General features: G+C 33.9%; 8 protein-coding genes and 1 pseudogene across 8 annotated transcripts; 5 read left to right on the top strand and 4 right to left on the bottom strand.

Annotated features, from left to right (window-relative positions):
- Window positions 1-16,496: 16,496 nt before the first annotated feature.
- Window positions 16,497-26,113, top strand: LOC120188851 (pre-mRNA-processing factor 39-like). Its single transcript, XM_039192235.1, has 14 exons — window positions 16,497-16,679; window positions 17,182-17,603; window positions 18,166-18,275; window positions 19,133-19,362; window positions 19,955-20,122; window positions 20,988-21,354; window positions 21,847-21,990; window positions 22,708-22,860; window positions 22,942-23,058; window positions 23,657-23,737; window positions 23,829-23,966; window positions 24,385-24,705; window positions 25,343-25,459; window positions 25,705-26,113. Exons 2-14 carry the CDS (start codon window positions 17,222-17,224, stop codon window positions 25,819-25,821), a joined length of 2,445 nt encoding a protein of 814 aa, XP_039048166.1. The 5' UTR covers window positions 16,497-16,679; window positions 17,182-17,221; the 3' UTR covers window positions 25,822-26,113.
- A 6,189-nt stretch (window positions 26,114-32,302) lies between these two features.
- LOC120189072 (nuclear transport factor 2-like) lies at window positions 32,303-37,218 on the top strand. Its single transcript, XM_039192407.1, has 9 exons — window positions 32,303-32,540; window positions 32,621-32,755; window positions 33,237-33,546; window positions 33,910-34,151; window positions 34,641-34,830; window positions 35,157-35,290; window positions 35,369-35,437; window positions 36,126-36,204; window positions 36,791-37,218. The coding sequence occupies exons 1-9, from the start codon at window positions 32,508-32,510 to the stop codon at window positions 36,931-36,933; spliced, it is 1,335 nt and encodes a 444-aa protein (XP_039048338.1). The 5' UTR covers window positions 32,303-32,507; the 3' UTR covers window positions 36,934-37,218.
- Window positions 37,219-43,099: 5,881 nt separating this feature from the next.
- LOC120189074 (auxin-responsive protein IAA11-like) lies at window positions 43,100-46,452 on the top strand. Its single transcript, XM_039192408.1, has 5 exons — window positions 43,100-43,689; window positions 44,562-44,887; window positions 45,317-45,452; window positions 45,971-46,032; window positions 46,116-46,452. The coding sequence occupies exons 1-5, from the start codon at window positions 43,355-43,357 to the stop codon at window positions 46,163-46,165; spliced, it is 909 nt and encodes a 302-aa protein (XP_039048339.1). The 5' UTR covers window positions 43,100-43,354; the 3' UTR covers window positions 46,166-46,452.
- Window positions 46,453-47,600: 1,148 nt separating this feature from the next.
- LOC120189095 (bifunctional TH2 protein, mitochondrial-like) lies at window positions 47,601-51,036 on the bottom strand. Its single transcript, XM_039192430.1, has 6 exons — window positions 50,703-51,036; window positions 50,503-50,611; window positions 49,485-49,775; window positions 48,975-49,392; window positions 48,590-48,856; window positions 47,601-48,273 (listed from the first exon to the last, which is right to left on the bottom strand). The coding sequence occupies exons 1-6, from the start codon at window positions 50,882-50,884 to the stop codon at window positions 47,855-47,857; spliced, it is 1,686 nt and encodes a 561-aa protein (XP_039048361.1). The 5' UTR covers window positions 50,885-51,036; the 3' UTR covers window positions 47,601-47,854.
- A 4,357-nt stretch (window positions 51,037-55,393) lies between these two features.
- LOC120188562 (photosystem II reaction center PSB28 protein, chloroplastic-like) lies at window positions 55,394-56,645 on the top strand. The gene is made up of 2 exons (XM_039191952.1): window positions 55,394-55,627; window positions 55,969-56,645. The coding sequence occupies exons 1-2, from the start codon at window positions 55,552-55,554 to the stop codon at window positions 56,436-56,438; spliced, it is 546 nt and encodes a 181-aa protein (XP_039047883.1). The 5' UTR covers window positions 55,394-55,551; the 3' UTR covers window positions 56,439-56,645.
- Window positions 56,646-56,824: 179 nt separating this feature from the next.
- Window positions 56,825-59,609, bottom strand: LOC120188560 (subtilisin-like protease SBT1.2). Its single transcript, XM_039191950.1, has one exon. It carries the CDS (start codon window positions 59,404-59,406, stop codon window positions 57,025-57,027), a length of 2,382 nt encoding a protein of 793 aa, XP_039047881.1. The 5' UTR covers window positions 59,407-59,609; the 3' UTR covers window positions 56,825-57,024.
- Window positions 59,610-61,716: 2,107 nt separating this feature from the next.
- On the bottom strand, window positions 61,717-63,988 carry LOC120188561 (xyloglucan galactosyltransferase MUR3-like). Its single transcript, XM_039191951.1, has one exon. It carries the CDS (start codon window positions 63,684-63,686, stop codon window positions 61,941-61,943), a length of 1,746 nt encoding a protein of 581 aa, XP_039047882.1. The 5' UTR covers window positions 63,687-63,988; the 3' UTR covers window positions 61,717-61,940.
- Window positions 63,989-75,813: 11,825 nt separating this feature from the next.
- On the top strand, window positions 75,814-85,980 carry LOC120188941 (annotated as a pseudogene).
- A 1,424-nt stretch (window positions 85,981-87,404) lies between these two features.
- Window positions 87,405-96,030, bottom strand: LOC120188559 (ABC transporter C family member 5-like). Its single transcript, XM_039191949.1, is given in 11 exon segments — window positions 87,405-87,928; window positions 88,023-88,262; window positions 88,368-88,431; window positions 88,888-89,193; window positions 89,621-89,835; window positions 90,363-90,756; window positions 90,860-91,552; window positions 92,585-92,671; window positions 92,754-93,074; window positions 93,204-95,450; window positions 95,757-96,030. Coding segments are annotated over 10 exon segments (4,551 nt in total). The 5' UTR covers window positions 95,322-95,450; window positions 95,757-96,030; the 3' UTR covers window positions 87,405-87,815.
- Window positions 96,031-104,533: the final 8,503 nt, after the last annotated feature.

Genomic DNA, 104,533 nt, shown 5'->3' with positions numbered 1-104,533 from the left:
CATAAAAATATTCCCACCACAATATCTCGTGAAATTACCCCATAAAATTGTCAACAAAGTTTTAACATTTTAAAACTATTTTAAAGAATCAAATAACTTTAGGCATGAGTTCGTAATAACTACTTCTTGATTTCCTCCGTCAGAAGTAGGGATGGCAAAAAAACCCGAACCCGACGGGGAAAACCAAATTAAACGGATCGGGTTCGGGGATGATAAACAGGGATGAGGATGAGAATGGAGAAAAATCGTTTATGCTAAACGGGGACAGGAACAGGAACGGGTTTAGTAATCTCCGACCCGATAAATATTAAAAATAATTATTATATATATATATATATAACATTAATAAATTTAATTTAAATTAAAAAATTTATATATAAAATTTATATATTTAATTTAAATATATATACTCGGCCCGATACCCGTTTAAATAACTGTTTATGCTAAATGGGGATATCCGTTTCCCTGCGATTTTTCTCGATTACCCGATGGGAATCCCCGTTTAAATCCCCACAATTTTTTAAGCGAAGACGGGTACGAGTTTTTTAAACGGTGACGGGGACCAATACCCGACCCGTTGCCATCTAGAAGCGACATTGATTCAGAGACCCATCCAGGTGTCCGAGTCACGTGGAGCCCCGAACCCAAAATCTGTCTTACTACATAGCTTTCAAGTCAAGAAAATGACTACTCACTTTACTCCCACCAGGTAGCCCGTTACGCACAGTTACTTCCACCCCATTATAACCAAAGAGTAAATTGAGCCGAAGCCATTTGAATTTGAAGAAAGAACAAAGAAAATACACACAAGTAGGATTTCTCACCTGGGTTATCCTCCCTCTCCTAATTTTTCTTCCATTTTAATATAAATGGTGGAAAAGTACTGTTCTTGGCAATCTTCTGCTTCTGTGATGTTAATAATAATCGCAGTAGATTTTCTAATATGAATCATCTGTTGATTTTTTTTGAAGTGTACTCAAGGGTGAAAGTGAGGGTTCAAGAGGAAGAAGAAGATCATTTTCCTCCCCAAAACGACGACCAATCCTCTATGTATTTGAGGCTCATCGAATCTCTATCAAAACAAGGTTTTTTTTTTATTAAAAAAAGGTTATATCTACTTGCTTCAAGTATTTTGAACATTTTCTTTTAGCAGAAAAGGAGAATAAAATCAAATCCCCACCTTCAAATTCAGCTCCGAGAGTCACAAAGGCATATCATTATCAAACCAGTCCAACACCAAGATCTTTATCTGCGTCCAAAGGTTTGATTTTTACATATGAATCGTTTATGAAAATACGTTTCTTATTATATTTATCAGACAGTTTTTCCATTTATCAGATGTCGGAACAATTAAGAACAAGAAGCAGATCGGGAAGAATTTCAAATCAAATGTAAAAACTAGTTCAGTTCCACCCCCTCGGTCTGTTTTGTCCAGTCCTGGTAAAGCTTATTCTTCTATTTAACATCTCGGTTTATCTTAGTACTGTACGAAGGAACTCAAATATGTTTGTTTAAATCTTTGGTTTCAGACAATGATGTGATGATTGGGAACATAAACGAGTTGGATTATGAAAGATCCTCAGCTTCGAAGAAACGTGCAGTTGACATTGTTAACCCTAGTTCAGCTCCCAAAGCGAAGACGGAAAATGTTAACCGGAATCCAATTATTTCACGATGTTCCCCCAAGACTGACATTGTCAGCCAGAGTCCAAAAATAACGCGAAGTTATCCGAATCGTGGTCTTACCGGAAGAATACGGAAGAAGGACCCTCTGCAGCACGTATAGGAGATGGAAAATCAAGTTCTCTTGGAATTTTAACAATTGTATGACCATGCTGCAATGTTCTTTATCTGAATCGAAAGAGAGTTGTTAAGCTAACCAAAAGCCTTCAACCTGTTTCCGAATTCCAATCAATCTACTGTTATCACAAATAATCATTAAAATATTTTAAAATACTTTTTTAGACATTAAATTTTTAAAATTTTTAAAATAAGAATTGTTAGTTATATTATAAAAGGAGTATCGTAAAAGTGGCATGATATGTTACATTAATGTACAATATGTCATTTAATTCATTAATTGTAATTGATAATATATTTCAATATTTTTTAATATTTATGTTGAACTTGATCGATCAATCGAAAATCTTTAAGATGGGAGGTTAATTGACTTTTATAAAAGATATAATGTCAAAAATGTCATTAAAGTTTGACAAAATAGTTATTTTGTCTTATATATACATATATATATATATATATTAAACATTTTGGACTCTAATATTTCATTTTAGGGCAAAAAAGTACTTAGTGATTGATTAAATAGTTACTTTAACACTTACAGCTTTTAGAGCATTTTAACCTTATCATTTTATTTGTAGCATCTCAAAAAGCGGGTTAGTGACTAAAATATAAATTTTGAAAGTTTGATGGTCAAAATAGAAAATTTGGGGAAAGTTTAAAGATATAAGTGGTATTTTTCCCAAAAAGGATTTTATTCCATAAATGGATTTATTTAGTGACCAAATTATAAATTTGGAAAAGATTGGTGACCAAAGTATAAATTTTAAAAAGTTTAGGGACCAAAATATAATTTTAAAAAGTTACAAATGGGTCAAAAAAAAAGGAAATAAATATATTATTTTCCATTTTTAAATGTTGAAAAATAATATTTAATGGTTTAATTTCATATTTAGTTTGGATTGTTGGATTAAAGTGACTGAATTGTAAGTTTTGAAAATTACAAGGAAAAATGGTAAAGTGGAAAAATATTTTGTCTATCTTTGACTGTGGAAGATGATAAGGTTGTTGTAGCTTGGTATTAATGTAAACATCAAGTTTATTAAGGGTAAATTAATATAGATATTTTGAATTCAAAGGTAAATTGGTAATTTAGCATTTAATGAATTAAATATTAATTAAATATTAAAGAAAGATGAAGAATTAGGAGATGAATTCATTCATCTTCTCCGGCACCAACGTTAGCTTCTCCCCAAAGGTAAGAAAATATTTGTTTTTAATTTTTGAGCTAATTCCTTCGAAATTCGAGTAATATCGTGAAATAGGAAAGTGATCTACGCGAAAAACGTTATCATTTGGTACCAATATTTTTTTTATATTCTTGTTGAATTTTAAAAATCTCAAATCTAAGGGTTTATGTTCCTGATAAGATTCATGAAATTGATGAAAATTCTTGATTATTTAGATGTTGTATATTCATTTTTAAGCTTGATTCATGGTTATAACATGTTCAATCTTTCTAGAAATTATTCTTGAAAATTTGAACATGATGAATTTGAGTGAGAAAAGTTATGGAAAAATTATATAAGGTCTAGAAATGATGTTGGAAGTATTCTACAAGCTTTAAAAAATTTGGGGACCATTTTGTAAATTTTGAAAAGTTGGGGGACCAATTCATAATTTTTAGAAAAGTTATAAATGATTGTATAATTGTCTAATAGTTGATGTATTATGCTGGAAATTGATGTTTTGGATTTAAAATGAGCAGTTAGATGTGAAATATGACCATTGAGGAAGTTTGAAAATATTGGTGATTAAAGTGCAACATTCACATAGTTAGTGTATCAATACACTAAAAAGGGAAATGGAAATGGATCTTTCTTTTAGTCTAAGAAATGAAGGATTGAATCGTAATATTTGGAATGCTGATATGGATATTATATGTATGATTGTGTAGATATTGAGCACAAGCAAGTTCTGAAATGACTGCAAAGTTCGGATCAATTCAAAGAGATAAATCATAGAAGTGGATTGGATATATAAAGTGTCAAGGTGAGTGCAATTTAATTTGTACTTATGTTATTGAACAAATATTGACTTGCGATGAGCCAGTGACGGAGTTACTGTGGTAAGAAGTGACTCCTAAAATGTTATTCAATTTGTGATTGATATGATGTTTATGTGGCATGAGTGTATGTGATATATATTATTGCATATGTTACATGAATTGTGTGAATACATGTTAGTGTGATAAGCTATGTGAACTGGTATAAATAGTGTATGTGATTACATAAGTTATATGATATAAACATGTGATATAACATAAGCTAATGAATTATATGATATGAGATAAGACAGACATATGTGGTTATATGAGACATGATATGAAAAATAGGAGAAAAGGAAAATGAGATATGTGAAAGTGAATATATGTTTACAAGACATGATATATGTGCTTACATAAAAACATGAGAAATGATATAAGTTATATTATACGATCTATGTGATTACATGCACATGTAATATATGTTACATGATATGAACCTATGTGATACATGTTATATGATATGAGATATATATGTTTACACATACATGTGGTATGTGACAGAAGAAAAGGTATATATGATCATAAGAGAAATGACGTGAGTATATGAACCTATGAAACATAAGAATAATGCCCATGGTATATGATACGAGAGTTATAAGTATAGTTGGTATGCCAAGAGTCGAGGGTCTACGCGGTCCTTCGGGACATATTGTAACCCCCTAGACCCGGTCTGTAAGTTAAACCCAAACCTAAGTGGTCACATGTCCCATTCAGAGTTTTTTTTATATATATATATCTTACAATACATTATAATAATAATACAGATATATCCAAAAACGATAACAAATACATGTCACCAGATACAGCGAAAAACATATAGAGATATATGTTCGTACAAAATAAGTAGTTGATCTCCCTTATGCTAAATCTGATAATTTACGGTCTGCTGTTATCTGAAAAAGGGTAAAAACTATAGAATGAGCGAAAAACCCAGTGTGTTCCATACAGTGTATATAAAAATATACTGATAAAAATATTCCAGTAAAGTCGGTTTATGCAATCATGTCGTTAAAAAAATATATGAACACTACCCCCAGCCCGTCACATCAGAATGTGTAGGTTCCCCAGAACCATACACCCAGCCCACACATCAGATAAGGCCCTGAGCACAAAGCCGAGGAACCTGCGGATATACTTCCTTCAACAATACCCCTCCAATGATTGTTCATGAATGTATTTGAATGAAAACAATAATTAATTCTTTAAAACTTAAAAGTGTTCATGCTTAAAAATCATATACAGAAATACGGAAATCAGAAGACAAATTAGTAGTATACAGAATTTCAGATATCGAATAATCAATATTCGGAAAATTGTTATAAAATACCGTAACCAGAGATCATATCAGAAATATGCGGTAAATCAGATATCAGATACATAATGTTCAGATATATATTTTAAAACAGAAATAATTAATACTGTCGGGAAACACACCTGTAACAGTCTGAGAAATCAGATAGGGAAGTTTATTACTGGGTTTGTCGATCACGTTCTGCTGCAGCGCTAGATCCTACGAATTGGAAAAATCCATATTGGAATCCTAATATAAATAATCTAAATATTATTTAAATAATATACAGAAACCTACGGGTAATTCTCGTAGTACGCGGTTCAGGCTGATCTAACGAACGGATAACACCAGACCTAATTGATTCTTGCTCAAGTGAAACACGAGTACCTTCATAAAATATTTTTATTGAATAAATCCTTGACCAAATCTCAATTAAATAATCAAAATATTAAAATATTAAGCCTTTTGGGTTTACAAGATCGATTCGGGAATTTCGGGTCAGAATTTGGCAAAACGGACTTCGGAATCAGATTCAGGACGTCGAAAAACATAAAGTATGACTTTCCGAAAATTTAAATTCTGTTAGGATAGGTATTTTCGGAAAAGATTAACGATAGTTTAATAACCGGTCAAAGTTCTGGTCAAAGGAGGTCAACAAAATGTCAACCATTTTACAGAAATAACACCCCTTTTCGAATTAATTCCCAGAATAGCACCAAAATTGAATAAATTCCCAGAATAGCACTGGTCAACGGTCAACAGGTCGAGTCGGGTTAACGGGTCGGGTCGGGTCAAAGGGTCAGGTCGTGACCGGTCAAACCGGTTCAAAACTGGTTAAACTGGTTAAACCGGTTCAAAACTGGTTAAACTGGTTAAATCAGTTTCCAGCTTTCACTCGCCCTGCAGCGGTGCGTGTGGGCGCGTGAGGTGTCCTCCAGGGCTCTAAAAATCACGGAAAAATTCTAAAAATTATTTTGAGCGATTTCGAGATACTTACAAAGATCGGTTCAAATTTTTGAACGGTGGAGAGCTCGATTTCATCAAATCGGAAACTTTGACCGCTTCACCTCCCCACGCGCCGCCGTCGACGGAGACCTAGGGTGACACCGTCGGACTCGGAACGGCACAAGGAACACGATGGTGCAGGAGGTGTCGTAAACGGAGCAACGATCGACGATGAATTTAGGATTTTCTAGGCGATTGAGCTAAAAAAAACGTCGATGCTTTGACTTGAAATTCACGATGTTTGGTAGTGTTTCGCTTCAATTAAATTGAGGGGATTGTTCCTGACTCGATAACGAACACGATGGTGCTTTCAAAACGGCGATCGGAATTCGGACGACGTCGGGATCGTCGTCGGTAGTTGAGGTTGGGAGAGGGAATTTGGGAGGAATTGGTTTCTGATTTCCAGAAACAAACTCCCGTAATATACACCAAACTTACCCATTTTTCTTGGGTAAATTCAGGGCTTGGTCCCTGAATTTTCTTTAACTCTAAAACAAGCTACAAGTTTTAAAATCTTTCAATTTAGTCCCCACAAATTTACAAATTTTCACAATTAAAACCTCAATTCCCAATTAAATATTATTTTGAAATTTTTGAGTTGTTACAATTCTCCCCATCTACAAGAAATTTTGTCCTCAAAATTTACCTTATGAAAACAAATGAGGAAATTGAACCTCCATTGACTCCAATGTCTCCCAAGTAGCTTCTGAGGGCTACGATTACTCCACTGAACTTTGACCATTGGAATACGCCTATTCCGAAGAACTCAGTCATACCTTTCTAAAACCTGAACAGGTTCCTCCTCATATGACAAATCAGGTCTCAGCTCTACCTCATCAACCTGAATGATGTGATCTGGATTTGGACGGTATCGCCTCAACATAGATACATGAAAAACATCATGAATACGACTGAGCTGGGAAGGCAACTCAAGCTGATAAGCAACAGGTCCAACTTTCTTCAGAATACGATACGGCCCAATAAATCGCGGACTCAGTTTACCCTTACGTCCAAATCTCAATACTTTCTTCCATGGAGATACCTTGAGAAAAACCTGATCTCCAACCTCAAACTCGATATCCTTACATCGCTTATCTGCGTATGACTTCTGCCTATCAAATGCCTCTCTTAAGCGATCACGGATCAGTCTGACAGTATCTTCAGTCTCTCGAACCAAGTCTGGACCCAAAGTTTTTCTATCATGCAACTCTGTCCAACATATAGGAGTACGACATCTATGTCCATATAGAGCCTCATACGGTGCCATACGAATACTCGTCTGATAACTATTATTGTAAGAAAACTTAGCTAATGGCAAGAAATCTTCCTAACTACCACGGAAATCAATCACACAACCTCGTAACATATCCTCCAACACCTGAATCACTCGCTCAGACTGTCCATCAGTTTGAGGATGAAAAGCTGTACTGAAATTCAAACGAGTACCCAGAGCCTCGTGCAAAGCTTTTCATAACCTGGAAGTGATCTCGGATCTCGATCAAATATGATAGACAACGGAACACCATGAAGTCTAACGATCTCAGAAATGTACAACTTAGCCAATTTATCCAGAGAATAATTAACCCGAATAGGGATAAAGTGCGCTGACTTGGTGAGTCGATCAACAATCACCCAAATAGAATCCTTTTTGGAATGAGTTAGAGGAAGACCAGTAACAAAGTCCATCGTAATACGCTCCCATTTCCACTCAGGAATCTTAATTGACTGTAACAATCCAGACGGATGCTGGTGCTCTGCCTTAACCTGCTGACAAGTCAAACACCTCGCCACAAAATCTAAAATATTCTTCTTCATACCAGTCCAAAAGTAGCGCTCTTTGAGATTATTGTACATTTTGTCCCCACCAGGATGCATAGCATAAGGACTACTATAAGCTTCCTGAAGAATAATCCGTCTCAACTCATCATCTTTAGGGACGCAGTAACGACCGTGAAAGCACAAAATACCATCTTGATCCATAGTATACTCCGAACTCGATCCTTATTTAACTAATTCAATAATGGGAAGCAACGAGCTATCAAGGAGTTGTTTGGCCTTAATCTCCTCGGCCAAAGTAGGTTTAACCTGTAACTCTGCTAACAGACTATTATCATCAAATAAGCTCAAGTTGGCAAATAAGGCTCTGAGATCTGATATCGCCTTACGGCTCAAGGCGTCTGCCACTACATTAGCCTTCCCTGGATGATATTCTATCTCAAAATCATAGTCCTTTAAAAGCTCCAACCAACGACGCTGTCTCAAATTCAATTCTTTCTGAGTAAGCAGATACTTCAGACTCTTATGATCAGTATAGATATAACACTTTTCTCCGTAGAGGTAGTGTCTCCATATCTTTAAAGCAAAATCCACAGCAGCTAATTCCAGATCATGAGTAGGATAGTTACGCTTATGCGGCTTTAACTGATGTGACGCATAAGCGACAACCTTCCTATCTTGCATCAAGACACATCCTAATCCAGAATGAGAAGCATCACTGTAGACAGAAAAATCCTTCCCAAATTCAGGCTGAATCAATACTGGGGCTTGAGTTAGAACAGTCTTCAATTTCTCAAAGCTAGCCTGTTGGTCCTCAGACCAGACAAATGGAACATCTTTCCTTAATAGTTTCGTCAGAAGAGCTGCAATAAGGGAGAACCCCTCAACGAAACGACGGTAGTAACCAGCTAAGCCCAAGAAACTACGGATCTCAGAGATGTTTCTGGGTTGCTTCCAATTCAGAATAACCTCCACTTTGCTCGGATCCACCTGAATACCATCAGCAGAGACGATATGTCCAAGAAAAGTCACTTCGCTGAGCCAGAACTCGCACTTGCTCAACTTAGCGTATAGCTTATTCTCCCTTAGAGTCTGAAGAACAATCCTTAAATGCTCCTCATGTTCTGTTTCACTTCTAGAATACACCAGTATGTCATCAATGAATACAACTAAAAACTGGTCCAAATAAGGTCGAAACACCCTATGCATCATATCCATAAAAGCAGCAGGGGCATTAGTTAACCTGAATGACATCACTAAAAACTCATAGTGCCCATATCGAGTACGGAAAGCAGTCTTCGGAATATCCGAATCTTTCACTTTGAGTTGATAATAACCAGATCTCAAGTCTATCTTTGAAAAGATAGAAGCCCCTCGAAATTGGTTGAATAGATCATCGATCCTGGGCAGAGGATATTTGTTTTTAACCGTGAGCTTGTTGAGTTTCCTATAATCAATACAGAGTCTCAATGTCCCATCTTTCTTCTTGACAAAGAGAACTGGGGCTCCCCACGGTGATACACTGGGTCGGATAAATCCCCTGTCCAACAACTCCTGGAGTTGGATTTTCAGTACCTTAAGCTCCTTTGGGGTCATACGATAAGGAGCCATTGAAACCGGGGAGGAACCAGAATAGACTTCAATCTCAAACTCGACTTCTCTATCTGGAGGTAATCCAGGTAACTCCTCGGGAAAAACATCGGAAAATTCCTTGACAATTCGGATGCCTTCAATATCTGATTGAGATCTCTTAGTGTCCAAAATATAAGCAAGAAACGCCTCGGAACCCTTCCTGATCATCTTCTCCGCTACCAAGGCAGACACAACATTCGTCAGAAATCCACGTCGTTCCCCGATCATTACAATCTTTCGATTATCTGGGGTCTTCAGAACAACTCTCTTAGTCTCAAAATCAATATTTACTCGATGTTTTTCCAACCAATCTACGCCGAGAATCAAATCGAACTCTTCAAAAGGTAACTTCATCAGGTCAGCCAGAAAAATCTCCCCCATTAATCTCAATAGGGCACTCTCTAAAAATACGATCCAACACGATGGATTTGCCTAAGGGACTTTGAACTATCACCGAATGCTCAGTATTCTCAACAGGAATATTTAGACCCTTAGAAACAGAATGTGATACATAGGAATTTGTAGAGCCACTATCAAACAATGCAAAGTATGGAACTGAATGAATAGTAACAGTATATGCAGTCACATTAGGCCCATCACGATCTTGTCGAAGTCTGGCAGTGTAAACCAATGCAGGCTGTCTGGCCTCAGATTTGACTGGACCCATACTCTGAGATGCTCGGCCTCTACTAGCCGATCCAGGTGCTCTCTCTTGAGTACGACCACCCGCAGGAGTCTGAACAGTACTCTGAGTACGAGCGGGAATACGAGCTGGTGTCTGAATTACAGTAACTGACATTAGACAATCCTTTATAAAATGGTCACCAGAACCACATTTAAAACAGGTGCCAAATTTTCTCATGCATTCCCCAAGATGATGTTTCCCACAATAATCACATGTCCGCAAAGATTATAACCCAAAAGATCCACCATGTCTAGAAGGCTGAACAGCTGAAGAACCAGATGCAGCAGGTCTGACACTCACACCGCCTCTCTGAAAGGAATCACCCCTGACTCTTTTGCTAGGTTATGCAGAAGAATCAACAGAACCAGAAGGCCTCCTGAATCGATTCTGGGCTCGATCACTCTCTCTCTTGTGCTCTATACCCAATCGCTCTATTTCCTCAGCAGTCTTGGCTATCTCAACCAAGGCGTCAAAATTCCTCTCTCGATGGGTAGCGACTCGACTCCTGATCTCATACCTGAGTCCATTCTCGAACCTCAAGCATCGATCTGCCTCAGTGTTAACAAGTACAGGGGCATAGCGACTCAATCAGATGAACTCAACCTCGTAGTCCATAACAGTCATATTACCCTGCTCCAGATTCTGAAACTCCTGGCGTCGTTCCTGCAGATATCTCTCTCTGACGTAACGACTCCGGAAACGTGTCTTAAAAAGTTCACATGTTAACTGGTTTCTCGGAATACTACCAGAAATTGATTGCCACCATCTGAAGCTTTCTTTCTTCAACATAGTTAGGGCCCCCTTTAACTTTTGCTCAGGTATGAGGTCCATCTCATCCATAATCCTCTCTGTGTCCTCCAGCCAATACTCATCGTCTGTTGGAGGTCCACCAGTAATACCCTCGAATGGAATTACACCAGCATCGACCAAAGAATTTGAAATATCCACTGCAGTCATGTTACTAGGGGCTCTAGCAGCTCTCTGAAAAATGAGGAAGATAGCTCTGTTAATGGCATCTTCATTCATCTCAGTATCCTCATCCTCAGTGACGGGAGGATCTTTCACAGGAGTAAACTGATCATCTTGAGAAAGAGTCGGATCTACTAGCGGAACAGGAGGATCATGTGGTGACATCGGATCGTCTATCGTAACCGAAGGTCGAGTGATTCGCCCTCTACCACGTCCACGTCCTGTCCTACGACCTCTAGCAGCATTCATCGTTGGATCTATAAGGCTCTACAGAAAGAATTTAAAACATATGTCATATTAGCATCAGGGATCTCAAGAAAACTTTTAAATCATAACATAAGGTGACACGTTTTTTTTTCTTCAAAATTTCTTAAAAATCCAAAGTTTAGGACCCATATACAGTCCGAGTGTTTAAAACCGAAGGCTCTGATACCACCAAATGTAACCCCCCAGACCCGGTCTGTAAGTTAAACCCAAACCTAAGTGGTCACATGTCCCATTCAGAGTTTTTTTATATATATATCTTACAATACATTATAATAATAATACAGATATATCCAAAAACGATAACAAATACATGTCACCAGATACAGCGAAAAACATATAGAGATATATGTTCGTACAAAATAAGTAGTTGATCTCCCTTATGCCAAATCTGATAATTTACGGTCTGCTGTTATCTGAAAAAGGGTAAAAACTATAGAATGAGCGAAAAGCCCAGTGTGTTCCATACAGTGTAAATAAAAACATACTGATAAAAATATTCCAGTAAAGTCGGTTTATATAATCATGTCGTTAAAAAAAATATATGAACACTACCCCCAGCCCATCACATCAGAATGTGTAGGTTCCCCAGAACCATACACCAATCCCACACATCAAATAAGGCCCTGAGCACAAAGCCGAGGAACCTGCGGATATACTTCCTTCAACAATACCCCTCCAATGATTGTTCATGAATGTATTTGAATGAAAACAATGATTAATTCTTTAAAACATAAAAGTGTTCATGCTTAAAAATCATATACAGTAATACAGAAATCAGAAGACAAATTAGTAGTATACAGAATTTCAGATATCGAATAATCAATATTCAAAAAATTGGTATAAAATATCGTAACCAGAGATCATATCAGAAATATGCGGTAAATCAGATACATAATGTTCAGATATATATTTTAAAACAGAAATAATTAACACTGTCGGGAAACACACCTGTAACAGTCTGAGAAATTAGATTGGGAAGCTTATTACTGGGTTTGTCGATCACGTTCTGCTGCAGCGCTAGATCCTACGAATTGGAAAAATCCATATTGGAATCCTAATATAAATAATCTAAATATTATTTAAATAATATACGGAAACCTACGGGTAATTCTCGTAGTACGCAGTTCAGGCTGATCTAACGAACGGATAACACCGGACCTAATTGATTCTTGCTCAGGTGAAACACGAGTACATTCATAAAATATTTTTATTGAATAAATCCTTGACCAAATCTCAATTAAATAATCAAAATATTAAAATATTAAGCCTTTTGGGTTTACAAGCTCGATTCGGGAATTTTGGGTCAGAATTTGGCAAAACGGACTTCGGAATCAGATTCAGGACGTCGAAAAACATAAAGTATGACTTTCTGAAAATTTGAATTCTTGGTCAAAATCAAAGTCAACGGGTTTGACTGACGATTTGGAGACTTTCAGGTTCGAATTTGGTGAAATGGACCCCAAAAACGGATTCGAGATGTCGAAAACTGTCAGGATAGGTATTCTCGGAAAAGATTAACGATAGTTTAATAGCCGGTCAAAGCCGATCAAAGTTCTGGTCAAATGAGGTCAACAAACTGTTAACCATTTTACAGAAATAGCACCCCTTTTAGAATTAATTCCCAGAATAGGTGAAACACGAGTACCTTCATAAAATATTTTTATTGAATAAATCCTTGACCAAATCTCAATTAAATAATCAAAATATTAAAATATTAAGCCTTATGTGTTTACAAGCTCGATTCGGGAATTTCGGGTCAGAATTTGGCAAAACGGACTTCGGAATCAGATTCAGGACGTCGAAAAACATAAAGTATGACTTTCTGAAAATTTGAATTCTTGGTCAAAATCAAAGTCAACGGGTTTGACTGACGATTTGGAGACTTTCAGGTTCGAATTTGGTGAAACAGACCCCAAAAACGGATTCGGGACGTCAAAAATTGTCAGGATAGGTATTCTCGGAAAAGATTAACGATAGTTTAATAGCCGGTCAAAGCCGGTCAAAGTTCTGGTCAAATGAGGTCAACAAACTGTCAACCATTTTACAGAAATAGCACCCCTTTTCGAATTAATTCCCAGAATATCACCAAAATTGAATAAATTCCCAGAATAGCACTGGTCAACGGTCAACGGGTCAAGTCGGTCAACGGGTCGGGTAGGGTCGGGTTAACGGGTCGGGTCAACGGGTCGGGTCGTGACCGGTCAAACCGGTCAAAACCGGTTAAACCGGTTTCCAGCTTTCACTCGCCCTGCGGCGGCGCGTGTGGGCACGTGAGGTGTCCTCCGGGGCTCTAAAAGTCACTGACAAATTTCTAAAAATTATTTTGAGCGATTTCGAGATACTTACAAAGATCGGTTCAAATTTTTGAACGGTGGAGAGCTTGATTTCATCAAATCGGAAACTTTGACCGCTTCACCTCCCCACGCGCCGCCGTCGACGGAGACCTAGGGTGACACCGGCGGACTTGGAACGGCACAAGGAACACGATGGTGCAGGAGGTGTTGTAAACGGAGCAACGATCGACGATGAATTTAGGATTTTCTAGGCGATTGAGCTAAAAAAACGTCGATGCTTTGACTTGAAATTCACGACGTTTGGCAGCGTTTTGCTTCAATTAAATTAAGGGGATTGTTCCTGACTCGATAACGAACACGATGGTGCTTTCAAAACGGCGATCGGAAATCGGACGGCGTCAGGATCGTCGTCGGAAGTTGAGGTTGGGAGAGGGAATTTGGGAGGAATTGGTTTCTGATTTCCAGAAACCAACTCCCGTAATATACACCAAACTTATCTACTTTTCTTGGGCAAATTCAGGGCTTGGTCCCTGAATTTTTTTTAACTCTAAAACAAGCTACAAGTTTTAAAATCTTTCAATTTAGTCCCCAAAAATTTACCAATTTTCACAATTAAAACCTCAATTCCCAATTAAATATTATTTTGAAATTTTTGGGTTGTTACACATATACAGAGGTCCTTCGGGAAAAATACATAGGTCATTCGGGATAAATTTCACATGCTCCTAGTGGGACCCCATACGAGCTGTAGTGACAGTATTAGTGCACAACCTCAATGAACTCACATACCTTAAGTTCTCACAGGTGTACATGGGCTAATAAAGAGATTAAACAAATATACTGAATGTGATATGTATATGTGATTTGATATATGGAATAAATTACAGGATTCATGTATTGGTGTATTGCTTGGTTAATGCATGATATATTGATATTGATAATGATATATGTATATGTGTATTAGTTATATGAAATGATATATGTTTTTAGTTATATGAACTGTATTTCTTTATGAAATGATATATGATGTGTATAAATGATAAGTATATAGATATATGATAAAAGGTATTAATGATAATAATAGGATAATGATAAGGAATAAGATAATCATATATGTACATGTGTGAACTTAATATATGAATGGAAATATGATTGTGTATAATATGATAGTAGTAATTGTTCATGCATGATTATAAGTTAGAGTTTTTATTATATGTTTTATATGCCTCACTAAGTCAACGACTTAGCATGTGATTGTTTCACACGTAGGTTTCGAGAAGAGGAAGATTGATAAAAGTTATGCAAGACATGTCAGTTTCTCCTTTCCAAAGATCAAATCAAAAGAGAATTGAATAATATGCATTTTGTAATAATGATAGTGGTTGGCATGTAAATAAAGATTTGAATCCGATATGTTTTAATCGGTTTTATAAAATTCATATAAATGAGTTTTGTAATGTTTTAAACGTATATATGTAAACGGTAAATATTTAGCGACGAAAGGTTAATTTTTAAGAGTTTATGTATGTTTTACGGAAGTATTGTAGCAGTACTGTATCGGTATCCTGTAGCATGGTATCGATACCATAGCAACAATCTGGTAAAATTTTAGCATTCGGTACTGTTCACGGTATTGTTCATTACTGTTCACGGTAATGTTCATTAATGTTCACAGTATTGTTCATTAATGTTCACGGTAATGTTCATTAATGTTCACAGTATTGTTCATTAATGTTCACGGTAATGTTCATGAAAACGTTTTTTTTTCTTCAAATTTGTTATAACGAACATAATTCAACAATATATGATCTTTTTTTTATTAATATAAGTTCAAACGTTTGGTTATTTTGTAAGAACATCGTTTTAAAAAATCAATATGACATCTCAGACTCGTATCCGGGTCGGGTACGGGTTGGGGGTGTTACATTATTATAGGATAAAAGGTTTCATATTTAGAGTGTTTATCGTTTGTTAACTAACAATTTCTATCAACAGAGGGACCTTTTTGACTCAAAAATAAAACATTAGAAGTCAAAATGCTAAAATAAAGATCAAAATGAATATTTAATCAAACATTGGAGACATATTTTGTCATTATATCTTTAAAAATGGTATAATATCAGAAAACACCCATGATGTTTGATTAAATATTCACTTTGGTGTCTATTATTTTTTTAACATTTTAATAAAAAGGCCACTAACATTTGTTTAAGCAATCATTTTGGTCATATTCTTTCTTTTTGGAGCATTTTAGCCATTAACATTTTATTATAGGTTAAAAAAACTCTTATTTTAGAGGGTTAATCATTTGTTGACTAACAATTTCCATCCACATGAGTTTTTTTATCCTAAAATAAAATGTTAGTGGTTAAAATGTTAAAAATAGAGATTAAAATGACTATTTAATAAAATTTTAAAAGTGTTTTGTTACTAAAAGAAATAAATGAAAGCTTACATTTTATAAAGCAATGGTTAATAGATTGATATTTGAATAAAAAACAACAAATTAGCAGCAACCAGCAAGCAAGGTACTAGATAAGCCCAATTAATTTGGTCCAAAACGAACAAGGAAGGCCCAGTTGTCTACCTTCCTAAGGTCCCGCCACCTGGCACTTCAAACCCTCCTTAAAATCCCAACGGCTCAGATCAAAACCACAGTGAAAAATTTAACGGCTCAGCTTCACTTCCAGTTCCACGTAACCCAAAGAATAAAACCCGCCACGCCCTGTTGCCCTAGCTTTCCTTTCTCCGATTTGTTCTCTATCCTTCGTCCGTCTCTCACGAAAAAAATATTGAAAAAGAGAGAGAAACTCCGAAGAACTTTGTAAAAAAACCTTCTTAAATTTACTAAAATCACTCCTAATTGTTGATTCTGGAACTCGCCTCAGAAGACGACGCCGTCTTCTCCTTCTTCTGGTACGTGTCCAACCATTTCCTTGTTTTCTCTCTACATCAATTTATCCAATTTAGGGTTTTGGTCTGTTAAAACTGTTTAAGATTTGGTTATCGATTTATGTTCAAGTTTGAGGTTTATAGAATGAACTGTTTTACCTTGTTCTTAATTGCTATTAACCAGGTTTGGTTCTAGCCTTTCCCGGCGATAAACAACTTTATTCTTCCTACAAATTAGTATTAATTATAAATTCAGTTAAGTTAATGTTACTTTTCTGTTATTTCACGATCATTTCTCTAAAAACTAAAGTTCTCTTCCTGTATGTTTGTTGTGTGTTGGAATTAGTAAAAATTAGGAATTTATTAGTGAAAAACATGCCTAGTTAAATCTTTTGTTATTTCATTTTGATTTACATTAGCTTTGTGCTTATCTCCAATGATTTTATGTAGATTTTTTTTTTGTTGATTTTGGGTTGGTATTGTTTTCATGTAAAATAATGCATGAAATACTTCTCTTGGTTGTTAGTTTGAGTTTGCATACTCCAGATCAAAGTTTCTGAGCTCAAATGGGAGATAGTGAAGCAGTAGCTGCAGACTCATCAGCAATGAGGGATTATACTTTAGCTGCTTATAATTCTATTGGTTCTGGTGCTTACTCCTCTGAGGTTACAGCAGATCCTACTGCTTCTGGTGGTGACCCAAATTCTGCTGGTGAACAAGGTCAAATCAGTGTAATATATGACAGTAAGCCTGCTGGTGGATCAACAGATGAGAATGCTCTTGCAGTTGGAAATACTGCAGCAGATGAATCAAAAGCTGCTGGTTCTAATTATCCTTTAAATGGAAATGCTGTTAGTGAAGCAGGAAATGCAACAACAGTTGAGAATGGAGGTGTTTTTGATACTGTAGGTGGAGTTTCATCTGTACCTGAGTTTGTGGATGGATCTGGTATGTTTTTCTCTGGCATGTTTGTACATGTAGCTTCACAAGGTACTTCTATTATTTATGTTAGTGTTGAAGGGTGCATTATGTAATGTGAATTGCAAACCTGCTCAATGGTAACCTTAACTCATTCTCTACATGAAAATCAATTGTTGTTAGGGAATAATCTTTATTTCCACGTATAATTCTAAACTGAATTTTTTTTATTGTCTTTGTGCTATGTTCTCACCTGCAATAAAGAAACAAAGAAGTTGGCTTAGCAAATGAATTTTATATTTCGTTTCATTTTTTTGCTATTTGTATCTCAAATTTGCAAGCCTAGAGTATGCCATAATTCTTAGAAGCTCTAATAGCAAGAGAACGGCCTTACTCCCTGGCACTCTTCTATGAGGCTTTGTTCCTGATCAACTTGACTTGGATCATTGTTCTTGGGACCTCTGCAGTATACTCTTAGTTTTTGACTAAAAACAACTTATTCAACATTATACCTTCCCTTCTTAGTATTGTTATTATAGTATTTAAATTTTAGTGAATCTGAAACTCACTTGCTTTTTTTTCTCACTTCTAGCACCAACTCTGTCTGGTGAAGAGGAACGTTTGTGGAGTATTGTGAGAGCTAATTCGTTGGATTTTAATGCTTGGACTACATTGATCGAGGAAACAGAGAAGCTTGCAGGGGTATGTGAGCATGAACTTTTGTTGGATGGGGGATAAGTGAACAAACACTGTAGGCTTCTAAATGTTGGAAATTTTGTTAGCTAGTTATATGTTTCATGGATTTAAATTGAGGCTGTGCGTGTGTTTTAGGTCACAGACGTAATGGATTCTTATTATGGTTAATTACATTAAATATTGCGATGAATATTTGCGGCTGAGAGACAAGACTGCAGAATAGCAACTGTGATACTAGATTGCCACTGCTATTTAAATCAGTGATATGTTGCCAATTTGGGTGGGTGGGTAGGAGATGGGGAAAGGAAAGTAAAATAATCATAAGATGTGAAATTATTCGTTTACCCTCTTAATCTTTACATAAGTAATTTTATAATAAGTATATAACTGAAAGGTCATTATAAATTATAATCGATCTTTGTCTTTCCTTTCCACTGTTTAACCAAGCAAAGATTGCAAAAACTCTTTCTCTTTCCTTTTTCTTACTAATTTTAATCATCCAAACAAAAAACACATATGCCAATATGCATATATCAATTCCTTTCCTTTACCCTCCTTTCCTTTCTTTTTCCTTTATAATTGTTTTCCAAATATAGTAAAATGAATATAATCCGGGGAGGGACTGGAGGGCCACCTTAGTAACTTTGAGAAAATTGATGTAATTTTGTTTAAAGGTTTCTTTAGTGGGGTTTGAGGGAAGATCACTCATCTCTGTGTTATTTTATATTTTCTTTTTCCTCTTCGCTTCTAATAATCACCCCAAACTTGGTGGTTTCCGTGTGTATGAACTCCTGATGTTCATTATTTTTCTACGTTTTTTGTCTTGTTTGCCAACTGATGTTTTTGTCTATATCTGCTTGCAGAACAATATCATGAAAATTCGAAAGGTTTATGATGCCTTCTTGGCCGAGTTTCCTTTGTGCTATGGTTATTGGAAAAAGTATGCGGATCATGAAGCACGCATAGGCTCCATGGACAAAGTTGTAGAAGTCTATGAAAGGGCAGTTCAGGGAGTGACATATTCTGTGGATATTTGGGTCCTATATTGTGCTTTTGCCGTTGAAACATATGGAGATCAAGAAACCATCCGAAGGTAATACATGCTAATGTGTGTTGTTCTTCCTGGTTTCCATTAGGTCTTGATTGTCTGCTTTTATCAGATATGAGAATCTGCTGATTGTTGTTGCTTTCTAATATAATTTTGGTATGCATTCAACTGCGAGTCCTATTCATGGAAAAAAGGCTGGATAGGGATGTACTTTTTGAAGTCTTTTTCTCCTGTTTATTCCCTTGTTTGTGAGTCTAATGTAACAATTTTAGGATATTGACTATGTTCCTGAGCTCTTTAGACTTCCTATTACTATTACTCTTTGAAGCCCATATCATAGTAATGTAATCATCTATGAATTATTACTTTAACTTTGACAAGTTGAGTTGCATCAATATGGAAAATGCTGCTGGAAGATATCATCCCTTAAAGGTCTAGATGGTCTCTAATCTATCATTGCTTTATCTTGGACATTTGATTTTTATCTGGAAGATAAATGCAGCTTCTTTACATGTCTAGAGTGAATTGTTCCTTCTGCTTCGACATTGCTTCCACTGTCTTATGTATGTAGACGTGCTTGCATTGCCTGTATGGTCTTTGTTGTACCTGATAATTATTCTGTTTCATGATGTTTCAGGCTTTTTGAACGAGGATTAGCATATGTTGGAACTGATTATCAATCTTTCCCTCTTTGGGATAAATACATTGAATATGAATACATGCACCAGGAGTGGAGTCGTCTTGCTGCTATTTATACTAGAATATTAGAGAACCCTAATCAACAGCTAGATAGGTATTTTAACAGGTAAGCTCTTTTTGTGTCTCTTCATGTCTATTTTTTGTGTTATTGGCATGTTTACATTAGGTTACCATGTTGCTACAATATCTGAATTCTTTTAGTGAAATTGGCCAAACTTATGCAATAACCTTGCTATCGTGGTTCCGTTTGGTTGTCACTCTTTCTCCTTGCTCTTTATATTCACACCTTTTGCTTCTTAAACATTGGTATAAAGAAAGGGGGGAAAAAGAGGAAAAAGAAATAGATAAAAGTGGCAGTAAATCATGCTTTTTTGGTTGCATATGGGTATGATAAATTTGGAAATTTTACTTTTTATAAATGCTTGCAAAGCTTGAACTCAATCCATTAAATCCATTTTTGCTTTTACATATAAAGTTAAATCTTTTTCTTCCAGTATCAGAAGTAGATATGAAATGGAGTCACGGTGAAATATTCTCTATTCACTTATTAAATTTGAAGCAGTAGTGGTATATTTCTCTTAAGTTGTTTCTTCGTACCAGTTCAAATTTATTTCAAAGTCACATCATGCCCATTTAAAGGACAATTTTTTATATTGCTAGAGTATTAACGTATGTTGATTTTTTTTTTGGTATTCTTATAAATTCATTTAAGAGAATGCATATGTACTTCTGAAGGAGACACTACAAAGTTTGGGACTTGTGGGCACTAGTTTGAATCTTGGAGTGGGGGTAATGAGGTTTATGTGGTGGGAGAGCTACCTCTCATTGGATAGTTTAAAATGCATTGCATTTTAATTTCACGTTACCTTCTAAAATAGTGATTCTATGGATGATTATGCACATAGTGCATCATGTTATTTCGCTTATTGTTCTTTCAACTTCATTATCCTCTGATGTCAATGGTATTACAGCTTTAAAGAGTTGGCTGGAAGTCGACCTTTGTCAGAATTAAGAACAGCCGAGGAAGCTGCTGCCAATGTATCAGGTGCAGTTTCAGAGGCTGATGGACAAGTCAATGAAGGAGAGGTTCATCCTGATGTTGCGGAGCAAACTCCAAAAACTGTAACTGCTGGCTCAACAGAAGCAGAAGAGTTGGAGAAGTCTGTTGCCATTAGAGAAGAGCTATATCAGAAAGCCAAAGAGCTCGATTCTAAGATCATTGGTTTTGAAACAGCTATTAGAAGGCCATACTTTCATGTTCGGCCCCTCAATGTTGCTGAGCTTGAAAACTGGCATAACTACCTGGACTTTATAGAAAGAGAGGGTGACTTCAATAAGGTATTTGAGTTCGTTTTGTTCATCTTTTATTTTAGCTATGGTTCGTAGTGTTCAGTTGTCCTGTTTGTTATATATTGACTTACAGTTAAGTAACATCTGCTGCATCATTTGCCTTATTGGCTAAATCGTTGGGTGAAGCAACTTTTTTAAATGGGAAATGTACTGAGACTAAAGCATGGACCTTCGATTTGGTTTCTTTGAGGCTAAGTACTTCAAACGCTCATTTTTCAGTGGACATTTTTAGGTTTGTAATGTATTGAACAGTGAATTCATTTTATATATTTTAAAGTTCCAATGTTATGCCTGCAGGTGTGTTCTTGTCTTCCTAACCATTTATGTGTCAGGCAATGGGGGTCCCATCATATTTGAGGGGCCTCTCTGTTCCAACAATGGAGTATTTCTTATGCATTTCTCCTTGTGCTTTGTATCGTCCTTTGTTGTCTTGGTGCACCAGATATCTTTCTAATTTTTACATTTTCATTGGTAAAATAGGTGGTCAAATTATATGAAAGGTGCCTTATAGCGTGTGCCAATTATCCTGAGTACTGGATACGATATGTTTTATGTATGGAAGCCAGTGGAAGCATGGATCTTGCTAATAATGCCCTTTTGCGTGCTACACAAGTTTTTGTCAAGGTATGAAGTGATAGATTGTGTTTGATAAAAATTGCTATGTGGATGAGTTTTACCACCCTTTTAGAACAGCTTTTCAAGTTTCAATTGCCAGAGTGAAACTCTCATTTAAATATTTTAATCAGAATTATTCTTAAAAAAGCTTGTACGCAATTTTTTTCTATTTTTTTTGGGTTTGTTTTTGGTAGAATAAAATCCATGAACCTTTTTTACAATATCATTAGCAACCTTCGAATAAAAAGAAGTAAAAAAGGTAAAGGTTGATCTCGAATGTCAAGACAATGTTGATGGTAATGTGGGAGCAGTATGGTTTTCAGTCAAATTCTCTTGTAATTTTTAACCTATTGGGATGGGAGATCATTGCACATTTTTAAAGATGGCACAGTTAGGAATTTGGAACCTTTTTTCACAAAATATTATTTGATGGAAACTAGCACTTTCCACTTGTGTATTCACCTACTGATTCGGTGCCTTGAGTGAATTAATTGAAGAAAGAACCCATTATGTTTCATTTATTTTTTTTTTCTCACAGTTTGGAAACTATTTGAGACATGGCCTAGTTTTTACTATCACATACAGCTCTTGTTTATATTTTTTTACAGGACGTGTATAATATCTAGGTGTTTGTGTGGCATCTTAAATGATGGCATCATGCTAGTTGCAACAATTTGCTTTGTGTTGCATTTCACTGGTATTTTATTTGTTATCGATATTTGACAGAGGCAACCAGAGATCCATCTTTTTGCGGCTCGATTCAAGGAGCAGAATGGGGACATACAAGGTGCTCAAGCTGCATATCAACTCGTTCACAGTGAAATATCACCTGGTCTTCTTGAAGCAATTATCAAGCACGCAAATATGGAACACCGTCTGGTATGATTATATGGTTGTTGATGTGTCTTGTTGTAAAAAACTTTATTTGTTCCTAAGGGGTTGTTTATCTTGATTCTGCAGGGGAAAATCGAAGATGCCTTCTCTTTATATGAGCAAGCTATTGCCATTGAAAAAGGAAAAGAGCATTCTCAAACATTACCGATGCTGTATGCACAATACTCTAGATTTTCATACTTGGTAGGTGGCTGTGTTTGTGATGCCTAATCGCTCCATTTTGTTACGGATCAGTGAAATGGAAATGGATTTTTTCTTTGGTTTAGGGGTCAATGTCAATATCATTAGTTGTTTTTTTTTAAAGAATGAGATGAACTTTATAAATCACCTTTGGCTGAACCTGTGTCTAAATATCTACTTTTCTAATATTATATTACAAATGTTCTAAATATTTTATTGTTAATGTTCTAGTTTCAAAACTACAATAGGAAGTATGTTATATGATGGCATTACTCTGTGACCACTACGATATGGGCATTTGTGTTCTGTTTATAGATTGCATAACAACCAATGCCCAGTTATCATTCTTAATTCATCATGTATTCCACACCAGAAGCCAGACTTTTGTTTTAAATTTCTGTAAACACACCTGCGTATCTTATGATATTTAAGGAGGTTTCCATGTTATTTGATTTGTGTAGGACTAAAAGGAAATTTTATTTAACTCATTTTTGTTGTCTGTTTCCTTTTGCCTGATTGCCGTTTACTTCCAATTGTTTATTGTCTTTGCCAAAATCTCTCTAACCTTACATTGTTATTCCCATTTTTTTTGTTTTGGTAGGTTTGTGGAAATGCAAAGAAGGCTAGGGAAATTTTAGCTGGGACACTTGATAATGTCCAACTGTCTAAACCGTTCCTTGAGGTTCTCTCTCAAAAGCACTCAGACACGCTACTTTCTCTGAACATTCTCCTCTGGTATCTGATCTATGATTTTGCTTTTGTTTTACATGTAGGCCTTAATACATTTTGAAACAATTTTGCCTCCACCAAGGCAGATTGATTATTTAGAGTTATTAGTTGACAAGTTTATAGCCCCAAACTCAGATGGCAGTGCTGCAGACAAGGAAGATCTATCTAGCATATTTTTGGAGGTAATAGGGCTGCTTCTTTTTTCTAAAAAAAAAAAGAAAAGTAAAAGAAGTTGCTTGCTAGTGACCTGCTTATTGACAATATTCAATGTAATTTCTACATTTGGCATTAAGTGCTTGGTGATTAAAATGCATTCCACCTACACTTTGTTTATGTAATTTTTTGTTTATGGATTAGACAGTGAGTTGTGTGGAGGTCTGGTTTGGCTGTGAAATGGAAATTGCTGATAATCATAATGTCAATATAATTTTTCTTTAAGGGTATCTTGAATTTGATTGAAGAAATCGAGATTGATTGCTTTCGAAATGTCTCAAGTTTGTTTGAGATTTCCTCACAAGATTGTTCAATGCTGTTTTGCGAATTCTTAAATATTGTAATAAAGTTTTACTGGTAACTTACTGTTGGAAAATAATTTTGCAGTTCTTGAATCTCTTTGGCGATGTACAGTCTATTAAAAAGGCAGAAGACCGGCATGCTAAACTCTTTTTACCTCGTAGACCCATGTCGGAATTAAGAAAACGTCATGCAGAAGAATTTTTATCTTCAGATAAGACAAAGCTTGCGAAATCTTACACGGGTGCCCCCTCACTTGGTCAGTCTTTGATGGGTGCCTATCCAAATGCACAGAACCAGTGGCCAGGAGGTTATGGCGCACAGCCTCAAACTTGGCCACCCACTACACAGGCTCAGACACAGACACAGCCTCAGGCACAAACTTGGAATTCTGGCTACAGCCAACAGGTAGATTGCACTTGTATCTTTTAAATATAACTGGAACATCGTTCTCTTATTATCCTAACTGTTCTTCCCTTTGAGTATGTTTGATATTGTAGGATGAGATGGTTTTAACTTGTCCTATTTTATTTGATGATACTCTACTTGTATAGTTGGGTGTCTTTTAGTTTGTATCTGCAATTAGAAGATCTTTGTATTCTCTGACAAGTTTAAATGGCTACTTTGTATTTGATTTATACAATGTGACATTCATTATAGCCTATTGAGAAATGTTGTGTGTCACAGTTCTTCCTTGGTATTTGCAAATGGCCTGAGGTCGATTTTTTTCTGTTGTATGGTTATTCTATATTCACCTTCAATGGCTGTGATGACCTTTGGCTTGTGCTTATTGTTGACTTGATTTCAAGATAAGTTAAACATGGGATTTCAGAGCTGTAGAAGAAATAAAAGTGTGCATTTAGAATTTGTGTGATCATAAGTTTTGGATAAGTAATATTGTGCAGGTTTAAATGTTCAGCTGAAATGTTAGCATGTAATTCATGACTGCCTTTAATCCATTGTTGAGTTCATTTGGTTTTTATAGATTTTATACTGTGTTCCTTGCTGTCATTGTCATGATTGATTGACAATTTTTTTTTGGCAGGCTGCATATGGTGCATATGGTAGTTATGGTAGCAATTATGCAGCTCCACAAGCACCCACAGCAGTTCCACAAATTGCAAGTTATGGTGCTTACCCAGCTACTACATATCCGGTTCAGGTATTTTCTATTAGTTCTTCCCTAACGTTTCAGATCTGTTTTGTCAATCTATTACAACCATCACTCTGTGCAATGCATCAAGATCAATTTCATCAAGGCTTTGGTTGGATAACTGGAAAAAGTTGTTGAGATGGAGAATTGGAGGAAATGAGTGAAAATGGATAATATTTATATTTTCATTTCATTGATGTTCTTGATCGGAAATTTTGAGTTTGGAGCTAATATTTGTTTTGCTTATTGAGTAGGGCTTTCCACAGCAAAGTTACGGTCAACCAACAGCTGCCACGAGTTTAAACCCAGCCCAGCAACCTCCTGCTGCTGCCGCAGCTCCTCAGGCTTATTATGGACCTCCTTATTACTGAGATGGCAATAAAATTGAGTATCCGGTTTCATTGCTGCCCCATTTCTCTCTTTTGTTTTCTTAGTGTTCATCGATGAACATTTTTGGGTGTTGGGTGGGGGGGTTAGATTTTGAGTATAGTTATATGTTATATATATTTGACGGATAGTAAATTGTGGTTTAGGTACTATGGTGTACCCTTTTCCTCCAGTTTTAGATTTTATTTGTGAGACTCGTACAAATGTTTTAGTAATTTGTAATGTGCGATCTGTAAATTGCTTTCGTTTCCTTTTTTGTGTGTTTTAAGAAAGAATAAATTTGGGCCAACAGGTTTAAGGTTAGACATATTTGAAGACCAAGCGGAGAAGCAGCTTTTAAAAATTGCAATTTTTTTAAGAAATATAAATTGTATTAATTTGATTTTAGATTATAAAACGACGACGCTATGGTTTACTAACCCATGGGCTCTGCAAAAATCGACGGCTGTGATGTACGCATTTTGCCCGTTAGGATTCTTAGGGAATAAATAAATGGGTAAAGTATGTAAATAGTCCCTTAACTTTTAGGGTGATTGTATTTTGGTCACCTACTTTTGAAACTTGAAATACAATTATCGAACTTTTATTTCGTTTTCATTAAGGTCTTTGTTGTTATCTCCCGTTAGTTTTTGTTGATGTGATATTTAATCTCGTCAGCCCTCTTCTTTTTTTCTTCTCCTATCACACTTCGGTCAGCGGTGGCTCACACCGCCATCACCATCATGACTGGCGTCGCCTCCTGATCGCACTCTGACCCTCGATTTATACTCACCGTTGAACACCCATCCTCGATCACCGTCATCGGTGATTGTCACAGTCAGTACCAGTAGGATCGTCGCCCTATTCCGACCAAAATCTCGCCAATCACTCATCGAGGCTTACCTCCATTGCATGAAGAGGCCCTCGAATCTCATTGAAAACCCCCAACGAACCTTTTATGTTTTCATTATTTTTGGCCGATTGGACCGTATGTTTGCCACACCACCATCATTGTTGGAGTCCTTACATCGTTCCGATCAAAACCTAGTAGATCGTGCCTCCTCGCTATCGTCTCTCATTCGTCCGTCGTTGGTCAAGAAGAAGAGGAAGAATAAGGGGGTTAACAGGGAGTTGACAGGGGTTAGGTGTCACGTCAGTAAAAACTAACAGGAAGTAATGGTAGAGACCTTACTGAAAATGAACTAAAAGTTCGATGATTATATTGTAAGTTTTAAATGTTGGGTGACCAAAATGCAAGTGTCCTAAAAGTTTGGGGACTATTTATATATGTTACCCTAAATAAATAAGAATTTTATTGATTGTCAGATTTCAGATGTATGGTCATATGTTTTTTTCGGCATAATGCAAGCAAATACCCCTAACGTTTGATTATATATGCAATTGTTCCCAAATCATTTTTTTTTTGGAATATTTGACCTCCACATGTTTCATTTTGGGTCAAAAATCACCCTCGTTGGATGAAAATCATTAATCAACTGATGGTCAACGCCTGAAGCTGACTAATCAAGAACATGTGGAGGGAGATGCTGACGTGGCATGTACACATGTGATGCCACATCATCGATTTTTTTTAAATTAATTAATAATAAATAATTATTTTTTTTACTAAATTAATATCACTCAATCAAATGTTGTCACGTGGCACATGAATTTTTTATTAAAATAAGAAAATAGAGATTACTAATCCTCCTGAAATTTTGCAACTCATTGGACTAAAGGATGAAAGCCTTGATGCAGCCTTGATGCTTAATCATCAGGCCAAGTCATTTGGTTGTTACTGAATGACTAATAACAAGATTTAAAGTATATTGTTGTTATCAAAATCACCATTAACTCAAACACTTTTTTTAAATTATAGTTAGATTTAAATTGTTATAATTATTTGAGTAAATTTAAATTCATATTTAAAATTTTAATTAATTTTAAATTTATAAACTTTAAAAATGACCTATGGCAAATGTGGAATCTTGGTGAAGAATGCAAGCCGGCTGGATGCTTATACCTCTTCAAGGAGTAAAGACGAGCAGCACTTCAATTTGGATAAGAACGAGCCCGATTTCTTTATAACTGTTTAATATAAATTTATTCATTTGTTTATTTTTATTCAAAATCTTTAATAAAAGTATCCAACAGGAACCATTCCTGCTCTAACAAAGATCATAATTCATAAGTTCAAAGGAACAAACCTTGAGAGTTACTACCATCGTATATGCTAATAAGATGTTCTAGACAGATTAAACAAAGCCTACAAATAACACAGAAGACACGACAGATAAAAGTACTGGAAAACCAAACCTAGTTGAAATCAGGTATTACTATTCTTTGGCGGTCTTGTTGATGAGAGACTTGTGAATGTGAGGGATCACACCACCTCCAGCAATGGTGCCCTTGATAAGGGTGTCAAACTCTTCGTCTCCCCTAATAGCCAGCTGCAGATGCCTTGGGAACTCGAATACCTCAGCGGTCAGGTATTCGAGGATTGAGGCCAAGTAAACATCAGTTGTTGCCCCAACTCTCCCATTTGCAGAAGCCCTGGACTTGAGATTATGGTGGATACGACCCACTGGGAACTAATAACAAGAAACAGTGAAGCGTACTGAGGAACCATATGACAAATACCAGGTGGAAAGAAAACCCTCATTTTTATATGGTCTTATCAGGCAAACAACAAAGACTACAATTATAAACAGATCGAACCAAGGACGTAGAATCCTGATAAATTTGTTTAACTCATAATACAGAAACAATTTGAACTGGTTAAAGATTAAAAACTACACCATGTGTATAGATCCTTCGCTGACTGAGTTGCATCAACTTTTTTTATGGATGAACGTGCTTTCATTACCCAAAAGAAGCAAGAATCTGAAGAACAAATAAGAGCAACAGGACTGAGTCCCAATTTGCATGCAGATAATGATGACGATTCTCTTGTTGTTCTAAATTGCTTTCAAGAATCACAGTAAGAGCATCATCTTATTCTTGGATGCCAAAATCATAACCCCAAGCTCTTCCTCCGGGAAAGTGATCCTTCAAACCATAGGTAAATCGATATGGGATAAACTATAGGTTTTTTTTAAAGTTTATAAATTTAAAAATAATTAAAATTTTTAATATGAATTTAAATTTACTCAAATAATTATAACAACTTAAATCTAATTATAATTTTAAAAGAAAGTACTTGTGTTAATGGTGGTTTTGATGGCAACAATATACTTTAAATATTGTTATTAACCATTCAATAACAACCAAATGACTTGGATCGATGGTTTTCATCCTTTAGACCCAAGTTCAAATCCCATAGTTGTAAAATTTTTGCTCTTTTCTTAATTTAATAAAAAATTCATGTGCCACGTGACAATATTTGATTGGGTGATATTAATTTAGTAAAAAAATAATTATTTATTATTAATTAATTTAAAAAAATAATGGCGTGACATCACACGTGTACATGTCACGTCAGCATTTAGTCTACGTGGATCTGTCACGTCATCATCTACCATGATATGGACATGTCACGTCAGCATCTTCCTCCACATGTTCTTGCTGAGTCAGCTTCAGACGTAAAACATCAGTTGACTAACGGTTTTCATCCTACGATGGTGATTTTTGACCCAAAATAAAACGTGGGAGGTCAAATGTTAAAAAAAACGATTTGGACACGATTGCTTATATGGTCAAATGTTAGGGGTATGTGTTTGTATTATTCTTTTCCCCAAAAAATCTCTTTGGTTTTATTTCATTTAAAAAAAAACTTACTGAAAATATATTTGATTAAAAAATTAGTATATTTTAAAAAAATGAAAGTACGTAAAAGTTTTTAAAAAAGTAAAAAGTTAAAAACAGTAACTTTTAATTTAAAAAGGGTAAAATATAGTAATGGTCACTGAATTTTTTTAAAGTTTTCATTTAAGTCTCCTAACTTTTAAAACTTGCAAAATAATCCCTCAATATTTAGTCCGTTTACAATATGATCCCCCAACAGTTATGTAAAAATATTAATATCATCCTTTAATCTAGTCAAATTTTCCATCATCGATCATTGTTCATATTGTCATCGGTCACAGTCGACCATCATTTCTTACGATTGTTAGATCTAAAATTTATAGTTCACTTATTTTTTGATCTCTTGAAAGCGAATCTAATATCATCAAAAATACTTCGAACTCCACAATCCTTATTGAGTACCTTTCAAATTCCTTTAAAATAAAGGGTAAACAGCACTAATGATCCATTTTTTTATCCTGACTTATTTTGGTCATCAATTTTGAAAAAAAATTATTTTAATCACTTACATTATGATTTATTATATTTTAATTACTAGACCTTCAGATTTTCTATAATTTTTTTTTCACCCTCTAGATAAAAAAAATCTGAAATATATTGTTCTCCCAAAAAAGTCCCTCTCCTCTAAACCTTGCCCTCATCTTTGCTGTCATTGTTGTCGCCATTGCCTTTAGTCGCCGCCGTCTTTAACCGTTGTTCGATCTCTTTATATTTTACCAACAAGTCGTGACCGCCCCAGAGCCACCATCATTTTGGCAGCTGGCAGCATACGCAGCATGTAGCTAATGGAAAATCTTGGTGAATACCTTCGTCTGTTTTGCTTATGTACAAGATGCCTTGAAGTTGGTTTGGTGCCGTTTAAATGTTTAAAACAGTGCGTTAGCAGGCTACCCTATTTAAGGACTGTCCCGTTTAGTTTCCAGACGTGTTGGGTTATAACGTGGTGCAAAAACGCTGCAAGTGGCTTCTGGATTTTAGGCCAATAAGCTGCCATGTTACCTTCTTCTCCATATTTGTACTCATCAATCTTCCGGTTCTGAACCTGGTCTAACGGATCTTCGGTCCGTATCGAGCTACGACACGAGACAAGAATCAGTTTGGGAAGATCAATGAATTCATACCTAACATCACTGTCAAACTTTGGCAGATATAGCTTGAAGGCATTGAAAACAACAGATGTAGTCGATCGAATACAAGTTAGCAGGAATTGACAATTCCTTGCTAACATCAAAGGCTTGTGTACCAAATAAGCTTTAACTACACCCTTCGGTCACGACCCGTTGGTAAAATTATGGTTGTAAATAAATAGAGCGTTTGATAAATTATTTGTGAATTGTTCGTATAATGTTTGTTCCTTAAGCTAAGTAAACGAGTATGAACAAATTTTTTATGTTCATTTAATAAAAGAACGAACATGAATAAATATATGTTTGGTTCGTTTATGACCACGAACAAACTCGTTTATCGATTCATTTATAAGCTCGTTTATTTGGTTCTCTTTTTCCTATTATTTTTTTATAGTTTAATGTGAATGTATAGACTAAGATGAACATAAAGTGAATTTAAGAGTTCAAACTGTAAGTATAAGGAAATTAAGGACTAGTGGCGTAATTTCACCATTTTTCTTTTACTTGAAAATAAAAGAGTAAAATGAGAGAAAAATTAAATGGACTTTAAATGAAAATGTTCACGAACGTTAAATAAATATGTTCATGAAAATTAAATGAACATGTTAGCGCACACTAAACAAACGAACACAAACATTTTATGGGGAAATGAATACTGCATTCGTCGAATAGATAAAAAGCAATGAATGAAAAATTTTGGGATCCAACAATTGTCGATGACAACATTCGATGGAGATCATGGTAGTCAATGATAACAATGGTGAGTGGTAACTAACGATGAAATGCTTCTATCAAATTCAAGGACCAAAATGATATTTTATCTAAAGTTCAAAGGTAAAAATGATATTTCATTTGAAGTTTGACTCAAATTAAAAATCAATCTCTTTACTAACATGTTACATTATATAACTAACATGAGTTAACGATTTAATGATCAAGATGTAATAATTAATAACATAAGTGAACAAAATTTAATAAATCAATAACGTAAGTGATTGAAACATAATTTTTCAAAATTGATGACCAAAATGAACAAAATTAAAACAAAAGTGATCATTTCAATAGTTTATCCTAACATTTAAATTTTCTTACTTGGTAACGATTTTTGAAAATAAAAAAATAAAATTGAGATGCGCATAATCACGCGCGAAAATGTTTGCTTTTCTCTACTCAAGTCTCTATCGAAGTAAATACTTACCATTTCATTTCAAAATTAGGGTAAAGTATAGTAATGGTATTGAACTTTTCTAAATATTTCATTTATATCCCAACTTTTAAAATTTTAATACAGTCCCCCAACATTTAGTCCATTTGCAATATGATTCCTGACGTAACTGTTGGGGGACCATATTGTAAACAGACTAAATGTTGGAGGAATGTATTGAAAGTTTTAAAAGTTTAACCTAAATGAAAACTTTTGAAAAGTTCAGTGACCATTACTATACTTTACCCTTTAATAAATTGATTTGGATTGAGATCCTTTCTTATTTTGTAAACCTAACCTTCATCCAGCTGCTCTTTTGATACCCAAATAAACGAAACATATCGGCAAGTGCTTTTCCCTCCGCCATTTAAAGTCTTTTTAAATAAAATATATGTATATATATAGACTAGGGTTTCTGATACTTTAACCATCGGATTCAAGACTTTTAAACTGGGGACTGCATTTGGTTTATTGGGTGAGGAGTAAAGATTAGATCTAGATCTTCTTTCGTTGCATGCTTTTGTTTTGAGGTCATCTAATTGAACCACTCATCACAATGGCCGCTACTTCTTACCCTGGACCCGTTCAGGTGATTTTTCCTTCTCATCTTTTTGTTTTCCGCTGTTCGTTATTTTGTTAATCTGTGTTTTTGTTGTTTTAAAATTTCAGGTTGGTTCATACTTCGTTGGACAATACTATCTGGTACTTCAGCAGCAACCTGATCTAGTTCATCAGTTTTACTCAGAGAACAGTACCGTGGTTCGGGTTGATGGCGATTCCTCCGAATCTGCTTCTTCCATGCTGGTAACTTTCTAATCCTAGTAATTTACTGTATAATGAATTTGCCTGGGCATGGACACTGCGTTCTTGTTCTTAATTATATCTGATAAATGTCTTTCTATTTGCCTTTTAAAATGTTTGGTTGTGTGATTTTTTAAGTTCATGTTCATGTAACAGTTGCAACATGATTATATAGATATCTGATTTGGCCTAGTATAAGCCAAGTTTGGGAGAGATGGGATGAAATTTTTTTCTTTTGTAGGCCATTCTTTTATCTATGCCATTTTTCTTTGTAAGAAAAAGGGATTCTATTGATCATTTGGATTTTACAATCCAAAGTTTACTGTTAACTGGTTTCTTTTGCCGATTTGAGTTATGAATATTGGTCTCTATGATAATTATAAAAGATTTATCAAGCTTCTTTTATCAGTAATAAACTTCCTTATATTTTACATCATAATGGGTATTTTTTGTAATTTATTGGTTTCTTAATTTCTCTCTGCAGCAAATTCATACCTTGGTCACTTCACTAACTTTTACTGCAATCGAGATCAAGACGATTAATTCTCTTGATTCCTGGAATGGAGGTGTTCTGGTGATGGTTTCTGGTTCTGTTAAAATCAAGGATTTCAGTGGGAGAAGGAAATTTGTGCAAACCTTTTTCCTCGCCCCTCAAGAGAAGGGTTACTTTGTTCTTAGTGATATATTACAGTTTATTGATGATGAAATGACTTCAAAACATCCAGCCTCCTCATTACAAGAAAACAAGCATGATTCTCAACTAAATCTATCAAGCACTGCTGCAGAGCCACCCTGTACTGTGTGCAAGCTTTTTTTCTCAATTTAATCTGAAATTTTTATTTCAAGCTATATTATTTTTTGGACTTAATCTCCACATGTAAAATTGTAGATGACTATGTTCTAACTAGTCTAATGCTTTTCAATTACATCTTTGTTGTTTCTTATGACCTTAAGTTGCCTGCTTATAAAAAAACAGCGTATTGTAGTTTTTCTTTTTTGGTTAGTAGATTTCCACATTTAAGTCTTAAATTAAAAATAACAAGTTAATTTTTGGGAAACTATTCTTCTTTCTGCTGGTCCATGTTATGTGCTTTTCTGGCGGCACAGATTTTACTTTGTTTTATTTTCGGTTTGGCCTAACATGTTGGATTTAACAGTTTCTGACTATGTTTTGGAGGAAGAGGCCAGGGAGTATGTCAACTCTGTTCATATAGATGATGATCCAGTTGATGAATATAGTCTTCCTGAGCAACCGCAGGAAGAAGATTTTGAAGCTGAAGTTGTGGAAGAGGAAGCTCCTGCTACCCATCACAGTGTGGTGAGCACTGTGCAAGAGACCCCAGCTATGCCTTTGGAGGAGCCTGTTGGAGAGGCTCCAAGAAAAACATATGCCTCTATTGTAAGTACTCCCCTGTAGCTTATTATACTAGTACTATTTTTTTATGTGAGCCTCTATGTTTATGACTCGCTTATTGAGGGTGTCACACCCGTTGCCTATTCTTGACATGTTGAAATAGCTATCATTTTATCTCTAAGTGTCTTTATTTTCTTTATCCTTAATGTAGCCAGAATATCCTTTGAATTATACTCGAGTGTGTGGCATACAACATCAGTTTTATGTTACCAAAACATGCGCATGCATGTGAAGAATAACATGCTCAAATATGAAAAAAAATTAAATTAAGTAAATAGAACCATACATGTGACTGAGAGAAAGAAATTATGGACACTTTCCGTGAATTGTCAAGTGAGAGTCAAGTATGATCTCTCCTTTCCTCTGAATTAACTTTTTTCTATCTAATACTTAGACCACAGGATAATGGTGTTTTATTTTTTTGAAATTTAAATATTTTTTATTGATTAACCTTATTTGGTGTTAAAAATGTAGTTGCGTGTTCCAAAGGAGCAATCCATTTCATCTGTTCAACCTCGACCATCTTATAATAAGACTCCCCGGAGTACTTCAGATTGGGAACATATACCAGAGCCTGCTAGTCAACAGTCACATCATGCTTGGGCAGATGTGCGTGAATCTACAGCAGAGAAAGCTGTGGAGGAAGGCTTGGTTTCTGAAGAAGGTTACTCTAGCTCTATCTACATTGGTATGTTTTGTTTATTTTAGGACTTACAGTGGTTTAGTTTTGTATTAGATGGTTTGCTTTGCCTATTTATCAATTTCCCTTCTTTAGCCTTTGCATTGATTAATGGGAAAATCTAATATGGACCATCCTGGCATTTAATTTGACCCACTGAGCATTAGGGTTTCGTTTCTACATCTGAGAAATTAATACTTTAGAGGCTGGATATTTATATCATTCCATTTCTCAAATACCTTTACTGGTTGAAATGCTTATAGTACTTGGATTAGGATTTGCAATCTGATCATTGATCTTCATTCTTTCAGATGAATATACTGGTGAATACAAATCTGTCTATGTGAGAAATTTGCCCTCTACTGTTACTGCTACTGAAATTGAGCAGGAGTTCAAGAATTTTGGCAGAATCAAGCTTGATGGTGTGTTTATCCGGAACCGCAAGGTAATTTGCTTTTCTCCTCTTTCTGCTTATCTTTGTATATTACTTCAAACAAACTAAATTTGCGTTAGATGCATGCAGGATGTTGTTGGTGTTTGCTATGCTTTTGTTGAGTTTGAAGACATTTGTGCTGTTCAGAATGCAATCAAGGTATGGATTTTAATTGTTGTTTGTGCTTTCACACAAGCGAATATGTTGGACTGCAGCTAGTAGCTTAGTTACTTTCAGTATTTCATTTTAGAGTTTCAAAAGCTCAACATTTTCTCATTTTTCCTTCTAAGCTCCTCTCTGAATTATTTTCATTGTATGTTTGTAACTACTTGTTTGACTTGTGTTTGTCTGTACCATTGAGTTTACTGTAAAAGGAGCTTTGAACAATCTTTTAACACTACCCTTGTGATTACATTTTATATTTTTTTTCGTGGTTACCTATATTGTTGGATCAAATTTAAGATACATCCATGTACCTTTATGATGGTTTTTTTCCGTTGCTTATGATGGATGAGATGGAGATGGCTAGCACAGCTATGAAAGTGTTTCTTGAGTAAATACAGGAAAAAAAGGAAGCGGATTTCTAGAGAGGAGAGTGAAGGAAATAAACCTTCCTTTGTTTTTCCTTTAAATCAAAATTGACTTATAGCACCCTCAACGGTTGAAGCTTTATAGTTTCATTGTATGAATGACTTTTTATATACCTAGGTGGTTCCATGACGTGACATTATTTTCTTTTGTAGCTAATTTGTATATTCATTGCCATCCTGAAGCTTTTATGGTTTTCCTTTTGGCTTCTGTACTTATTTGTTATACTAATACTGACCGAGTTGTGTTCCTTCTATAGGCATCTCCTATACCATTGGGGGGAAGACAAGTCTACATTGAGGAGCGCAGACCAAATAGCAGCAGTATACGTGGAGGAAGTATATGCCCTAATACACACTCTTTTATGCACTCTAGCATTTCGTTCTATATTTTCAATAAAGTGCACTTTCATGTTGCTGCTTTTGGGTATCTTCAGAACATGCACAAAAGCATTCTTGTGATCCAAAATTACTCTTCGCAAAATTTTTGAGTGACAAAATTCTTGTGCTGGTTGCTTCACTAAAGTTTTGCATATCTATGATAATCTTCTAGGTGGATATGGTTGGGTGATAAACAAACTTCCATTATAACTCATAACTATGATAGTCATTAATTTTGTCAACTCCATATACCAAATTTACCATCTTGAACATTAAGAATGTGATTCTATAGTGTGTAACATATTAGGATTGCATTACTTCATTCTTCTTCCTTATGCCAAGGAACCAAAAAGAAAAAAAAAAGAAACTATTCTTCCTGCTTGTCTTAAACGTGCATTTGTTGTAATTTTTTTTTGATAGAATGCATTTGTAGTAATTGATTTGCATGGATGGGTTACAAATGGTAGTCAACTTTAGCATTCTCATAGTGAATTTGCTTGGAGTATTGCTTTGTCGACATGATTTTGCCATTGAAAATGACCAGGAAGGGGAAGAGGTAGAGGCAGTTATACACCCGAGGCCTCGAGAGGTCGCTTTGGTTCTCGTAGCTCGGGTAGGGGAAACAATCAAGAATCTGGCGACTACAGATCAAGAGGCAACGGTTTGTATCAGCGAGGTTCTAGGTGAAGTTTTCAATTTCAACTTCTTGCATGAATCTTGGGGGGTGATTTCTAATTAGACATTTCCCATCAGTGGCTTCAGAAAATATGCTTGTACTTCCAGTTTTTTTTTTTTTGCCAGTGTTATTTCTCATAAAAGAATTGTTTGATGGGTGTATGGTTTTCTCCTCTTGAATGCTTTTTATTATGCAGTTCAATTGGAACATCCTTTTTTATATTTTTGAGCTGTTCTATGCACAACTAGATTTGTCACACCTATATTTTTGAGTGAAAAGAAGTTACATTTTTAAGTTTCTTTTTTACATAATATATCAAAATTCAATCAAGGAGTAGTGCAATCCAATTAATGTTAATAATGTAATTCATTTAGTTACATCTCTAATTAGAGGGTTCATTTTTTTTTATACACATTTGTAAGTAGAGATGTGTAGAAATAATATTTTATCATATATGTGTCTAGCCTCATTTAATTAAATTAATAACTATAAGATTATTTGCACAATTTATTCGATTACATTTATAATTGGAAATTTAATTATTTTTAATAAAATTAATCGAAATTCTCTTTAGACCAACTTGAATATGTTAATTCGGGTTTTAAGATGTAACGAATATAGTTGCAAAATGCTCTTCTATGTATATAGATATATTTTTTATGCATTTCATATTTGTTGTATCAATGAGTATCTAATTAATATTGTATTTATTTCCATATTTCATTCATATATAATTATATTTATAAAAATATATAAAGTTTTGAAAACAATAAAAGAAATGAGCATATTTAACAATTCTTTTAATTAGTAAATGGTAATTGGAGTATAAATATAATTATATATTCTTTACGGTAATATTTAATTTTTTTTAATAGTTTAGAATAATTATAAGGTGTATTCATTTAGAATATTTCTTAATCACTATACATACATCCGGTAAACATAACTATTTTAATTTAAAACTTTTAAAAAGAGCGATATTTCATTTACTATTAAATCCGTTTAATGAGTTGTAAAATATATTTTATTAAATTATCAGCAACATTAAAAGGTTTATATTGCGAACATGAAAGAAATTCAATTGGCATCATTTTCAACAACAATAATAATAATGACAAAAAAAAACTGCCCTCATCAAGACTTCACTAATTAATATGTCAAAAATCTAAAACATGATGGTAACAAATACCAACCAAACCAGAGGAGGTGAAAGAAAGGGAGGAAAGTAAGGGTACAGGTGTCGCGAGCTGGAAAGTTAAACAATGTCACGTGTCAGCTAACCAGCTGGATAGGCCCGCAGACTTATTATGATTCGGTTGTATTTAATCATGCCTGAACTCTATGTTTAACGCTCACACTTGGGTCCCACCTTTCGAAATTGAATTATGATATTTAAAATTCAGTGATCAAATTGAATTATAATATTTGATTTCTTTTCTTTTTCCTTTTTCATAATTTTAGATAACATTTTTAATCATTGTTATCATCGAGCCGCCATCAACTCTCATTTCCATTTTCTTATAAAAAATGTCACATAAAAAAATACTATAATACGATATATGACATAGAACGATTCAAAAAAATTATTAGATTTAATAGTCAATATTAAATAAAAAAGAAAAAAATTGAGTACATATGTTTAATTGAATCTAGAAAGGTATCGTATTTTTAAAGACCAGAGGATTTTGGACATCGTTAAAGCTAATAAGAAAAATAGGAAATATAGGGAAGCGTGTAGTCAGTGTGTCTCCTGCTCCTAAAACAGCAGCGTACGCCCTCTCTTTCACGCAAAAAACAGCTCACTCACTCCATATCTTCGTTTCTTAAGACATTTTAAAATATAAATTTACAAAGTTTATTGGTGTAATGTTTTAGGTTTGATAGTGTAATGTTTTCGATGCAACCATTATTGGTGTCGTTGTTATTAACGGTACTGAACGATCGATCATCCATCGTCGTCCATCTAGGGTTGTGAGCTTGAGTTATATTGAGCCTGACTTGACTCGACTCAAAAAGTAAAAATTTAAGTTCGAATTGATTAAAAAATTTATGAGTTTAAAATTGTCAAGTCTGACTCGAACTCGAAATAACAGACGGAAGTTTGACTCGACTCGAAAGCCTCATGAACTTAAAATTTTCAAGCTTGACTCGAAATAAAAAATTGAAACTCGACTAGAGAATGGCAAAAAACCCTTAAACTCAAAATATTATTAGACTTAACTCGATTGAAGTTCGAACTCGAACCTAAACCTTAAATTCATGAAAGTCTTATATTGTAATTTTTTTAAAAATAACATATGAATATTAATAATAATATAATTTAAAAAATCTAAAATTTTAATATATTATTTTTCGAGTTGCTCGCAAGCTTTTTGAGTTAGGTATCAAGTAGTTCACTTCGGCTCGTTAAGAATTCGAGTCTAGTTCGAGCTCGACTCGAGTCTATTTAATTCGAGAGTTGATCAAACTTTTATCAAATTGATCTCAAGTAGTTTATAATCTATTTCGTTTTATTTACAGCTCTAAGTCCATTCACTAATTGATTATCGACCCCAAACCCATAAATCCTTAATTAAATCCATCCCTTATTATTTTCCCTTCACAAGATGCACACGATTCATGTCTATGGAGTTTCATGATCATAATGATTTGAGATTATGATTTAGGGGATTCATATTGAAAGAAGGTTGTACTTGTCTAGCATCGAAAACATTTGAGAATATAGATAAAATAAAGGTAAACAACGAGGAAAGTGATGGTGACAAACGATGAACGAGTGACTGATGATGAACGAGTGACTGTTCAATAACGATAACAGATGTAGTTAACGATGATTGATAATAGAGTTTGAAATATGACAATTTAAGATTTTAAAGTTTTTTTTATATATAATTCTAAAGAAATTTGAGGGTTTTTTAAAAACTTATAAGTTTTTAAAAATATTTTTTTTAAAATTTTTATAAATGTGATATGTGTCTTTTTTTTAAATAATTAATGATTTATTTTATCGATCGTAAAAAATCAAACGGTAAAACACCTAAAATAAATTAAATTTATAAAAATTTGGCATAAATAGTTAATGATACGTGTCATGTTTTAAGTGGTTAATGATTTATGCCAACGGATATTAGTATAAGTGGTTGAAATTCAGGAATTTAAGTTTATAATATTAAATTCGAATCTTATCACCGTTATTCATGATGTACACTATAAAAACACTTGAAATAATAACGTAAAAAACGTTAACCATGTAAAATAAACAAAGTATATACTAATTTAAACAGTTAATTATTGGTTAAACTAAAATGAAAGGATGGCAAGAGACAGTTGCTGGTTGTGTTGTGAGTGAGTACGTGTTGATGTTACGTTGAGCTGTCGATTTTTGCATTCCATTCAAAACCCGTGTGCCGTGGTGCTTTGCTTCAAGTTTGGGTTTACTTTTAGGGTTGGTCTGGTCCCTAACCTAATTAATTGTCGTGAATTCATAGGAATAGAAGGATGGGTGTGGGTCCCTTCATATTTGGGCCCCGCCCTTGTCGGCTTGTCGTTTGGGTGGTGCTTGTAAATGGACCCCTTCTTCTCCTTTGTCGCGATATGAGATTAACGTTAACCATTCAAATATTTTAAAAAATTCAGTTAAGTTGTAAATAAACTGAACGCACACGAACAAATGTATATTCATGTTCGTTCATTTCATAAATAAACGAACATAAACGAACACGAACATATTTTTTTTTTGTTCATGTTCGTTCATTAAGGAATATAGTTTGTTCATGTTCGTTCATTTAAATGATAAACAAAAATAAACGAACACAAACGAACGAACATGATAAATGAATATAAAAGAACACAATAAATGAACAACACAAACATAAAAAATAAACTTATTCGAACACGACAAATAAATGTAAAAAAATTAAACAACAAGAATAACAACTTAAAATTCTTTAATATAACCTGAAACTTAAGAGTTAATTTGTTCGAATACGACAAAAACATACATAAATCATAAATAAACTGTATGAACATAATAAAGTCTTAAAGTTAATTTGTTCAACAAAACAATATTCTTGAAATCCAAACAATTTCAATAATATTTGTAACATATTCAACTTGCCATCTGTTTGAACATAATGAACGAACATAAATGAACGAACATAAACGAACATATAATCGAACGTTCACGAACGTAAATGAACGAACGATCTCTTTGTTCGTGTTCGTTCATTTAATTAAACGAATGCAAAATCTTATTCACGTTCATTCATTTAATAAATAAACAAACATAAACGAACTTCCCGCTGCACAGTTCATTAACGGTTCACTGAACGTTCAGCTCATTTACATGCCTATAAGTTATTACTTTTTCATCTAACTAAAAATATTATAATTATATAAAAAATATTAAAAATATAAAACATGAAATATTTCTAAAAAAAATAATCAGAAACTATATTTAAAAAAATATAAAAAATATTTAAAAAAACATTAAACATTATGAAAAATTCTAAAAATATGATATTTTGATAAAATTATAAAAATTATAATTCAAATCTTAATCACTTTAATTAACAAAACATTTTTAATTAACTAAACCATAGATAAATCACATTCCAACTATATGGTTTCATCATAAATTTTAAATATTTTAATATTTTTTGATGTATATATATATATAATATTTTTTTTTATTTTTTATATTTTGAAAGGATTTTTTAATATTTATATTTTTAAAAATATTTTTATTATTCTAATAATACTTTATCTTCTTCTAATATTTTTTTAAATTTTGATATTTTGTTTTTTCTATAATTTTTAAAATTTTAGATCCTTCAATGTTTTTTTTATATTTTTAATAATATTTAAAAAATTTAATTATTAAATAAAATTTTAAAATTTTTAAAAAATAATATAAAATTTTAAAAATTAATTTTATAAATAATTTTAATTTTTTTTATAGAATATTTTAAATAAATTTAAAATGTCATATGACAACATCATGTTGTAACACATGATACAAATGATTAAAAAATTAATTAATGAATAACATTAGTTATTTAATATATTTGATCTTAAATTTTATGATAAATATTTTCTTAAATATAATTAAAATTTTCAGAAATTTAGAGTCTTTTAATATATTTGATCTTAATTTTTTTTAATATAATTTTACTCAAATAACCAATTTTTTTCTGAAATGGCTGAGTGTTTAATGTTTTGATATTTGTTACCATGGTTATTTAAGGTTAAGCAATGTATAATCAATATCCCTAAATAATACACACTGGTTCTAAAATAAGACAAAGCAAGGAAATCAGATAGACAGAGATACCTATTCCCCAAAAACAGCATATCTAAAAATAAAACAACAATATCACTCATTTGTCTTCATATATGCTGCCTTTTAGCTTCATAAATGGAATTTCCCTTTTTAAGAGCTAAATTCTAAAATCAACAAATATCTTCAAACCCTCTATCTATGTTGTTTGTCTGATATCCCCAGATATTAGAAATAAAAACTATAAGGAGAGAAAATGGGGTCTGATTAGGGTAGTAAATGAGTTGAGTTTAAGAATTGTTGGGTTTGATTTGATTCTAAAAGTTTGAGTTTGAGTTTGATTTGACTAAAAAATTCACGAATTTAACATTGTGAAACTTAACTCAAGCTCGAAAAAATTTAAATTTGAAACATTCTTAAACTTAACTTGATTGAAGTTTAAATTTGAACGTAAACCTTAAATACATAAAAATTTTATATGTTAATAAAACTGTAACAAATAAATGTTAATATTATTAATAATTTAATTTAAAAAATAAAATTTTAATATATTATTTTTTGAGTTACTCACGTGATTTTTCAAGTTATATATTAAATAATTCGCTTTGACTCATTAGAACTCAAATCAAATTTTTTCAATTCAAATATTAATCAAGTTTTAGTCAAAATCAAACTTAAATTACTTACAGTTACATGTCTCATTCACATCCTATACGAGATTAAGCAAAAACAAGGTCTATAAAGATGGCGGATTAGAGAGAAAAATGATATTTTTTTCTTTTTGTAAGACTTTAATATAAAAGAAGATTAATGGAGGAGGAGAGCATAAAAGCAGACAAGGTAGGGGCCCAACTCATCACTACAAACCGCAGGCGGCGGCAACAGCAGCACCATACCCAACCTAACCAACCTTTCCTTTAAAACCCTATTTTTTCTTGTAACTTTATATTTTTATTATTTTTTCTTCTTGATTTTCCTTTCATTTCCAGTTTCCCAATACCCACCAAACTTTAAGCTTAATACCCCTCCTCCCAAATTCTCCATCTTTGCCCTCTGCCTACAAATTTGCAAGCTTTACCTGTAATTCATCTCTTATATTCTACAGTTATAAAATTCAAAACTTGGGGTGAACCAAGGAGTTGTTCTAATTTTCAATGGAAGGCAGTGGTGTTGGTGGTTCTGAAAGTGGGTCTATGTCTACAGTTTCAAGGGAGGACAACATGGTGGTGTCCTCAGTGGATTCTTCTTGCCCTGATGAGTCTGAGTTGGAGTTGGGTCTTGGTTTGAGCCTTGGTGGTTTTAAGACCCACCAAGTTTCGAAAGGTGCTCAATTTGCTAGGATTTTGACTTCTAAGGATTTCCCTTCTGTGATTCCTGATGCTTCTCCATCGTCTTCTTCATCATCTTCTTCATCTTCTTTAACTAGAGCTAATGTCACTGCTGGGACCAAGAGGACTGCTGATTCTGTGGCTGCTGCTAATGGCTCTAGGTATGTTTTAATTTATTAGGTCGTGCCCTGAATTATGCTCATGCTGTTGGATGTAATTGGTTTTTACCTGAATCTATCTGTTTTCTATGTAATTCTGTTATAACACTTAGTTACCCTTATAAGCAGGGATGGACTGCACCCTGGAAATTTCAAGTTCCTACATAGTTTTAAGTATTGATGATCTAATTTCGCACCCCTAAATTTCTAATATGATTCGCACTGCTGACATAAAATACTGCATCCGTCATAAGGTATGTGTGTGGCTCTCATCAGTTGCAGATTTTGGTACTTAAATCCAAGATCATGAGAAAGACAGTTAACCAAAGGGAAAGTAAAATTTGGTACTTGAATGTGCTAATGTTGTCAATAGATTACCATTATAAGAATATGAATGATTATTCCATTCAGAAAAGAGATAGCAATGGAGACAACTTTATTGTTAGGTTGTTGAAGATTTCGTAGGCTTCCACTTTCCTTGAGATTGATCATTTTGGTGGCTAACAAATTATTTATCGATTCTATCTTTTAAGATATAAATGTTGATAGATAACACAGTCCCGATCGTGGAAGTTCATTCCGAATTCAATATATGTTGCTATTTGCTTGGTGATATTAGTGAAATACCAGTTTATATGGAAACCTGTATGTCTTGGGCACCTTATATACTACTAGGCTTTGTCTTTGGCGAGGCGAAACCAATGCCGTCGAGATGGTTCTAATGTCTACAATTGTTCTTTTGGTATAACCATTTTGGCACCATATAATAACTATTCTTACTGTTAACTTATTGTGGTCGCTGGATGTTAAATCGCATATTGCGAGCTTCTAGACCTTTTCTTACCATATGTTATTTTTTCTTGAATTTGGAACAGTCAAGTCATGGGGTGGCCTCCTATCAGAGCTTATAGGATGAATAGTATGGTTAGCCAAGCAAAATATCTGGCCGCTGAAGGATTTAACTCAACAATGGAGAACCATAAAAGTGAAACCTCTATGGTTGAGAAGAGTACTGCTGGCTTCGACAGATACCAGAATAACAGCAGCATTAAACTCAGAAAATCCTTGTTTGTGAAGGTGAATATGGATGGAATCCCGATTGGAAGAAAGGTTGATTTGAATGCACATGAATCCTACGAAAAATTAGTGAAAACTTTGGAAGATATGTTTCTGAAAACCACCCCAAGCATCAATCCAGCTGGTGAGATTTTCTTTGTTTTTTTTCTTTCTTTCTTTCTTTCTTTCTTCTGTTAACATTCAGAAGATGAGTTAAGTACTCATCTATCGGTTGAAGGGATGTCCTCTACTATACGATGAAAATGTCTTAAATGATACATGGGATTTAACGAAAATGATTGTGTATGCTTAAGACTCACTACTTTGCATTATGCAAAATCAAAGTGTGTATGGGATCTAAGCACCCTAGCGTGCGAATTTTGGCATTGTGAATGGAGCAATCTGGGTTGTCCCGATAATGAGTCTCTGTAGTATCTGATCCTGATTAATCAACCAATGAGTCAAATAGCGGTGGTTATAAAAAGAAGTAAAGCATTTGAAAGACTATTTTTTATTAGATGATTATCGGAGCTTGTCTCTCTTTGATGAATGTTGTCATGATTTTTTTGATCAGGATCAACGACTCTAGAGCTTGGTATGATGAAAAAAATAACAAGACCTTCCAAACTGCTGGATGGATCATCTGATTTTGTGCTTACTTACGAGGACAAGGAGGGTGATTGGATGCTTGTCGGAGATGTTCCTTGGGAGTACGTAAACTTCTCTATTACGTGTTACTTTACATTTTTATTTTCATATGGTTTTGCTCGTATGACACTTCATAAACGATTTTCATTCCTTTTTTTCCTGGACTGAAACAAAATGTAGAACTGCCAAGACTTTCACTTTGTACAAATGTGTAAACAGAATCTCAAAACTTATAGTGTTTATTATCTTTTAGCCATCAATTGGTTCAGACTGAAAACCGAGGAGAATGAAAGAAAAAGATAAAAAATATTCATGCATGTGTCTATCCTCTAGTGCCCTCAAAATTATTATAGTCTCTAGAAGAATTGCTGTATATATCTTGGTGCATCATCTTGTTCTGTTTTAAATGTAAAACGAACGGTTCAACTTAGAACTTTGTGAAAGTAAGTGAGAACAACATGAAGAGGCTAAAGGTGCGGTTATTTGCCTATCAGTAACAGAGTAGATATAGAGAACTGTTATCATGGATTAAATGGTGTCTTCTCGTAACACATTGTGAATCTTCTCTTGTTCGGTACAGGATGTTCCTTAGCTCTGTCAAGAGGCTTAGAATCATGAGGACATCCGAGGCTACCGGATTGGGTACCTAGATTCGTATTCTCTTCTAATCATGCTTTCATAGCTTTCAAATCATATCTAAGGTTGCTTTAATTCATAATTTACAGCACCACGGTTGGAAGAGAGGAATCACAGACAAAGAAGTAAACACATCTAGAATGTTGAATATTGTTCTCTCAAGCAATATGGCAACACATGAAACAAAAAAGGGAAGTACAGAATAGTCGAAGCACTTCGACGGAGTAAAGTTCGAACTCCAAAGAATCTCAGGTTTGTTTCTGGTTACTGTATTATTTTGTTACATGTTTTCCTTCGATCTTTCGATTACAGTCTCAAGTAATAGTTACCATACTTACTGAAAGGCACCAATGTATCAGTTTTCAATGCAATATTATATACAAAAGTACCTAGTAAAGTGATGTATTTTTTTGTTGTTGCTGTAAATAACAGAGCCATTTTACTGTAAATTTTTCTCTTTGGGAAGAATTCAGAACTGTTATGTATGGATTGTGAAGAATTTCCAGTTTCCAAGAATTGACCTATTGGATCTTTACCATTAGAAAAACATTTGAGTTTTGACAATGAGAATTAACAATTTCAGCTTCAATGGATTTCAATGTGAACCGGTGACTGCAAGCATTAACAAAAGTACAATGCTACATACGAAGATGAATATAGTTTAGTTTTGGCCGGGAGTTGAGGGCTGCCCTTAAACGTCGCTATTTATTTTATGTTAAGGGGCGAACTTATAAAATTTTAGAGGGTGAAAATAGATATTCAATAGAAAACACTTGAAGTATATGAAAATTTTAAATTTTCAGGGGATGGTTATCCCCGTCAGCCCCTCTCGATCTATCTTTGTTTACAGGTGAAGTGTTAAAAACTTGCTTTTCACTGTTAGACGTATTTCCGCCATTGTTGCTGTAGCTTTTCCTTATGGTTTTGCCTCAGCAAGCATTGTAATGACATCCTTCGTCGAATATCTGTCTTTGGGGAGCTTGGCATTGCAAAGAAGTGCTATCCTAACAACTAAGAGAGTCTCAATGAGTGACTGGCGGATGGCAATCGTGATGGAGATAAGCATGCCCTCGTGCATCTTCGAGAGAGAGTAAAAAATGTTTGGTCAAAAGGTACCGATATAAGCAAACGGTATCAATTCAGCCGTCTAAATGTCAGATCATACTATAAAATGATAATGTTAGTGATCATTTCATTATTTTTAGAATTTCAACGCTAAAAGAAAATTGCTTATACTTCAATGATCATTTATATAATTTACCCTTAAAAAATAATTAATTTTTAAATTTCAAAACAAATAATTTAAATTATACAAGTTTTAAATCAATTCGAATAAATAGTTCAAACTAAATAACTTAGCTAGAATTTAAAATGATCAACTTGCTTTTTTATGGAGAGTTGGGGAAACATTTCATAATCAGCTGTGAACTAGCAAACATTGATCTGTAGAGTTTGAGAAACATTTGACTATGAATTCGCAAACAAACGAGAAAAACAACTTATAGAATAAATAAATAAACCAAACATACATTCCTCGAGTTTCGTAAAGGAATATATATCGGCATTACAATATTTTCTTTCTTAAATGCAACTCAAATGACAACTGAGCCAAAACATCGGATAATGAACTTGCTTCAGTAACTACACAATTGTACCTGTGATACCAGGATCTGTATGTTGAATTTGTTTGGCAGTCCCTAATGAAATAAGTAAAAAAAAGAATCAGGGATGACCTGTGGACCTTGAGAAAAATTAGCCACAATTGAGATTTCTATATGTATATATAATGACTGTAAATTGCTTCCTTTGATCAAGCAGAGAGAAGGATTTATGGTGATGAACCCAGAATAAATGCATGTATCTCATCCCAGCTAGAGACCGTGTATAAAGTGCCAGAAAGCTTTTTCCAATTAGAACAACTATCTTCCACCACCTCTCTCTGTTTCTCCACCAAACCGGAGAACAATGGCACAAAAGAAACGCCAAACTGTTCCCCCAATCGTCTTAGGGTGGGATTTGAACCCATCATGATACCTATGTCTGCTTTGAGCATGCAGAGTAAGTCACCGACCGAGCCTCCAATATAAACTGTCAAGTGCTGGCTATCTTGGTCTCTGTTGTTTAATATGTTATTGAAAGTCTGGAGCTTTTCCATGGGAGACTCTAACTTCTTAATGATTTCCCCTGTGGTGATGGACTCTTCACAAGCTAACTCATTGGAGCAAACATTTAGAGCTTTTACATCCCCTGATAAGAGAATTAGGAGGCGTTAAAAATGCATTACTTTGGAAACTGATGGTCTTTGTATATTCAAGTCATCCTAACACTCACAGATAGCATGGAAGCATGATAAGCAATAAGCCTACTTTGGATATGATTCCTGATATATAATACTGCATTATACACTATGACATCCAAACTCCCTATTTGGCTTGCAATATCTAGTCATCCTTATGTCTAGAGTGTAGACTCTATATCTTTTATCCACCTCTTCAAATTAAATATTAAATATTTGATTTTTTTAATGTGTAATATAGCATGGCTTCAGTGTTCAAGTGATTACCTGTTGAAAATGCCGAACGAATGAGATCCCCACACCAACAATAAGAAAGTACATGCAAAGAAGCAGTGAGATTTTCATTTTTCATGATTCTCCCGATAAACCCTTTACAACCATCTTGAAGGATCAAACCTTGGCCAGCCCTTTTTATATCCTCTTGATTCAAACCCTTAAGTACTCCTGACTGAACCACTCTTGAATTTGCAGCCTTCTCAAAATGTGCAAATTGCTCAAGTGCTTCACAGAGACCTTCATAACTGAAACTTGTTGCTGCACAAGTAAAGAACACAAAATGCTCACTTAGCAATGTCCTCTAAATACTAAAAATTCGCAACAAATTCTCACCAAATCCATGCTAGACTAAAAGATTGGCAGTCATTTATCAAACCTGTCTCGGTTGTTTTGATGCTTTCTATACACTGTTCAAACTCTTCGGTATACCGGGCAGAAAGGACATCCCATATGCTCCTCAAATCGGCAGATGACAACCGAGCAAGTTGGGTTTCAGATCCACCAGAGTCTGCCTTTGGCCTTGTTATGATTGCAATCTCTGCTAATATAGCAGAGGAATCAAAAGCAGCGCAAGTCAAGTCAAAGTCGCAAAATATGAAGAGTTCACCACCCACTGCAGGGTCTAGAGTCCGAGACAAAGGGACCACCGTTTCCTGTATAATTGGTTGAGACGAGAAAAATTCTACTTCCAGTCTCATAGATTGATGGTAGACTTTTTCTATGACATCCAGCTCTTCACCTGTTAAAGTTACACTTAGTGTATCCAGCAGCTCTTCAATTCGAAAAGCATAAGCCTGAAATCAGAATTGAGTAAAGTGATTCTTTTCCAAACAACCAAAGGAAATTTTCTAGTTCAGTTAGCAAAAGTACTAATAATCTGATGTACCTCAAAATTTTGAGAGCAATAATGACCAATCCACTTCTTGTAAATGTGACTGCCGTCATTAGGATCTAGAAGAGCTTGGATCTCTTTATTCATAAAGGCAAAGAGCCTCATGCAAGGTGCAATAGCGCCAAGTGTATAAGCAGCAACTTTTGTCTTCTCAAAAGGGGTTGCAAGTTTACCGGGGACTCTTTCTCCTTCAATTCTACCAGAGGCTGTTGCCAACAAAAAATCCGTATACTTAATAGTTGTATTTGTCGGAATTCTCTCCTCTGGTAGTTCAAAGCCCCATTCCTGCATTGTAGGTCATTGTCAAAAGAGACTAAAAGTAACCGCCACTACATACCTAAATGAAGAATGAAGCGATCCAAGTTAAATTACGTAATCTTATATATGAGGATCTTGGCCTAGATAGTGTACAATTTGTCTATGAATTGTTATCTTATACATTAGTTCTAGGGTTAAAAACTCCACAAGAGCCCATACCAACAAAAAGGAAAATCCACAAGCAATTTCATATTTGCAACATGCCTGTTAAACTATAAATAACAAAGTCGATACTGAACAACTTACATCTATGCATTTACTTAAAGAAAACGAGGCAATTAATCTAACCCATTTACATCATCATTGATGTATAAGGAAAGGTTACATATATCTTTAAGCATATTAGAAATTTTCCTTCAACAACATACGGCTAATTGGCAAGTTAGCAGCATCAAATACAACTAATAAACCTGAAAATTTCCCATGGCATGAGATATGAAGTTTTGAAAAATATATTACTAACACCAATTAGTAATCAATCAGAAACAAATAAAGTGTCTAGTTCGCCACAAACGCCAATTAAAATGTTATTCGTGTTTTTTTCCCTTTTATCCAATGAAAATAGCAATAATGATCGTGAGCAGCGCTAATCCTAAGTATCATAATTTCAAAATAATAATAATAACAACGATTCGTTTTTTATTTTATAAAATGAAACTATAGAAACATCAATAAAGAGGAAAAAATAGCTTACTTGGACGAGAGAGTCGTTTGAATTGAGCTTGCCTTGAATATATTTCCTTAGCTTTCGTATTGCCTGCTTGTCTTCGTCATCATCAGCGCATTCCTCCGCTAATTCATACCTGAAATTTCCCAAATAAATATAATAAACGAAAAAAACTAAAACAACTAGCGTAATGATTAAGCTTTTAGCAGTGATTCGTAGTGACTCACGCGTGAACAAAGGCATTGAGTAAATGAACATGCTGAGAGATATAGTGCTGGAAAGAATCGGCACTTAAATTCCCAGCTGCAACGCAAACGAAGAAAGGAGTGTAATTAACAAACACCGATTCGCTCCTGAATTTGTTCCACAGCTTCCTCGCGATTCCCCCTTCGACGTCCATCCCTCCCATTCCTCGCCGTCGTTTTCGATGAAAAAAAATAACACGGATGATCGGATCGGAAGAGAAATGGTTTATAAGCAAAGAATGAAAGATAAAACAAGGGAAAAGGGAGCAGTTTGTATTGGAGATTTGGACCCAGTAACAAATAAACAAGAAAAAGAGAAGAGATGGTGAATTGATTAATTTATACGTTTGATTTCCTTTAATTATAATTTTCAAAAAATAAGTGTGAAAGAGAGGATGGTGAAGAATTTGATTAGAGGCCGGCGGTCAACGGGAAGGGATACATCGAGATCGAGTTCTCGTGAGAGAGATAGAGAGAGAAAAAGGAGGCTCGGTGACTCAGTCCGATCTGTTTCTTACTTTCTTTCCTCTTTTTCATCGAACAAACTACGGCACATATAATGCAATTTACAGCTCTCTTATACGCGTTTGCATTCCGTATTATTTTTCACGTAAATCGCGTAAAAATAAAAATATCATATACTTTCTTCTATAAATAAATCAAAGGATTAATTGCACTATAAATTTTCAAACTATGCTCAAGAATCTCAAAATTTTTAAATTGGTCCCAAATATTTCTAATTGAAGTTTAAAATATTAATATCACAATAATTGAATTCTTTTTATAAATTTAAATATGACATGAAATATATTTATAATCTCAAATCTATCGTATCTTAGGGATAACTTTAAATTGTTTTTAAGTATTAAAACAACAATCCTTTGTAAATTTCATTGAGATTATCTTTTAACTTTTTTGTTATTAAAAAACATATATAGATAACTACATACTTAAACCTTCTATTTTAATTTACCTAGTTTCCCCCTTTCTATTATTAGTTACAATTTGCTCTCTTAGATTGATATTCGATAAATTTAATTTGATATTTTAAGGCTTAAATTAACAGTTGAGCTAGGATAAGATATAATTGATATAATATTAAACTCCTGAAAATTAAAATTTATGTGATAGTTTTGGGATGTTGGAAGAGATATAAGGGGCAAATAGAAGTTTTAGGTAATAATAAAATGAACTAAAATAAGTGTTGGAAAGGAAAATGAAGTGAAAATCATGGGTCAAAGTTCAAGCATACCGACAATGGAGAGCAACTTGCAAAGAATAATAATATTAGTAGCTTGCTTTCAGCCTTTCACTTTTCTAAAAAGTTCCCTGCTCTTTAATTCTATGTGAAAATTTGGCCTTTACCAATTTACCCCACTCCCAAGTCACAACATAAGTTTTCTTTTTCAAAAAAAAAAAAGTTCAGTGGAAATCGGATTATTCACATATTTAGGTGTTAAAATCGTATTAAATTTATGTTAATATATTTAATTATTAGTTGAGGCTTCGAATATTCATTACTGTGTTTCTTTTCTCGTTTAATAGCTCTGTTTTATATATTTTTATAAATTAAAAATAATTAATTATTTATAAAATAATTAATTATTATGGTTCTTACACGTGTGGAAGAATGGAACACGAATGGGCGATTATTCTTTATTGTGTTGGCGAGGAATGGTTATTTTGAAAGGAAAGGGCAGTTGATATTGAAAGACAGCGAGGTTAAGGTTAGGTCTTAGGAGCCAACTTTACTTGACTCAATCCTTCCTCATTTATTTGTTTAACCCCTAACCCTATCTCCACTCTACTTTTCTTCTTCTTCTTCTTGGTTTAAAGGTCAAAGGTTCCACTTTATTTATTTATTTTTTAAATATATATATATATATATATATATATATATAAGAAATTAAAAACATGTTAAAATTTATTAAAATGCAAAAAAAACTATATGAAAAATATTTAATTTACAAAGGAAAATGTTTAAAATACTTTTGAAAACAAAAAGTAGGTTTGCATAAAATAAAAAGATAATGTACAACAAAAACAACACAACCCGAACATGGAAATCCAAAGGAAATGAAAATTAATAAATCAAAATTTTCTTTCAAATACACGCTTTATCTTCCAAAAAAATTCCAGTAACTATTAATAATCTTCATGTCTTTATTCAAAATTACACACGATATTATGTAAGTGTAGAGATTGAGAAAATCAATCTAAAAGATTGATCCACTAGTGGTTTTGGATGCATCGACAAACAACAACAAATGAAGATTTAGCTATACAAGACTGTCGATCTTTCATGATCAAGAGGTGTGTCATGATTAATGCAAAATAAAACGCCAAACTATTAGAACGATAGATAAAATTGTGTCGTAAAAGCAGATGATCAATCGTAACATAAAAAGCATGTAAAAAACAAATGTTTCAAGAATATGTGAAAAGAAAGAAATCAAAACAGAGATGATGTTTATTTAAATCTACATAAAAAATGATGATCTATACTTTTAAAGAAAAACTAAAGAACTACTGTAAAGAGGACATTAAGGCAACGAAACTTTATATTAATATCATTTTTTGTATGAGATTGATTTATATTTATATATAAAGTTTTATATTTATTATACATAAAATTTATTGAATTTATATATTTTAAAATGTATTGAACCAATTTTATCTTTTTAAAATAAGTAATCTAAAACTAAAATTTTATTTATAAAGACATATCAAATCAAAATATATACATCATATTATACATAAAATCAAAATGAATATATAATTATAAATTTTAACATTTGAAATAAATTTAGGTAACATCAAAACTCATTAAGTGGTTTTAGTGGTAAAAAAAATGTTATTCTCTTCATAGATCATAGATTTTAAAAAAATTGGGTCTGTGCACAAACCAATTTATCTCAGTAGTTAAAGGAATCGTTGTTGTTCCTAGAGGTCATGGGTTCGAGTTCTAGCGATTGCAAGGTTGATTGAACATTTATTGTCAAATAATTAGAAGTACTTAAAACATATACTGACTTAGGTTAATAAAAAATGTATTTTAAAAAACCGAGTCCATAAAATGTATAAACAATATCAACGAATTTAAAAAATTTAAATAAATATTACGTTAAAAATCACCCATACTATTTTAAAAACATTAGGTAACATCAAACCCCATTTAATATATTTCGCAACAATTCCGCCGTGGATGAATATATTTAGATAATGATTAAAAATGGTATAGTTGAGGATAGAATCAAAATACGTAGCTGTCCACCATGACATGGGCTGTCCTATGCCTGAGAGAGTTCCAATGGGGAGAGCCAAGCGAGGATGAAGCCCTCATCAATTTAGCTACTTGTCTTTGTCATACAAAGTTTATTCGTTCATCGCTATCTCGAAATTTGATCGCAATTTCAATCACAAAATATCAGTTTCTTTTTGTAATTTTACTCTGGGTAAATCATTCTGTTCCTCGTCCAATTATTAAAGTCTTTCTATTTTTATCATCAACCTTTTTTAAAACTTCAAAGATTTCTGATCGGTTTCATCATATTTAGAGGTTATTTTTAAAAAGAAAGGGAAGAAATTGATTCATATCACATTAATCACAAATATAAATCGAACGACAATCATTATCTCTCAATAATTGTAACGAGGGGGTAAAGAATAAAAAGAAAACGATCAGGTTCTAGTTTTAATTAAAAAAAAAGATAGAGAAATAAATAATATTACGAGCAAAGTGAGAGAAAAAAGAAGGTTAAATTATTCATATTTATATTTATAAAGGGTAAAACTTATTTTTTTTACGATTAAATTGATAAAATATATATGCATTAGTGACTAAATATATTGTCATGTCACTTATATAAATATCACGTCAACAATCTCTTTAATGATGTAAGGATGAGTGACCAACATGATCAATTACTCCAATGTTAGTGATAAAATTGAAAATTGATTTTAATCATGACCAAATTAAAAATATGTTAAAAATGTAATTTACCCTTTTACTTATATTTCCTTTACTATGTTAACAATTAAGATTTAACTTCTCTATTTTAATTTAACATAATTTGATCCTTCTACATTTATAATGTTATTAATATGTTCAAATTTACAGCAATGTTAATTGCTGTTGGTAAAATAGTGAGACATATTTTTTTAGTATCAATGAAAATTTAATAAACTATATGAAATCAACAATAAATTTATATGTTGAACCCACTGAGTGTCTTTAATAGTAAATGAGAATGTTATTCATTATAGAAGATCCTGTTTGAACGATTGGATTTGCAGTGTGTGCGTGATGTCTTAGGCTAAAAAGATTCTAAACAGATACTATTATATAATCATAAAAAAATATTTTAATAATAATAATAATAATATTTATATGTCAGTAGAAAGAGGACGAAATAAAAAATTTCATGGAGAAACCAAAACTAGAATTAAACCTTTTTCCATTGATCTCAGTTCGAATAATAATGCTTTTGGAGAGGTTCCTTGAGCTAGCCCAATGGCTAAGAGGCAAACAAAGCATATCAAAATGGGCCTTTTATTGATTAATCCACAAGACCTGACCCATTGATTTCCAATCGTTGTGGTTCGTGTCAACTCGGTCTGCATTGTGATTTTTATTTTCAGGGTCTGCATGGCGCATATGACATGGCACAACAACAGGCAAAAAAGCCTATCACTCTCCTCTAATCCAAATTCTCAAAACGAATGGCTCTCCTTTTAACACATCCATCACTCTCAACACACAAGTATCTTCTTTAACTCTCTTCTAAAACCCCCCATCTTCCCCTCTCCCTTCTCAACACTCCCAACAACAATGGCAACTCTTCAGTCTCTGGCTTTGGCCTCTCCTGTCTCTCGCTCTTTGCCCAACCAACCACGCTCTCTCTCAGGCATTTCTTTATTTTTCAACTCCTTTTATAATGTGGTTGCTTGTGTACTCTAATTTCAAGGGTTAGTGGACCATTGGTTCCTTGCACTGGTTTACTTTCCTTTTATGTTTATGAAGATTGAAGAGACAACTCACTGTGAAAAATGACTAGAATTAGGCCATCTCAATTTACTCAGTGCTTTCTCTTGTTCAATATGTATTAGTTTTTGTGTATGTTTAGATTTTGCTAATGAGCTGTATACAGTATACTGATACTCTTAAACATGCTTATTTGCAGCTTTCTGGTAACAAGTTTATTGCATTTAGATGAGTTTGTCTAATGTTTTTTTTAATGTATTGTAGGAATACCATCTTCGGTTGCTCACCGGAGCTCGAATTCGCTTTTTAATGGGCAATCTTTAGGGGTGGCTCGGTCACCATTACCGCCAACGACATGGAACTCTAGGAAATGTGGACCGATAGTAATGATGGTGAAACCGAAAATTCAGTTCATTCAAGGAACTGATGAACAGACAATACCGGATGTGAGGTTAACCAAGTCCAGAGATGGTACAAATGGTATGGCGATATTCAGATTCGATCAACCCTCCGTATTCGACTCATCCGGTGAAGTCGGTGACATTACCGGGTTCTACATGATTGACGAGGAAGGAGTTCTTCAGTCGGTTGATGTAAATGCCAAATTTGTGAATGGGAAGCCTGCAGGGATTGAAGCAAAGTACATAATGCGAACTCCCCGAGAATGGGATAGGTTCATGAGATTTATGGAGCGATATTCCAATGAAAATGGCTTGCAGTTCATCAAAAAATGAGGCAATTATATTCTTCTCTTGCACTATTCCACAGTCATCAGCATTCTTCCTTAGTGTTATGTAATTTTGTTTAAAGTATAACTCCAATGCAGATGCCTATATTGGGTTAGATCCCAATATAGATTTCTTGAAAGTACCTTATTGCGCTTGCATATGCCCAACAAAATTCTGTTTCCCCTTCTTTTTTGGTTTTCAAATCGTTTACTTTGTTTTCTTGTGTGCTAAGATGCTTGCTAGTTCCTTTGATGACTTACTCTGGTTATGTTTATAGAATGTTGGTATCTGATAGAAAATGTTTCAATTTTCCACTGATGACATTTGCCGATGTTCTATTAATCGCTTGTGAAGCAGATTGGTTAGGCATATGAATGTTCTTGGCTGCACTCTAAGTAATAAAAGTGGTTATTATTATTTCTTCACTCTTCATTTTTGATGATGAAGAGCTTTTGCCAATATTTTTGAATTTCTACGCACTTAAACATGTTATATGCTCAACACAAATATTGATATACCATGAATTTTTCCAAGCTATTCCAATGAGAAACTAAAATAAGAACTAGAAAAAAGGTAGGTGGCTGAGCTGTTGCTACTTCCAGGTGACTGAGATCGGACTTCGAACCCTGTGGAAGCTATTGTGAGCATTAATCCATGTCAATCCCCCTTCTGCAAAGCTTATCTTCTTTGTTCGAGTTTTCTTCCTTGATGTTATCCACATTCTGTAATTTAAACTTTGATTGATATGCTTGAATATCAACCTTCTGGGCTTGATGCTCACTTTAACTCCCTCGGGAGACTTCACTTGTACCGAATAAACGGAATAAGGATTCCCCACATTTGTCAGTCTCCTTGTGATCAGCTTACTCTTCATTCCCTGCTTGAAAGCCACTGATATGGAAGGGTAATTGAGGCTGAAACCCCTGTTCATCTTTAAAATCCCACTGCAACTAACATTCCTATGTGTGATTGTAAAGATTTCTGATCTTGTGTATCCAAGGGTGCAAAGATGAATAACATATTCATCTGGCCTGATATCATAGATCAATCCCGGATCGATGGCTCTATTGGGGTTTACATGTCCAGCTCCAATGGCAAAGACAGCAGCTGGTTTGTTGCCATCCATTATTGGTTTTCCCCTATGGTCGTTTGCATCAGCTGATGTCATAATTGCAGATTTAATGGCTGCCGGAGTCCATCCTGGGTGTGCCGAGTGAATGAGAGCTGCGATGCCGCTAGCATGAGGGCATGCCATGGAAGTACCAGACATGACAGTGAAATTAACTCTTCTAGTATCTTCTGGAAGGCCAGTGGGACCTAAGTTTTGAGGCCAAGCAGCAATTATATTAACCCCTGGAGCAATCACATCTGGTTTGAGGATTGAAGCATCGTATAGGTTGGGCCCTCTGGCTGAAAACTGTGCTACTTCTGGTGCTCTTGACCTTCCTACAACAGTTCCACCAAATATGATTCGAGCTCTCGGATGACGGGTAGTGTTCATGTAAGTTTTTAGACGCACTGCCTCTTCATAACCGATCTCAGTTGCCGGTAAGACTTGAGCATCAACTGAGTCTTCCTCGAGGTTTATCTCTGTATTGGCTAATATCATGGCAGCACCACCTGCTTCTTTGACTGCTACACCTTTTTCTGCCCTTCCATTCACACCTCTGTCACAAACCACCATTTTGCCTTGTACTTTTGCCTTTGGAAGAGACCCTCTGAAGCAAAATTCGCTTCCACTGTTTCCACCAGTGACATAGACCAGTTCAAGTTCCTTTTCGGCGCTTGGTAACCGTTTCCCTGGGAACAAAGATTCACCATACACGTATTCTCTGTTGCCCATACGAACTATCGCTGGAAACTTCCGGTCAAGTGTGCCAGCACCAATGGTAGCAATCCAAGGAGCTATATTGGCAACTGAGCTTTGAAGTGGGCCACTGTTACCTGCAGCACAAATCACTGATATCCCATGCTCGACTGCTCGGAAACTGCCGATAGCTATGCTATCATCAAAAAGTGGCAACGGGAAGCCACCTATAGATAGCGAAAGCACATCAACCCCATCCGCAATCGCAACGTCCATTGCAGCTAGGATATCAGAACTGTAACAGCCGTTGAACCAGCAAACTTTGTACACTGCAATGTGGGTTCCAGGAGCCATTCCACGGGCCACACCGGCACCGTTACCAAGCACACTTGCCATTGGAACAGAAACTCCTCCGGCTGTGGATGATGTATGAGTCCCATGCCCGGAGGAATCCCTGGGTGATATATACTCATCAACCATGTTTGCTGATGGGGACGCTGAGGAAACATGATGACCTTTTATAAAGAACCTTGCACCAATGAGTTTTCGGTTACAACTCGTGGCCTTGAAATTCTGCCCTTCTTGGCATATCCCTCTCCACTTTTTCGGAACAAGTGGCATTCCGTCATCGGCGAAACTAGGACTTTCGGGCCAAACACCGGTATCAAGCACCCCGATAATTGTTCCACGACCGAATCCGGATTTAACCCACGCACCATTTGAACTGTTGCCAAGTCCCAAGAACTTGTAAGAGTAAGTGGTATGAAGCTGATGCAGCCGGTCGGGTCTAACAGCAACAACATCAGGCAAACTTCGCAACGACTCTAGTTCAGTTTCACTCAGCAGAGCTGCAAACCCTTCAATGGCGGAACCATAAGAGTAAAGGAGACGAGAAGAAGGGTCTTCCTCGGAGGAAAGCGTTTGTTCGAGAAACGAGAGATGCCAATGAGGCTTAGTAGGAAACAAGGAGCTGGTTACACCTTGTGGGTGCAACTGAACAATGTAAGTCTGCAGAGTGTCTCCATATACGGAAACCAAACAGACACAAAGAGCAGAGAAGAAAAGCTGTATTTTGGGTTCCATGGAGAAGAGACTGATACTTGGAATCTGATGATCTTGCAGCGGATCCGGGGGGGTATTTGAAGGTGGAGAAGAGAGTTCAAACATGGAAACGGGAACATGTTTGAGGTCTGGGTATGAATATGAAACTCGTGAAACATAAGAGCTCTTCCTCACGAGAATCCTTTGTTGTGGCAGAGAGAGAGGAGGCTCTGGGTTTTCTTGGAGGAGCTGAAAACACCAGGCTCTTGGCCTCACGAGATGTTATGCTTGATTTTAATACATTCCCAGAATTCTAAAACTAAAACCATGGTTTTACTTTGAATATCTTCAAACATCATTCCATCCCATCAGTTTGTTTAGTCTCCTCGAACGGAATTTTTTTTTTTAAAAAAAAAGAAGAAAAAAGTGTGAGAAAGACGTCGATAAATCGCCATTAAATGCTGGCTCAAGTGCATTAATGCAGACGCCTTCATCGGCCTCCCCCTTGCCCTGGAGTGTTGTTTGAGCTCTCTAACTTCTTTTATTTTATTATCCTTCCAAATTCAAACAGCAAGTAATATGCTAAGTTCAAACTGGAATCCAGTAGAATAATGTTTTGGATTCTTGATCTGGAAAAACAATAAATGCCGAAATATGTGAATAATCAACATTCAAAGGGAGGGGTTACGTGTTGTTGGATCGGATAAGAAAAAGCTTTTTGAAATAAGCGTGCGTGGGAATGGCAGGTAAATTTACGATGGGAAGGAACAACGAATGCTAATTCCGGACGGATGGTGGAGCACGGGTGGGCAGTTCGTCTCTTAAAAATTTTAAACTAAAATATATTTTATATTTCTTTCCTAATAAATTTATAAATTCGTTCCAAAACCCATGATACAAGTCCAAGAATTGGGAAAATATGGGCCTAAAGCCATGTCATTCGTATGGATGGATGGGATCCATTTCATTTTAGCACTAATTTAGACAATGATAAATATAGATTTTGTGAATGGTGGGGCGGAAATGAAGGTAAAAATTAAATTAAATTTGTTTTATATAATAAAATAATCGTAGATATAATTTTATATTCATGTTATCCTCTTTGATTCTTATATATATATATATATATATATATATTGTTGGGGCAGATATTATATGAGAACAAGTACAATTACGTGAAAAAAGAAAAGGTTGCACCTACAAGAAATTTCCTAATTCGAGAAAAAGAAAACAAGGGCCTAAATCAAGTATAAGGATTGGAAAAATAGGGTGCCTAAACTCATGTCATTTGTATGTAGGTAAATTAGTGAGACAGATTTTTATAGGGACCTGTATCATTTAATAGTCCATTGAATAAGGATAGATGAGTTTTGTGCATGATTAAACGAAGATAAAAATAAAAATTAGATCCTTCATGAATGATGAGACAAATGTGAATATGATCGTATACTCATTTCATCCTCACTCGTCTCGTCTCATACCCACTTGTTTCGTCATTCGTTTTGTCTCATTCCTACTTGTTTCGTCATTCGTCTCATTCTCATTTGTTTCGTATTATTATTTGTATTTAGATATTATAATAATTTTTTAAATATTTTTAAAATTATATTTTAATTTATATATTAAATAATTATGATAATTTGTTAGTTTTTCGAATGATGATAATCGAAATATTGTTACATATGTGATGAAAGCTAAAAAAAATAACATATATTTCATTTTTTTTATATAAAAAATAATTCCTATTTAATTAATTAATATTTGTAAATATTATATAAAATAAATATAACGGGAATCAAGTAATGTGAGTGGCAGAACAGAAAAGAATTTGACCTTATAAATCGTGAGATGAAAATAGTTTTATATTTTATATCTACGGAAATAAAGACGAAATTTCTTATTAGAAATAAATGAAGGACATCCACCCAATTAACATGACCAACCTTCCTGTTTGTATGTTCATTAACCAAGCAAATAATGAATAACATTTCCAAAATGTTTCTTCCTGAAATTTATTGAACAAATACTTATTATTTCTTGTATGCATTGATACTAAAGGAACATTAAGCAGAAAATACTGACATCTCAGCCAAAATAAACATCACAAAGAATCTAAGCAAATACACAAGCAGGAAATTTTATGTTGGTCGGTGCATAAAATATGTATTATATATATGCAGGAGCGTGGCTGAGGGTGTGCAAAGTACGCGACGGCGCAGGGCCAAAAAAATAAAAGTCCCGAAATCGAGTATATCTATTAATTGTTGCCATTAAGAAACATAAAAATAGGTATAGAACAGTGATTAGATCATTGGACCCATGACTTTATTGATCCTAAGTTTGAATCTCGTTAACAAGAAAAATTATTTTTTGGAAAAACAATACAAGTGGGTTTGCTCAGTGTAATACAGCTGTAAATTTTTTATTATTTCAGAAAAATACGTTCGAGATCTAAGGACTCATTTATAAGAATTTGCACAGGACCTCCAACAACCTAGCCACGCCCTGTATATATGTTTTGGTTTAAAACATGTCTTCTGGCCTGATATGCTGAGTGATAACAGCTATAGTTGATGCACACGCAGGCCCTTACAAGGTTATACTTGCAAGCCACCAAACCCAAAACATGAACTCTTTGCTTTTAAACTCTGGAGACTGCATTAACTTGTACTTATCATCTGTTCATTCTTCCAAGAATTTTTCGCAGCTTCAGCAGGTTGATCTCTCTGCTCATCCTTTGGTTTTGAGAAGAAAGGATCCCATTCATGAGCTCCGGCCTCTCGTTGTCCTTCATCTAACAAATCATATTTCCAACTATTTTCCTCCACAAAGTTATCGTATTCCGTACGACCTTGGATAATGTTCCTCCTCAACCTTGTTACTTTGTCGATGACTGCCTGTACAGCAACATCAAAAGCATCTCGAAGAGTCTCCAATTTAGAGCGAGGATCCACATATACTAGCCTGGGAATGAGATTTATGACTGTCTCTCTCATGATCTTCACTTGCTCAGGAGATATTTGATTGAGTCTCTCTTCAATGCTAACATTTCTCTTACGAATATCATCCTCGGGGATGAACACTGAGTATGTAGTATAATCTTTGGGGAGATGCCAAGTGTATTGTGTGTATGCCGACCCAGGATGGAAGAAGACGGGAATACAACCAGCCAACATTGAGTCAAAAGCAGATCGCCTTGTGTAAGAATCTCCTTGAGGTTGTAGGCAGAACAAGGAGCTCTGGAACATCTGCATTATACTGCTGGGTGAATGACATTTGCTCTCCCCAAAATCACATTCCAACAACTTGCACACCTTTGAACTCCTACACTGATCAATAATCTGGCCTCTTATTGACTTGAGATTACCAGGACGTGGTGCACCTGCAAAAGAGAATAGCCATTTCCTCTCCAATTTTCTCATCCGATCTTGCCAGACAAACACTTCCTCGTCCTTTGCAGGATGGAAGTAGGTAGGATATGGAATGCCAAAATCATTTGCATTCCAGGGGCTTGACTCAACCACAAGCATAGACATATTCCTTGCAGCAGGTAAAAACAGAAGCTTATTACCCCAATCAGATTCCTCATCGCTCAATCTCCTGAAATCCCACGTAATCCTACCAGCCACAAGGAAATGATCCTTCCCTCCCATTATTCCCCACTCAGGCCTCTTCATCAGCCAATCAACCAAATCAAGCGAGGCTGCATCCCTTGCTGAGATATTATAACCCCAAAGATACCTTGCAATATCAAACCCCGCATAAAATGGCACAAATATTGCAGCTGCGATCGAGGAATCATTGGTCAAGCACTCATACTGCTTCATCCGATTACTGAATATCACATCGACTGCAAACTGATTTGTAGCATACCAGCCAGTATTCTCAAACACCCCTTCCACATTCTCGAGTGGAGGACCAAGCCCTTCATTACTAGTAAACTTACACATATTAGTCCAAAGACTCAAACTCCTACACTCCTTAAGCATATCCTCATTAAATCTTGGAGGAAGTTTATGCACATAAATATACCTTCCACCGCACGGATCGCTCTTATTCTCCGCTGTTCTCAAAGCTCTCATAAATGGGTAAGCCACCACCTTTTCATCAGCCGTATTCTCGCCAATTTTTACAGGTGCTGGTTTCTCCTCCTCTACATGAACATCAGTCACCCGAGCAGGCACGGACTCCACCTTAATGTAAGGAGATTCAAATTTTACAGGTTTTGATGCAACAGAGTCCTCAATTGTAGGGCTACTTCCTAGAACTACAAAATGGAAATACAAAAGCAAAATCCAGAAAAAAACTGATAAAGAAGCTAAAAAGCAGAGCCGGGTTCGTTGACTGTTATGGGGACCCTTCTCCATTGCGTCGAAAGGACCCAGCGCCACAGGGCGGCGTCTCATCAGAGTTCAATCGCAAGCTGATCAAAAGAACCCGCATAAAAAGAAACCCAACTTTCTCACTCGATTTCAAATTACTAATCGAAAATAAGAAAAAATTAAAACCGCAGAACCCTAAATCTCAATTATAAGCTAAAAAGAAGGCTACAGTAAGACCTAAGCTTGGACCAGAGATCCCAAAGGGGAAGCAAAAAAGTAGAACATTAGAACTGAATAAATACACAAATGCTACAGAAATTGAATCTATAGTAATTATCGACAAAGAACAAAAAGCGAAATTTGGAGTTGAGAGCAACGAATGCATATAGATTTATAAGCAAGAATCATGACATACCAAAAATGAGAGATTTTCGGGGATCTTGATCTTGTAATGGATCTACGTTGGCTAAATTTATCCACTAAATTGAACTGAAATGTTGAAGAGAAAAAAAGATAGAACTTACCAGGAATTTTCCTGGAAAATATTTCGACTGTGAAAGGGTGGGGAAGACAGAGCGCGCAAATTAGTAGTGTGAGCCGGGGGACTATTTGTCTGTTGTCCGTATTGGCTGGGATCTCGCCACGTGGAACCATATGGTGACGTGTTTGAAAACTGAATACTGTCAAATTCCTTAAACTACGTTTGCATGGATGTAAATTGGAAAGTGGGTCAATGAAACGGCTGGATTTAATTTCAGGAACGAAGTTTCATCGCCTAAGAAAGATAAAAAATTTACTACTTTCAACTCACAATTTTTTTTTTAAAAAAATATTAATAAAAACTTTTACCCACCTTTTTTTTAGATTATTGACATTTATAATTGATTTTTTAAAAAAGTAATTTTTATTATTTCTTATGTTCAATTCAAATAAAATAATTGATCAATATAAAATTAGTTACAAATCAGCAGAATTTTATACACTAAATCTGTAAAATAACTTATTATATACTTTTTGATAAATCATTTTGTCGCAACCGTCTTTCGGTTGGGCCCCGAAATTGGGCTTCGACTTGAAAAATGTGGATTGGAGTCGCCACCGATCATTTATTTAAAAATAAATGGGTTGATCGGATACCCTATTTCTTACCTGATCTGCGTCTTACCAGAAATATGTCGGGTTCGGGAGTCGGTTACGGTCAAGGAAGGATTAGCACCCTTGAACCGCCCTTTCGGTACTACGTAATTTCCAGTTGTCTTAATTAAGAAAAATAACAAGTTAAATTAAAAGGTAAAGTTTCGATCCTAATTACTTACCCTTGATTGATTTGAAAAAAAATCGAGAAATGTGTTAGATAAACAAGGTAAAGAAAACAAATAAGATACAAGGGAAAAATAAAATAAATAAAATAAGTAAGTAAGATAAGAAAAAATAGTAAAGTAATAATTATATATAGTAATATTTGAAAAAAGGAAAAATATAAATATATATATATATATATCAAAGTATTAATAAAATAAATAAGCTATATATGTACACCAAATACTTAAAAATAGAAAAGCTACCCTCCCAATTCACCGAAAATGGAGGGCTCTAGTAAGAAATAAGACAAAAAAATGGGCCCTCTAGGTTAGTAGTATATAATATAATGTTTAATAATGATAATGATAAAGACACAAGGTTTTTTTTAAAAAATAATAATATAATAATAATGAATAATAAAAAAAACGAAAATAATAAAAAATAATATAAATATATAAAGTTATAAGATATATTACATAAATAAAGAAATAATCAAATAAAAATAATTAAGAATATATATATTTAATAATATGTATATAAATAAACTATTAAAAGTATAAAAAATATATACGACTAGATAAAGATAATTTAATATATATATAGTAATATTAGACTTATAAGTAAAATATTAAAGAAATATATATATAATAATAATAATAAAATATAGTAAAAAATCAAATGAAAATAATTTAATATATATATACATATAATAATAATAACATGAATAATAAAAATAAATGAATAAAATATCCATATAATAAATAAAGGGACTAATATAGATTTTTAAAATGCTCTTTCCCTCCTTTAACCGAAAATTAAACCGGTTTTTAAAAATAAGCCTCGGGGTAGATCTAGGTTCGAAACTTCGAAACCCCACCCATTTTGGTCATCGGCGCAACCCACGTTTTGGGTTATTCGAACCAAATCTCAAGAAAAATAACGTGCACATGCAAAAGAAAGAAAAAAGAAAATGCTACCTTTTATTTCATTTTCGAATCCTTTACAATAGCTTTGCCTTTGTATCTTCCCGTGCTTTTCTCTATGTTTTGTGTATAAATCGTGTCTTACAATGGTGAGTTATAATAGCTATTTATAGTGATTGTGGATCATATCTTTAGGAATTTAAATATAGTAGAACTCTATCCTATTTTTTGAATCCTAGCAAAATTCTATCCTATCTTTAGGAGTTTGAATTCTAGTAGGACGAAAAGGTGTGTTGACAGCTGCCCCTCTTTGCCCATAGTCGTGTAACGGGGATAGGGCAAAGATTAAAAGACACACTTTTCGTTCGGTGGAGTTGAAAATTGACTCTGATGTTTCAATAACTCCCTGTCGAATTGAGTTACGGATAACTCCTCCGTCGTGAAGTCGTGTTCATCTTGGAATGATATGAAATTGAAGCCGTAGTTCGGAATTTGAATCAAAACGTGGCTTCTCGTTGCCCTTCGGTCTTCTTCTCGGTTTAAAGACCTTGGATCGGAATCGAACTCAGAAATCTTCATTGACATATAGCTTTTGTTTGAAAATGGTTGCTTGTCACTAAGGCACGGTTAACCCAGGTCCTCTTCTCGACTTGAAAACATCGACTGCAACCAGAAAGTAGTGCGATTGATGTGTCATCGAGCTGAATGGAATCGAACTCGACAATTTTGATGGCAGATAACCCTTCTAGCATTGAGTTATGCTGTAAATGATGTGCCTTGGAGCTGAGCGTAGTCGAACTCGAAGGTCTTTGTTGACATATACTCCCTTTTTGAGTTGGATATCCTTCGCCGTGAAGTTGAAATCCAATCTAAAGATGGATGATGCTTGTGTGCAAGATTCCCTTCGTCATGAAGTTGAGCCTGAAATTGGATATCCTTCGTCGTGAAGTTGAAATCCAAGTAAGTAGCATTGTTCAGAGTCCAATATCCTCCGTCGTGAAGTTGAAATTGAATCTGAATGAAATTTTGTTGACAAGCAACGGTCCCTTCGTCGTGAAGTTGAACTTGCGTTGTCTGGAGTCCAATATCCTTCGTTGTGAAGTTGAAATTGGCCCTGAGATTGGGAAGTTGTTGTTGACAAGCAGCGGTCCCTTCGTCGTGAAGTTGAACTTGCATTGTCTGGAGTCCAATATCCTTCGTTGTGAAGTTGAAATTGGCCCTGAGATTGGGAAGTTGTTGTTGACAAGCAGCGGTCCCTTCGTCGTGAAGTTGAACTTGCATTGTCTGGAGTCCAATATCCTTCGTTGTGAAGTTGAAATTGGCTCTGCGATTGGGAAGTTGTTGTTGACAAGCAGCGGTCCCTTCGTCGTGAAGTTGAACTTGCGTTGTCTGAAGTCCAATATCCTTCGTTGTGAAGTTGAAATTGGATCTGAAATTGAGAAGTTGTTGTTGACAAGCAGCGGTCCCTTCGTCGTGAAGTTGAACTTGCGTTGTCTCGAGTGCCACGATATCCTCCGTCGTGGAGTTGAAATCGCGGATGGCCCCTTCGTTGTGAAGTTGAGCCTTGACTTGAATATCCTTCGTCGTGAAGTTGAAATCCAAGTATTGTATGTTGCGGGTGGACACAATTTCCTTCGCCATGAAGTTGAAACCGTGGAGACCCCTTTATTGTGAAGTTTGGCTTCGAGCTAGATATCCTTCGTCGTGAAGTTGAAATCCACTCTCGAGCAAATTGTGTCGCTTTGAGTTCAATATCCTTCGCCGCGAAGTTGAAATTGACTCTAGCTAAAACCTGAAAAAGTTATGCATATATGTGATGCTATGGATGCAATGCTCTTAGGTGTGCCTAAAATGCATATGCAACATATGTTATCTTGGGGCTCTGGAGAGAAATCTCGATCTCCAGTTGCCTGTCTGGAAACTTGATTCTTGAATCTTCAAATTTTGATCCCTGATCTTGAATTCTTCAAATGTTCAAATCTGATGTGCACATTCTATTTTTGATTTGAGAAATGCTTCTCGACCATCTCAAGTATGTGCCTGAGCTGAGTGTAACGGTTCAGATGATGCTTTAAGAGAAGTTGTCTTGAAAGAGATAGAATTCGTTTCAAGGGAAATGATCTCAAAGATATATGTTGTTTCATGAGAAACGGTCTCAAGGGAAACAAAATTATGTTTTAAGGGAAATAAATTTGAAGATTTTGTGTTTCAAGAGTAACTGTCTCAAGATAGACGAAATTTGTTTCAAGAGAAACTGTCTCAAGAGAGACAAAACTTAGTTCCAAAAGAAACTGTCTCAAGGGAGACGAAATTTGTTTCAAAGAAAACATATTCAAATATTTTGTTTCAAGGGAAACTATCTCAAGAGAGACGAAATTTATTTCAAGGGAAATGTTTTCAATGTTTATGTTTCAAGAGAAACTGTCTCAAGAGAGACAAATCTTGGTTTAAGAAAAACAATCATGAGTGAAATAAATCTTCTTTCGAGTAAAACAGTCCCAAGTGAGACAAAGTCTGTTTTAAAAAAGCAATCTCAAATGAGATAATCATCTGCATTAAATGACACTGTCTCAAGCGAGACAGAATTTATATTGGAAATGTCAAATCTGAAAATGAATGTCGATCTTTCTATCTGTCGATTTGGTTGAAGTGTAGCTTCTTGCTGCTGAGCTAAACAACCGACATCAATCTGTAAAGGTGCTTTTGAATCGAGTATCCTTCGTCTTGAAGTCGAACTTGACTCTAAAGCTGTAAAAATTATGTACGTGGAAAGAAAATGATAGATATGATGCTCTAAAATATATGCATAAGATGCATGTAACATGAATTGGTTATATTTTATCTCCTGAAAAAGGTCTGATAATTTGCATTAGGATGTTGAATCCCCAAATATGCCCCAATATCAAAAAATACCCCAATATTTGATGTTGAATCTTCAAAGATGCCCCAAATGTTCCTCATTTCTTGCTTCATCATTGATTCTGAGCACGAGCTTTATGTCTAAGAGTCACATGTCATTTACCAAGATCCACTCTAGAGAGACTGTCTTGTTTGAAAAAAAATGTTTTTCTTTCTCTTTTATTTTCAAAGTTATGAAAATATCAATTAAAAGAGTTTTGAAAGATGTTTGATCTAAAGTTTTGAAAATATTGTCACTTTCACGGTTTTACAATTGAGACAAATCATAAAACTAGAGTTCATCGGATATCAAAGAATTAATTACAATGTTAATCCTTCAATAAATTATAGCTATTTGACATGTGCCAAGATCAAAGCTATTTTTGGGAAATGGTCAAGCAAAGAAAGGATAAAAAGTCTCAGGTTATTGTGTTTGGTCAAAGGTTTGGCATTTTTGTTCATTTGATGCTAAATGGTTTGACATTTGATGCTCAAAGGTTTGATGGGGTAGCTTGCATGCTCATATACTAGAAGTGTTCTCCGACTCCCAGCTTTTATGGTCACACTCGGATTGTGTGATGTCTTATCGAGGAATTTGTGTGATCGCCTCAATTGCACAATTTTTATATTCGAGCCACCTTTTCAGGTTTTCAACTCGAGCACTCCTTTGGTTTCAAGACGTTATTCAGGATTTACGTCTTGAACCCCCCTTTGTTATTTTTCTCTATCATACATTAATTACATTGTTTTTTGCAAACAAAGATTAATCCTGATGGGCGGGATGAAATCTGAAGATAGTCTCTCCTGTTTAGAAATCCATGTATGATTAGAAAGGACTTTTAAGGCACGTAATGTAGGCCAGGGTTCATGGTTATGAAAGAAAATGATAAATAGGCCCAAACAAGTGTTTCAGGGTGTTGAACCAATGATCAATTCATTCTGATGCCTTTAATCTTGTCTTGCTCAAAATGTCTCTTTCTCTTGATGCTCTATGATCTTCGAGTGAAGTGATTCGGGAATGATTGTGCTTGATCAATCTCGTAGCTTGAAGCTTGATGTGCCATTTGTCTTTAGGGAATCTTTGCATGTGTTTTTTGTCCCTTTTTCTTTTTTCTTTTTGTTCTTTTTTTGCTTTTTTTTTTGCTTTTTTTTCTTTTTGCCCTTTTTATTCTGATTAAATATTTGCACTTGGCATCTGGTTCACCTTTTGGTAACTCCTTTGGATTGATGTCTTCACTCATGTGAGCAGATTTCTTCCACATTGCCCCCCAGTGTGGAGGGTGATCCTTGGTTAGGGTTGAATCAGAAGAAAAATACTATAGGCTCAAAAGGGGACACAAGGGATATATATTTTCTCCTGTTGTGAAGGGATAAAGAAAGAAAGTCGTTCATCATTTCATACATGGAAGTCCTCACAGAAAAGGTATCCCTAGGGGGATAGATTTTAAGGATTAATTCTATTCACATGAAAACAGTGTAATTAACGCGTGATAGAATTATTTCGGATGAATTCTTCTTTTTTCTCGAGATGTCTCAATGTTCAAGCTCCCCGCAAGATGCCCCAAGTTGTGTCTTTAGAATAAAGCTCATGTTCAGATGAACAACTCAATGCCTTGGGTTAAAATGTCAATTTTGAGTCTAAAAAGGCAGTGGTGTGATCTTATTGACTCAAAGAAAAGTATGGGTGTATCAAAAAGATAAAGGCAATGTTCAAGAATTTCAAAGGGAGGTAATGTCAAAATTTGGTCTTTTTGGTAATGTCCATGAGTTATTTTGGGCAAAGAATCAAGGTATTTTATTCTGGGGTTTGAGACAGGATAAGAAATGTCTAATCTTGTCATATGTCAAAAATCTATAATTCTTGAAGAATTAAAAGAATCCTTAATTCATTTAATATTCGAAGAACTAAAGATTAAAACTCGTTCAATTGCTCCACCTTAGAAAGTAGCATAAATTCAATCGTTTAACAGATTAAGCAAACATGAAAGATCAGAGACGTGTTCAAACAAAACAATCCTCTAAGTGCAAATGGTATAAGTCATGTCCCCTTCTTCGGCTTTTTATGCCCCTGAATCCATCAGGTTTTGGATCTTGCGCTTCAATGCCTTATAGTTCTCAGAGGAATGTTTGGGGCTTCTTATGTGGTAACAGTTAACAACTTCAACATCGTAGTCCTTAGGATACGAGGATTCTTTTCTTAGATCATCATGGCCGGCTTTGTCCTATCATCAGCTAATTAGGCTCTTTAATGTTACAATCTTGCTTCCATGTGGTTAAATTCGCTTCATCGAGTCCTTCATGACTTAATTTCATGTTTGTGAAAATGCTTAAAATTGTAGATGAAAATGCAAAAAGGCAAAAATGCAAAATGCAAGAATGCATGAAATGTTCGAGGCATTGATCCAGAAAAGTGTCCATTATTATAAATAATCCTTATTCAGAAAAAAATGTTTTATCTTGTAAGAGATATAAAAACAATAAAAGGTATGTTCGGACTAAATCTTCTAGACATCCATCCGAGATACTTTCTTCCATGACTCGACTGCTTCTTTGATCATCTTCTTATAACTGTCACTGTGATACATAAACTCTGATATAGATAATCCATATGTTGCTGGGACAAACTGATGTGCCCCATACTGTCTAAGTGCCAACAACGGAGCATACCCAACTGCACCTCAAAGTCCAAATAGGGTCATAGTGTCAGAATTCCCACACTTGAAAAGAACATCACTGAGGAACAACCAGGGGGCTCTCCAGGTAATATCCCGGTCTTGAAGATGAGTGAAGACTTTCATCCATTTCTCTTTTAAAGCGCCTTCATGTCATGTCATGGTGATGAACTCTCTCAAAGGTGAATACGTAGTGCTAAATCTACAGTAGGCAACCCCATTAGTCTTCCAGAAGTGGATGTGAATCCAGACTTGAAGGAACTGAACACATCCAATGAATCTACCTCCGCCAGCTCTTCGGTAATGGTTGAGAGACCAAAAGGTCTCGGCTGAGATGGTCGGTGCTGGGTTGACTCGTTTCGGAAGTTGCTCAAACAGTTCCACCACGGCTGCGTCAATGCATCCCAAAACCTTTGGAAAGATGATCAAGCCATCCAGACCTAGTGCAAAAAGGTCTATAGTCTTCCATTCATCAGGGTGGTCCTTCATTAGTTCTCTTATGTGGATCCACTCAATTCCTTGCCCGTTACCTTTGTTTCGGAGTCGGTCAGTCACCCATTTTTCATCAACTCCTGTAATCTTAGCCAGCCCGTTCTTGAAAGGCTCACTCTTGATGTGTTTGATGTAGGCTCGCTCCAGTTTAATGCTTTCACAGTGCAATAGTGTAGTATACTCCTCGATGGTAGGTACCATGTCCTCCTGGTTAAAAGTGAAGCAACTGTATCCCAGGTTCCAAAATTGAACCAAGACTCTGATTAAGGGCTCATCGGTCTTAACATGAAGCAAAAATACAATGTCACCATACCGCTGACTGAACTTCTATTTCCGATCATTCTTCCAACTATCTCAGATGTCTCGAAGTTCTTTGCACATTATTCTGTTTTAGGCTGATATAGGCGTAGCTAACCAGCTCTGACACATAGCTTCCTTGAAGACTGTCTCCCTTTTTCTTCTAAGTCTTCTCAGACCATAGTCGTACCTCGGGGTTTTTAATCTCTTGTATTACAACACCTTTGTCCATGGATTCAGATTATTCGAATTTTAACAAAAACGTTTTAGTGGATCAATGACCTCTTTTATGATGCAAGTGATGAAAATAAAATAAAATAAAATAAAAGAAAGATGAAAAGAGTTAGTGAGGTGAAAAAAAATTAATAAAAAGCGATCATAAAAATGAAAGTCCTACCCCACATGATATCTACCCCACATGCTTATTATTCCTACCCGGACATGATCTCTATCCCGCATGCTACTTTCAAACAAATCCTAACCGTATATTTGTCTAGTTCGCATGCTTTGAACAGAAACTAAAGCATGAAACAAAGCAGCCTAGGGTTTGGAATGAGGTTTTGGGGTGGGCTCTAATTCTCCATGGTCTCCCGGTTTAGGTGCTAAAAAATGGTACCCGAGTTCTCCTTGCTGGTGCCCCTTGGGCTTGCCAGACCCTTAGTCCTAAACCCATCACAGGCTTGTGTGGACTAAGTTAAACTCGAGAGGAAACATTCCCTTATGCCCATACGGAGAATAAATTCACACGAAGGCATAAGGTATATGAATCCCGAAGGTTACTTGCTAGACTCATACGAAGAATAAATTCACACGAAGGCGTCGCTTTTACCCCCACTTAAATAGGGTTCGGAGCTCGGGTATAGAGCCTTTAGATGAAAAATCTTTAAGGGCTGAAATCATTAAAAAACGGTCAGTACAACTATTTACTTCGAAAATATAATCAAAAGTAAGCAATAAGGATCGAAATGTTACCTTAAAATTTAAACTTACCCTTTTCATTAAAAAAAACAACTGGAAATTACTTTAGCCTGACTCACTTACGGTCCCCAGCAGAGTCGCCAAGCTGTCGCAACCGTCTTTCGGTTGGGCCCCGGAATTGGGCTTCGACTTGAAAAATGTGGATTGGAGTCGACACCGATCATTTATTTAAAAATAAATGGGTTGATCGGATACCCTATTTCTTACCTGATCTGTGTCTTACCAGAAATATGTCGGGTTCGGGAGTCAGTTACGGTCAAGGAAGGATTAGCACCCTTGAACCGCCCTTTCGGTACTATGTAATTTCCAGTTGTCTTAATTAAGAAAAATAACAAGTTAAATTAAAAGGTAAAGTTTCGATCCTAATTACTTACCCTTGATTGATTTGAAAAAAAATCGAGAAATGTGTTAGATAAACAAGGTAAAGAAAACAAATAAGATACAAGGGAAAAATAAAATAAATAAAATAAGTAAGTAAGATAAGAAAAAATAGTAAAGTAATAATTATATATAGTAATATTTGAGAAAAGGAAAAAATATAAATATATATATATATCAAAGTATTAATAAAATAAATAAGTTATATATGTACACCAAATACTTAAAAATAGAAAAGCTACCATCCCAATTCACCGAAAATGGGGGCTCTAGTAAGAAATAAGACAAAAAAATGGGCCCTCTAGGTTAGTAGTATATAATATAATGTTAATAATGATAATGATAAAGACACAAGGTTTTTTAAAAAAATAAAATATAATAATGAATAAAAAAAATGAAAATAATAAAAAATAATATAAAGTTATAAAGTTATAAAGTTATAAGATATATTACATAAATAAAGAAATAATCAAATAAAAATAATTAAGAATATATATATTTAATAATATGTATATAAATAAACTATTAAAAGTATAAAAAATATATACGACTAGATAAAGATAAATTAATATATATATAGTAATATTAGACTTATAAGTAAAATATTAAAGAAATATATATATATATATATAATAATAATAAAATATAGTAAAAAATCAAATGAAAATAATTAAATATATATATATATACATATAATAATAATAACATGAATAATAAAAATAAATGAATAAAATATACATATAATAAATAAAGGGACTAATATAGATTTTTAAAATGCTCTTTCCCTCCTTTAACCGAAAATCAAACCGGTTTTTAAAAATAAGCCTCGGGGTAGATCTAGGTTCGAAACTTCGAAACCCCACCCATTTTGGTCATCGGCGCAACCCACGTTTTGGGTTATTCGAACCAAATCTCAAGAAAAATAACGTGCACATGCAAAAGAAAGAAAAAAGAAAATGCTACCTTTTATTTCATTTTCGAATCCTTTATAATAGCTTTGCCTTTGTATCTTCCCGTGCTTTTCTCTATGTTTTGTGTATAAATCGTGTCTTACAATGGTGAGTTATAATAGCTATTTATAGTGATTGTGGATCCTATCTTTAGGAATTTAAATATAGTAGAACTCTATCCTATTTTTTGAATCCTAGCAAAATTCTATCCTATCTTTAGGAGTTTGAATTCTAGTAGGACGAAAAGGTGTGTTGACACATTTTTTTTCAATTTATGCACTAAATCTGTAAAATAATTTATTATATACTGTTTGTAAAATTTTTGTTAGACTAATTTCAATAAACAAAACAAAAACTCAATTATATTATAATTAAATTATATGGAATTTGAGCTAAATAATTATATTTCATATGTTTCATATCATATTTTATATTTAATTTTTATTATTATTATACTCTAAAAGTACGTAAAGAAAATTTACACTCTGAAAGTAAGTAAAGAAAAATATTATCGGCGATAAAAGATTTTAGAAACATCAAGGAGCAAACCCATAATAACGCAAAAGAAGCATCTCAAGGTAAATTTTAGAAAATTTACACTCAGAAGCTCCTGGGAAGGATCAGGAAAGCCGAATGCAATGGCCAGATCAATAGATAAATTTATATATAGAGAGACACACAGAGAGATATGATTACAAACAATTTTCAGAATTACACTTTTTATTGTATTTTGCTGGAATTTATGTGTCCTAGGTTAGAATTTGGCTCAAATTCGATTTGACTTCACAATTAAGAGAAAATTGAAGAAAGAACAAAATCTAGTTTGATTGAAAGTAGAAACATATATACTACCAATTGTGACATTGATAAAAATATAATTTTGAAATAAAGAGATTTTTTAATTTTTTATTTGATATTTTTTAGTATTTTAAACTCTTTGAGAATTTTGTGGAACATGTTTCACATCATGAATCAGATTTGATGTTACACGTTATTTGATCTAAAACGATTGTCATGCATGCATGAATATGCATGGCCGGTCGTCTCTTTTCCCCTCTTTAATAATATTGAATATATTATTTATTTTATAATTAATTGACTTCTTTGAATTCTATTTACTAATTGAATTAGCTTCAATATTTCAAATAATTTTATACCAATTCTCCTGAACATAGCCAGTATATATATATATATATATATATGATATAAGATTTTATTTCACAGAAACTCTCTTGTCCTTGGCAACGTTGCCATTGGATTATGTATCGGCCACGTTCGTTAAGTAAAGTAACGTCCGCTCAATGTTTAGGTAAGTCTGCCTTTTTATAGTATCAGGTTATCTGCATTTTTATTCCTTTAACCCTTCAACACCCATTTTTCAGTTCTTTGCTCATCAACAACCCAGCAATGTAAGTCTCCCAAATCACTTACATCATCATTTTCCATTGATCCTTTTTGCTTCTTTTTTGTTGTGTTTTGGTTATATTTGCATTTGAATGAGATGACAGGGAGAACAGATTGAAGCCAATGGATGCAGAGCAGCTGAGGGAGTATGGTCACAAGATGGTTGATTTCATTTCTGATTATTACAAAACCATTGAGAATTTCCCTGTTCTTAGCCAAGTTCAGGTCTTTATACATACATCTCTAATCATTTCTCCCTTTTGTCTTGCTTTTTTGTTTTGCTTTAGTCTGGAAGATAGTTTTAAATTTCTAACGGTCTATGGTGGAGATATACATTTGAATGTAAATGTATGTCACTAAAACAGCGGTTTAGATGCTTGTCTTTCTTTTTTACATGGAATAATGTTATTTTTCTTAGTTGTGCTTGTTTATTTGTGGTCATTTATATGCAGCCTGGACACCTTCGTAACTTGTTACCGGATTCTGCACCTAATCAACCGGACTCGTTTCAGCATGTTCTTGACGGTAAAGTTTCTCAATTGATTCTTGAATTTCTTAAATCACCTAATAAAAATATAGAAGTGAGTAATAATAAAATGTGTGTCAATGGGTGCATCACCATGTGATTTAGGATGTATTCCCCTAAAGGATTACTCTAGTTATTGCATTGTATTCTTTTTCATGAATCAACATTCTTCTGATTGCAGACATTCAGGCAAAGATATTGCCCGGGGTTACTCACTGGCAGAACCCAAATTATTTTTGCATACTATCCTTCCAATAGCAGTGTTGCTGGATTTTTGGGAGAAATGCTTAGTGCTGGTCTCAATATTGATGGTTTTAGTTGGATTACATCTCCTGCTTCAACTGACCTTGAAATGATTGTTTTGGATTGGCTTGCTAAGATGCTTAAGCTACCCGAAGATTTCCTTTCAGCAGGCAAGGACTTGGGATTTTATATATATATATAATTCTGATACAGAATGCAATTTTGGGTCTAGGCATTTTCATTGAATTCTTTCTAGCACCACAAGAATGAAAGTGTAAAATATCTCTAAAGTTTATGGAATGAGGTCGGTAACTGTGTTGCAGGACAAGGTGGTGGAGTGATTCAGGGCACGGCAAGTGAAGCTGTTCTAGTTGTTTTATTGGCTGCTCGTGACAATATTTTGAGGAGGGTTGGAAAAGATGCACTTGGAAAGCTTGTAGTTTATGCATCCAATCAAACACATTCTGCCTTGCAAAAAGCCTGCCAGGTATCGATGTGAATTAGAGTCCATCTCTAGCTTTATTTCTTTACTCCTTTATGTGAGATTAATGAGATTATGATGATGTTCAAATGGTGTACGATTACTTGATCTATGTATATTATTTAGCCACTGTAGTAAATGCTCATGTTATCTGTTTGAGCTAATCGAATTACATATTTAGCATTTAATTGCAGATAGCAGGAATCCATCCTGAGAATTGAGGCTGCTAAAGGCAAACTCTTCTACCAACTATGCACTTTCATCAGAGTTGCTGAGTGAAACAATTTCACATGACCTTACCATTGGCTTGATTCCATTCTTTTTATGTGCCACTGTAAGAAGCAAAATGACATCTTTTGCTTTACAATATATACTTGTCCTTTTCACTTGCCCAAAATCACAATTTGATTGAGATATTATGAGATGATTATCTTTGTAGGGTATTTCCTTTACTTTATTGAACATAGAAGCCTATTAGGACAGTGTCATATCTGTAAAGGTTATGATCCATATTAATAACTCAGCGTTTGATTCATTCCTTGTATGGTAATTTTTTCTCAGGTTGGCACAAGTTCTTCAACTGCAGTTGATCCTTTGTTTTCACTAGGAAAGATTGCTAAGGTAATGTAAAATTGGAGGAAACTTGCTCTGGAATCTAGACCAATATAAAAGTTATGTTTGATTGGTTGATGCATAAGTTATAAGTAACTTCATATATCATTTAACTTTAGGCATGAAATTCTGTCAATAGCGATAAGATGGAAATATCAAGCCACCTATGTGGACTGAAACATGAAGCACAAGCCTTTGAAATTTACGAAAATGATTAAATATGTAACTCATTTACAGAGATTGTATAAAACCTCTACACAAGACTTATGTTACCCGGACTTGGGGTGAGTGCCAGGGGTATGTATAATGTATGTGGTACGCTCATTACTCCAAGTCTTTTCATGTTTAACATGACATATGAGCATTTAACATGACGGCCATTTTCTAAATGTGGCTATTACATGACCAACAAAATAACAGATGGGTGTATAGAAGTGCATTAGTTCAGGCCCTCTCTACAAATCCAGAGTTTCTGAAGAATAAGGTTAAGTGTTGTTCTGTGTTGAGGAAAAGTTTGATTTCATCCAAATCTGGATAAGCCTTTAGTTACCTTCTCGTAAATTGGTTGTGCACACCAGATATATAAGATACATTTGTCTCAAAATGTGGCCGACTCTGAATGAGTCAGGACCCTGTTTCTTATGTACACTCGTAAATCTTCCAAATCAGTGGCAGCTTGTCTGCTGGAGACACGAGGATTGGTGGTGTCGTAACCGGTTTTCGCCCCGGGAACGAAAAAAAGAAATGGTGGATAAATAAATGGTTTTTATTGAAATATTTTAGAGTCGCCATCGACCTTTTGGGTTAGGTAAGTCGAATACCTAAAAATTATATTTTAAAAGCGTTTTTAAAAAAACATTATTTAAAAGATAAACTGATCTACGTATAACCAAAAATTCATTCTTTTAGTAAATAAAATAGATTCGTGGTCGATTACATTTGGGGAATGATTAGCACCCCATAACACCCAAAAATTGTACCCGTTGATTATATATTGTCTCTATTAGTGGAAATCTAAGAATTTGAATATAAATTTATTTTACGATCCTTTTATTCCATATTTAATCGTATAATTTTATTTAAAGAAAATTCTAAGAAAAATAAAAAATATTCCAATATTTTCAATCGAAGAGAAACTATTTCTTAAAATGTTTTAGGACGAATACTTCTCTTTTCGACCGAAATAATAAAAATGTGATAATTCTTCCGAATAAATAATATTAAAATAATTTGATATAACCAAAAATTAAATAAATATATTTTTAGTTTTTTTATAAGTAATATATTTATTATTTTAAAATATCAAAAAAAGGATATTTAGTTATTAAGATAATATTAAAAAATAAATAAATATTATTCTTTAATTAAATTATAAAATTAATTAAATTAATTATCATAAGATATTATGATTATGAATAAAATAATATGAAATTAACGAAAATATTAAAAAACGTTTACCAAAAATATTAATTAGCATAATATATTTTAAAAATTGATATTATGATTAATTAATGAATAAAATACATAAAAAATTGGAGTAAAATATTATTATTAATTAAAATAAAAAAACATGAGAATAAGATTTAAATATGATAAAACTTTATAGACAAAAGTTAGTGCTCTATCTTATATTAAATTAAACAAATTTAAAATTGAGCACCCATAAATATAATGCTCTTATTAAAATAAAAAAAGAATAAAAAATTAATGTGGTTATAAAATAATAAACGTGGGATTCAAAAATTTGGACAAAAATTAGTGGAATATATTATAATGTTTTACTTTTCTAAATTTTTTATTATTATTTTTACTAATGGAATCAATTTGTGTCATTATTATTGTTTAATTATTTATTATATGTATTTTATTTTAAATACTAATATATATATTATTAGAATACATATGTGACTAAAATAAAAGTAATAAATAATTATTAGATTTAGAAATTTTAATTATAAAAATAAAATTACGATTAAATAATAACCAAAATAATAATATATAAAATATTATAATTAAAAGGACTAAATATGTTATTTACCATAAAATATATAAACATGAGAAAGTGACTAAATTGTAAATAGGCTCATAAATTAGAGGGATTATTTCGTGATTTCCTTATTTTACGTGAATAAAGTAATGAACTCCAAAGCTTAGGAACTTGACACATGGTTTACCCAAAAAAATTATAAACATGAAATTCATCTTCTTCCTCCTTATTTCATATGCAGAACACCCCAAAAACTTCTAACTATCTTATTTTCTGTGTTATTTATTTATCTATTTAACTTACTTTTTTTGAAAATAAATAAAAATAGAATATAAAGCTAAAAAAAATAAAATAAAATGTAGAAATAACATTTGTAGAACTTTTTATTTCTGACTTTCTTTGTGTATTTTGCTAGATTTCTCCTCTATTTCTCTTGATTTTTGTGTGTGTAAATTTTACATTTTGTTCTGGGGGTTTTTATAGCCCCAGTTTACATGAAGAATCAAAGATGATTTTTCCTTGTAAATTTTACATGTGTGGTTGTTGTAGGGGACCAGCTATTGTTGGTGGAAGCTACTGGAATTTTTGTTGAGGGGTGCTGCAGGTGCTAATTGGAGCAGGGAACCAGTTGGACCAAGGTAAAAATGGCTCGTTGATATGGAACAGGAATGGAGCAAAGACATAAAGCACCATTTTTAGCTTGAATTGTTCAAACTTTTGAGCTATGCGTTCTTCTTATTATGAACTTTTTGCTCACTTCGAACGAGTTCTTCTTCATATGAGTTTTTCTCATTATGAACTTCTTCTGGAAATGTTGATGCTGATCTATTTCCATATGTAATAGAGTTGAGGAAAATGTTGATTAAGTTCTTCAGATTATGAACTTCTTCTTCCTCTTTAGATGAGTTCTTCTTATTACGAACTCTATATGGAAATGTTGATCCTCGAAAGAGATGTGGTTGATTCAACTTCATATGTGATGAATTAAGACAAGGTTAAACAAGTTCTTCTCATTATGAAATTCTTCTTCCTCTTCAGATGAGTTCTTCTCATTATGAACTTTTCCTGGTAATGTTGATGCTGATCTATCTCCTTCTGTGATAAAATCAAGTGAAAGGTTGAAAAGTTCTTCTCATTATGAACTTCTTCTTCCTCTTCAGATGAGTTCTTCTCATTATGAACTCTTCCTGGCAATGTTGATGCTGATCTATCTCCTTCTGTGATAGAATCAAGTGAAAGGTTGAAAAGTTCTTCTCATTATGAACTTATTCTTCCTCTTCAGATGATATTTTCTCATTATGAACTCTTCCTGGCAATGTTGATGTTGATCTATCTTCTTCTGTGATAGAATCAAGCGAAAGGTTGAAAAATTCTTCTCATTATGAACTTCTTCTTCCTCTTCAGATGAGTTCTTCTCATTATGAACTCTTCCTGGCAATGTTTATGTTGATCTATCTCCTTCTGTGATAAAATCAAGCGAAAGGTTGAAAAGTTCTTCTCATTATGAACTTCTTCTTCCTCTTCAGATGAGTTCTTCTCATTATGAACTCTTCCTGACAATGTTGATCCATCGAGTGATGAATTCGAATCTTTGTTAATCCTTGGAATTCCTTTCAAATATTTAACATTGATAAAATGAATGGAAATGTCCCTATTTTTTACAAATGCCTAAATATGATGCATGATATAATTTTAAAATTATGAGCTCCTGTATTCTCATCAATTGATGTTTCATTCTCTTAACGAGTCTTTATCTTTGCTAAGATTTCTTCTTTGCTTGGATTTGACTTGCTCTTTTCATAAATTCTTCATTTAGATCAATTTCCCAAAGCACCCATCAATTTCTCTTTGCTAAGAGTTTCTTTTTCTGCTTTATTTGTCTTCAAATGACTTTATGGCAGAATAAACTTGTTCGCCTTTCAACAATGATTGCAATTGTTGACATTGAGATTTACCTTGGATTCCATGCACTCAATAGTATTAACATAAAGTGATAGCCAGAAATCTTTTGCTTATTTCAAAATTATGTTAATCCATTTGCATGACTTTCAAAAAGAAATTGAATTTCGAAAATATAAACTTGGAATCTATTAATAAATATATAGAAATGTATTTAAAGTCATGACAAACATAGGAATGATAAAAATTCAAATGACTCAACAAATTATTAGCATAAGTATTTCTAAACTAATCAATTTGATATAATTTAGAGCACTGAGGTAAGCTTATGTTTGGAAGATCTCAAACGTTGCTCGAATGCTTGTAGATGTAAAGCTTCTCCCAAAATATCAATCTCTTAATAGGGTTTTAATTGCCAGATGCCTAATATTAACATGCATTTGAACAGCCCTTTCAGGTTTTCAACTCAAATCCTTCATTTGGTTGCGAGACGCCCTTTGTGGGTTTTCATCTTGATCCTCATTTTCTATTATTATTTTTTTCTTTCTTTCTTTTTCCTTTTTTTCTTTTTCCTTTTCTTTTTTCTTCTTTTTTCTTTTCTTCAAGTATAATATTTCTTGACAGAATCTGAGTTTATTGGGTTTCTCAGAACTTTTCCATCCATTTATGCCAAGATCAACGCTCCTCCGGAAAAAGCCTTTTTACAACATATGACCATTCCCAATTAGGCATCCATTTCCCACGTAAATCTTTATGTATAGGCAAGATTTTTTTTCCAGCACTAGATCACCCTTTTAGAATTCTCTTGGATGTACTTTCTTGTCATGAGGCTTCATCATCCGTTTCTGATACATCTGTCCATGGCAAATAGCTTTCAATCTCTTCTCCTCAATAAGGTTCAATTGATCAAATCGAGCTTGGATCCATTCAGATTCATCCAAGTTTACCTCTGTCAAGATTCGAAGTGATGAAGCCTTTTATATTGCCATTTAGAATGAAGATGTGTGTAAAGCGAATGAAAAAGTCATGTTGGATTTGTAATTTTTTTTTCATTTATATAATCAACTAGAAATTCCCTCTAATCCGTGGCTTTCCTCCGGATCACTGAAACTATGGATGGTATTACGACTGTATGGCTTGGAAAACCTGCAGTGCTATATAAGAAATCATATCGAGTTGGCCAAACATTTAGATAACCTGGTTGTTCAAGATCCAAGATTTGAGGTAGGTGTGCTCTTATATATATATAATTGATGTAGATCTTAAGAGCCACCTATAAGTCATTGTGACTGGAAACGGCATGCTGATGAGCAAAGTTTAAATGAAATGATCAAACAGTTCCTGCTTTATGTTACAGATGATTCATCTAATACCATTTTAGAATATTAGACATTCACATACATGAATATAGCCACCATGGGCAAGTTTTAACTGAAATGATTAAAATATTAGACATTCACTTGATTGCTGTGAAGGACCTTAGTTAAACAGGAGTGTCAGAGCAAGTGCTTTGTGGCAATGACTCTATCCCCTACGAGCACCATCTAATGTTTAGAAGTTCATGATATTAATAATGAGCAGATACCGACAATAAAGTCAGCCATTTTGGATCTGTTTAGATTTAAAAAATATATAAACTAATAAGGCAAACTTCCTTGATATATATTGTCTAATCCTTCTTAAACTAGGACATGTGACGAATTGGAACTAGAGCTATAGCTGTACTGCATCTTAATCAGGTTGCACATTACAATGTCTGCTTAAAGCATTGGAAAACTGGGTATATACAGTTGTCGAGAGGTCGCAAGAGTTTTCCTTTTTATCGGATCCCAAGTTCATGATTATCATAATCAGGCAGATGATGTAAGATTAGTTGTCTAATGATACCAACCAACTCCATAATGCTGTATCTATAATCCAATCTGCTGGCTTTTCATTTTTCATGTTTAGCCTTTAGTGAAACTCTCTCGTAAAGTCTAATTTGATGCCCTGATGCAACAAAACAAACAGAATATAGCCTTGTCCTTAAGAGAGTCACAATTCTCAAGACGTTGGACTAATAAGAAAGATAATTTCATTTACTATTCTTTTGCTCATACACGAGTTGATGTCTATGGTTGATTTATGTTAAGAAAAAAATGCAGTGTTAATGATGGATCACTTGTATATCTCATCTGAGCAGGTCGTCGTCCCTCGGATATTTTCATTAGTTTGATTCCGTTTTCTGCCTCCTAATGATGAAGATCATGGCAACAAATTGAACCATGAACTTTTAGATACTGTAAACTCAACAGGGAATGTCTTCATATCGCACACGGTAAGTGTTCTATGTAGGGTACCTGAACTAGTGGTATATGCATTGTTGGCACATTATCTAAGAGCAATGAGGATATTTCATTAGTTGATTCCGTTTTCTGCCTCCTAATGATGAGATCATGGCAACAAATTGAACCATGAACTTTTAGATACTGTAAACTCAACAGGGAATGTCTTCATATCGCACACGGTAAGTGTTCTATGTAGGGTACCTGAACTAGTGGTATATGCATTGTTGGCACATTATCTAAGAGCAATGAGTTAAATGATAAATGCAGGTTTTATCAGACAAATAGGTGCTAAGGTTTGCGGTTGGTGCTCCATTGACAGAAGAGAAGCATGTGAATGCAGCATGGAAAGTTTTGCAAGATAAGGCCACTTCCTTAATTACTGGGGGAATCCTTCTGCTAAATTTTCTCTTTATCAGTAATTTGGAATCAATACTGTATTTAATTTTAAAGTTATATTTGTTTCAAAGTTAAACTGTTTACCCCTTCATAATTCAATAAGAGAAAATAATTTCAGTGATCGAAAATGTCTTATAATATACAATTTTAACCAACTTTTTTGGATTTGCAAAAATAACCAACGAATTCGCATCTCGAAATCGAATTCGCAACTCGAAATCCAATTTCGCAACGCAATTTCCGAATTCGCAACACAGAAGTAGAATTCGCAACTCGAACATGGAAATTTTTGCAACTCGAATTCGCCAATTTCGCAACTCGAATTCGCCAATTTTGCAACTCAAATACCCGATATAGGTAAACACGGTAAAAAAATCCGAATTCGCCAATTTGAAAATTGAGTTGCGAATTTGGCAAATTCGTGTTGCGAAATGTAAAATCATTTCGACGGTTCGTTTGTTTGGTTAAAGTTAAACGAACGAACATGAACATACACTCGTTCGTGTTTGTTCAATTCATTTACAGGCATATGTTTAGCTGAGTGATTCATACGTGGACTTAGCAACTGAGATTTTTCTTTAAGAGGCGAGATTTTACATTTCGCAACACGAATTTGCCAAAATCGCAACTCAGTTTTCAAATCGGCGAATTCGGATATTTTACCGTGTGTACCTATATCGGTAATTGAGTTGTGAAATTGGCGAAATAGAGTTGCGAAATTGGCGAATTCGAATTGTGAAAACGAAATTCGCGTTGCGAAAATTTCCATGTGGGAGTTGCGAGTTCTACTTCTATGTTGCGAATTCCAAATTTGAGTTGCGGATTCGGAAAATATGTTGCGAAATTGGATTTCGAGTTGTGAATTCATTGGTTATTTTTGCAAATCTAAAAAAAATTAGTTAAAATCGTATATTATAAAGCATTTTCGGTCATTCAATAATTCTTCTCTCCCCGATCCTATTGTAAAGAGGTGTATAATGATTGATTTGGACGGTCAATATTTTTTTCTAGAATTTTTATTTAAACATATTTAATATAGATAAACCGAAATTTCTTGTTTTAATATCAGAAAATAAAATATTTATATTTATATATTTTTATAATTAAATTTAAATTAAAATATTTTATTATAAACTATTAATTCGGGTCAGAATAAAGTAATCCAAATTAGAATTTTTTTTAAGTATAATTGTGCTGAACACGTACAAATACAACAGAATTTAAAGCATACCAATTTGGAAGTTATTTCTACCGGTGAGCTACCACAACAGCAATGAAGATAAGCACACAAATAAGAAGAGTGGAACCGATACTAACATTAGAATGCTACCAAACTCTGCTGTGCGCACCCTGCTAATTGACCTTGAACCTGAACAACAACACTCCTCTCCTAACTTCAAATCTCCAGAATAGAGATGAACCCCTGAATTCTTGATTCTTATGACGCTCCCCAGCAAAACGCAGCTATTGGTCCCTTGGACGTTGCTGTTGGTATGGATGTTGATGCAGCAGCAACCTTCCGGCGGTTCGCCCGAGCTGCTGCTGCCACGGCGGATGAATGTCGTTGCCCCGACATTGCTTCCTTCCAAGTTAATGCGGTTCAACGACCCTAAGCTGATTTCTGGAGTCGTCCTGGTGCTGGTTCTTGACATTGTTCGATTGGGGTTTTGTTTTTTTTTTCTTCTGATGGCTTTGTTTTTGAATTGTGTGGGGAAATAATAATAATAATAATAATAAGAGATTCCGAGTCCATCGCCAATGCTTTTGCTTTGCTTGCGCCGTGAGGCCACTTTCCGCCCGCTACAAGAAAAATACAAGGTTCCATACTTGTAGTGAAAGGCCAAAACACGAAAATGACAATGACAGCAAATAGGAACAAGAAAACTTGGCACTGAAACATGAATATTATTACAAGAGTAAAATACACCTCCGATCCCTCAATTATGTGTTTGGTAAAGAGTTACTATTTTTCTAAATGTTACAAACTAGTCAATCAATTAGAATATTATTACAAACAGATCATTTATAGGTTAAAAATGAAACATTTCTATTGAAACATGGTATAATAACAATTTTAATACCAAAAATGATTCATTCTATTAATTTAATCCTAATTTGAAACAATTTAATGAAGTTAACCCTTCATATTTAAAATTTCTATAAATTTGATCCTTTTACAAATTAGCTTACCCTTATTCCCATATGTAATGGGGTAAGGGGGAGGTAGGATAGTAGGCTGCCCCCAACGCCAGGTTGAGAGCAGCTTCCGTGGGAGACCTATGAATTATGAACTCGATCCCACGACCTCAAGGTTAAGAATCTTATGCTCTACCAACTGAGCTGGACGGTCATTTCCAAAAAAAAATTGATCCTTTTACAATATTGTTAAACCAAGAGAGCACATCAAATTAAAGTTGTAGTTAAATAATATTTAAATGACTATTATCGAACATATAATTACTTAAGATCACCTAATAATAAATTAGGTTGGAGATCTGAAAATTGGGTGACAAGGGATTGAGACTGGGTTCAACTTGATCCTTTCTCTTAATTTAGGCCATGGAAAATGTGAACAAACTTCAACAAATTCGAAATATTACAATATCGATCATTAGAAAATCTCGTAAAACTTTGGGTGTTCCCTTGCATAAAATTGAATTTTATGTGTTCGTCTCTGGCAGTAATGTACCATTTGATTCAAATTGCATGTTATGGAATCTTTAGTTGCATTACTCAAACATGGAGTGTGCTACATGCAGATATATTTAACAAGATTTCATATACTAAAAATTGATTTTAAAGAATCGAATCCGCCAAGTATATTGCCTGTTGAATGTCACTTTCTTAGGGTAGCTGCAGCAGTATATTGGATATAATTGAAGGAGAAGAGAGATGATTTGAAAGCAAAATTCATAGGAACGAAACAAAATTTATATTCTTCAGTCTACAACTGAATTTTTGCCAGTATTAGAAACTTCGACTCTACAGCTTGTCCTAATTACAGTGGAACATTTGTCCTAAGCACTACCTTATTGCACATCTTTGAACAAATATTACCTTCAGTGAATTATTTATTAACTCTACCATTCCTCCGGCTTATTTTCCGTTCCGCTACTAAGGTATGCCGAGTTGCTAAGCGTTAACTGTGCATGAATACCCCAAATTCACTCAAGGGGGTAATGAGTTAACTACCTTGACATGGAAATTACTTTTCCTCTACTCTGAGGTTTTGGTTTAATATCTTGATGTGCAAATCTGTCGGTCGAAATTACTTTTCCTCTACTCTGAGGTTTTGGTTTAATGTCTTGATGTCCAAATCTGTCGGTCGCTATTCGTAACCGAGTTTGTCAAGTGCTGTGAGAGAAAAGCAGCAATACCTTGTTCACTCTTGGATAGAGCCTTAGCTTCCAATGCCCGAGTTGAAGAATTTTGGGACAGGCGATCTGTTTCAAAATTCTGGTATGCCACTGGATCTTGATGAATACTCGGTTACCAACTTTAGAAACATGGATGATTTATCCTCGAGGAGACGTTGCGGTGTATCAAACTCTGCTACTCGACCTGCAAATAAGTTCCCAATTCATTGTACATAGATGAATAATACTGAAGCATCTCAAACTTTAAGATGAAATACTCAAAGATATGTTTTACATACCATCACTTAGCACCAAAACAAGATCACTGTCGATTACTGTTGGAATACGATGTGCAATAGTACAGACTGTGCAGTTCTTGAACTCCGTCCGGATGATCTTCTGTATGAGATTGTCAGTGGCAGTGTCAACTGATGCTGTCGCTTCATCTAGTACAAGTATTCTTGCCTGTTTGAGCAAAGCCCGGCCCAGGGAAACAAGTTGTCGCTGCCCCACGCTCCAGTTATCTCCGTTTTCTGAAACTGCATATTTTTACATCAAATAAAAATGATCAATCAACAACATGGAACTTCAAAGGGCTTTTGCCTCTCCTTACATCAATGGTGTCCAGGAGGGATGGTACAAACCTAGTGCATCAAGCTTGTGTTCTTTCTCACGAACCATGTCTCCAAGCTGAGACTTCTCAAGTGCCTGAGACAGAAAATTTCAGTACTTAATTCGGTGCACATCGTTCAACATGATCATATTACAAGATTCAACAAATCATATTTCAGCATGGCAAGATTGTTACTTGAGAAAAGATGATATAGACATTAATGTTCGAGAATTGTTTTGGTGCTAAGTGGTATTTGTAAATCAAGTGTATTTTTCTAATAATGATGATGTTCGTTAAGTGTTTCAAACTAGATCAAACGTATAATTTATCAGTAACAACTTATTCTAGAAACTGATAATCTCAGTGAAAAGAACGACAAAATCTTCAATAAAAGAATTATAAACTCGGAAATTATTTAAAATTACTAGAACTATTAATTATTTCAGAGGTGAAGAACATTGAGAATGTGTATAAAGAGATAAATGATAGAACTTGAAAGAAGAAACCTGTGAACTCAACAAAACTGGTGAGCATGCAAGTGAAACTCATACCTCCCAATTATCATGATCTGAATGCTCTTCAAGAGGATCAAGATTGCATCTAATAGTTCCTTCAAATAAAGTAGGATCCTGGGGAATGATACTAAGACGGCTACGAAGGTCATGGAGCCCAATTGTTGAAATGTCGATGTTGTCTATAATGATTTTTCCACCGGCTGGTTCAATCAATCGGAACAATGCTTGGATCAAAGTGGATTTACCGCTGCCAGTACGCCCAACAATTCCAATCTTCATGCCGCCAGGAAAGGCACAGGATACCCCATGAAGCACCACAGGAAGATTTTCACCATATCGAACCTTCAAAACAAGGATATAAAAAGAAATGAAAAAGTCAGCATGTGGTGCCTGTAATATTTAAAGAGAAAATGTTTAATCCTTTTTCTCCAGCATCATTGGAAAAATAAAACCATGCATCCCCCATTGATCACACTGTCCTCTACAATCTCTCCCCCTCCTTTTTTGGGATGAAAACAAAAAACATTAACAAAATCCAAATTTCCCAAATAATTGAACTTCATCAAGCAAGGGAGAAGAGAATACAAAGATGACAAAACCGATATTCAGTTTTTAGCAAGAGGAGTTCTTGAAATGACACGAGATTGTACAATATCATGCAATGAAGTACTACTGGGAAAGAGCCAATGAAGAAAGGGACACATATTTATGTTACAAGTAAAAAGAAAGTACTGCATGTTGTCATGAAGAACAATTGGATATGGTATACCTTTAAATCAACCAATTCAATTGTTCCATTTTCGGGCCATGAGGACGGAGGGCAAGAGTTTTCAATAACAGGAGGAGCTTCACTCTGAATTTGGCTGTACTGATAAATCCTCTCTATGGAAATAATTTTATTCTCAAGCTTGCAAAAGCTAAGTATCCACCGAGATAGCCGTGCATTTAAGTTAAGGCCATATGTCACAGCAAGGCCAGCCATACCTGTTTAGAAGCCGCAGGAATCATTAACACCAACATTTACGATGACTAACAACATTTTTTTTTCATTTTTGTGATATATCTGATATAGTATTGTACTAATGAAGTTTATCTGGCTCTCCACCTCTTGAAGGATCAGAGGGAAATTTGTCTTCCGTATCCTAAAGCATAGTAGAAAAAGGAATGCACAATAATGTAACTGAAAGTACCCAAGAACTCTAGGGGCCCTCATAAAAGACACGCTGCAAAGCAATCACTTCAGTATAACATATCCCTTGACCCTTGTGAAAATGAAAAAAATGATGGGGCTAGGATTTTAGGATTGGCTGTGCACTCTGCAGAACAAGATTTTAACAAGGTAAAATAAAGAATTTCCAAAACTAAAACACACCAATCGTTTACTTGTCTTTAAATTTGTAAGTGAGATATCAGTTTTACTTTAAATTTGCAGTGCATATCACTCAGGACCACTCGATTTTTTTACAAAAATAAGCAGATAAATAAAATTATAATTCAAAATATTTGCTTACTTGGATCAATAGTTCCATGTGGAAAACTCACGAGCAAAATCATGCAAAAAGCAAATACAAAGGTTGAAAGTAACTCCATCCGCAGGCAGCAACTCATCAGACTTGAAGAATGAGAAAAGCAGAATAGACTAAAAGAAATAAACTAGTAAATAAGGTGATTCCATTTCTCTCGATCTATGAGAGCAATCGAACTCAACAACAGAAATTTTAGGTAAATAGAAGCAACTACCTGCATCCACAAGCAAGCAATAGTCATCGGGACAACAAGCAGAAGAACTTGCCAAGTAACTTCTGTCATCACGCCAACAATCCCGAGAAGCTGTATTGTTGTTGAAGCAAACCCACCAAGTCTAAAAGGAATATCAAGGTCCACAACACTTTGATCAATAGACACCTGCGATTTTACAATCGACCAACATCATATAATCTGAATAAAAGAAACTGGACAACAACAAAAAAGATTATTTTGCAACTAACAGTTAAAAGAAAGAACTTACTCGATTCAAGATGCGCCCAGAAGGAGTTGAATCAAAAAAAGACATTGGAGCACGAAATACACTTCTAAGCATATTGAGAAACAGTTTTTGTGCAGCTGCTAGACCGAACGTAGCTACCAGAACAGCCCTGACAAATATAAACCAAGAACTCCCAAATGCAAGGGCCATATAAACAACAAGTAGGACCATAGAACTGACTTTTGCTTCGTCTTCTTCAGTCTGGGGATTAGCCCATGCCATCCACCAGTTACTAGCTATTTGAAGGAACTGAAATAATGTTTGTGCAACAACAATGAGCGGTATCAAAATGCCTTTATATGCAGCTGCCATATATGATAAGTACACCTTCATGCTGACTCTTCCTTTTATCCTTTCCTCTTCTTGAACAAGCTGTTTTTTCCTCCTCTTTGCTTTCTTTTTCTCTTTAATTGCTTTCTGGTCTGAAGCTGATGCACCATCTTCAACTTCCTTGACCAAACTGTCAATATTATTTCCAGCTGAATCACATTTCTTATTCAGTATTTTTGGCCCATCGAGAAGCAAATTTTCATCTGAATCTTCTGATGAGAAACTTGGAATATCCATTGCTTCAATTGCTTCATGGTGAGCTGAGACCAGAGCATTGAAATCCGTGCCTGCTTGTAAAAGTTCATCATATTTTCCTGCCTGTATGATGCGACCTTCCTTAAGAACCTGAAATATGATTGATGACATGAGAATAAAATATTCTGAACACCATACTAAAACAATCTATTAAGAAAAAAAGGGAAGCAGAAAATTATAGTGGATCCCAGAAAATGCAACAACCGAATCTTGAACTACAATTACTCCAAAGAAAACTCATCATATGAAAAACAGTTGAATGGGGAACGAGGAGCTTTCAGTCAAAAAACACATGTTCAACAGCTTTAAGCTTGGCTTCCCTGTAAAGGTACAATTAATCTCACATGCTACTATTTAGACCACCCTTTCTTTTTTACTGTTCAGATGTCAAAAACAAATATATCTAATTCATTAATTAGATAATAGTTGAATCATTACTGACTTTGCCTTAGTATTTTTGACAGTGTGCTGCTACCTCCTATGGTGTCTCATGTAGCATGTCATTACAATCTAATTCAGATAATCATTCAACCCAGCTACTTTAGCATTCGATCATTCATATTCTAGAACCTCCAAAACTGGATGTGAATTGGATAAAGAGAGCACATGAACTCAATGAAAAATAATATTCTATGGCTTGGGAGGTGACGAGAGCGCACGGCCTTGAACAAGGCTTAGTCCAGAAAAATAATATATATTTTCTCAATGAAAGGGAAGGCAATGCACAAGCAAAGCCATGAACTCGAGTTTGCAACCAATAAACATGTCTGTGTGGCCAAAAACAGAACAATAGAAAATTATACATGCCACCAATGTCATTTTAGAACCTTCAAGAAATAAATCCAATCAAAATACATGAGGAAATTAATATATAAAACATGTATACAGCATCCACTTTATCAAAAACTTGGATTTTTTTAACAATAAAAACTAACACCTCAACAAGTTACACTATCTAAAATGTTTTGCTTCAATTTTCTTCAGATCATATAGAAACTTAAGCACACAATGTGCTACGGCTTGAATTTTAGTAAGCACCATGCATTCATCCCATGATAAAGAGTGCACTTAAAGCATACAACATTGCATACTAGAGTGCCAGCTAAAAAAAACATTCCATACCAGTATCAAATCAGCAGAGGGCAGAAACTCAACTTGATGTGTCACAAAAACAACAGTCTTACTCGCTAGTGCTGTCATTATGTATTCCTGCAGTTCCAAGTAAATGACATGTCAGCCAAATTACATTGTTATGAACAGCAATATATGTGGTATATTGACTGAGTCATACCTTGAATAGTTCTGAGCCGGTGTGAGCATCAACAGCACTGAAGGGGTCGTCAAGTAAATATGTATCAGCATCTTGATAAAGTGCCCTTGCAAGCTGCACACGTTGCTTCTGTCCACCACTCAGATTGATACCCCTATCTCCAATTATGGTCTGATCTCCATGTGAAAAAAGTTCAAAATCTTTCTTCAGTGAACAAGCATGGATAACGTTCTTGTATTTAGCTTTATCCATCGGACTACCAAAAAGAATGTTCTCTTCAATATTTCCAGACTGTATCCAAGCAGACTGAGAGACATAGGCAGTAGTACCGCACGCTCGAACCTGTTTGAACATCAAATCGAAATATAGCAAATCTAAAACCCTTCCCATTGTAAGAGGGAGAAATTAAAAATAGCAAAGAATAAAATTTGAGGTGGAAAATGGTTTAGAAGTATTATGAACCAGACTTACTTCACCAGAGATTTTAGGGATCTCCCCGAGGATGCAAGAGAGAAAGCTTGACTTCCCAGAGCCAACCATGCCACAAACTGCCACATGCATCCCGCTTTCTACTTTCATTTGTATTCCAGATAATGTGGGCCTGGAAGAAGAGGAAGGATCCCAGCAAAACTCACCATCCTTGATCTCTATAGCCACCTTTGACATTCCTCGAGGCAGAACAATGGTGGCGTCTTCCTGCAGTTCTTCTTCCTGCAGGAATCCTGATATTCTATCAAGAGAGACCTTTGTCTGAGCCATCATAGACACCAGGTCTGGAAAATTCCTAAGTGGCTCTTGAAGGATTCTGAAAGTGGCAAGTGCGGAAAGAACACTGCCTGCTGTGAGTTGACCTCCCAACAATATAGATGTGCCAAATGTAACAGCTGCAACAAATATTGGGGAGCTCCAGAAAATGAACGTAATAAAGGCCTGTGAATAGAGAGCTTTTCGTAGCCACCTGAATTCTACATCCCGCATCTCCTCCAATTTAACACGGTACCTCTCCTCCCAGGCTTGTAATTTCAGAATCCTCATGTTCCTTAGACACTCGGAAGTCTTCCTCATTCTTTCATCCTTGGCAGTCATTAACTTGTCTTGATAATCTTCTTGGACCTTTGCCAAAGGAACAGTAACAATTATGGATACAACGGTTGCAACCAGTGTGGCAATGGAAGCAATACCTACATTTTTATATAATATCGCAAGAGCAAGAATTATTTGCAAAGGAAGCATCCAAATGTCATGGAGATACCAAGAATAATCCCCCACTCTTTGAACATCAACTGCCATGTAATTAACAATTTCTCCACTGGTATGACTTTGTTTAGCTAAGCTTGAGAGCTTCAACCCCTTTTGATAGACCATTGCCGTTAGAGCTGATCTAACATGCATACCCAAAATGTCAACCCCGAGATACCACTGCCTGGTCGTCAGTGTCTCTATGAGCTTGGATACAAAAAATATTCCAGCAAGTACATAACCTTCATGAGGGAAAGTCTCCTTCCCTCCTAGGTAATCAACAAAGTAACTTATCATGTATGGGCCCACATAGGAAACAATAGTGTTCAGCAAAGCAAATACAGCATTACCAGCTGCTTCCTTCCAGAATGACTTCAAAATTGCCCAAGCCAAAGAAGGTTGCTTTGACTGGTTTTCAGCCTTCAGTTTTTCCCAATTCGAATTCAAAACCTTATAATTAGTCTTGGCTCGATCTTTTAGTGCAAGAAGGGGAATGTCCTTAAGCTCAAGCGGTCTCTTTGCACCAATTGAAAGAAGTGGATTAAGCCAAGAAAGTATAGCCAAACTAAAGAGTCCAGCATCACTATAAGGAGTTACCTTAAGACAGCCTGCCTCTTCTTCAAGCAAAGGCTCCTGAAGATCAGGATTTCTATACACTTCTATACCGGTTGCACCCCTAATTCCTACAAAGCAAAGAAATGCAAGAGCTGGGGTCACAGCAAAATTGGCCAGTACATGTGAAGTCAAGTGGTTCGAACCATCCACTAAGAATGATCTCCCATCAACGTACAGATTACACAGGCAAATCACAAAAGAAATAACCCACCATACCCTCAACAACAAGGGGAATTTCTCCAACCCCTTAAACTTACAATGGATAGCTGAAAAACTCAACACAGACCAAGCTAAACCTTGAGCAGCAGACAAGGAAATAACAGACCAATCCACAACTTTCCCATCAACAGCCTCCCTTATTAAACCAAATCCATCGAATCCTAGCACCACAACTTGCACAAGCAGTACATAGAAACAACAAAATACAGAGAATTTAAACCCAGTACCGACTATAGCGCCCCGAACTTCACCATCAACACTAATGCTTCTCCTGGTTGGGCTTGAATTCCCAACATAATCCTCCTTAAGAAATCGAGTTTGATGGATAAAGACAAGTATTTGCCTTGCAGATATTAGGAAAAGGAAAACTATGAGAAGTGTCAGATTGATGCAAATGGAGGATAGTTCCAATATGGGCAAACCTTGGTTTGTCCCCAGAAGGAAGAAATGTAGTTGTCCGGCGGATAATGAAGAAGAATAAGCTGTAATGCTATTGAGAAAAGGAGTGAAGCCCATTGTTTGGAAAGCTGGGTTGTTCGTGAAGGAGAGACGTGAGAATCAAGCTGAGTCGGTGGCTTTGTCGATGATGTCGATGAATCAAGTAAGAAGAGAGATCAAATCGTGTGAAGAAGAGCATCTCACCATCTGAAGCAATGGAAAGAGCAAAAGAACAACACAGAGAAAAAAGGGTTATTTAGAGACGGAATCTGCAGACCCACGCATGAAAACAAAATAGATTTTAACAACACGAAAAACGAAGACTGAAACGAAAAAAAAAGGAAACGATTCCTTTTATTTCCACTCTCCCCGTCTCATCTCTCTCTATGATATCTGGTGGAGAGAGGCGATGGAGTCAAATAAAGGGGACCAACAATAAAAATGAAAATTGAATGAAAACCAAAATCTGAAACTAAAATACCAAAAAAAACGAGTTTCTAAACAAAACTGAACCTGCGTTTTTGTCCTTTTATCAACCAGAAGATGATGCCTGGGCTCTCTTCAAAAGCTCTCTTTTTTTTTCCCAAAAAAAAGCCAATCCTTTGTTTTCAGATATATTAAAGGAGTACCACTCCTACGCCATCATTCCGCAATCCAAATGAATTATATCATTGAACTGAATAAGATGCTGAGCAGGCTAAACCCAATAAACCATATAGAATGTATAGAAAAGAAAGACAAAAACGCTGGAAGAAACCTATGAAATGTGTCTATGCTACATATATAATATATGAAGAGAGAGAGATGTTTAGTGTCTCTCAGTTTCTCTTTGGTTTCGTCTCTCTTTTCGTTGTGGAGAAATCTTAAAAATGCCCTGTTTCTTTTTTCTTTTAACCTTTCTTAGCACTTGCCGTGTGAGAACCTACGTGGAGTAAGTCTACAAAAATGAAGGATCTGTTTTAGTTAAGGGTAAATTACAAATTTTACCATTCAACTTACTCTCACTCCTATTTTGATCAATGAAATCTAATAATTTTCAATTTAATTATTTAATTTTTGAATTGTCTCGATTTGATCACTCTACCATAATATCATAAAAGGTGTAATGACATGACTTATTTTTATTAATATTTTATTATGACATTGATTATTCCATAATTATTAGAGTTTAAGATTAGTTGAGAGCTCTGAAGGAAAAGATAACACACCAAAAATACACAGATTCTTTCATTTATAGATTAAGTTCAATGTTAGGTTTATGAACTTTTATGGTATTTTATGTTAAATGGACACCACAGTTGTTTCCAATAGTGTGAAACAAAGTTTGGTGAAAACATTGAGACCCAACAATCATAGCGGATAATGATTTGTCGACGATCGAAATAACGAACGATGCGATGATAAAAATATGAATAAGTTTAATAGAGGAAGAGAAAATAAATAAAATAAAATATCACATCGTTTTGGTTTAAATTTAATTTTTTATATGGAACTAAAATGGTATCATTTTGAAATGTCATTATATTGTTTGTTATTTAACAGTGAAGTGATTAAAAAGTATATTTCAAGGGTTTAATAACTAAATTAAAAATTATTATTAAGGCTCCTAATTTGTAGGTTGTTGATTATATAAATTAAAATATGTTTTATATATAAAAATCAGCATATTTTGATGATCATGGAAAGGAGGCCCCCCTATATTGTCTTGATAAAGAAAACGTTAGATCGTGATTTGTTTTTGTTATTTTCTATTGATTTGATCGAATAACAAATTTTAAAAAAAAAAGAAAATAAAAAGAAAGAATTGGGTTTTTGTTTGGCTTCGCTTTTCATTGTGCTGAGGTGGTCATGTGGTGGCAATGGCGGTGACTAGGGGTGTATTCGATTCGGTTCGGTTTAGTTTTTTATTAAAAATTGAATCGAATCGAAATAAACGGTTTTTTAATATTTAAACCGAAACCGAAACTGAATAGTTAAAAAACCGAAAAAATCGAAATCGGTTTTTTCGGTTCGGTTTGGGTTTTTTAACGGTTCGAGTTTTTCGGTTCGGTTCGGTTTTTCGGTTTTTCAATGAAAAAATCACTTGAAACTATAGTTTTTTTTTACAAAAATTACCTATTCGGTTCAATATGGAACAAATGGGTTCCATATGGAAAACCCGAACCGAATCGAATCAAAAAAATGAAGCTTTTAAACCGAACCGAAAACTGAACCGTTTAAAGCCAAACCGAACCGAACCGAACCGTTTTACTCGATTCGTGTCGATTTTTCGATTTTCTCGATTTCGTTGCTCACCCCTAACGGTGACCGGTGAAAGTGGGGCTGATTTTTTGACAAAATTTAAATTTAAATTTAAATTTATTTAAAGGGAGATGAATGAGACTTTATAAGAAAAAAAATTGAAAGCGTTCCTAATAAGTTTAAAATATATAAATTAAAAATATATAAAAGAATAAAAGTAAGTAACCTAGCAAACTGATTAAATATATTTATTCGAGACTGGTTTCGTTTTAATATTCGGTAATGAGGATACGACTGGTACCATCGTTTTAAAACTCATTATTAGATACAATGGTAACAAATTGTATTTAGATTTATGTATTTATTCAATCCTAAGAGCTTTTTTAACTATATTTATAGAGTAAATAAATTTGATCGATTGATCAAGTTATTCATATTTGATTTTTTATATTTCTGTAGATTATATATTCTACGCCCATCAGAAGCACTCTTCTTCATTTTTCTCCTCTATAAATAGGATTAGGATTAGGATTAAATTTAGAATTTGTAAAAAGAAAAAAAAACTCTATTAATAATGAAAGTAATATTTTTAAATATATATATAATTTAATGTAATAAGCTCTACTAATATGGTATAGAATAATTTTACTTAATTTTTTGGACTTAACCCAATAAACATTAGTAAAATCGAATTATTATTTGATATGGCTCTGAATCAAAAGTCCTTTGAAGGATTAACCAAATGCAGAGGGCAAACGATTATTTATTTGATTTTATTTTATTTTTGCTAAGTTAAAGTAAAAATAATAATATTAATATTTCATGGCAGATAACAGAAGCAGTCAGGTAAGAAAATGAAAAGAAAAGGGTCAGTAGTGGACCAAACTGTAAAGTTATGGGCGCCAACCTTTGTGTTCAACTTTATCTGCGTGTCCACTTTTCATATTTTCTTCGGCACTTTTCTAGGAAATTAAATGATTAAAATATTACAAAAAATAGATGAACCAAATGTATTGTTTGTTCCTCTGGATAAAGGTGGATAGGGCACAAGGACGATGAACCTCTTTTCCCGGCTCTTCTACCATTTCCATGTGGATTCTCGATGGCCTTCTTTTTCCAATAAAATTTGAAAATATTATGGGAAGAATTTGAAGAATACATTAATTGAAAATTTAATATAGAATTTAGATCATTTATTACTATACACTTAAATCTGTCATAAGAGAATGATAAAATTTATAAAATGTATTAAAAAATAAAATTCATCATATAGACTAAAAGAAAATTGTATATAACTCGTCATATCCTTATGACAAATTTAATTATTTATTATATTTTATAAAACTCATCATTAGTTTTACATATACATTAGCAAATGACATAGATCCCAAATTAATTTTCAAACACTTGTATTTCTTTAAAAAATCCACCTAAATTATTTGACAAGCGAAATCCCTTCTTTTCATTCTTTATAAATAAACTATATAACAAAGATATTATTTATAAAATATATAATAAAGTTCTATATATAGCATTCTAAAAAAACTATTTTTGATATTATATATAAACTATATAAGTTGTTTTATATAAATAATATATAATACTCATATTAATTGACTGGAGGTCGAATTTATCTCTCATTTCTGCCTATAAACAATAATTATAATCTTAGGGTGCGTTTGGTTCACAGAATGTAAGAATACCAGTGGGAATGTAAGATTATCAGTGGAAATGTAAGATTACCAAAGAATAGGATTATTGAGAATGTTGTATTTTGTGTTTGGTTGGTTTAACAGGAATGTAAGATTACCATGTTTGTTTAAAGGAATAAAAGATTATTGGAATGTATATTTGACCAAATTATACTTATTATATATTTGTTTTTTTAACAAGTTGGAAAATATTTATATATTTTATTTAAAAAATTTAAATTCATTAAATTTATATACTTTTTTTATAAAATTGAAAATATAAAAAGGTTTAATGAAAGGGTAAAATTTTATTTTAATCCCTGAACTTCATATAAAATTTTAATTATAGACTTTTTTTTGTAAATCTAAAATAGTTTAAGGATAAATTTGTAATTTAACCTTCGTAGAGTTTTTATTATTCAATGACATAAGAATGATATTTTGGAAAAAAAAATTAAGGGCATTTTAGTCTAAAATGCCAGTAATCCAACAATACCTAAGGAAAGAGAAGTAATGACATTCCCGTCAATATACCCAAAAAAATTCACTATTGATAATAAAACATTACCAGGAATGAGGTTCCTGACCAACCAAAACAACCCCTTAGTTTTAATACCACAACGTGGTATGGATCAATATATAAGAATTAGGTACCTGAAGAAAAGGGAATTCTTCGGCCCAAGCAGTTTTTTTACTATCCTTCTCGACTCTTTGTCTAAACCAGAAGAGGTAAACGACCCACAACTAATATAATCCTTATTAGTTCTCATCAACAATTGGTGTGATATAATTCAAAAAAAAAAAACAATTGATGTGGTGAATGTGAAACACACATCGAATAAAAAGAAAATCAGTCAAAACAAATTCTCCAAAAATGATCTTAATCGAAGTATACACTCATATCAATACGAAAAGGAATAAATGTGATCATAAGAGAACCTCAATCCTCAACATTGTCTGTCAATAAATCTTATCTTCGGAGCGTAATCTCTATGGGAGCTGTAGTAAAAAGATTATGATTTATGAAGGATTGAGAAGTCAATTTTGAATATTAAAATCCAAGTTTTTTATGAAATTGTTGATGATCTACTCGTAATCTCAGATCACATAAATAATTTCTTACTGTCAGAGAATATTGATATATAGTAGAAATGTTGTCAATGTGCTGCAGAGAAAGACTTTCCGAAAAATGAAAGGGTTAAAAGAACAATTAAAACCATGTGGTCTTGTATATGAGTTCTCAAACCATCCAATAGAAGTGAAAGAGTATCAACCTGTTACCATGGGTGATGGCAAACATACCACCATGATTGACATGTAGTTTCTTAATAGTAAATCAGTCCTATACATGTAATGACATCTTCGAGAGGTCATTGATGAGGAAAATCAAGTTAATATTATTTAAAATTTATTATTGATAAAATTATAAAAAAATAAAATATTTCAATCATGTAGCTTTTAAATATCTATATTATAAAATTTAATTGTTTAAAATATTAAAATAAACATATTAAAAGAATTAATTGCGACAAATTTAATGAGATGGAGGTAGTATCATTTATAATATTAAACATTAAAAATAAAGCCATGAAAGAAATCTCATTTAAGAAGCACTTGAGTTTTCTTTATTTATTAATGTTCGTATAACTTTACAGAAAACTTTAACAATCGAAATAAAGCTACTGAAATATCTTTGAGTTGAAGTTGTCAAGTTTGTTTCTTCAATACGTAGATTGCTTATCTAATCTCCACACATATTGTGCTTTTTATTCTCTCTTGATCTAAGAGTTAGGTTTAGAGACATGTGATTCACTTTCGTACGTGGTAGCCTATACCTAAACCCTAACTTGCTTCATTCCGTTCCTAAATAGTGCTGCCATATTTATTCAAATACTTAGGTTAGCTATATTTCAAAATTATAAGATTTAGGGTTTTGTAAATGTCACCTTTAACCCACCCTATGCAAAAATATTAAACGCCTGCCTAGCAATCTTTGTTGGCTTTTTTAATCCTTATTTTCATAATTTATTACAAGTGAAAAGAAAAAAACATGACAAAAATTATATTAATATTAATTGAACATTTTAGATTAAGTTTATAATAATACGTGGTAATTATAAAATTGTATATTTTTAAGAACTCTTTTAAGTTATTGATGATGCAAACACAATTTGCATATGTAATTGTTTGAACCCAGATTTTCTAAGGAGAATAACACTCTCTTTTAGTAGGGATGAACTGAAGGGGACGGGCGAGGAAAATCGCCCCCTGAAAATTTAAAAATATCATATATTTTAGATTTTTTATATAATTTCTATCGAAAATTTATTTTCGTCTTTGAAATTTTATAAATTCGTTATCTCCTAAAATTTTAGAAGTCCGCCCCCTAGTACAAAATTTTGCATTCGTCCATACCTTTTGCTACTGAAATCATTCAATAAATTTTTCAAATTAAGTTTGAATTATTGCTCGTTATCTTTTATTTGTCGAATGTTGTTGATTTTTTTGTTATTCTTTTCTTATGTATAAGATTTTATGATAACATTAATGAACACAAGTATTTTAAATAAAAATATATTTTTTAAAAAATTAGAATTATACAATAAATAGTTTATACGTAAATTCATTAGTTTTATGTTTGAATCTTAAATAATAATATTTTATTGTTTTATTTGTTGACATGATGATAAAAGTATGAAAAAGCCCGTTTAATAGGAGAAAAACGTAATATTATTTAGATCAAAATATTATTATTTTTCAATTTAATGACTAAAAATAAATACTTATGAAATAAAATGACCATTTCGATAATTTACTCAATTTTTTAATAGGAGAAAATGTATATTAAAGTGCGATACGGGTGAAACCGACTTCTGTATGAACTACTTTTGGCTGTTTGGGTAGAAATCAAAGCCAAATTGTTGTTCTCATTTTAAACCACAAAATTAGGAATTTAATTATTGACTTAATTTGTTTTAATTAATTTATTATGTTACCGGCTATATCTTATCTAAAAAACTGAGCTAATTTAACAAATTAATTTGTTGGAATTTAACATCAGTCCACTTCCCTGGCTGATGGATGACGACTTGAACGCACATATGCACCGAGTGATTGATGATGACGTGGCAACCCTACTCTATAAAACCTGAGTTCGCTTTAAATAATAAAACAAATCTTTCGCGTTTTATTATTTGACTCATCTTTTAAATACTCCGAAAAAGACGAAATGAGCCAGAGATTGCCTTCCATTTTTCCATTTTGTTTTGTTGAAGAGCATGACGTATGTTTGCGCAAATAATTATTTTTTTGGCAAATTGTATATTCGATTTTAAGATGTGAATATAAAGATTTAATTTCTTTTCTCATTTTAATTATTAACGAATAAGTGTTAAATGTAAAATAAAATATATATAGTTAAAATTGAAATACTGGTAATGAAAGAAAATAATTCTACAAATAATATTAATATGATGTTAAGTGTTTTATTATTTTATTTTCTAATTCTTAAATTTTATTTTAAAAATATATAAGATTATCTAAATATTAGTTATGAAATTATTATTTTTATTGATAATACATTTAAGATTATTAGATGAGTGAAAATAAACGACTGTGATTAACTCTTTATTTTATTTTCCGTTGAATATCTTCTCATTTCCTACGATTAATCTCAATCGTTTATTTTCACTCATTCAACAGTTATAAATCTGTGTAAAACTAAAAAAAAATTGTATAATTGAATTATATCCATTAAATAATAACTATAAATTTTAAAACAATGAAATGTTATTTTTATTGTCATGTTTTGTCCTTTTAACATTGAAGTTAGGGATGGACTAAGGCACGAACGATCATCTTCCCTAAAAAATTATACTTTTTATATATTTTATATATTTTCTTTATATTTTTATTGAAAATATATTTTCGTCATCTAAATTTTATAAATTTATCTTATCTTAAAATGTTATAAATTTACCTTATAACATAAAATTTTAAGTCCGTCTCGATTGAAATGCAACTAAAGTGGAAAGGGGGTGATGGAAGCAAGCAATGTACATGGTATTCACATGCAATATCATCCATAATAATTTTTAAATCTTGTATTGTATTTTAAAACCTCAATTTTAATAACAATGGAGGGGATATAAACAAAGTAAGTATGATTCGTGCATGCTGTATCACCAAAGAGTGTTGAAGCAGAGCATATTCCTCTTGTATTCCTCCCTACTCCCCTACTCAGATATTAAGTGATAATAATAAATTATATGGTGAAATAAGAATCAAATTATTGAGACATGTGCCTTGAGCTACCTTTGTTTTATAATAGAATCTAACTGACAAGGTATTAATATTTTTTAAAGAAAAAAACAATTTTGATTTAATTTAGCTGACATCCTGAAGTTAGTGAATCTTAGAATTTTAAATATAATTATTTTTATTCAAAAATTTAAAAATTATAATTAATTTAAAAATATTTATATTATTTAATAAAATTTTAATTAAATTTAATGCCATAAATCAATTTAACTAAAAATTATAAATATATTCCAATTTAAATTGTATTCAGTATTATTGTAAAGGTACTTTGATCTTGCTACGATTTTATAAATATTTATATAAACAAATAAAAATATTTACTTGAAATTTGAATGCATAACTAATAATTTTTATCACTCCATCAATAATCATTTGACTTAGTTTTTTTCAAATGTAATTTTTTACATAAATATATATTTTTAATATATATTTAAAGTGTTTACTTAAATCTAATATCACTTGATTTAATGATATAAATTTAATTGACAAAAATAAAAAATATATTGATTCATAAGATTATGATAGTTTAATTTTATTTGTTCTAATAAATTAAAAATAATTAAATCTTTAAATTATAAAAACTTAAATTAAACTTTCAATAATATAACTAGTTTTAATAAACTTTTGGAAAATAAAGATTTTTTTTACAATATGATTATTTTAAAAAATTAGAAGTTTATTTAAAAACTATTTAATTGAAAATAATTTTTTTAACAAATTTAAAATTTTATTATAAAAATAAATATTTTTCACACGCGTGTCTCAAAAATACTTTTTTTAAAATGTGTCTCAGAATACTAGTATAGAAATGAAGGGGGACAATTTTTTATTTTTCAGAAAGGAGAGAATTGTGATGCTTTTAAGTGTTGATAATATTTTAGTTACACATTTAGAATATTATAAAAAAGAATTGTATTTTAATAACCTATGACGATTATAAGGTAATATTTTTTCAAAAAATATTAGTCATTAATAACACGTATATGCTTTATAGATACAACTATTCAAACTTAAAATCTCTAAAAAAAATAACATTAT

Source organism: Hibiscus syriacus, unplaced genomic scaffold, assembly GCF_006381635.1.
Source record: "Hibiscus syriacus cultivar Baekdansim isolate YM2019G1 unplaced genomic scaffold, ASM638163v2 tig00116951_pilon, whole genome shotgun sequence".
In the NCBI taxonomy this organism is placed as follows: Eukaryota; Viridiplantae; Streptophyta; class Magnoliopsida; order Malvales; family Malvaceae; genus Hibiscus; species Hibiscus syriacus.
Note: the sequence above shows the minus strand (reverse complement) of the source record. Positions and strands in the feature narration are given on the sequence as shown.

What these genes read in the sequence shown, in the direction of transcription:
- LOC120189095 (XM_039192430.1), bottom strand. Translation starts at nt 50,884, where the DNA reads ATGGGAGGGATGGACGTCGAAGGGGGAATCGCGAGGAAGCTGTGGAAC. An exon ending in CTCAATGCCTTTGTTCACGC is followed by an intron (nt 50,612 to 50,702) that starts GTGAGTCACTAC and finishes GGGAAATTTCAG; the next exon opens with GTATGAATTAGCGGAGGAAT. An exon ending in CATCAAAACAACCGAGACAG is followed by an intron (nt 48,857 to 48,974) that starts GTTTGATAAATG and finishes TTACTTGTGCAG; the next exon opens with CAACAAGTTTCAGTTATGAA.
- LOC120189072 (XM_039192407.1), top strand. Translation starts at nt 32,508, where the DNA reads ATGGCCGCTACTTCTTACCCTGGACCCGTTCAG. An exon ending in CTTACCCTGGACCCGTTCAG is followed by an intron (nt 32,541 to 32,620) that starts GTGATTTTTCCT and finishes TTAAAATTTCAG; the next exon opens with GTTGGTTCATACTTCGTTGG. An exon ending in CACTGCTGCAGAGCCACCCT is followed by an intron (nt 33,547 to 33,909) that starts GTACTGTGTGCA and finishes TGGATTTAACAG; the next exon opens with TTTCTGACTATGTTTTGGAG.
- LOC120189074 (XM_039192408.1), top strand. Translation starts at nt 43,355, where the DNA reads ATGGAAGGCAGTGGTGTTGGTGGTTCTGAAAGTGGGTCTATGTCTACA. An exon ending in GTCGGAGATGTTCCTTGGGA is followed by an intron (nt 45,453 to 45,970) that starts GTACGTAAACTT and finishes TGTTCGGTACAG; the next exon opens with GATGTTCCTTAGCTCTGTCA. An exon ending in ATCCGAGGCTACCGGATTGG is followed by an intron (nt 46,033 to 46,115) that starts GTACCTAGATTC and finishes CATAATTTACAG; the next exon opens with CACCACGGTTGGAAGAGAGG.
- LOC120188560 (XM_039191950.1), bottom strand. Translation starts at nt 59,406, where the DNA reads ATGTTTGAACTCTCTTCTCCACCTTCAAATACCCCCCCGGATCCGCTG.
- LOC120188561 (XM_039191951.1), bottom strand. Translation starts at nt 63,686, where the DNA reads ATGAGACGCCGCCCTGTGGCGCTGGGTCCTTTCGACGCAATGGAGAAG.
- LOC120188851 (XM_039192235.1), top strand. Translation starts at nt 17,222, where the DNA reads ATGGGAGATAGTGAAGCAGTAGCTGCAGACTCATCAGCAATGAGGGAT. An exon ending in GATCAAGAAACCATCCGAAG is followed by an intron (nt 19,363 to 19,954) that starts GTAATACATGCT and finishes ATGATGTTTCAG; the next exon opens with GCTTTTTGAACGAGGATTAG. An exon ending in ACTCTAGATTTTCATACTTG is followed by an intron (nt 23,059 to 23,656) that starts GTAGGTGGCTGT and finishes TTGTTTTGGTAG; the next exon opens with GTTTGTGGAAATGCAAAGAA.
- LOC120188562 (XM_039191952.1), top strand. Translation starts at nt 55,552, where the DNA reads ATGGCAACTCTTCAGTCTCTGGCTTTGGCCTCTCCTGTCTCTCGCTCT. An exon ending in CCAACCACGCTCTCTCTCAG is followed by an intron (nt 55,628 to 55,968) that starts GCATTTCTTTAT and finishes AATGTATTGTAG; the next exon opens with GAATACCATCTTCGGTTGCT.